The sequence below is a fragment of the Crotalus tigris genome, unplaced genomic scaffold (assembly GCF_016545835.1).
Source record: "Crotalus tigris isolate CLP2741 ecotype Arizona unplaced genomic scaffold, ASM1654583v1 scf7180000018146.467361, whole genome shotgun sequence".
NCBI lineage: Eukaryota > Metazoa > Chordata > Lepidosauria > Squamata > Viperidae > Crotalus > Crotalus tigris.
Window position 1 is genome coordinate 222,702 of NW_024096846.1, and position 144,179 is coordinate 366,880.

Consider the following 144,179-nt stretch of genomic DNA (forward strand, 5'->3'; position numbering starts at 1 on the left):
GTAGAAAGTATAGGAGAACACTGTAGAGCTTGTGCGGTGGAATGAGAATAAATTAATAAAGTAAACAGGCAATCATAACAACGTTGTGGAAAAACAATCACCTTTCTAATCTTCTGTCTGGGTAAACGGGCGATGTTCTGACCCAAATTCAATCATGAAAGATGCAACAACCCCCATTATGGGTCTTAATATTACATTAAGAACATATCCTTCGGTGTTACGTCACGGACACTTGCTTTCGCTTTCACCGAGACAGATTTAAAGAAAGTTCATTCCTTGTACAACACCGATCGCCTCAGATGCCTGTCCTGAAGCCACCGCTTGCCAGGCGTCAGATAAGTGCAAGCAGGAGCATCGAGAGCAAAAAAAACTACATCTCCCATAGTGCCTTTTGCACCCGGTAGTAGCTGGCAGTGGCGAAGGAAGAGCCACGCGTTTCCCTTCTTTTTTTTTTTTTTTCTTTTTTCCAAGCTCAGCAATTTTCTTTGGTCTTTGGACACACTTAACGTGAACAAACAGCTTGTACAACAGTTTGCACTTTCTTCGTCTTAGGCTGTTATGCTGTCTTTTCCTTTTAGACACTTTGCCAAGGTAAGATACGGTGCGAATGACAGATGGGGGTGGGGGGGAAGAGAGCAAGTTGCTTTGCCCACTCGAAGTGGGAGCAGAGATGCGGAGAAGAGGGGTGGTTACTTCATTGATAACTTCTGAGGAGCGCTTTTGAGCCGGCAGTCTTTGATGTTTGGAGCCTCTTGGGATGGGGAGTCGACGACTTGAATTGCAAAGTAGCGGGGATCTGACCTTAATGATCATTTTCCCGCCCCCGCCCCCCAACGCGCATGGAGGGTGGTGGGTAATAAGGCCTAGGCTCTTTTTCACATTCTGTTCAATTCTTCTGCTTCTTCTCTGAACAGCAAAAAGTTTCACTGCTCCAGGAAAGAGCCATCTCCTTCTCCCCCCACTTCATTTTAGATCTTTTGTTTTGAATGGGACTGTTAAGTGTGCAAGTTTAGGAATCGGAGTTTCTTGGGTAAGGAGTTTATATGCCCGCCTGGGGCTTATAGCAGGGATCTGATAGCGGCACAGATCGTTGCCATTCTGCTACTCAATTATTATTTAATTCTGGCTAATAGCTCTTGGAAGCGGCACAGAGCAAGGCGAAGAGTTATCTTGACGTTCAAGGCTGAGACACTATTATCAGCGGAAACCTCTCCAAGCAGTCATGCTTTGCTGATTTTTATGGGCTAATTTTTGTAACATCTCTTTTCTTTCACATTCTGTCCTATCTGACATTGCAGCTTTGAGGAGAGGAATTACAGAAGACTTCGGAATTGGTTGGGGCCTGGGGGGGGGGCAGGAAGAGAAGAACAGGGATAGATCAGAGACAAAACTAACTTTTTGCAGCTACTCTGTGACCTGACTAAAGGTCCTTTGGCAGTAGCTCTTGTTGTACCCTGGAACCGTCAATAAAATGACCAGCTCCTTTGAAAATTGCTCTTTGATTTGCAGACTGTATATCTTGGTTAGATAAGGTCATTATAACTCTCCTTTGTAAAAAACAAAAAAAAGATGAAAGTTTAAAGATGGTGTGGCAAATGTATCCTTGCAACCTGTCAAATATTCCTTTCCTTTAAAAAGGAATTTTATTTTTTTTTCCTCTGGCAAACAGTGTTGGAGCATTTCAGCCTTAAAGCCAAACTTGATGCATTCTTAGGTTTTGCTACCTTGCTGATGCAACCTATATGAGGCTGTTGCATCATCTGCAGAGGAGATGATGGTTGGATGATAATCCCTTTAATAAAGAACATGAAAGGGAATTGTTTTTTTCCCCTCAAGGTGCCTGTCATTTGTGGTGACTGCCTTACTTTGAAATGAATTTAGTGGTGGGAATGAGGGAATCAGTCCATCTTTGTATGCACACATGCAGCCAGAAGTTCTTCGCCAACTGGATTTACCAGCTCAGCAGCACAAACAGAAGCTTCTGCTGTTTTACTTGCCCATCTGCAGCACAGAGCCATCTCTGTTTCACCAGACCTTGAAATTGACTGTCCCGCTCACCCCTCTAGCTTTGTCTTTTGAGTTCTCACTCCGCTGCTCATTCACTGAGTCAAGTGGCTAGAAATATAATTCCTTTTCTGAGTTCCGTTTGGGTAACATGCTGTAAGGAATGTAAATGCCATTCTGCAAATTCATTGGGACAACTTAGAAAGAAGTTGAGTAGCTTTGGCAATTTTGAGTTGCATTCCTTAACGTTAGCAAAAGTAATATTTTGCCTGCATGACCCCCTTTCCCCCCAATCTTCAGAAACTACCACTATGCTCGATAGCTGTCTGATGATAGAAACTTGTGATTTAAGGTTCTTGCTGCCCTTCTGATTTGTGTGGTAATAGTCTAGTTCTGACATGAACATAATTGCTACTGGTCACTGCGGCAAGAGCCAACATGGCAGAGTGATAGAGTTGGGCTGAAGATCTATGCTGGGTCACTGTAACTACTGGTCTTTACACCATCCTCCTCTTACCTTACAGCCTCCAAATGCAATGCACTATTTCGGAGTTGTGGTATTAATATATCTGGAGAATTTCAAGCTGTAGAAATCGGTATAGGCAATAATTTCCAAACTTGAAATGGCCCCAGATGGTTTTTGAATATCATTCCCACCATTCTTTGCCATTGCTTATGCTGATAGTAGAGCAATAACACCTGAGGACTGAAGGGTGGAGATTACTGCCAAGTCTTAGTTTGGCAGTATCTTTCATGTGATCTTAATGACATGAAGGAAGAATTGTACCGTACCCTAAGCCTGGCAAAGGACATCTTTGAGGGATCTGGCTCTTCCCTCACTGGTCTTGAAAAAGGGAAGCTGTTTTAAACATACGGGAGTAGAGATTTTCTATATATCAGCAGCCTTCCCCCAATAGAAGGACAAGCATTGGCTTTTAAGATTGCTATCAATCATCTGGGGATGCTTCACTGAACTTAAAACTAGCCCTGCTAATCAGATCTTCCCTTGCAATACTGTTTGAAGGCACTGCATCTTGTATGTTATTACAAGTGGTGATTTGGGAACCAGAACTCTCTGTTCCCAGAATGCTCTTCTTCTGGCTATGAAGTTTTTTTTAAATAACTATTTTACTGCTTTGGAAGACTTATCTCTTCGCTCAGTTGTTCTCTGTCTACAATTATTCTGTTTCTTCTCTCAGATAATAGGCTCGGGGTCCCATTCTGGAATGACCTAAGAAGAATGGGACCAGTAGGAAGGATTTTTCTATGGTAGCCCTTCCACTGAAGAATCTATTGCCCTTGGAGACATATTTGCCCCCCTCAATCCTGCTTTATAGGAGATCTCCAAATCCTTCCTTTTTAAATAAGACTTTGCTTGTCTTGGTATCTGGCAAGGGGAGAGGTCAGTGTTCTTATTTAAACCAGTCATTTTCCCCTAGACTTTTCCCAATTTATTTATTTATTTATTTGAGTTATATACCGCTTTAAGTGCAAGCACTCTCTAAGCGGTGTACACCAGAAAACAATGTATATATATATTTACATTGCCCCCAACAATCTGGGTCCTCATTTTACCTACCTCGGAAGGATGGAAGGCTGAGTCAACCTTGAGCCGGTGAGATTTGAACCGCTGACCTGCTGAACACAGTCAACTAAAGTGGCCTGCAGTACTGCACTCTAACTGCTGCGCCACCTCGGCTCTTATAATGTCATGCTTTCTTTCCTTATTCAGATTGTCGACCACAGTAGCTTCCAAGTTTGGTCTCTCAAATGAAATTTAACTATAATTATTGGATCCTATGGGATGGGATTGATTGGCATTCTTATCCCATCACATCTGGAGTTACAAAATTCTCAATCCCAGGTGGCCATTTCGAATATGTATTAATGGGGTTTCCAGTAAAGAATTTTGCCTCCTGTAGATAATATACAGTACATTTATATGATTTTTGAAGAATGGGTTGTTTTCTGACTGGAATGGCTTATGCTGGCTCTCTTGTGATTCTCTCTGCTCTTTTACCTTCTCAGCCCCTACAAAGATGCTGCCAGGCAAGGGGGAGTCTGCGGGCCCAACACAGCAAGGCAGCTGCAGCTTCTTCCAAGGAGGCATCAGGCTGGACCGGACAGGAGAGCATGGCAGAAAGTGACCCTGAGATGTGGGAGTTGGTCCAACAAGAAAAGGATCGCCAGTGCCGGGGACTAGAACTCATTGCCTCAGAGGTGAGTGAGAGAAGCAGCTTCTTCCTCAACTCTATTGCAACGCGCTCTACATGGGGCTGCCCCTGAACTGCATCCAGAAGCACCAGTTGGTACAAAATGCAACAGCCCGCGTGGTTTTGTGCAGACCTTGGTGTGCACCTCTCCTGCGGGAGCTGCATTGGTTACTGATTTGCTTCCGGGTGCAATTCAAGGTGCTGGTTGTTGCCTTTAAAGTCCTTCATGGCTTGGGACCAGGTTATCTGAGGGACCGTCTCTTGCCGGTCACATCTACCCAACCCACTAGAACGGGGAGGCAAGGAATGTTGCGGGTCCCGCCCCCTAAGGAGATGCCTCTGGCGGGACCCAGAAGAAGGGCCTTCTCCATGGTGGCTCCTTCTCTCTCCCTCTTCCCTTGGAGATTAGACTGGCCCCCACTCTAACACTCTTTTGGAAGGCGCTGAAGACCCGGTTCTGCCAGCGGGCCTGGGGAACCCAGAGTGGGGTAGAGCCTGGCAAAGGGCTAATTTAATATGTCTTGTTGCTGGGGGGTGGGGTGGGTTATTATATTATTTTATTTTTCCTCTTGTTATTTTATTTTCTTACAGGATGTTTTTCTATTTAGGTAGGCTGCTTGTGCGAGTAGGTGGCAATACAAATTTTCTAAATAAAATAAAATAAATAAATAGATGCATTTTAATTTGGATCTTTCCAATGAGGAAATGTTATCATCTTCCTTGATTCTTAAACACATATACAGGTAATCCTCGACTTACAATGGTTCATTTAGTGACCGTTCGAAGTTACAACGGTGCTGGAAAAGTGAGTTATGACCATTTTTCACACTTACGACCATTGCAGCATCCCCATGGTCACGTGATTTACATTCGGATGCTTGAGAGCTGACTCACACTAATGACGGTTGCAGTGTACCAGAGTCACGTGAGCTCCTTTTACAACCTTCTGACAAGTAAAGTCAGTGGGGGAAGCCAGATTCGCTTAACAGCTGTCGCGAGAAAAGTCGTAAAATGGGGCAAAACTCACTTAACAAATTTCTCACTTAGCAACATAAATTTTGGGCTCAGTTGTGGTCATAAGATGAGAGCTACCTGTATTCAGCAGAGGCTTAGGTGCTTTACTTCATAATGACAAATGCACCCAGATCTTTAAGAATACAAATTAAGACATTTCGGTTGTATTTTTTGTGTGTGTCCATCACACTTCCTAGTACAGTAGCAAGTCAGACGTTTCTTGAAAATCTACAGTCTTCCAAGGTGATAGATTTCCATCCTTCCATGGAAGAATTTCTCCCTCTGCAATGGATATGTCTGTTTGTTTGTCTCCTTCCAATAATTTTTCTTTAGAATGAAGATTGAAAGTCTCTAGGTTCAACTCTTTGCAGCTCCCTAGAGAACCTTGTTGGAACTGCTGTTCTGCTGAATTAGGTTCTCTATTTGCAAACTATCTTATAAAATTGTGGTAGGGATTATACAGTAGTGCCCAAAATTGTGGAAACCTTTTGGGAAAAGTGTATTTTTGAGGTTTGATGGCTAATAGCACCACTTTTTTGGGGGGAGTATTACCATAAAATTATATATCAATGGAAAGATAATTTAATCAAGAATGTAATGCAACATGGTTTGTTCAATTATCTGTACTGTATTCTATGAAAAGTTATAGCCAAATAACCAGAAAAAGGAAGCACAACTTGGTTAGGTTCAGGTAGCTTTCTTCATCTGATTGTAGCCAATGAACATGAGTATTTAGACAGCCAATCAGGTGTCATCTTGTTTTGATGATGAGCCAATCAGATCACAGTAGGATTCAGTTATTGATGTCATGTATTGAAGCTGAGAGGAGGACATTTGTCAGTGTGTTATGTGATCTCTATCAAGTTGGTTGGGTTTTTTTGTGTTCTTGCATTTAGTGAGCTTGTAAAACGTAATAAAATTAAAGTAATGCTGCAAAGAGTTGACTGATTGCCCAGAAAGCGATGTAAAATACTATTATTAAGTGAACAAGGCTACAGTTATAAAGAAATTAGAAGAAAAATTGGTGGAAATTTAACCAAAGGTGGCATTTCTACTGTACACTTTTCCCAAAAGGTTTCCACAATTTTGGCCACTACTGTACAGTCTGGAGTGCCTTTCCTGTTCTCTTGCGATATTAATGGATGAAGAAAGGATTATAGTTGCCTTTAACAGAAACCAACAACATATATTTTCATACTGCCTAGCCCAGCGGTTCTCAACCTATGGGTCGCGACCCCATTTGGGGTCGATTGACCATTTTTCGGGGGTCGCCAAAGAAGGCGATCCGCCATTTTCTCCCCTCAGGGGGCGCCGCCGCGTATGCGCGCCGCGCATGGGGGCCCCGCCCCATGCGCGCCGTGCATGCGCAGCCCCGCCCCATGCGCGCCGTGCATGCGCAGCCCCGCCCCCATGCGCGCCGTGCATGCGCAGCCCGCCCCCATGCGTGCGGCGCTGCGCATGCGCAGAACGTTTGTGTGACGGGGGTCGCCGTCACACAAACGTTGAGAACCACTGGCCTAGCCAGAGTTTTAAGAAGTCCCCATTTTTCTTTCTTTCTTTCTTTCTTTCTGGATTTGGAGTTAGGAAACAGCAGCTCTTTCTCACCTTCTGTTCTTCTGCTGGATATTCCCCCCACCTGCTTATTGCTTGCTTCCAAAGTGGCCATTACAGCATTGGCTCCACTTGGAAGGTTGAAAGAAGGAACAGCTTGATATTCCCATTGTGTTTATCTGAATTAATCTGTCAGCCCATAAAATAGGACATTTTTCTTTTTAGTCTAAGAGAACCAGAAATGTCATTGAAGTTCACTTTCTTTTTCTTTTTTTCATTTTCCATTTTCTTTTTTCATTTTCTTCAATTTCAGAATTTCTGTAGCCGGGCTGCTTTGGAGGCCCTGGGATCCTGTCTCAACAACAAGTATTCAGAAGGCTATCCAGGCAAGAGGTAATGTACCTTATTATGGGACCACATAGGAAAAAAGAAGACGGTAATAGATTGGTAATAGACATGAGAATGGATTAAAAGAGAGAGCTGTTTGCCTTAGAACAGGAAAATACAAGTAGTCTTTAACATACAATGGTTTGTTTAGTGACTGTTCGAAGTTACAGTGGCACTGAAAAAAGTGACTGATGATTATCTTTCGCACTTAAAACCACTGCAGCATCCCCAGGGTCATAGGATCAGAATTCAGACCCTTGGCAACTGACTCATATTTATAATAGTTGCAGACTCCTGGAGTCATGTGATCGCCTTTTGCGACCTTCTGACAAGCAAAGTCAATGGGGAAGCCAGATTCACTTAACAACCATGTTACTAACTTAACAACTGTGGTGATTCACTTAACAACCATGATGAGAAAGGTCGTAAAATAGAACAAAACTCATTTAACAAAAACAAAGACAAATAGGCTGAAAAATAGTTTTTATCCCAGAGCTGTAACCATATTAAATACCACTGTATAGTACAATGTTGAAGTGCAATATTAGGGGCAGAGCAATGGTGAATAGAATGTGAAGGATGTGTGCATATGATGTATGTTTTTACTTGTGGTTCTTACTTGTGTGTAGTGTGCACTGTGGACAGCACTTAATTTCGTTTGCACAGTGACAATAAAGATTATTCTATTTTCTATTCTATTCTATTCTACTCTACTCTGTTCTGTTCTATATTCCATTCTATATTCCATTCTATATTCCATTCCATATTCTATTCTATTCTATTCTATTCTATTCTATTCTATTCTATTCTATTCTATTCTATTCTATTCTATTCTATTCTATTCTATTCTATTCTATTCTTGCTTAGCAACAGAAATTTTGGGCTCAATTGTGATCGTAAGTTGAGGATTACCTATATGACCCTATAAATATGTCCACCAGTCCTATTCACTAGTCAAACAACATTGGAGGGACCATAGTCCCTTCATTCCAGGCTTCCAGCCTCTTAAGCACCACACCACCCTGCCTGTCACAAAGTGATATCTATTTATTGTATACACAGGTACAGATATATGTACTCACATATTCATTCCTCTGTCAGGAGGAGGAAGCCCTATTTTCTGTTCTCTTGGATTATCTGGGAGCAAAGGCTAAGGGAACAGGTAGATCCTACTGAATCCTTCCCACATGCCTGACATTTGCCAGCCAGACGAAATGACTTGCTGTCAGAAGATGCCTCAGACATTTTGGTAAGGTCCATTTCGGGCCAAATGCAGTTATATGTTGGCTCTGAAACTGACCTCTGATCCTGATGGTGGAGATAAGAAACAGGTTATAGCTATATTTTAGAAACAAGGGGGAAAGTGTTGTATAAACATTTATTATGGACCAGGTGCAGAAACTTAACATGGAGAGAAGGGGCGTCCAGAATGTTTTGTTAACGAATGGTTACCAAAGTAATATTCTTTGTACACCGTGATGGCATGGAGGAGATAGATAAAACTTTCTTCTAGTTTTTCTCTGTTTCAGAGATTATGGTGGCATTGTGGGTTTTTCTGTTACTAACATTTCCTTTGTGGCTATTGATATCCTGATGCAGGTATTATGGTGGTTCTGAGGTGGTGGACCGCATTGAGCTGCTCTGTGAACGCCGCGCTCTCGAAGCCTTTGACCTGGATCCTGAGCGCTGGGGGGTGAACGTCCAGCCTTATTCTGGATCCCCGGCCAATTTTGCTGCCTACACAGCCTTGCTGCAGCCGCACGAACGTCTCATGGGCCTGGATTTACCCGACGGGGGCCAGTACGTGTGTGGATTGGGGAGTGAAATTTAGGGAGAAAAGCCTCTGAGATGTTCCAGTCTAGTAGCATATTAGAAGAGGTGGAAAGGGAGGATTGGGCTGCCACAGCTGGGATAGCTGAGGGGAAAGAGAGGAGGATGGTGCAAAGAATAACTGGGAGAATGAAGATCTGAAGGGGTTACTGATCCACAAGAAGAAGGAGCTGGAAGAAGCTGGAAGAGACAGGGAGAAGACCCAGAATGACTCAAAAGTGGCATTTTTGGAGTACTCTTTTTTGACCAGCAATATACAAAACTCATAGAATAAGGCTTACCTCCTCACTGTCTGTCTCTGATTTAGTCATGACCGTGTTTTCTTCCGTTTAAGAGCTGTAGACGTTTCTGATCTCTTCTCTGGCCATGGCTGATGTTGAAGAGCATCTGCTCTTCTCTTTGTGGGGATTGCTATCTCTTGTGTTCCCTCCCCCCCCAAAATAAACTACAACTCTCTCCATGCTGCTTAACCTCATGATAAGCCTTGTGGGGAAAGTGCCTGGTTAATTTGTTCCCTTAGCTTCTTGCCTTGAGTTGAGCTATGATTGAGGCTTAAGCTTTGTCTTGACAGAAGGTCTTCCTTTTTCTTGGCAGCCTGACTCACGGGTACATGTCTGATGTCAAGCGTATCTCGGCCACGTCCATCTTCTTTGAGTCCATGCCTTACAAACTCAGTGTGAGTAAATAGGTGTTTGAAATATTTGCAGGGCCCTGAATTCCTTTTCTGTTTCTGACAGTAGGGTGAAAATGCAGATCTAGAATGGTGTGCTAAAGAACTTCTGACCAAAACTCAATGGAGGCTGTGATTTTGGATGCATGCAGAAGATGGGAATGAAGGTCAAACTGAATTTTGTAAAAATCTAGATTTTTTTTATGTTAATCTCAATGACCAACCAAACAACACAGTTTAGCTTCTGCACTGCCAAGGTAGCCTTGTAAATGTGTGAGCAGTGTATTTTCTGAAATCGGAGTTACGGCTGAATAAGTTTTCTAGTAGTTGAGAGTATGGTGGGAAGAGTTTCATTTGCACATGGACTGGACTTCCCTGCAGCTGACAGAAATTAGAATAAATTGCACATATTGGTAAACTGTAGATTAAGTTGTGAAGAAAGGAAACATTGGAGAGATATGCTTAAGTTACAGAAATAGGATTCATGAGCACCAACTTTATTCATTCATTTATGCCCGCAATTCGGTATTGTATCATCCCTTCACTCTTAATAGCTTTGATATCACTCTTCTGGATAAGCTGTGCCTGAGGATCAGTCTTCTGAATAAATTAGACCTTTTACACTTGAGAGTGAAGATTCGTTCTCTGAGTTTGTGAGTTAGTTTCTGAATGCTTCGTTACCAGGCTAGGTAATATCTTCAGCGGAGTTTAGGGATTTCAGTCAGTACTGTATATTTTTTTCTACTTGGATGGCTTTATCCAACCTTCGCGAGTGACTCTCAATTCCTGTTTTTGCAAAAATGTGGAATAACTTTCCCAACTTAGAGCCCTGAGTTGAATTATATTTTGTTTAAATTTTTAAGTTTACATTTTAAAGTTTATATTCTGGGTGAAGTAATCACTGTTGTGCTTGGGTGGTTGAATCTAACCTTGATGCCTGTTGTCAGCTCTTATTTTGTTTTTAATTAAAATATGGAATCACTTTGTCAATTGGTGCCCTTTAGTACATCTTTATGTGTGTGTGTTAAATGTTAAATGTATGATCTTGCAACTTTCAAAGTGGTTTATAGGATTTTTGACCATGCTGGTTGGAATTTTCCAGACATTGGGACTTGCAGTCCTATGTGTCTGGATGATGCCTGGTTGAGGAAGGCGGATTCAAAGGATCCTATCTGTCATTCTCACTCCCAGTTGCTTGTTTTCTACCATTAAGGTATACAAAGAGGCTTGAGGTTGAGGATCTTCATTGCCAGCACTGAAGGAGAAAGGAGAACGTCAGAATATATTTAGGCATCTAGTACAGGCGTTCAATAAAATTCCTTGTTTAAAAGGGATTTCTTTCAGTTTTAGTTCTAGCCAGATTCTCTGTGGATGCCCTTGTTTGGATTCTCTTGCAGTTTTTTTTACCCTTCTTAGAAACTCAGGAAACTGATCGTTGGCAGTGTTAACCTGAGTACAGTGGCTGGGAAGTGATGTCTAAACATATCTCTGCTTCAATATCTTGGCTGGATTTAATGCAAGCTTCTAGAGATGATGTGTTTCTTGTAGGTTGATCTACACAAGTATTTGTACTAATCTTGCCAGTATTTGGAAGAGGACAGTACAGGTAGTCCTCAACTTACAACAGTTCATTCAGTGACTGTTCAAAGTTACAATAGCAGTGGAAAAAGACTTATGACCGTTTTTCACATTTAACAACCGTTGCAGCGTTCCCCGTGGTCATGTGATCAAAATTCAGATGCTGGGTAACTGGTGCATATTTGCAACGGTTGCAGTGTCCTAGGGTCACATGATCCACTTTTGCAACCCTCTGACAAGTAAATTCAGTGGGGGAAGCCAGGTTCACTTAACAACCGTGCAACTAACTTAACAACTGCAGTGATTCACTTAACAGCTGTGGCAAGAAAGGTCATAAAGTGGGACAAATCTCACTTAATGTCTCACTTAACAACAGGAACTTTGGGTTCAGTTGTGATCTTAAGTCAAGGACTGCCTATAACGCTGAATGGAACTGCAGTGAATGAAGAGGTCAGACTCCATATATTGGCTCATTATACTACCCTTCTGTAGCATCTTGTATCCATTGAAAAGCTGTTTTGGGGGGGGTGAGAGAATCAAAAGATGTTCTAAAATAGAGTGTGGGGGGTTGAGTGGTTGGGTAATTCTTGGAGAATTTGCAAAAATCTCCATCTCACCTGTTTGAATCCAGTGGTGGCCTTTATCCCTGTTCTCTCAACAAACCAAGACTTGTTTCAGTTTCAAAGGGAGCAAGTCTGCATTCAGGTCAGGATCTGAACAACAACAAAAGCTTTTGGATTTTGCTTGATTCCCAGGTGGAGAGGCTGAAGGTATCACATGGGTTACCTCCCTCTGGCTCTGGCAGTTTGCTTCTTGAAAGGGTAGCAGGTTGGCTGTGGGGACAAGAGAACTGTGACAAGAAAAGTCTTAAAATGGGGCAAAACTCACTTAACAAATGTTTCACTTAGCAATATAAAATTTTGGGATCAATTGTGGTCGTAGATTGAGGACTACCTGTATTGATTTGTTTCTCTGTCCACTGTCCAGCCAAAAACAGGACTCATTGATTATGACCAGCTTGAGTTAACTGCCCGACTGTTCCGCCCACGTCTCATCATTGCTGGCACCAGCGCTTATGCCCGTCTGATTGACTATGCCCGCATCAAGAAGGTATGTCTTAGTGGATTGGGAGGATAAAAGTTTAAACTGAACGAAAATAGTGGTGTGACCTTACCTGTCCTCATCTCTCCCATTTTGTCAGGTGTGTGAAGAGGTGAAGGCCTACCTGCTTGCTGACATGGCCCACATCAGCGGTCTGGTGGCAGCCAAAGTCATCCCATCACCCTTTGACTATGCTGATGTGGTGACTAGCACCACTCACAAGACTCTGCGTGGTGCAAGGTAAGTGTGATATAGGTGGGCATGTGCCATTCTATCCAGGCAGCAAATATGTGTCCCTCAACCAGGGGTCAACGATTTTGGAAGCTGTACAGTAATCTAATAATATTTTAAGAGCCATGGTATCCCCCTTTTGTGCAGTCATGCCAAGGACTATGACTTCAAGATATTTGCATTCAAAAATCTCATGTTTATAAACTGGCATTTCTAGATAATATTGGGCTAGATTCTTGTTTGAATTTGTAGCGAGTAGCTGACATTAATATATACAGTGTTGACTAATAGAATAGAATATTTGTAGTTCAGGGTCAAACTTTGGGGTCTTGGTGCTCTCTGAGCTTGGTTGTTTTCTTGCAGACGTTTCATTACCCAGCTAGGTAACATCATCAGTGCTACTGCAGAGACCACCCATACAGTATTGAGACAGATATAATCAAGGGTCTGATGTGATGCACAAGCCATTTTTTTTTTCACTTGACCTACTTGTATCTTCTAGGTTTATAGGTTCTGTGTTTTCTCTGCCATTTCCAATACAGAAAGTGTGAGTTACTAGGGAAACATAGGAAGCATTGTGTTGCCTGTGCATAGTCTGTTGAGCAAGCAGATCGAGCTTTACCAGATTCAAGTCATTAGCATTGCAGGAATAGCCACTTGGGGCTTCCTGTAAACTTAGGTCAGAGTTAATTCAGAGAGATTATCTTTGGAGTTCAATATGAAATCAGAAAAGATGGGTGTTGCTGACTAGCCAATAAGTGAAATTGCTAGTCAAAGAAAGTACAATCTTGAATGTTGCCTGACTTTTTACCTGCGTATATCGAATTTTGGAATGATAATGATACAGAATCTTTAGTTTATTTATGTCAAGGTAATGATTTAATAGCTGAACAATTTATGGAATGATGCAGTGTAACCTAAGGTGGATGATGCAATGATAGGAATGACTCAGCAGGGTCTGTGTCACTTTAAGAGCAAGTAGGGTCTGTATCCCTTTAAGAGCCTGAGTATAAAAGAGAAGGCTTTTGCTGGGGTGTCTCTCTTTCTTCTGTTTCCTGCTGTAACTGCTGTGTGTTGGAGATGCTGTTTTAACACGTGTATGTATATTGTTCCTGGTGTATGATATTGTAGATAGTATAAGATAAATCATCATTTAATATAGACCACTATTTACTGTGTTTACTCCTGGGTTATCTCAGTGCAATAAGACTGTGCATGCTCTGACAATTTATTTATTAAATTTGTTTGCTGCCCATCTCACCCCAAGGTGATTCTGAGCCCACAGCTCTTGGGGTTTCTTCTTACCTTCTTTGATGACTTCTGAGATTTCAGTAATTACGAAAACAAGAAACTTGCTTTTTTTTGTTTATCAATGGAATTAAAAAGGAGGTGAATTTGCCCTCTGTTACTATAATCACTGCTGTTGTTTTTGCTTCCGTAGAATTACCAAAAACACATGGTCTTGATGGAGGACATTATATGGATGCAGGATTTTTTTTTTGATGACTTCAAAAAGGGAATATGTTTAGCTTTGCACCTTTTGGAGCAATATCTGAGGATTTCTGCAATAAGCATCTAGCCAAGAGACTTTTGTTTTGACGCTTACATCTTCATTTTGCACACAGGTCAGGGCTGATTTTCTACCGTAAGGGTGTCCGTTCTGTGGACAAGAAGAGTGGCCAGGAGATCCTTTACAACCTGGAGGACAAAATCAACTTTGCGGTCTTCCCTTCTTTGCAAGGCGGCCCCCACAACCATGCCATTGCTGCAGTGGCAGTGGCGCTGAAACAGGTAGGAAAGAAGGGCCTCATTTTTTTGGGTGGGTGGGTGGATGGGTGGTCTTGAGTGGATTTTAGCACAGTTACTGGTACTGGCATAAGATAATTGATTTTCAAACCAGTTTAAAATTGGTAGTCAAGCCTTCAGTTTATGGATTCTTCTCAAGTGGGCATGTAGTATCATCTTATCTCTCTTCAGTTCTAATTCGGAAATTTAACTGGCCTTTCACCTTGGCCAACGTGGATGTTCCCAACTCTGCACATCCCTTTCCAACAGAGCTTATGTCTCTGTGGAGATGGCTGTGTAGAATCTCTAAGTCATATGCCCCTTTGTTGCTCTCTCTATAGCAGACATGTCAAACACAAGGCTCAGGGACCGGATGCGGCCCGCGAAGTGGTTTCATGTGGCCCGCAAAGCTATCCTGGAAACAGTGAGGGAACGGCCCCTTCTGCCTTGGCCCTGGCCCAGGCCGGCCAGGAGCCAGTGTACAATTTTGTGGTGGCCATCTATGCTGAAACGCATTCAGTCTTAGCTCCACAAGGCCGTCTGGAAACAGCAAGGAACCATTCCCTGCCACGTCGGCCCTGCTCCCTGGGTGCATGCTGGGGAGGTGTCACCCTTTGTGAGGAATAAAGAAATGCACCATCGCCTGGAAGTGGCCAGCAAATGGCCCTCGCCTACTTCACCTATGCGGCTTGATGGGCTCTGGGGGAGGGGTTTCGGCAGGCAGTGGGGCGCTCTCACAGCACCAAGAGGCTGAGCCGGATGGCACAAATCCAAAAAGCGTGATGCTGCCCAGCTCCCAACCTGCCTGGTTTTGGCAGGCAGTGGGGCGCTCTCTTCATAGCGCCAAGAGCTGAGCTGGGTGGCGCAAATCTGATGAGAAGTGCAATGCAGTCTAGCCCCCAGTCAGCCCAGTTTCAGCAGGTAGCAAGGTGCAAAGCTGGCGAGCCTGAGAGGAGCAGTGAGGCTCCTCCAGTGGACCATGCCTTGGCACTTGCCCTGGTCCCACCCCCTTCTGCCAGAGACCCTCAGATCTGTCCCACTCTTGCCCAGGCCCCCACAGGCACCCTTGACGCAAAGGATGTAGAGCTGGCCAGGCCCACCCAGTAGGCCATGCCCACTCCATCCATGCCCACCCAGTAAGCCACACCCACCCGGCCCCCCCAAGGGCAACCGCATTGCTGATGTGGCCCTCAATGAAATTGAGTTTGACACCCCTGCTCTATAGGGAATCAAGGAAGATATATACTCATCCCGTTTAAAAAAAACTACCTAGGTAAACAGCACAATGTCTATCCATCACTGCTGTTATCTGAGCAAGACCCTGACATATCTTTCCAGGCTGCCCCATTTTGTGCTGTCGTTGCATCCATCCTACCTGCGGTTGAAATTCAGCACAAATTGTTGTGATTGGCACTGCTATTTATGTTATGATTATTATTACCACAGTGTGTTTTATGTACTTGGATTGCAATGTTTTTTAAAAGTTGTATTCATAATTACAGGTCATTGTATTTATGTTGTGCTTTCTGGCCCATGGGCAGCAATAAAGATTTTGATTTGATTTGACCTGGAATGGGCAACACTTAGTCTTCTGAAGTCTTGGACGCCTAGCAGCCTTTAGAAAAGGGAAGCTTCCAACAGGCAACTAAGAAGAATTTTGCTAAGAGCAACTAACCTGCCTTGGCCCTTTGTGTTTACAGCCTGCTTTGCTGAGATGCCAGAACAACGTCTGTTGTTCAACCATTGCAAAATATGGCCAACTAGGTCGCTGCTGTCCTGTGGATCGTTTTCAAGTTCTCTATCCTACTTGTATCACTTAATCTACTTGTAAATCCAGAGTACCGGAGGATTTATATTGGCAAATGAAGACAAATATACGTGTCCCAAGATAACGTTGCAGGATCCAATCTGAGTTGGTCACTGGGAACGAAGGGTTATTCTTCCAAGCTTTGAGGCTTGTGCTGGAGCCCATCCTCAGGACGCTTTTCTCTCCTCAGAATGTGTCATTCTGAGGATGAGCTCAAGCACAAGCCCGAAAGCTTGGAAGAATAAACCTTTAGTCCTGGTGACCAACTTGGATTGGATTTATGTTGGGGCAAACAAACATGAAGTCATCACGGTGGAGAGTCAATTACAACTGCGTTTATTGCATTTTTGCTATAAAGAGGATTCCATGTCTTCCTTATTTGATTCAGCATGGTGGCTGTAATACTTCTTGGGAGAAACTAAGACTTGCATTCCCCAACCTGGTGCTTCCAAGTTCATTGGATTTCAGTTCCTTGCGGGGTGGGAAATCCGGGAGCTAGGGAAGCCTGGACTGAACTCTGAGTAATCCAGAGGATGGGAGGTTTTGGAATTATATAGCCGCACACTACACCTGTGCAACATTTTGGATTTAAAAGAGAAAAAAAAATTGCTTCAGAATGCAGAGACATTTAGATAGCATCTGTTGGCAACTCCTTAAAGCATCTTCACCTTTCTCCAGGATTATGCAGCTGTTCTTTGCAGTTGCAGAACAATTCTGGGAAAAGATGCATTTGATTCAAGGAGTTGCTGACATGCTACATGTGTGCCTACATGCACTGAGAAATTGTGAAATTGCCTACATGCACTCTGATCTTGTATTACACATACAATATCCTAGTAATTTAACGTTTACCAGTAATACATTTGTTGGTTGTTTTTTTAAAAACAACAGCAACAACAACAGTGTAATGCAGTTTAAGAGATTCTTTAGAATGCAGCCTTAGTTATTTGGATATATTAATTTGGCTGGGTAGATAAATAGATTCTATTAATACATCACACTAAGCCATGCTTGTTCTCAGCATGCTCAATTGAACAAGCTGTAAACAAGGCAGAATTAGTCTTGCAGACAGGCAAAATAACCTTGGCTTCTTTGTCTAACTTTTTAAGCTGCTCTTGTCTTACTTATAACTTTGAATTGGTTAGGGAGGTGAGTGAGGGACAGTATCACCAAATACACTTTAAAACCATGTGTCCCTATTTTCACATAGTAGTATAGTTTTAATAGCAATAGACATAGACACATTACATATACTGCTTCATAGTGCTTTATAGCACTCTCTGAGCATATTGCCCCTAACAATCTGGGTCCTCGTTTTACTGACCTTGGAAGGATGGAAGGCTGAGTCAACCTTGAGCCTGTCAGATCGAATTCCAGACTATGGGCAAAGTTAGCCTACAATACTGCATTCTAACCACTGTGCCACCATGCCCCCTCCTTTAATTGGCAAGCCACGAACAAATCGTGGTTTCTAACAAAGATTTGTTGCCCTAGAACAGTGTTTCTCAACCTTGACAATTTTAAGGCATGTGGACTTCAACTCCCAGAATTCCACAGCCAGCAGCCTTAAAATTGTCAAGGTTGAGAAACACTGCCCTAGAATAAATTGTGATTGATTCTGAGTAAGCTTAGCATAATGTGGGAATTCAACTGTAAAGTTGTTCTTTAAGCCTTCACGATGTCCTGTAATGTCATAAGTTACACTGTAGAAGAAGTAACGCTGATTCTTCCCAACCTTGCATCTCCTTCTCTTTAGGCCAGCTCACCCATGTTCCGAGAGTATTGTCAGCAAGTACTGAAGAATTCCAAGGCCATGGCAGAGGCATTGCTACAACGAGGATACAATCTTGTTTCAGGTATAGTGAAGATCTGCCGTTTCTGCTCAGATAGAGCACACATGGGAGCAGCAGCTTTTCCTGGGCTGAGATGTTGACCACACTAGGTGAAAATAATGTATTTTAATGTTCTCCCCTATTAGTAGCCACCATATAGGATGATTCTTAGGTAAGAGGATAATTCTAGGCTAGCTTTCCATATGATGTGTGAGTGGATGGATTTTTTTTTCCTGTGGGATAGAAATCTCCAGCAGCAATCTGAACTGGTAAAACCCAGCTAAGTTGCACCATGTCCTCCTTTACATTATAGCCTTCTTTTGATGAATGAAGAGACTGGTTGTTCAGGCAATATTCACGAAGAAGAGGCTGTACAGGTAGTTCTTGACTTACCACAGTTTGTTTAGTGGCCATTCAAGGATACAACGGCACGGGAAAAAAGTGAATTATGACCGTTTTTCACACTTAAGGATCGTTGCAGCATCTCCTTGGTCACCTGAACAAAATTCAGACATTTGACAACCGGTTCGTATTTATGACGGCAGCAATGTCCCAGGGTCATGTGATCTGCTTTTGTGACCTTCTGACAGGCAAAGTCAATGGGAAGCCAGATTTACTTAACCACTGTGCTATTAACTTAACAGTTGGGATAATTCACTTAACAACTGCAGCAAGAAAGGTTGTAAAATGGAACTCCTTGAACACAAATATCTTGCTTAGCAACATAAGTTTTGGGCTCAATTGTGGTCATAAGTCAAGGACTTATCTGTATATAGTCCAGATAGGAAGGTCTTTAGTTATTGGCAGACACATGCTTAGTAATGTAGTCAGTCAATGAAAGAATGTGAACAATATTGGCAATAGGAGGCAAGGCATATTCAGATGGTTGACTCAGTCAAGAACTAAACAATGTTTTCAAACAAGATAGAATCCCTATTATGTTGAGATAAACATAAAATGAGATTTGTGTCAGGGGAGATGTTTGCTTAATACTGCTGCATATGTAGTTTTCAGAGCTATGTGCCTCGTAATGGGGTAATTCTTAGCGGGTACAATGGAGGTCACTATTGTCCCCAGGTGAATCAGAGATTTAGTAAAAAATATTGCCCATTATAGTAAAAAAAAAAATGCTTTTCTAAGAGTTTTCTATGTCATCCTTTCCTACTAAAAATTGCCTTCTCTTGTGCCATAATTTCAGGAAAATCAGATTAGAGATTTTTTTTTTTTAGCAGTTTCGGCTATTGCTTATAAAAAGGAATAAAAGTTAAGTTCCAGATGGATATGAAAATGAACTTTTCAAAGAAGTCACGTAAACCTGTACACGGGGGCATGGCAGCTTATATTATCCGTATCTCTGCTCTGGGAGCTCAAGGGAAGGTGAATTCTCTACCCTGTTCTAAGACCTTCAAGGAGGACATAGTTAACCTATGGAAATCACCGACGTAAGACGTGTTGGCTTGGAGTATGGAGTCAGTAACATGAAAGAGTTCGTTTACTTCATGAAGGAGATAAAAAAAAGCCAACGCAGTGCTGGGCTGCATAGAATCAAGATCACGTGAAATGTTAATACCACTTTACAATGCCTTGGTAAGGCCACACTTGGAATACTGCATCCAGTTTTGGTCACTACGATGTATAAAAGATGTTGAGACTCTAGAAAGAGTACAGAGAAGAGCAACAAAGATGATTAGGGGACTGGAGGCTAAAACATATAAGGAACGGTTGCTGGAATTGGGTATGTCTAATTTAACGAAGAGAAGGACGAGGGGGGAACATGATAGCAGTGTTCCAATATCTCAGGGACTGCCACAAAGAAGAGGGAGTCAAGCTATTCTCCAAAGCGCCGGAGTGCAGGACAAGAAGCAACGGACGGAAACTTGTCAAGGAGAGAAGCAACCTAGAACTAAGGAGAAACTTCCTGACAGAACAATTAATCAGTGGAACAGCCTGCCTCCAGAAGCAGTGAATGCTCCAACACTGGAAGTTTTTAAGAAGAGACTGGACAGCCATTTGTCCGAAATGGTATAGGGTTTCCTGCCTGAGCAGGGGGTTGGACTAGATGACTTCCAAGGTCCCTTCCAACTTTATTATTATTATTATTATTATTATTATTATTATTATTATTATTACTACTACTACTACTACTACTACTACTATTACTATTATTATTGTTCTTCTTGTTCTTCTTGTTCTTGTTATATGCACCATACCTTAGCTGTGATCGTGATTTAGACAGAAAGAGCTGGACAAGAAGCACTTTTGCCTTAATTCAGCAGGGCAAATTTTATTTAACTGTCATGAAAAAAAAATTATGAATGGACTTCTAATTATAGAGGTATAGAGCAGTCTGCACTTGCTGATAGGAATTATGGCAGTTGTTCATGACATCTGGAGGCTACCCTACCAGGTTGGGCAAAGGTATTATGGAGGATTGCTGGGGATTAGACAGATTGCCTAGAGAAAACTTAACCCTTCTCATTCTTTTGGACTAGGCGGCACAGATAACCACCTCGTACTAGTGGATCTGCGGCCAAAAGGCATTGATGGAGCCCGGGCTGAAAGAGTACTGGAACTAGTGTCCATCACTGCTAACAAAAACACCTGTCCTGGGGACAAAAGTGCTTTGACACCTGGAGGTTTACGACTTGGTAAGAGCAAGAAGTTAAAAAAAGTTGTGGTTTCATAGCTTTGGATAATCTATCTTGAAATGATGATTCTGCACCACAGCCACCCTAATTTCAGATGCATTAAAAATAATTGCTTTTCCCCATGGCCAATTAATTTAGAAGTTCAGGAATGGTTGCATATTTCATTAATACAGAATGGACTACATCCAAGGTTACACAAACATTGTTCAGCAAATACAGTGACATTTTTGGGGGATTATTTTGGGCATCCTCAATCTATAGCATTCTAAGCTATTTTGGGAAGATCCATGGGGTTGGGAAGAAGAATCCATTCAACACTTACCATTCCTTCAGCTGCTGAATATATTTAGATGTAATCCTTGCAAACACGAGGTTTCAGAATACTGAGAGTTTTATGTTTTTAAAGTCCTATAGAGATAGCTTCAAAAATGTCACAGAAGCCTTATTAGCAAAATAAAATTAAGCAGAGTGGGTGAGTATATAATAATAACCATAGAATGCAGATTTCTATTTGTTACAGGCTAAAACTACTTTTCCCCCTCAGATATACACGTAAGGCATGGGCTGTGGAATATTAAGATTTGTTCTACAGATCACTGGGTGATCTCATTCTGTACACTGTCCTCTCTCCACCTGGCCCTGGCCCTGCTACTCGTTCCTTCAATATTTCCCTCAGAGCTTCAAAGGCTAAGAATTGATGAGAGCTTTTACAATTAGAATCAAGATCACTTGCAGTGTTAATACCACTTTACAATGCCTTGGTAAGTCCACACTTGGAATACTGCATCCAGTTTTGGTCACCACGATGTAAAAAAGATGTTGAGACTCTAGAAAGAGTACAGAGAAGAGCAACAAAGATGATTAGGGGACTGGAGGCTAAACATATAAGGAACGGTTGCTGGAATTGGGTATGTCTAGTTTAATGAAGAGAAGGACGAGGGGGGACATGATAGCAGTGTTCCAATATCTCAGGGACTGCCACAAAGAAGAGGGAGACAAGCTATTCCCCAAAGCACCTGAAGGCAGGACAAGAAGCAACGGATGGAAACTAACCAAGGAGAGAAGAAATCTGGAACTAAGGAGAAACTTCCTGACAGTTAGAGCAATTAACCAGTGGAACAACCTGCCTCCAGAAGTGGTGAATGCTCCAACCCTGGAAGTTTTTAAGAAGAGACTGGATACTCCATTTCTCTATATTGTGACATTATAATTTCATTCTGTGCAACATCCACACTGTCTTCTATTTTTTCCACTCTATCTTGTAATATTTCAACATTAGCAACCACCTCCTCCACACGATCCTCAATCTTTTCTATATGACCAGCAAGCCCCTGGAGTGCAAACACAATATCTTCCCTTATCTCATTATTTTTTTGCTCCAAGAGCTCTGCAGAGACTCTTCTCCAGTGTAAACCTTCAGCAAATGAAACCACAATTGGGTGAATCATGGGTCTATGGGAATAAAGGAGTTAAGGCTTTGGAGTCTTTCTCCCCTAGATGTCATCAGGTCAGTGCATCTATACTTGAACTCTTCCTCCTCCTCCCTTAGTCATGGTAGATTGCTAAGCAGCATCAGAGATCAGCAGTGCAATGGAAAGGCCTTTCCACCGAAGGTCATGTGGAATGGACAAGCCAGCCTGAGCCACATGTTGAGAAGCAGGGTAACACCCTAAAGGAATTCCTTAGAAAGGAGACAGGACAGCCTTTTGTCTGAAATGGTAATAGGGTTTCCTGCCTGAGCAGGGGGTTGGACTAGATGACCTCCAAGGTCCCTTCCAACATCATCATCATTATTATTATCAATCATCGCACGGTCAGCCAGATGTTCAGACTGGATTTGGCATTTTGTCTACTTATCCTTACCCAGGACCTGGGATAGGCAGATGTGGATGTTTGATGGTATTACAGGTATCGTCGCAGGATGGAAGCAGTTCCTAATAAGGCCGCCTTTTGCAAGTGACTAATAGCAAATTTGTCAATGCCAATGGTGTTCAAGTGGTGCTCCAGTTGTTTTGGGATTGCGCCCAAGGAGCCTATGACTATTGGTACTACCCTTGTTTGCTTTTGCCACAGTCTTTCTATTTCTATTTGTAGGTCTTTGTATTTTGTTATCTTCTCCATTTCTTTCTCTTCTATTCTGCTGTCTCCAGGCACTGCCACGTCCAATATCCAGACTTTTTTGTCTTTCTTATCGACAATTGTTAAGTCTGGGGTGTTATGTTGCAGGTGCTTGTCTGTTTGAATTCTGAAGTCCCAGAGCAGTTTAATTTTATCATTTTCTATGACTTTCTCTATTTGATGATCCCACCAGTTTTTGCTGACAGGCAAATGATATTTTTTGCAGATCTTCCAATGCACCATTGTTGCTACTTTGTCATGCCGCTGCTTGTAATCAGTCTGTGCAATCTTCTTGCAACAGCTTACCAAGTGGTCCACTGTTTCTTCAGCTTCTTTGCATAGGCGGCACTTACTGTCTGTTGCTGTCTTCTTCTTCTTCTTCTTCTTCTTCTTCTTCTTCTTCTTCTTCTTCTTCTTCTTCTTCTTCTTCTTCTTCTTCTTCTTCTTCTTCTTCTTCTTCTTATTCTTATTATTATTATTATTATTATTATTATTATTATTATTACTATTATTTGTGATTCTGCAGCAACATCTCCCAGATGTGCCAAATTTGCACACCATTCTTCATGTTGAATCAACTGTTGCTGACCATTTCTTATCCACATTTACATTAATTTCCATCCCTGTAGAAGAACTTGTATATACACCTCTTATGCAGATGGGAAAGGGAATTCGTAAACTGAATTTACACCCCCATATATGTGGGAACTTTTCTTGTCTTCCTTATGCACTTCAGCCTCATCCACCCAGGGTTTCACAGTATAGTATTTATTTGTATATTTGGTCTTTAGAGGGTAAAAGCAACACCTCTGGAGTTCATTTTGACTTTTTCCACAGGAGCACCTGCACTTACTTCCCGACGGTTCCAGGAAGCTGATTTTCAAAAAGTTGTTGAGTTTATGGATGAAGGAATACAGATTGGACTGGATGTCAAGCAGAAGACCTGTAAGTCAGTGTGTTATAAAAAGCCAGCATCTGCTGGTACTTATTGGCCAAGTTCTTTTCTATCAGCGAGCTGAAGTAGAAATTGCATTGGTTGAAAATATGGAGACATTGTGGAACCACTTGGTTATGTTTGATGCACTCATTACATTCTTTGCTATATTTTAATTGTGATTCAGCTGAGACTCGCATGATAACAAGCATCCTGTAAATGCTGCCTACCATCTTGTTATTGATCTTGCTATGTAATGTCAACATAGCGTTCAGCTTATATTCAACATACTTTCAAATTTTCCCACCTAAAAATGAAAGTGGATTAATGTGCTAACACCAACTAGTCTAGTTTTTTTTTATTATTATGCTCTCTGTCTTGGAATAGAGGGAAAGCAAATATATAATACCAGAGGGGAAATGGAAACCCAGTAGCGAAAAGGCAACCTTCCTCCATATAATGTCCTCCAGATGAAGTGGATGAATTCCCATGTTCACCAGTCAGAGCAGGGGAAAACTGCCTTAAGGGTTAATTATAATAGAGAAGTAGGAAGTATTTGGGAGCATTTGTGGACCAGAGGGTTTTCTCCTGTGACTCGTATTTTTCCATGTGTTGACAACTTCCAGTTTATTGAGCTTCTTTCTTTTCCCCCCACAGCCAAACTGCAAGACTTCAAATCCTTTTTGCTTTCTGATCCAGAGACAAAGCAGAGGTTGTCAGATCTTCGGCAGCGTGTTGAAACCTTTGCCCGTGCCTTCCCCATGCCTGGCTTTGACAAACATTGAGATATACGGTTCCACCGAAAATTGGCTAGCCATCACACCTAGCTGGCCAACAAGCTAGACCTGAAGACCCCCCGAAGCCTTGTCTCTCAAGAGATTTGTCTCGTGGAGCCCCTTTTCAGAGAGGTGATCTCCTTGGCCATTTTTTCCCCTCTATTCCTAGTCCCCATTTTATAATGACTCAAACCAACTTACTTGTGTAAAAACAGGACTTGGCTCTAATTCGCGGTACGTGTATCACATTATGCGGAATGACTTTTTAAGAATTAAAGTGATTCACTTCTTTCTATGAATGAAGACACTTGAACCTTTATGAACTGCTGCTTTGGTCATTTCTGCCTGCGGATGCCTTCTATATGTATGTGTATCATGCAAATATTTCTCTGCATGTATATGCACAGTCAAAGATGTGAAGGTGAATGTAACCCGTGTTCATCATAGTAATGTTTTGACATACCACAGAAGTAGGCAACATCATGCCTTGAAACAATAGATCACCTCATACACATTGGATCATATCAAAGGCCTTTCTAATTAAATATCCTGATTTCCCATAACTTCCAGTTAGATCCTGCTGACTTTCCACAAGGAAGATAAAGGTAAAGGGCAAACACCCTCTTCATTGTTGTCCTCCAGCCACTGGCATCAAAAATACATGACTTCTGATGTTGGTGACAGCGAGGAACCATTGTGACCAGTAACTACTAAACACAATGCAAACTCTGCACAAACGTCTTTGCGCTTCTCTCACTTTGTGAATGCAGGTGGCCATCCATCTATGGTAAACTATTTCTAATTTTTTGAATAAGTGTACCATGGTTTAATAGTGAAGGTTTATCACAGAACAAGATGGTAATCTGCATTATCTGTTTAAATGGGGACAGTCATCTTGCTGCCGTTCCCTGTATTCCTGAAAGTTTGGTCTGCACTACTCACAGAGGCTCTTCTCCAGTGTAAACCTTCAGCAAATGAAACCACAATTGGGTGGATCATGGGTCTATGGGAATAAGGGAGTTAAGGCTTTGGAGTCTTTCTCCCCTAGATGTCATCAGGTCAGTGCATCTATACTTGAACTCTTCCTCCTCCTCACTTAGTCATGGTAGATTGCTAAGCAGCATCAGAGATCAGCAGTGCAATGGAAAGGCCTTTCCACCGAAGGTCATGTGGAATGGACAAGCCAGCCTGAGCCACATGTTGAGAAGCAGGGTAACACCCTAAAGGAATTCCTTAGAAAGGAGACAGGACAGCCATTTGTCTGAAATGGTAATAGGGTTTCCTGCCTGAGCAGGGGGTTGGACTAGATGACCTCCAAGATCCCTTCCAACTTTATTATTATTATTATTAATAATAATAATAATGCTATCTACCATGAGGAAGTCTTGTGGAGCTTTGCAAGTGGACTAATCCACCCAGCTCCTTCACAACCAGACAAAAAGAATGATTAAAAATATGAGATCCATAACCTAAGCCTTAACAAATGTGCAGCTGTGGGGTAGGCCTTTGCTCATTCAGACAGTGCTCAGCATCAGCTTGTAAGTGGCTGTGTGGACACTCTTGCCAAGTTGCTACCTAATCGATCAGCCATCATAAATCATGGTTTCTTCCCCTAAAGTGTTTATTGCATTTCTCAAGATTTGCTACTCAACGAGGAGCTGGATAGCATCTGCCTGGCAAGGCTGTGGTACTGTAAAGCTCCATTGGTGTAGACATCTTGCAGAGAGAATACTACTAAATAATACTCAAAAAAGGAGAACTGTAGAAGTTCCTCAAACACTAATGCATGTCATTTTTAAAGGACTTTATTCTGAATACTCGCCACAGAAGAAGATACATGCATGGAAGAATCCAGCTAATATATATTTTCATTGTGGTATTTGGCCATATGAATTTTAATTGTACGTGAAGGAGCAAGCTGAGGTTGAGGCTGATGTAATAAACTTGGGAAGAAGGCAGTGGCTGCAGCAGAATTCCATGAGAAAGTCTTATTTTGTCCTTGATCCAGCAATAGAATGAAAGGGTTGGGGGGGGGGTGATGCTACTGTTACTACCCCAAGGGGACCATTGCAGATACAATGTGCTTCAAGGCACAGCTTCCAGAGGAACGTTTCTCAGCCTTCCTCCCTACCCCCACCCCAGGACACAAACATTTGTATATTCTATATATAATATTCGGAATAACACATAAGATGGGTGCTTTTGAACCTCACAGCTGGGATACTATGCTGTCCCATCTCTTTAACTTCCAGATTAATAGTTTTGTAGGGTAAATAATTGAAACTCAAATACTTTGGCCACCTAATGAGAAGGAAGGACTCACTGGAGAAGGGCCTAATGCTGGGAAAGATTGAGGGCAATAGAAGAAGGGGACGACAGAGAATGAAATGGCTGGATGGAGTCACTGAAGCAGTAGGCGTGAACGTAAATGGACTCCAGAAGATGGTAGAGGACAGGAAGACCTGGAGGAACGTTGTCCATGGGGTCGCAATGGGTTGGACACGACTTCGCAATTAACAACAACAACAACAAGGGTAAATAATCTCTTTAATATTATCTATTTTCCCCTTGTTTGGGGAGCATACTGTTTTCCTCTTACTAATAAATCAGACAACTTCATTCACTTCTAGCTTTATGGAGGAAGTTCCTAAATCACTGGAAAACTGCACATTACAGGAAACTCCATACCCTCCTCCTCCTCCTCCTCCTTGCATACCCAGGCAGCTTATCCTGAAGATTAATTATTATCGCTGATGACAACTGGTGCCTTAGTTAAATTGCTCTGGTTTCCACTTCCAGATATTCTGTTTCTTCTACCACAGCTGGCTTTGATTGTGTATTTTGATACTAAGCTTATGTTTTGTGCACCGCTTGTAATCACATGATGCTGCTTGCATCAGAAGATTTGTCTTGCCTGAATGACCATGCTGGCAGTTATAATCCAACACTTCTGGAGGGCACCACGTTGGGGAAGATTGTCATAAGTCAATGGCCCCTATGAGGCTCTACCTTCTAGCAGAATATCCCTGTAATGCTAATGCAATGATTATGATCGTTGCCTTCCAAAGAGTTCTTATTTTCTCATTCTATAAGGTCATCACATGGAATATTTTCAGGCATTTGTCCATAATTAAGTGAACCATGAGTTAGTCAATCCAATTGTGGGTGGATTTGCATGAACTATCAAGCCAACAAATCAGAGAGGTTTTTGCATGATACGCAGCATAAGAAAATGGTTAGCTAGTTTGCAGTTCCGTGTCCTGAAAATCATTTCTTTTGTTACTTTAAAATCCTTTCACTGTTCCCCCCCCCACCGGGAAATAAGGAGGCCAATTAATAGCAGTAGCAATAGCACTTATACCGCTTCATAGTGCTTTATAGCCGTCTCTAAGCGGTTTACAGAGTCAGCATATTTTCACCAACAATCTGGGTCCTCATTTTACTGACCTTGGAAGGATGGAAGACTGAGTCAACGTTGAGGCAGTCAGGATTGAACTGCTGGCAGTGGAATGCAGAGTTAGCCTGCAATACCGCATTTTAATCATTCTGCCACCACGGCTCATTTTATAATATTACTGGATCATTCCTCACCTGTTACCTTAGAGTGGAGCTTTTGCTTCCAGAGATGAAATGTATTCCTCCTTATATACAAATAAAAGTCAGTGGACATATAATCTGCTTTAATCATTATCACCTGATGTATGCTACAGTATGTCTTGAATATTTGCATCTGGATTCTGAGGTTGGCTTCATCTGTGAATGTACACATACCTTGAACACAGTGTGGCTGTCTGCCCTCTCTTGCAGAAAAGTGGGCGGCCCATTTATAATGCAGATGCAAGTCACTTCAAATTCACAAGATCAGAATCTTCTTCAGGCCCCTGTGATATGACAGCTGTCACTGGTTGAGTGTAAATTAGAATAGAATAGAGCCGGAAGTGACCTTGGAGGTCTTCTAGTCCAGCCCCCTGCTCAAGCAGGAGAATCTATACCATCTCACACAGGCAAAAAGTTCCACTGGTTGATTGTCCTCACTGTCAGGAAGTTTCTTCTTAATTCCAGGTTGCTTCTCTCTTTGATCAGTTTCCAACCATTGTTTCTTGTCCTTCCCTCTGGTGCTCTGGTGAACAATCTGGGCCCCTCTGCCTTGTGGCAGCCCCTCAGTTACTGGAATACTGCTATCATGTCTCCCCTATTTCTTCTTTTCTTTAGACTAGCCAAACCCAAGTCCCACAGCCATTCTTCGTATGTTTTGGTCTCCAGGCCTTTGATCATCTTAGTTGGCTCTTTTCTGAATTTTTTTCCAAACTCTCAACATCTTTTTGTGATATGGTGACCAAAATTGGCTGCAGTATTCCAGGTGTGGCCTTACTAGGGCTTCATAAAGTGGTACTAATACTGAAACATTTATTTCCCTGTATTCCAACTCGGATTAAACTACAATAAGCTTTCCTTTCCAAGGGCCATAGCATCTTGGGATACAGGTAGTCCTCGACTTACAAATGTTCATTTAGTGACCATTCAAAGTGACATATGACCGTTTTTCACACTTAACAACCACTGCAGCATCTCCATGGTCATGTGATTAAAATTTGGATGCTTAGCAACTGATTCACAGTTATGATGATTGCAGTGTCCTGGGGCCATGTGACTCCCTTTTGTGACCTTCTGACAAGCAAAGTCAAAATGGGGAAGCCAGATTCACATAACCGTGTCACTAACATAACTGCAGTGATTCACGTAACAACTGTGGCAAGAAAGGTCATAAAACGGGATGAAATTCACTTCACAAGTGTCTCATTAGCAACTGAAATTTGCTTGGGCTCAATTGTGGTTGTAAGTTGAGGACTACCTGTATTCAGCTAGTAAAGACTGAGCTTCTAGCCATTAGGCTGAAGGTACATATGAAGATCTTGCTTTCTCAGCTATTCGGTTTCAAAATTGCTTAAAGAAATGGGAGAGTGCAGCTGATATATATGTGACATCAACCTGACTTCCATCATACTGTCCCTGCCCCAATCCTCGATGACATTAGGGCAGAGTTCCCCCCTCCCCTTCAGAAATTCATTATCTGTGTAATGGTCAATTTGGCACCGCAAGAGCTCATCATGACAGGCTCCATCCATATTCAAGCCCCCAGGAAATTGAAAAGGCATGTACACTCTGAAGCACAAAAGCAAAGAAGTAATATCGATCCCTTATTCAACACAGCTACCCAAAACAAACAACCGCTGATTCCATCTCTTTGAACTCCACACTGCGCTTACTTTTGATTTCCTAGGTTTAACCTGTAAATCCCACTGAGCTTTAACAAAAGAGCTTCAGCCAGCTGAAATGCAACCTTTAGTTTTTAATTAGAAATGCAAACAATCTTGCAAAGGAGTGTTAACATTTAAACAAATAGCATGGTGTAAAAACCCCTTTTAAAGAGAAAGAATATTCACTTTCAGATTTATTATTTTTCTCATTCTTTGACTTCTTCTGTGTTAACCTATCAGACACAGAAGTACAACTTGAAAGCCTTATTATCACCTCTTTCACCTGTCAGAACAAGGCTGTCATGGAGCTTGGCACATTAACAGATGACATTATCACTACCTCTCTGAAAAATATCCCAGAGCTGCAGAACATAAGATTCCCATTCTGCTCCATCATGGCTTACCAGGGGTAAGCAACCTTGGCTCTTTTGTGACTCATGGCCTTCAACTCCCAGAATTCCTGAGTCAGCTATGCTGATTCAGGAATTCTAGGAGTTGAAGTCCATGAGTCACAAAAGAGCCAAGGTTGCCCACCCCTGCACTAAAAGAATAAAGTAAACAAAAATATGTTTAATATTGCTTATATCTTGATGGAAAAGATCCATTTTTGCCAACTCAGTAAAAGTTAAACTTTTTTTGGGAGGGGGAAGTCGCATAGTTAAGTGAACACAATGCATTGTAAAGAACTACATGGGTTATGCAACCTAGGTACTTTCTAAAAAATATTAGCAAGCCAGGATTAAAGGTCAGGATATCATGGCGATGGATGTATTACATAAAATGTAGCAACAGCCACTGAACTAATAGTAGACCCAACTAAAGTACTGCAAATTCTCTGCTCTATCCTAACAGCTAATAGGGATTGCAAAGCTTGCTTTTAAAGTTGCTCACCATGGTGGCATTTTGTTGTTGTTGCAGCTATTGATCCAGGAAAGGTAGCTCTTAACTATGCTTATCTTAATTGGCAATATAGAATGGGTTAGGACAAAGATAGGCAACCACGGCTCTTTTATGATTTGTGGACTTCAACTCCCAGAATTCCTGAGCCAGGAATTCTGGGAGTTAAAGTCCATGAGTCATAAAAGAGCCAAGATTGCCTACCCCTGGGTTAGAAAGTCTAGCAAATATCCTGGTTGGCAATAGTGGCGAATATCTGTAGCTCAGATGTAGGATGAGGGTGAAGTTTCGTTCGCCAAGCTTGTGGGTTGGTTTCCGAACGTCAGTGACACAGATATCCCCTAAACGCTGCTGAAAATGTTACCTAGCCTGTTAACAAAACATTCAGAAACCAACCCACAAGCTCAGAGAACGAACCTTCACCCTCAAATATCCTGATTCTTGGGAAAAACTGACTGCATGAAACATGAATAGGGTAGCAGAGTTTCAGATTTAGAAGATGTAGATCACTGTCCACGTGGTGATGATGAACTGCATTTCATAAGGCTACTAGGATGCAATCTGGACAACCTTGCATTAATATTGATTAATGATTTGATAACAGTAAAGAGAAATTTAGGTCTCCTTTTGTCTTTCCTCTTGACTCAGAGGTCTGGAGCAATAGATAGGTTTAGCAATGAAGTGACTGAAGACCTCTATTATCTAAGTACAGTATATCCTTTTCTTAATGGAAACCAAAGCAACCAAACCAAAATGAACTGCAACAAAAAGTTGCAAGGCAGAGTTGTGTTGTTCAGGGCTCTGGCAATCCAGCCAGGCATAAACTCTAAACTCTGCACCTCATTCCACCTCCCCTTGTACATTTTTTTAATATTATCCCAGCAGCCATTGTATATGTTTCACTCCTACTGAGCAGATTTCAGGGATCTTCTTCAAATAAGATTATTTCAACATTCTTTTGCAGATTTCTCCAAACTTGCCAAAATCTTTCTGCCTAAAGGTTAGCACCATTCCAATTGTGTAAGTAGCACAAAAGATGACTGGGTAAATTTGCTCTCTTCGTACAATTGACTTTTACTCTGCTTCATTAACAAAGGAACAAGTGGTACTTTCCCTGGCAATTTAATGCAGAACAAGATTTTAAAAAGAGAAGAGATAGTGATTAGTGGCTGCAAGCATTTTCTCTCTTATCCCTGTTTCCAGTCTCACTTAGTTGCTCTCCCTAATGGCCTTGGGCTGGAAGGAGACAAGTTTTGACAGAAGGCCAGAACCACGGGTTTAGCTATCCATCAGAACCTGTTCCTTGGAATGAGGTGTGTGTATGTGTGTGTGTCTGAGTGAGTGTCTGTTTCTGCTTCACTTGCTCTCACCAGCCTGCCTCTCCCAGGTTCCCCCTCCCCTTTCATCCCCTTTCTCTTGCTCTGCTTCTCATACTTTTATTTGTTTTTGGGAAAACCTCATCCTGCTTTGCTGGCTGCCTAAGCATTACTGCTGCCTGAACCTGAATGGTGATGGAGGAGAGTTGGCAGCAACACAAGGGGAAGGATGGGCTTGCAGTGACTAAAAATAGTCAATGTGAGTTGGGCACCTCTCAGCAGGTCTAGGACAATTTGCTGTGGCTGACTCGCCCCAATCAACGCGCCCAGGACAACTCACTGTGGCCAATTCACCACAGGACAACTCGCTGTGGGACAATTCCGCATGGGATAACTCAGCAGAGGGACAATGGAATTGCTACAGGTCTTGTCGTGTTTTAGGTTTGAACCTTCTCAAGTTAGAAGTCTTCAAGACTGGAATAAGCTGCAATTCTACTTGTCCTTCTCCTGAGTTATTCCATGTTGAATTGTCCCGCAATGAATTGTCCCATGGCGAGTTGGGACCGGTAACTCAGTTGCTAAGCAACATCATCACTAGGCGGAAAGTCATGTGACCATGATTGGACTTACAGTGCATTCAGAAAGGATTGAGACCCCTTCCAGTTTTGTCAATTTTCTTATGCTGCAACCTGGTTCTACGGTTGTTGAAATTCATTTTCTTTTCTCAATCTACACTCAGTACTCCGTAATGACAAAGTGAAAACAATATTTTAAAAATTTAGGTTGAATTCAACAACTGTAGAATCAGGCCGCAGCATAACAAAATTGACAAAAATGAAGGCGGTCTGAACACACTGTATACTTTTATTTCCCCTTTGGTTATTAAGTGAAGACATAGGGTCATTAAGCAAACAATTATGTGAGCACGACTTATAATTTTACTTCCTCCTTCCATATTGTACAGTATTAGCTCTGCTTGACTCAAGCGAAAATACATGCCAGTTATGAAGTAAGCAAATAGCAATCATATGACTGCAGGATGCTGCGATGATTGTAAATGTGAGGACTGGTCACATGGTTATTTTTTTCACAGCATCATAACTTTGAATGGTTGCTACATGAGGCAGTCAGTAAATGAGGACTAATTGTACTGAAATGAATTTTATCACACCTGTGTGGGGAAAGGTACAAGGCACCAGTTTAATGGGGTATCTGATAACTGACCTTGACTATGAACTGAAGAGGAGAGGAAGCCTACATTGTGTAGAATTGTCCTTCAGGAACGAGGCATTTGCTGGGCGTTATTAAGGGCACCTAAGTGTAATTGCTTTCCCTGTGGCTCAGTGTGGTGACTTAATGATTGAGTATATTGTGTACATCTAAGCAATTGGGTTAATTCAGTAACATGATTCAGTTAACCATGAATTTACATTTGGTACAAGGTAGCTGTTTGCTAAAGCAGAGGGAGAAGAAATAGTTCTTTGAAATAATAGCAAATACTTGTAGCTCGGGTTTTAGATTTTGGCTGTGGTTTTTTTCTCCAAGATTGTCTTAATATAATTTCGAAACATTTCATTACTAAAAGCAGCGGCACTTAGATTTATATACCACTTCATAGTGCTTTACAGCCCTCTCGGAGCGGTTTACAGAGTTGGCATATGGCCCCCAATAATCTGGGTCCTCATTTTACTGACCTCGGAAGGATGGAAGGCTGAGTCAACCTTGAGCCCGTCAGGATCAAAGGAATCAAACTCCTGGCAATGTGAGCAGAGTTAGTACTGCATTCTAACCACTGCGCCACCATGGCTCCTTTTTATTACCTTTCCCTTCTAGATGGCAAAGATGTACCTATAGATACATGTACCTAAAAAGCAGTTCTTTTGCCATTATAGGCTGATGTACTCAGCAGCAAATCAGGATCTCCCTGTCCTAGACGTATAGAAACTTGCTCAACCTCTGGCCCTGAACCCATCATCTTTGACCTCTCAGAAGTGCAGAGGTCGCATCACAGGGAAGAAGAGAGGGCCAACAGGGAAGGCCTCTTCAAAAGAGGCTGGGCTGCATTTATGACCCACAAATGCTATGTCGCCTTTAGGAAGGAAGAGGAAAACTTATGAGAGAAACAGAAGTGAGGGCTGCCCTCAGGAGTTTGATCCCAGCCGCACTTGAATTTTCCTCTTTGTCTTTGCCTAGTCTTAGCCGAAACAGGAGACTGCACAGAGATGTAATTGTATCGTTCGTCTGGTAAATTTTGCGTCCTCATTTTTTCTGGAGTCCAATCAAAGGCTGAAGGGGAAGAAAAAAAAAAAATCAAGCAAAGCTTGGCCAGCCCCATATGTGTGGATGGTTCAGTATCCAGCTTCGTTCTTTCTCTACTTAGCCTGAGGCTTAGATGCTTTTCAGAGCCTTTCTGACGCTGCCATCGCTTAAACCAGCAACAAACTCTATTAGCTGCTACTGCAAATTGGATTTGTTCAACGCGATTGGATTTTGCTTTCGGCGTGTGTGGCTTAGGTGGGGGTGGGGGGGGGAATGGAGTGGGAGGGCAATCACAAATAATACTGAATGTTGCATTTCTCTCCCTAGTCCAAGCAGAACTGTCATCTGTTCTTACAGGGTGGCAGGAAACTAGAGATTTAAGGGAGCAGCAGGAGACAAACACATGCCACTTTTTCACGGCAGACTTGTTAGATGGTGGGTCATTCCCCCCCCCCACTTCTCCTTCTTGCTTTTAGAGCTAAAAGACAACAGCTGTAGGAAATGTGACCCATCTCGGGAAGAAGGGCCATCAGTTGTAATAACTGTAAAACGGGAGTACAACACAAGCTGCAGTCCTAGCTTACTCTAATGTTACAGTTGTGTAGCTGACTATTTGCACTATATTTACATATACGATTGAATCCCAGTCCTGCAAGACTGTCATGTTTTTTCCTATGGCAGTGTATTAAAAAATTGCTCATTCAGTCATGGCAATTTCTTTATTCACCGCTCTTTCTTGTGTGCGGGTGCACTTTTGAGTCATGCAGCTTTCTGACTCCTGCAGCTTTCTTGACAAGATTTTGGAAGTGGATTGTCTACTTATAGAATAGAATAGAATAGAGAGTAGAGTAGAGTAGAGTAGAGTAGAGTAGGGTAGGGTAGGGTAGGGTAGGGTAGGGTAGGGTATAGAATAGAATAGAATAGAATAGAATAGAATAGAATAGAATAGGGTAGGGTAGGGTAGGGTAGGGTAGGGTATAGAATAGAATAGAATAGAATAGAATAGAATAGAATAGAGTAGGGTAGGGGAGGGGAGGGGAGAGGGAGAGGAGAGAAGAGGAGTGGAGTGGGATAGAATAGGATAGGATAGGGTAGGATAGGATAGGATAGCTGGAAGGGACCTTGGAGGTCTTCTAATTCAACCCCCTGCTCAGGCAGGAAACCCATTTCAGACAAATGGTTGTCCAATCTCTTCTTAAAAACTTCCAGTGAGAAGTGACTGGCCCAAGGTGTCTCAGTTGGTTTTATATCAAAGGTGGGACTAGAACTCACTGTCTCCCAGTCTCTAGCATAGCACCTTAGCTGCTAGGCCAAACTAGCTCTCTCCTTCCTCTCTGCTGAGGGTCAAAGTTTGTTCCAAAAGGCAGGAACCAGAATGAATAATGAACTGGAGAATCGGATTGTTAAAAACAAAGGCCAGATTTATATTACCTGGCAGCCTTCAGGTAATGAAAATGGCACATCAGGGCACTTGGTATATTACAGATTTGCAGAATAACCAAGAAGATATTATGGGAAGTTGTAATGTAATAAACTATGTATATGGCTTAGACATCAACCATGGCTTGTTGCACTAACCGTGGTTAGACAAAATGCAGCTGAGCCTCAGGTCTGGATTCAGGTCACCGCTTAGGTTGATTTGGGATGTCAGTTCGGAGTCTTAGCAGATTTAAATAATTTTTCCTGTGTAGGAGCAGAGCTATCATTTTTTTTTCTCTGCAAGGAAATTATCTTGGTGTGAGGAATGATCGAAGGCATGTGAGGATTAGGTGAAACAGAGGATTAAAAACAACTGCAGTTTTACCTTACTGTAAGTATAATTCCTAATCACTTCATGTCCTGTAATAGTACAGAATTAAAGGAAATCCTTGAAAGAAAGCCTGAGTTGAACTGAGGGCTAACAGGATAGGAGAAAGGTAAAGAATCCCTTCAGTGGAGCTCAGCTCCTGGCAGCTTCACATATTTTCTTAGAAAGATTTCCTGGTGGTCTCCTATCCGAGTACAAATCCAGTTTGACCCTGCTTGTTGTTGTTAATTGTTGTTGTTAATTGCGAAGTCGTGTCCGACCCATCGCAACCCCATGGACAACATTCCTCCAGGTCTTCCTGTCCTCTACCATCTTCTGGAGTCCATTTAAATTCACACCTACTGCTTCAGTGACTCCATCCAGCCATCTCATTCTCTGTCGTCCCCTTCTTCTATTGCCCTCAATCTTTCCCAGCATTAGGCTCTTCTCCAGTGAATCCTTCCTTCTCATTAGGTGGCCAAAGTACTTGAGTTTCAACTTCAGGATCTGGCCTTCCAAAGAGCAGTCGGGGTTGATCTCTTCTAGGACTGACCGGTTTGAACGCCTTGCAGTCCAAGGGACTCGCAGGAGTCTTCTCCAGCACCATAGTTCAAAGGCCTCAATTCTTTTGCGCTCAGCCTTTCTTATGGTCCAACTTTCACAGCCATACATTGCAACTGGGAAAACCATGGCCTGGACTATACGCACTTTTGTTGGCAGGGTGATGTCTCTGCTTTTTAGAATGCTGTCTAGATTTGCCATAGCTTTCCTCCCCAGGAGCAAGCGTCTTTTAATTTCTTGGCTGCAGTCCCCATCTGAGGTGATCTTGGAGCCCAGAAAAATAAAATCTGTCACTACCTCCATTTCTTCCCCATCTATTTGCCAGGAATTGAGAGGGCCGGATGCCATGATTTTGGTTTTCTTAATGTTGAGTTTCAAGCCAACTTTTGCACTCTCCTTCTTCACCCGCATCAAGAGGCTCTTTAGTTCCTCTTCACTTTCTGCCATTAGAGTGGTATCATCTGCATATCTTAGGTTGTTGATATTTCTCTCGGCAATCTTAATTCCAACTTTTGATTCATCTAGCCCTGCCTTTCTCATGATGTGCTCTGCATATAAGTTAAATAGGCAGGGCGACAGTATACAGCCTTGCCGGACTCCTTTTCCAATTTTGAACCAATCAGTGGTTCCGTGTTCGGTTCTCACTGTTGCTTCTTGACCCGCATATAGGTTTCTCAAGAGACAAATGAGATGGTCTGGTACTCCCATCTCTTTAAGAACTTGCCACAATTTGTTGTGATCCACACAATCAAAGGCTTTTGCATAGTCAATGAAGCAGAAGTAGATGTTTTTCTGGAACTCCCTAGCTTTCTCCATGATCCAGCGTATGTTGGCAATTTGATCTCTAGTTCCTCTGCCTCTTCGAAATCCTGCCTGTACTTCTGGTAGTTCTCGATCCACATACTGCTGGAGTCTAGCTTGTAGGATTTTAAGCATAACTTTACTAGCATGTGAAATGAGTGCAATGGTGCGATAGTTTGAACATTCTTTGGCATTGCCTTTCTTTGGAATTGGAATGTAAACTGACCTTTTCCAATCCTGTGGCCACTGTTGAGTTTTCCAAATTTGCTGGCAAATTGAGTGTAGCACTTTTACTGCATCGTCTTTTAAGATTTTGAATAGCTCAGCTGGAATACTGTCACCTCCACTAGCTTTGTTGTTGCTCAGATTTTCTAAGGCCCATTTCACTTCACATTCTAGGATGTCTGGTTCGAGGTCAATGACCATCTCATTGTGGTTATCTGGGATGTTAAGCTCATTCTTGTATAGTTCTTCTGTGTAGTTTTGCCATCTCTTCTTAATCTCTTCTGCCTCTGTTAGGTCTCTGCCATTTTGGTCCTTTATCATGCCCATCTTTGCATGAAACGTTCCCTTCATATCTCCAATTTTCTTGAAGAGATCTCTGGTCCTCCCTATTCTGTTGTTTTCTTCTATTTCTTTGCACTGTTCATTTAAGAAGGCATTCTTATCTCTTCTAGCTATTCTCTGGAATTCTGCATTCAATTGGGTGTATCTTTCTCTTTCTCCTTTGCCTTTCGCTTCCCTTCTTTCCTCAGCTATTTGCAAAGCTTCCTGAGACAGCCATTTTGGTTTCTTGCATTTCTTTTTCTTTGGGACGGTTTTAGTTGCCACCTCTTGTACAATGTTGCGAACTTCCATCCATAGTTCTTCAGGCACTCTGTCTATCAGATCTAGTTCCTTAAATCTATTTGTCACCTCTACTGTATATTCATCAGGAATATGATTTAGTTCATACCTGAGTGGCCTAGTGCTTTTCCCTACTTTTTTCAATTTAAGCCTAAATTTTGCAACGAGAAGCTCATGATCTGAGCCACAGTCAGCTCCTGGTCTTGTTTTTACTGACTGTATAGAGCTTCTCCATCTTTGGCTGCAGAGTACATAGTCAATCTGATTTCTATGTTGACCGTCTGGTGATGTCCATGTGTAGAGCCGTCTCTTGGGTTGTTGGAAAAGAGTGTTTGTTATGACCATCGTATTCTCTTGACAAAATTCTATTAGCCTGTGCCCTGCTTCATTTTGTTCTCCAAGGCCAAACTTGCCTGTTATTCCGGTTATCTTTTGGCTTCCTACCTTAGCATTCCAATCCCCCATGATGATAAGGACATCATTTTTTGGTGTTAATTCTATAAGGTGCTGTAGGGCTTCATAGAACCGGTCAATTTCATCCTCTTCAGCACCAGTGGTTGGGGCATAGATTTGGACTACTGTGATATTGAATGGTTTGCCTTGGATTCGAATTGAGATCATTCTGTCATTTTGGGGATTGTATCCCAGTATTGCTTTTCCTATTCTTTTATTGACTATGAAGGCTACTCCATTTCTTCTGAGGGATTCTTGCCCACAGTAGTATACCTGATGGTCATCTGAGTTAAATTCACCCATTCCTGTCCATTTTAGTTCGCTGATTCCTAAGATGTCAATGTTCATTCTTGTCATCTCTTTTTTGACTACGTCTAGCTTGCAGAAAGTCTGAATGCATCTTGACTATGGCCTAAAGACAGTGAAGGAACAAATGATAGCCACCACGGGCCACATAGGCAGAGGCTTCCAGCCAGCCCTTCTGTCTTTAAAAAAAAAAAGCATACTTTAAAGGAATTAAGGAACTGGCCTAGAGTGTTCCAACAGATAGGAGTGGAGCCACAGGTGAAGAAGGTTGTGGATAAGTGGGGCAAACTCTCCCTGCAACATGTCAGAGGGGTGGTATTATCCATCCCATCTTCTTTCTTTCAGACCAAAAAGACCACTCTTAGTCATAGCTAAGAGTGAGACTGAACACTCTTTGCTGCTGTCCAGATTTTCGCAGGCCAGATCTGATAGCTTTCCTGCTGATGCAACATGCTGGCACTATTGTGCCCCCAAATAGCACCTAGTACTATTACTACTGCTGCTGTTCCCCCAAATTGCAAGCTACATCTGCAAGCCCCAGTGTGGATGCTGGTGCTTTAACTAAAGATTAAAGTTGCTGGAGCTTTAACTAAAGATTAAAGTTGAAATTTTGGAGAGTCTCTGAAAGATTGGCTTTGGGGTCACTGAGTTCTGCTTATGATCCTAGATCTTGAAGTGGAGGAAGCTAAAGAATCCAGAGAGCTTAGAATCTTAAGTAAAATAATAGAGAGAGTTAGGGATGGAGTTCCTTGGTGCTAATTATTTATTTTTATTTCTATTTTAAAAGAACTGCAACAAGGAGGAAATCCTGTTGGGACTGAAACAGCAGCTCTAGAGATAGGTTTCTGACAATGTTTTCACACTGTATTATTTTCTAATCCAAGTTACCCTTTCTCATATCTGTGGTTGGTTTTTGCACATGAGGGTGGGGAAGGCTTTGTGCCTATGTTTCTGACACCCAGTAGACAAAGAACAGCTTTAGAAAGAATTATTCTGATAATTCTTTCAAAGCTGATAATTTCCATCAGAAAACTGTGGGGTGAAGAAAGTGTAGAGTTTCCCTCCCAAATAGGAATGAAAATGGGGAATCTCTCCCTACTGTAGCAACAAAACACATCTGGTAGAGGAGTAAGTGACCATATGCGCCAGTGGTGTGCTGCAGCTGCCAAAAAAGCCAACACAGTGTTAGGCTGCATTAACAGAGGGATAGAATCAAGATCACATGCAGTGTTAATACCACTTTACAATGCCTTGGTAAGGCCACACTTGGAATACTGCATCCAGTTTTGGTCATCATAATGTAAAAAAGATGTTGAGATTCTAGAAAGAGTACAGAGAAGAGCCACAAAGATGATTAGGGGACTGGAGGCTAAAACATATAAGGAACGGTTGCTGGAATTGGGTATGTCTAGTTTAACAAAGAGAAGGATGCGGGGGTGACATGATAGCAGTGTTCCAATATCTCAGGGGCTGCCATAAAGAAGAGGGAGTCAAGCTATCTTCCAAAGCGCCTGAAGGCAGGACAAGAAGCAATAGATGGAAACTAACCAAAGAGAGAAGCAACTTAGAACTAAGGAGAAACTTCCTGACAGTTAGGACAATTAACAAGTGGAACAACCTGCCTCTAGAAGTGGTGAAGGCTCCAACACTGGAAGTTTTTAAGAAGAGACCAGACAGCCATTTGTCTGAAATGGTATAGGGTTTCCTGCCTGAGTAGGGGGTTGGAATTGATGACCTTCCCTTTCAATTTTATTATTATTATTATGTTCCCTACTCCTGCAGTACCCAGAGAAAAGGAAGAGGAGGAGCAGGAAGTGAGTGGGGGAGAAGGCGGTGCCTTGGGGCTAAATTTTGAGTAGCGTTTGGGATCTGCACTGTACAGATAGTCCTAGAGTTATGAGCACAAGTGGGACCAAAATTCCTGTTGTTAAACAAGATGTGTCGTGCCCGATTTTACATCCTTTTTGACACCATTGTTAAGCAAATTAAGAGAACCATGTGATCGTTAAGCGAATCCAGCTCCCTCCATTGACTTTGTGCTTGTTGAAAGCTAACTGGGAAGGTGACAAAAGATGATCACATGACTCTGAGCTGCTGCAGCTGTTGTAAATACATACCAGTTGCCAAGTACCCGGATTTCATAAATATGACTGTGGGGATGCTGCAGTGATTGTAAGGGTGAGGATTGGTTGTAGGTCTCTTTTTTTTCAGTGCCATGATTATAACTTCGAATGTTGTAAGATAAGGACTACTTGTAGCCTGTTTGTTGGTCTGTCTCTTGTCTGTATTTATGTTTTGTGATTGGAGCCAAAGAACCCACATAGGGAAGACACAATTTTGGCACCCACAAGCATTCCATCAACAGACACATCGACCTGCAGCTAGCTGATAAACCCCTCAGAATCCAAATCAGCCGCACAGCTAAACAGAGACAGCACCGATTCTCAACCAACCCACACAAGCCCTCTCTCCTCCCCTCCAGCAGTTCACCTTCCAATGGTCCTGACCTGAGGTAACCGCCCCATCACAAGACCCATCACAAGCCTCTCACTGATGACTCACTCCTGACCCATCACAAGACCCTTACCTGACACACCCACATCTGAAGCCCTTATAAACAGAAGAACACTGACCCTGACATCCCCTAAACCAGTGGTCCTCAATCTTTTTAATGCCGCGACCCCAACTGGTCATAAATCGAGGACTACCTAACTGGTCGTAAGTTGAGGACTACCCAACCGGTTGTAAGTCGAGGACTTTCCCTGCCTGGGAGCACCGCGCATGCGTGGTGCCGCCCCTTGCGCCGGCCGAGGCGTAGCTGGCAAGGGGCAGCGATGGCGCAGGGCAATCACCGGCTGGGCCAACAGCTGACCCAGCCCAAGGGAGGTAAGGCACCCGCCGGGCCCCACACACGCCAGCAACTCTCCCTGCGCCCACCACCTCCCACCTCCCACCCCTGGTTCTCTTTTACCTCAGCAGGAAGGGTGGAAAATTCCAGACAGCTCGCCTTCGCTGCAGACAACTTGCAGCACCGTTTGCAGAATGGGACTTTTGGCGGGCTTAGCAGGGCAGAGACAGCCTGGACAATTCCTATTGATTTTTGAAAGCCAATAGAATTAGACTCTATTCAAGAGAGTCTATTCTATTGGCTTTCAAAAGCCAATAGAATAAAAGGGAGTAGCACAGCTAAGGAAAAGGGGAAAAAAATGGCGGACTGCGTTGTTTGGCGACCCCCGTGAAATGGTCGTTCGACCCCAAATGGGGTCCTGACCCACAGGTTGAGAACCGCTGCCCTAAACTCTGCTGAAGAGATTACCTAGCCTGGTAACGAAACGTTCAGAAACCAACCCATGAGCTGGGAGGACAAATCTTCACCTTCATCCTACACCCGAGCTACAGAGATTCGCCACTATTGCAAGATACAATTTACCCAAAGGTGAAGATTGGTTTGAAAGAGAATCATGCAATTATTATGACTCCCAGTGTCTCTGGGTTGTTACGGTCTGCATATCCACACCTCATGTTGCTTCTGAGAAAATGGTCTTGCAGGTTTTCTCATGTTCTTCCCAGAGAGCCTGTGAGGCAAGAGCGTGAGACAAAAGAGAACTAGCTGGTGTTATGTCTGTTAACAGATGCAATACCTGTCTCAAACCACTTTCAACTCTTTTTGAGACAGTTTAGCAGTATGCAAAAAATATAGAAGTGCACGAGTAATGTGGATGCCTATGCAATACTTCTCATGACAGAGGATACAAAAGGTATTTAAAGGGCCAGTGCTCTGACAGATGAGCACAATTCAAAGTGCACTGAAGGTGTCCCCCTGAATGGAGACAAAACCTTTGCAGCCAAGTTGCCAAGCTCGGAGATCAAACCAGCAGCCCAACTACCAACCCGAGCTACTAATATTCAAACCCATCTCATACAAATTTATGTTGAACTCCTAATGAGGCCCAGATAAGTTCTGTGAAAATGTGATACATTTGCAGACTAAACTGGATCACCTGGGACTCCTTTCAGAATTGGTGATGGGCAGTGTCCTCTCCAAGAATTCAACCAACATTATTAGTTCCAATATCTAGGTCAATGATGGTGAACCTATGACACACATGTCAAGAGTGACACACCATGTTTTGGGTGACATGCCAACATTCACCAACACCTGGCTATATTCTTAAAACACATCCTATTCTTGCACATGTTTTGGAGGCCTCTGGACCCTCCAGAAGTCACTTGAAAGGACTGTGGACTTCTGCAGCCTCCAGAACCTCTGAAAATCATACAAAAATGAGGTATGCTTTTGTGTGTTTTTTGGAGGCTGCAGAGGCCATGGAAAAGCCTTCTCCTAAGCCACTTCGAGAATGAAGGCCTTATGCAACCCGGAACTGCCGCCGAGGCCTGTCAATAGAAAGAGAACACAACCTGAGGGTAAGTAGTGTGCAGCAGATCCTGGGAACCACACACATGATTCGACTGTATGTTTTTAAACAAATGAATATGTAAAGCATTGCTTTTCTTTTATCTGGGGGGGGGATAGTGAGTCAAATTAGGCATTTTTCAAATTTTGGACACACCATACTCAAAAGGTTCGCCATCACTGATCTAGGTGCTGGGACTGTCCTGTCTCTGTGGGAATGGTAAAACTGAGCGTGGGAGGCAGGAAACACCACACATCAAGGTCAAGAATATTTGTAGGAAGGGAAGGAAAAATACTGAACCAAGAAGTTTGCACAAATGGGATCACAAAGAATGTGCTTTGTGTCACATTGTCTCTCCCTCTCTTCCCCCCTCCTGCCCTCCTGTTTTTTTTTTTTTTTTAAATAAACAAGTTGTTTGTCAGCTCAATATTTAGGGGCATTTCCCAGAGGTAGAATGGGTCACTGTGCACTTTTGATTCTGGTGGATGAGCTGCAGATGTTGATTGGTGATCTTTGCGGTTGACACCAGCAAACTGCAGAGGCAGGGAAGAACAGCTGCAAAGTTATCTTGGCTTAGGCAGAAGCTTAATCGAGAACGCTTGGAAGGCTGACATGTTCTGCCTGACAAGAGGGCAGAAGATGTGGCTGTGCCAATGACAAGTCCAGTAACTTTCCTTCAACATGGCAGGAATAGGGAACTGACTCAACGTGAACAGTTTCAGCAGTCTGGACGATCCTTCTTCGGGTCTTTGGAGTCCATAGTCATGGCAAATAACTAGGGAAGAAGGTATTATTCATGAACAACAAATCCTTTTCTGCACCTTGACAGGTTACTCTGGTGTGAGGCAATGAATATTTTCCCTTAAAATGCACTCCCTAAATCAGTGTGTCTCAACACTGGCAACTTGAAGTTGACGTTCACACATCTTTAATCTGCCGGGGTTGAAAAACACTACCTTAAATCCTCACACACTTAACTCCCAACCCTTCCTTTCCATATCTGCCAAGGTTTTTCCAGGATTAATTATCGGACTACTAGTTTTATGCTGGGGTGCTCATTGTAGACCTGCACCTACCTACCTTGTACTGGTCACTGGGCCCTCGATTATTCCATGATTCTTGGTTTGTCTTCTCCCAGCTGGAAAAAAAACCCAAAATGAAGTTATATATAATGAGTGTGTCATCTGGAATTCACAACTGAGCTGCTCCTGGCTCTGTGGCTTATAAAGCTTTTATCCCCAGCCTGGTTTTGGGAATTCTCTCGCAATGAAGATATCTTGATCAGAAAGACCATTAAGGGGACCTGGATTCACCAACCCACCCACGTGTTATAGTTTGAATTCATGTTGATACTTTAAGCATTAATAAAAAGAGGCCCTAGTGTGGGCAAAATGGGTGTCATATAGCTACAAATGGTGGACTGGGACCAAGGAGACAATTATAGTCTTCACTCAGTCACCATTTCTTACTGCAATCTGCATCATAGGATTGTGACAATAAAACATCACTCTTTGTTCTGTGAGCTGTCCTGAAGTGTATGTGGGGGGATATAAATGTATGAATACATTTTTTAAAAGGGTCATTACTATGAGCCCCTGTAGTTCAAATCTTCCACTTTTAAGGGGAACGAATGATTTAGGTAAAACCCACAAATATTCTTCTGGCACTTTAAAAATAGCAAATTTGAAATAGTCTAATTTTTACGGACAATGGTCTGCTTTATTAGTTCCATGGATTATTATCCAGAGACAAGAGATATACTATACTGCCCATTCTTACAGAGACTGAGACATAAACTGGATTTTAGGGGGAAATAATGTTGTTTTTATTGTAAGGTTTTAAAAGCTTCCTGCTATTTTAATTCTGTTGGGTTGGGTTTTTTTTTAAAGGTTCTGAACTAATTGTTTTATAAAAACAGTTTATATAAGCCATTTCAGAATGATAGGAAATGGGGAATAACAAATAAGTACATTTTTTAAAAACCTTGTACAATAATTAAGCCAAAACAATTATGAAAGTTACATCCGCTGCTGGCACTGTTCATTTTATGCAAAGCTGGGTTGTCTGGATGCTCTTGCAAGATTACTCCCTTTGTTTCTAAAACTATTAGTGGGCAAATATAAGAGGTAAGATGACAGCCATCAATGGAAAGATAAAGTAGCCTTTTCTTTTTGACCCATGCTGGCTGAGCATTATGGGAGCTGAATCCAATGAATTGGGAAGTTGGATTAAAGTTTGATAGGCTCCAAGAATAAACCTTAGGCCCACATGATTTTGCACGCTGTAATTATTTTTCATTCCAGAATAGCCCTGAGAAACAGGATATAATAACTTAAGCTGATAAACATTCATTTTATATCTGAATCTGTACAAAGTTCACTTAACTATGTTTTATTCTAGCCACTCAGTTTCAAATCATGGATTCTGAATCCAACTGGCTGGTTTGAATAAAATGCAATTAAGATTAACTAGTGCCTCTAGGCAAGTTGATAAACGATGGTTAATTGAAAACAGACATGGGAAGTTAGAGTCACTCTGAATTGGTTTGTGGTAAAAAAAAAATGACCTTATTTCTGCTGCAGAATATGATTGTGTGTATATCTGTGTGTGAATGGAGAATCAGCACTGGATAATACTGTATATGTATTTGCAGCCTTCTTCTCCAGCCAACCTACCATGTGGAGCCCACAACCATAAAAAGATTGAGCTTGGACACATCCGTGTAGTTTTCTTGGCAAGAATATATGAAATTGGTTTACTATTGTCTCTTTACAGGATGTTTTTAGGACTTTCCAGTCTAGGTTACAGTCCTGGGATTGTCTGGTCATCTTCCATCTAGGGCTCACCAGGTCCAAGCCTGCTTAGCTCTTTCAGATCAGCCAAGATGGGCTAGCAGTAATTAATTCAGCTATTTTGAGATAAAAGGACATGAATTTATCTGCAACCTCATTTGGCCAGAGGAGTCTCGTGAAAAAGTCCTCAATGCCAGATTACAAAATGGCTGCTGTCAAGGGCAAGTTGCCATTTATAAATGCTGCTTGTTGCAGCCTGAGTTTTCCTGGGCTTGCCTGCTACTCTACTTGGTATTAGACCACATTTAATTTAGGGTCCTCAGTAGATTTTGAGTCAGTTACATCATTTCCAAGACCAGAAGTGCAGAACCTCAAGTGTATCTGTTTCCTGGAAGATCTTCCTTCCAGGCCAATCATGTTTCCAAATAGTCAGGAATGAGGTAAAGGTGCTTTGTACCCATTCAGAAGTCTGATTTTTTTAATTGTGATGGGAAAGCATGGACTGGCAAGCCTCATGATTGTGTGCACCCACCTTAGCATATGATTTTTTTATTTGACTGCATGTGTCAGACCATCTCCCAAGTATCACTGTAGATGGCATAAGAACATCCCTGGGTTGGGCCCAAGCCCTGTTACCCTCCCCTACCTAACCTTCCTTTCTTCCTTTGGAAACCCCCCACCCACCTTTCTTGATAAGCAAGGAAATCTGAAGCATTTGCACGGCTTCTTCCATGCCTTTCAGTGAATGACAAACGGATATACTGGGGACTTTGGTAGGGAGGCTTATCGTCACATTCTTCATCCCAGTTTGAAAGCACAATGCATAATAAGTCACTGTATAGATCAGGGGTAGTCAACCTTGGCTCTTTTATGACTTGTTGTTAATTGCGAAGTCGTGTCCGACCCGTCGCGACCCCATGGACAATGTTCCTCCAGGTCTTCCTGTCCTCTACCATCTTCTGGAGTCCATTTAAATTCACACCTACTGCTTCAGTGACTCCATCCAGCCATCTCATTCTCTGTCGTCCCCTTCTTCTATTGCCCTCAATCTTTCCCAGCATTAGGCTCTTCTCCAGTGAATCCTTCCTTCTCATTAGGTGGCCAAAGTACTTGAGTTTCAACTTCAGGATCTGGCCTTCTAAAGAGCAGTCGGGGTTGATCTCTTCTAGGACTGACTGGTTTGAACGCCTTGCAGTCCAAGGGACTCGCAGGAGTCTTCTCCAGCACCATAGTTCAAAGGCCTCAATTCTTTGGCGCTCAGCCTTTCTTATGGTCCAACTTTCACAGCCATACATTGCAACTGGGAAAACCATGGCCTGGACTATACGCACTTTTGTTGGCAGGGTGATGTCTCTGCTTTTTAGTATGCTGTCTAGATTTGCCATAGCTTTCCTCCCCAGGAGCAAGCGTCTTTTAATTTCTTGGCTGCAGTCCCCATCTGAGGTGATCTTGGAGCCCAGAAAAATAAAATCTGTCACTACCTCCATTTCTTCCCCATCTATTTGCCAGGAATTGAGAGGGCCGGATGCCATGATTTTGGTTTTCTTAATGTTGAGTTTCAAGCCAACTTTTGCACTCTCCTTCTTCACCCGCATCAAGAGGCTCTTTAGTTCCTCTTCACTTTCTGCCATTAGAGTGGTATCATCTGCATATCTTAGGTTGTTGATATTTCTCCCGGCAATCTTAATTCCAACTTTTGATTCATCTAGCCCTGCCTTTCTCATGATGTGCTCTGCATATAAGTTAAATAGGCAGGGCGACAGTATACAGCCTTGCCGGACTCCTTTTCCAATTTTGAACCAATCAGTGGTTCCGTGTTCGGTTCTCACTGTTGCTTCTTGACCCGCATATAGGTTTCTCAAGAGACAGATGAGATGGTCTGGTACTCCCATCTCTTTAAGAACTTGCCACAATTTGTTGTGATCCACACAATCAAAGGCTTTTGCATAGTCAATGAAGCAGAAGTAGATGTTTTTCTGGAACTCCCTAGCTTTCTCCATGATCCAGCGTATGTTGGCAATTTGATCTCTAGTTCCTCTGCCTCTTCGAAATCCTGCCTGTACTTCTGGTAGTTCTCGATCCACATACTGCTGGAGTCTAGCTTGTAGGATTTTAAGCATAACTTTACTAGCATGTGAAATGAGTGCAATGGTGCGATAGTTTGAACATTCTTTGGCATTGCCTTTCTTTGGAATTGGAATGTAAACTGACCTTTTCCAATCCTGTGGCCACTGTTGAGTTTTCCAAATTTGCTGGCAAATTGAGTGTAGCACTTTTACTGCATCGTCTTTTAAGATTTTGAATAGCTCAGCTGGAATACTGTCACCTCCACTAGCTTTGTTGTTGCTCAGATTTTCTAAGGCCCATTTCACTTCACATTCTAGGATGTCTGGTTCGAGGTCAGTGACCATCTCATTGTGGTTATCTGGGATGTTAAGCTCATTCTTGTATAGTTCTTCTGTGTAGTTTTGCCATCTCTTCTTAATCTCTTCTGCCTCTGTTAGGTCTCTGCCATTTTGGTCCTTTATCATGCCCATCTTTGCATGAAACGTTCCCTTCATATCTCCAATTTTCTTGAAGAGATCTCTGGTCCTCCCTATTCTGTTGTTTTCTTCTATTTCTTTGCACTGTTCATTTAAGAAGGCATTCTTATCTCTTCTAGCTACTCTCTGGAATTCTGCATTCAATTGGGTGTATCTTTCTCTTTCTCCTTTGCCTTTCGCTTCCCTTCTTTCCTCAGCTATTTGCAAAGCTTCCTCAGACAGCCATTTTGCTTTCTTGCATTTCTTTTTCTTTGGGATGGTTTTAGTTGCTACCTCTTGTACAATGTTGCGAACTTCCATCCATAGTTCTTCAGGCACTCTGTCTATCAGATCCAGTTCCTTAAATCTATTTGTCACCTCTACTGTATATTCATCAGGAATATGATTTAGTTCATACCTGAGTGGCCTAGTGCTTTTCCCTACTTTTTTCAATTTAAGCCTAAATTTTGCAACGAGAAGCTCATGATCTGAGCCACAGTCAGCTCCTGGTCTTGTTTTTACTGACTGTATAGAGCTTCTCCATCTTTGGCTGCAGAGCACATAGTCAATCTGATTTCTATGTTGACCGTCTGGTGATGTCCATGTGTAGAGCCGTCTCTTGGGTTGTTGGAAAAGAGTGTTTGTTATGACCATCGTATTCTCTTGACAAAATTCTATTAGCCTGTGCCCTGCTTCATTTTGTACTCCAAGGCCAAACTTGCCTGTTATTCCGGTTATCTTTTGGCTTCCTACCTTAGCATTCCAATCCCCCATGATGATAAGGACATCATTTTTTGGTGTTAATTCTATAAGGTGCTGTAGGGCTTCATAGAACCGGTCAATTTCATCCTCTTCAGCACCAGTGGTTGGGGCATAGATTTGGACTACTGTGATATTGAATGGTTTGCCTTGGATTCGAATTGAGATCATTCTGTCATTTTGGGGATTGTATCCCAGTATTGCTTTTCCTATTCTTTTATTGACTATGAAGGCTACTCCATTTCTTCTGAGGGATTCTTGCCCACAGTAGTATACCTGATGGTCATCTGAGTTAAATTCACCCATTCCTGTCCATTTTAGTTCGCTGATTCCTAAGATGTCGATGTTCAGTCTTGTCATCTCTTTTTTGACTACGTCTAGCTTGCCTTGATTCATGGATCTTACATTCCAGGTTCCTATGGAGAAAAAATCTTTACAGCATCGGACTTTCCTTTCACCACCAGATATATCCACAGCTGAGCGTCCTTTCGGCTTTGGCCCAGTCGCTTCATTCTTTCTGGCGCTACTAGTACTAGCCCTCTGCTCTTCCCCAGTAGCATATTGGACACCTTCCGACCTGAGGGGCTCATCTTCCAGCGTCATATCTTTTTTCCTTTTAGTACTGTCCATGGGGTTTTCATGGCAAAGATACTGGAGTGGTTTGCCATTTCCTTCTCCAGTGGATCACATTTTGTCAGAACTCTCTGCTATAACCTGTCCGTCTTGGGTGGCCCTGCACGGCATAGCTTATAGCTTCATTGAGTTACGCAAGCCCCTTCGCCACGACAAGGCAGTAATCCATAACTGGTGGACTTCAATTCCCAGAATTCCTGAGCCAGCTTAGTTGAGTTGAAGTCCACCAGTGATAAAAGAGCCAAGGTTGACTACCCGTGGTATAGATTATTGTAGTGCTCATCTGTGAGAGCCTAAAATCAGGAGCAGCATGGTGGCACCTTTTCAGAATAACAGATGTGATTAAAATGCATGAAGCTGGTACATTTTAATAAAGTTTGTTTGTCCTACCACACTCCTGCACAAGTCATAGCTATGCAATAAGTTTGCCATATATTAGAGTGGCTTGCACATGAAATTGTGGGAATATGTTATTCCTCACAAAATTTGTTTCTGAGCTGGGATCAAGGAAACAGGCAATTGCATGAATTAAGTTTCTTATTTTTCACCCAAGAGTGATAACAGGAAGCTGTTAGATGGGCAGCTGCAAAGACCCTCTCCATCCAGCACAGATTATATATTTTATAATCTCCCCTCTCCTATAGAATACCACCCCTTATTCACTCACTCACTTGCTCCCCTCGTCACATCATCCCATATAAGGAACTTCCTTCCTTGCCAAGGCTTCTAAGGTTTCTAAGAATAATTATCTAAGGAGAATCCTTGAATCGAGGTAGTCCTCAATTTACAACCACAATTGAGCCCAAAATTACTATTGTTAAGTGAGACATTTGTTAAGTGAGCGTTGCCCCATTTTATGACATTTCTTGACATTTCTTGTCACTCAACAACCGGGATACTAACTTATCAACTGCGGTGATTTACTTAACAAAGTAGTAAATCACCGCAGTTGATAAGTTAGTATCCCGGTTGTTGAGTGAGTTTGCTTCCCCATTGATTTTGCTCATCAGAAGGTCGCAAAAGAGGATCACATGACTTCAGGACACTGTAACCGTCATAAATATGAACCAGTTGCCAAGCATTTGAATTTTGATGATGTGATCATGGGGATGGTGCAAAGGTTGAAAGGGTGAAAAACAGTCACTTTTTCCAGTGCTGTTGTAACTTTGAATGGTCACTAAATGAACCGTTGTAAGTCGAGGGCTACCTGTACCTTATCTCATTTTTCTGAGTAAATTTTTTTCAAGGTTTGTGAACAATGAAGACCAAGTCAGCCTACAAATATTAAAGCAAAAGGAAATGTAGTTTCTGAGCCTTGGTAAAAGTATAAATGCTCAGATGGACAGTGATTAATATACGTTACTTAAATATGTAAGGGTGTAGGTCTATAGATATGTTGTATATAGTATTTTTAAATGTGTGTTATGTATGTTTACACTTTGAGAGCAAGCAACTAAATTTCATTTTTAATGTGTGCCATTGTACCCACAGTAAAAAATAACAATAAAGGTTATCTATCTATCTATCTATCTATCTATCTATCTATCTATCTATCTATCTATCTATCTATCTATCTATAGATAGCCAAGGGAAATAATCAAAACAATTAAAAAACGAAAATTAGAATATTTCGGACATGTGATGCAACACCCAGAAAAATACGGCATATTCCATTTAATCCTCTAGGGAAAGATTGAAGGCAAACGAGGTCCAGGCAGAAGAAGAACATTGTGGCTTCAAAATCTAAGGGACTGGTTTGGACAAAACTCAGCAGCACTTTTTTGTGCGGCTGCTGATAAAAACATGAGCGCCAACATGATCGCCAATGTCCAATAACGGATATGGCACAACAACAAGAAGAAGATCTATCTATATAGTATTCTATTATTATATATTAAAAATATTGTACTGGAAGAAGAAAACAAGAGCAAATCTAGCCTAGTGGACATTTAACCTCTTCCCACAATTTGTTTTCCTGTTAACCAAGATACACAGAGGGCAACTGAAAGGCATCTCAGAGTTTCTGCTCCATGGACCTATCTTGCTGTTTTGGGGGGATAATGGGTGAAGCAGTCCTGCCTCCCCTTCCCCCTAGCAATCTCAGACATGTCAGTGTTGTGTTGCTGCTTTGCTGCTGACACTGGCTCCGTAGTAAGTAATGCAATGAGCTAACAAGATTATGGTTGTAAGCCACAATCTGCCAAGTCTTGTTACAATCCTTTTCCTTCAACTATACTAACTATATAAGCAATGTAGAGAGAGATTTTATTTTTTATTTCTTTTTGCTCCAAATTGCCTTTTGAGGTGTAAAAAATATTAGAAGTGAACAAGAACACAATTGGAAAATCATTGTCCCAAGTCATGGGGAAAAAACGGTCATTTCTGCAGAGAAGCAATTTGCAAGGTGGTTCAAAAGACCCTGGCAATTAGTTCATCGCAGTCCTACCGAATGTTTAAAGTCACTTAAACTGAGTTTATTGCATAGTAAGCATGAAATTTGCCAAATTGTTCTTTTTTTTAAATAAAAAATCATCTTGAATGCTCTTTACCATACTCTAATTTTTCAAAATTATATTTTAGTGAATCCTGAGCTAGTAAGAACCTCCATGCTGCTTTATTTTGTATAAACTTTTAAGCCTAACAGCATTCTTAACTGCAAATGTTATTTTTAAGTAACAGCCCATATTTAAATTTTGCAAACAAGATTATGCAGTAAATATTTAAAAAGGAAAATGTGGTTAAAGAATGTTTCTTCTAGATTTAAATTCTTAATACTTGCCCCACATACTATGGGTACAATCTTTGATATTTCTAAAATTCTCTTAAAGCTGAGATAATGAAAGTTAGATGGAATATGTTATTCAAATCTAAAATTGCAGATTTCAATGTAATTAATGATATTTTTTTGTGAGGAAAAGGACTGGGATATTGAACTTAATTTTATGTTTTGGATTGTCATAGGTTATAGAGTAAGGAAGGCAAGAAACTATTTGGGTATGTGCTTTCCATATAGTAGCCTTGAAAATTGCTTTTTGAAAGAAACCTTTCTCCCTAAGCCTTTATAGAGCTTCTGTAAACTGTATTATTTGACAGTGCAGGTAGTCCTTGTTTAGCTACTGCCTTTGACAGTGACCTTTTGCAGTTACAACAGTAATGAAAAAGTAACTTTGCAATCAATTGCTTTCATTTACTACCTTTGCAGGTCTGTAAAGCAAAGGGAAGCTGAAGGAAGATCATAAGCACAGTTACGGTTTCACTTAGCAGTTACTTCGCTTAATGACTTAGTTGCTTTCCCAATTATGGTCGCTAAACAAGGACTATCTGTACTGTATTGAATCAGGTGAGGCAATGGATTCTCTCGACTGAAGGCAGCTTTTCCATGATAGATCTCCCCAGGGTAAGCTCAGCATCTTAACTACTACACCACTGTCAGCTTTATGGATTGACTCTGTCCTAGGATGTAATCATACACAACTGAGTTTTGTGATAAGATTCTGAAAAGGTAAGTTTTAGAAACCCCCAAAGAAACAGCCAATTGAGAGACAGCAAGAGTGGGAGAGATTGGAGAGAAACGATTTGGTATTTGGTAAAATGATGGCAGAAATTCTAGTGAAACTAGATTGGTTGAGCCCGTTGAGAATACTCTATTAAAGAATGAATAATTGAGACAGGGAGAGTTAAGTGGAGCCCTGGAGGAGATTTCTACTATACTCGGGTAAAATTACCAACCACACTGAAAAAGCTAATGAAAAGCAAGAAACAGATTTATTTCTTGCCTGATACTGAAAGATGTAGCTTAGTTTCTGTTGGTAGTATAAGGTCACTCTTCTTTCTAATAAATTTCTATTCCTCTCCTGTTTGATCTCATTAACCTTGTGAGGAATCTGTGAATAATCTACCCAAGTGAATACCTTCCTAGGTGCAGTAATAGTATATTAAGAATTTACAGAGCTCAAACTGGATCCCAGTATGCCACTTATGAAACTGGCCCTAAACATATGCATTAGGAAAAAATATTTGAATTCATAGGAGAAGGGAGAATCTCATCTGTATATTTACTATTTTTTTTAAAAAGTATTGTATTATTGGCCTCAGTATATTACGGCAATTATTAAATGGGTTAATAAGGTGTTCCATTGACACAGGGATAGGGGGAAACATTGCTTAGAGATCTAAACAACAAATGTTTTCTTTGATCCTTTAAATTTTAAATGTTTTTACTTATGAACTTTGCTGTACATGAAAGATCATAAAATTCAACTCTCCAAACCTCTTCTTTTCATCCTGCGGAGATCACTAAATGTCCATAATTAATAATAAGTGACACCTCTCATTTGTAAGATTTATATCCCACTTTTATTTTATGAGCACAAGGCACTTCCCGCCTTCCATTTCTCCCCACAACAACAACATTGTGAGCTAAGTCAGGCTGGGAAAAAAGGTCTAGTTCAAAGATGTCCAGTATCATGATATGATCAGAGTCTGAGAAGGATTCCCATTCTGGACATCTGGACATTCCGGTTTCATTAGTCAAAAGAATGGTCTTGCTGCCAATTTGTAAGTAGGCTGTGGTTAAGAAGCTGGAAAAATCCCCACCTTAGCAGGATAAGAAAGAAAGTGGTTTTTCCTCTAGTGGTTGAGATTGCTGTAACCTTTCAGCAAATCTGATCAGGAACCCCTTGAAAACATCTTGCTGAGAAGAGGCAGACACCAAATAAGCTGCTGTGACTGAGAATGGATTTCAACCTAGGTCTCTCAGTGACAGTCCAACCCCTTAACCACTATGCCATGCTGCCTCTCAATATATTTCCATTCTTTAAATGCCAGATTATATAATTACTAACTCTTTGTACTTTTAAATTCTTTATTCATGTTCATCAATTTTAGCTGAATGTGTTTTTAATTGCCCTACACCTCTGATTCACGTTATGAAATCAGCTCTATATTGTTCAGCCATCTCCTTCCTTTTCACAAAAGTTGATGAACTTTACAGTAATGAGCAACCAACATATAGTAATGGGTTTAGTTTTGCTTTCTTTTAGCTTTTTTGATTTCAGAGACAGAAAATATAAAATGGGACATTTTTAACACGGAGACATAATTTACTAGGAGTTTCTGTTCTTGGTTTTTGCTGGCTGGCTTCTCCTGAATCAGATTTGTCTCTGCCTCATAGTGCCATTCTTGAGGGTAGCTAAATGTGTTTCCTTGAAACAATTGTATTCTGCCTTAAATTCTCTCACTTCAACCTTGAGACCATCGAGGGTTGTGTATGGGCAAGGGGGCCTGCCCCAAGTTTATTTTGAACTAAAGTGAAGATAGAGTCTATGCATATCCGTGAAATTAATACAGTGGTTAGTGGGAATCCTGATTAAGCAGGACTCATAGTGGTAGAGTTAGTTCGGTGTGGTGATTAAGGTACTAGGCTAGAAAACAGGAAATTGTGAGTTCTAATCCTGCTTTAGGCACGAAGTCAGCTGGGTGACCTTGGGCTAGTCATTCTGTCTCAGCTCTGGAAGGAAGGCAAGGGCAAAGCACTTCCAAAATCCTACCAAGAAAACTGCAGGGACTAGTCCAGGCAATTGCAAGGTGTCACAAATTGACAATCATCATCATAATCATGATCATAATAATGGGACCATAAAATAGAGAAAGTCATAGAAAATGAAGAAATTAAATTGCTCTGGGACTTTATAATTCAAACAGATAGGCACCTGCTACATAACACCCCAGATTTAACAATTGTCGATAAGAAAGACAAAAAAGTCTGGGTAGTGGATGTGACAGTGCCTGGAGACAGCAGAATAAAAGAGAAAGAACTGGAGAAGATAACAAAATACAAAGACCTACAAATAGAAATAGAATGACTGTGGCAAAGGCAAGCAAGGGTAGTACCAATAATAAGAGGTGCCTTGGGTACAATCCCAAAACTGGAGCACCACTTGAACACCATTGTCCTTGACAAATTCGCCATTAATCAATTGCAAAAGGCAGCCTTACTAGGAACTGCTTCTATCCTGCGATGATATCTGTAATACTATCAAACATCCACATCTGCCTATCCCAGATCCTTGGTAAGGACTCGATAGGTAGAAAAAATGCCAAATCCAGTCTGAACATCTGGCTGACTGTGCGATGCTCATCATCATCATCATCATCAACAACAACAATAATAATAATAGTTTAGTATTAACAATTATTAATAAGAAAGACAAAAAAATCCTCTGGATTGTACACTTTGTTATACCTGAAGACAGCAGAAAGAGAAGAGAAACAACTAGAAGAAATCACAAAATGTAAAAGACCTGCATATAGAACAATTGTGGCAAAAGAAAGCAAAGATAGTACGAATAGAGATAGGTGCCTTGGGTGCAATCCCAAAACATCTGGAGCATCACTTGAACACTCCAAGTGACATTGATAAATCAACATCAGTTGACTGCAAAAAACAGCTTTACTTGGAAGACCTTACATCCTGTGATGGTACCTTTAACACCATCAAACATCCACATAGGCCCATTCCAGGTCCTTGGGAAGGAGTCAGTAACTGGATAAAAAAAGGCCAATTCCAGTCTAAACAGCTGATTATGCAATCAGCCATAACAATGATAGTGGTTTGTAGATACCAAATGTATCAGTGAAATAGACACATTCTTTCCTTCACCAGCTATGAATTGTGGGACTTATATGGGGATAACAAACGCAAGGGGGATGAAAGGATAGGATGAAAGGGTATGATTCTGCTTCTTGTTCCATCCCTGTGCTACACTTGTGAGAATTTCATAATTCCATCAAACATTACCTTTTCAAACACTAAAAATCTGATCTCCTTCCTGTTCTATATCTTCTCAAATACAATGGTAAACACATCCAATGCAATGAACACATATATTCTGTGAACAAAGGCAGTGCACGGAGATAAAGAATTCACTATATGCATATATATGCTTAGGAATAAATGTGCAAAAATATATTAAAGGGTGCTCAGTCCTTCTGGCTACCGGCTCTTTTAGCCAAGTAAAGTATAGACTTGACAAATGCATTTTAATGCATATTTATCTGTCAGGCAATAATCAGAGATTGTGGTAAAGTGCCCAGAGGGGAAATAACCTGCATCTTTCCATTTAAATTAATATCCAGGACAAGGGATGGAAACCTCACTGTCAGATGCAGCTTTCTTTTCTTTGAATGAGGCTGAATTAACCCTTCTCAGGTCAGGGTTGAAACTATACCACCTTTCCCAATGAAACACAATTCTAAAGAAGAACAATAGGGAAAATTGAAGCTGCTGAGTGCGAATTGAAACCCTGAGCCATGATAATAAAGATGGCAGTTGTTTCTATCCACTTGTTACTCATTATTAGCAGGCATCTCTCCCCACCCCGAACATCTCTGCTCAAGGAAAAAAGAAATGGGAGTAGAATCCCCCCCTCAAATAATCATCAAATCAGTGAGGTAAGATCAGAAGGAGAATAGAGGCACACTGAAGTTTATCAACTGAGCTTCCTGCAAGACTAAGGGGCTCATTCACCTATCCATTCATCTGAATTATGTCCCATCCTTCATTTAGGAGTTAGAAGACACTCTTCTGAGTCTATTTTGATGGTGTAGTCCATCATCTTTCATTCAAGGCACTGCTTTCTCCTATTTTTTTTCCCTACCACAATCCTAAAGATTGTTCTGGTCCAGAATCAGCCTGTGAGCTTATGGGACAGAGGTGCAATTGAGTTTCTATTTACTGAGCATTCTTTTTATAGATCAATTTGTATTTCTTCTCTCTGTCTTTAGATTTTGCTTCTTTGGATTACTTAAAAATCATGTCAGTTCCCATCAAAAGATGAGATGACATCATGACGTCATGATTTTGCAGCTTTCCCCACAACTGCAACCATGGTTGGAGGTTGCAATGTAGAACGTGAGAAGAGAGACTTCCTTGAGCCCTGAAGCTGTGGGTGACAGAAAGGTAAAGCAAGACCCCGGCAAGGTGCAACCTGCTTGCAGAAGTAGGGAAAATCAGGACCCACAAGAGTCACCTCAAACCACAAGATGAGCAGCATATAAATTTAAGAAATAAATAACTAAATAAATAACCGAGCAAGCAAGCTAGCAGGAATTGGCAACAAGATTAGAACAATAAGTTCTAATAAAGATTAGAACAAGTTCTTATAAAAATACCTGTGAGCATTGTTAGAAGAGGCTGAGATGAAAGTTCCCAAGAATCTTCTCAGGTCTTTTGCATGGAGCTCCAGCCCCACAAATATCAAAATTGTGGACTTGTGGCAAGTTAAACCACAGCTGAATTAAGTTTGGCTGCCCAAGGAAGATCAGGCAGAGATGCCATCCAGTAGTAGATCAATGCAAAGACTAAATGAAGAAGAGCGCACAGTAACTTCAGATAACCCACTGGGACTTTTCTTCTGAAGTCTCCAGTATACTGGCAGGTCCAAATACAGCTTGCTACATCTTGCTAAGATTGAGCCTGAGTCTGTTCCTTTCCACCCAGGCCCACAGCCTCATTACGGTGGGATTAGCATTACATGATGTGGGATTCAACCACATCGTTTTGTTGGCCTGGAGTTAAAATAAACAGCTGAGTATTTTCAGCATACTGGTGATGCTTTACCTCAAACTAAAAATGAACTTCGTCAATAGCCTCATGTAGATGTTAAATAAGAATGGGAAAAGAGTAGAGCCCTCTGGCACCCATACCTTAGGAGACTTGGCCGCAGAGAAAGAAGGAAACCTACTGCAATACAGAGCCAGTTACTTTTAATCTGTATAGACAGCCCAGAAGGATACCATAGATGGTGGACTTGAAAGCTGCTGAGAAATCAAGCCAAGCCAGGACAGTTGCATTATCCCCATCCCAGCTTCATCAGAAGTCATCAACAAGCATGACCAATACTATCTCAATACTATGTCCCAACTGAAAAAGATAATATGTTTTCTCCAGTTTGACCACCTCCTCAACATCCTTTCCTAGAAAAGAAAGGTTGAAGATTGGATGAAAGTTACCCAGAACTGTTGGGTTCAGGAATGGCTTCTTAAGAAGCCTGTATATAAAATTAATACAGCCTGACTAGTGGCAATCCCTCTGTGTTCATTTTGAATCAGAAACCACCTGGCTCTCTTGCCTAAGGCTGATGACGAAGGGCATATGATTTAAAATAGTTCAGGCAAATCTATATATAAATTTTTACTTTAGAATTTTAGCCGTTTAGGTTGTTGGCATTTCTTGCCTGCTTTACTTTTGGCAGGTGTCAGAAATGAAATCTCGTCAAACTCAACTGTCAAATGGTAAAACTGTGGCGTATCTTCTGTCAAATACTGACAAAATACCCGGAATATGTCAGTGATAATCATTTATAAATAGCATCATATTGTTTTTTATCCTGACTTTCCCACAACAGGTTCATGGCGGCTGAGACGATCGCCTCTTTTCTTTACAGGAGCACTAGCAGAAGAACCTACAAAAAAATGTATACACTTGGTGGAATATAGGAGGAAGTGCTGTGTACACTGCCCTAAGTTCCAGAAAGAAAGATGGGATATAAATTTAACCAATCAATCTGGGAGTGTGTGAACTGTATCCACCACTTCCCCCTGCTGTTCTCTGGATTGGTTGGGAAATTGGCATTAGCCCCAGATTTCAGAGCAGTGTTTCTCAACCTTATCAACTTTACGATGAGTAGACTTCAACTTTGAGAATTCTGGAAGTTGAAGTCCACTCATCTTAAAGTTGCTGAGGTTGGGAAACATTGTTTTAGAGTCTTCTACTCAGCGGAGAAATTTTTGGTGTAATGGGGTGCTGGAGTAGAAACTGGGATACCATGAGTTCTAGTCCTCCCTTAGAAATGGATGTTAGCTGAGTGACTCAGAGCTGGTCATAGTGCCTCCTAATAACTAGCTAAGAGGTCATTGGGGGCTTTCTATTATTCCAGTCCTGGCATCCTTCTTCTATGAGGGACAGATTTTATGCAAAAAGAAATTCTATGTGCACTATGATCACAAAGACTGCTGGGAGAACGAAGATATTTACATGTGTAAAGCCAAAAAGATGGAATTAAGATTTCAAAATCAACACTAAAAAACCAACAACAAGAAAGAGTCCTTGTGAATCCAGTAGCTGTGAGAATGAGCTGTTGGGAAGACCATCAGGCACTGAGCCACAGAGACCTTCAATTGTTTGCATAGTAGTTTCAAAAGGAGAAAAGTTTGCATAATCCCTTAGAGAAGCAACCACAAGGAAGGACTCACTGGAGAAGAACCTAATGCTGGGAAAGATTGAGGGCAATAGAAGAAAGGGATGACAGAGAATGAGGTGGCTGGATAGAGTCACTGAAGCAGTAGGCGTGAGCTTAAATGGACTCCAGAAGATGGTAGAGGACAAGAAGGCCTGGAGGAACGTTGTCCATGGGGTCGCGATGGATCAGATACGACTTTGCAACTAACAACAACATGTATGTATATGCCCTCTATTCAAGATTATTTGATCCCATGTAGATATATGTATCTGCCTGTCAGATATATTTTATTCTCCCATGTCTATGTACCAGGCTCTTGAAAAATCTCTTTAGTCCTGGCAGTGCGCTAGGCTACTAACTTTATAGGCCAGCATTATTCTAGCTTCAAAACAAATATAATATTAGCCAGCTAAAAATTGCTCTCAGAGCTCTGAATTCCTCTGGGATTATCTTTCATGCTCAAGTTCAAAGCATTTTTTTAAAGTTGCTTACATCAGGTAACTATTTGTCCACATATACAGGGTGCACCTAAAGTTAAGCTGCATAGATAATTTATCATATAAATTATGTTAAATGTTGAATAAATGGTTGCTATTTATTTTTTATGTCCTGCTCTATTGTTATAAATAACCCATGGTGGTGAGCACATACCCAATACTCTTTTCTCTTCCCATTTTCCCCACAATAACAACAACTCTGTGAGATGGGTTAGGCTGAGAGAGGCTGACTGGCCCAAAGTCACCCAGCCAGCTTTCATGCCTAAAGTAGGCTAGAACTCACTATCTCCTGGCTTCTAGCCTGGTGCTTTAATCACTTTTTCTTCTTAATACTTCCATACTCATTTGACACCTGACACCTGACCTTTGAACATTTCTAAATGATCTTTTCTCTGAAAAAGTTAATTAAGAAAACATATTGTGATTATGGAGCCTGACTTATGGTGCATCCTGCATATGTCTCAGTTGAACAAATGTTTCTTCGATTTCTCTTCAATTGTCAATAATCTTATCCGTATGCTTTAAATTCCCATGCATCATAGTGGCACAGTGGTTAGAATGCAGTACTGCAGGCTAACTCATACTCATTCTAGGAGTTCGATCCTGACCGGCTCAAGGTTGACTCAGCCTTCCATCCTTCCAAGGTCGGTAAAATGAGGACCCAGATTGTTGGGGACAATATGCTAACTCTGTAAACCACTTAGAGAGGGCTGTAAAGCACTGTGAAGCAGTACATAAGTCTAAGTGCTATTGTTATTGCTAATGATGCAAGTCAAGTTTTAACAGGTGCCAAAGTTTCTTATACAGGTGGTCCATAGTTAACAATTGCAACTGGGACCAGAATTTCTATTGCTAAGTAACATGACTGTAAAGCGCAATGTCACATGACCACGCCACTTTGCGAGGGCAGTTCTGACACTTCCAGTTGCAATTGTTAAGCAAATCTGACACTGTCATTAAATGCAACATCATGTGGTCTCCATTTGTGATTTCCTGTAGGAAACCAGCAAGTAGATTGCAAATGGTGATCACATTACAATATGAGACACTAACTAATCAATTAAGATACTATCAATATTAATTTTAAGTATCCAAGTGTTTTATGGACTGGTCATTGGCTAAAATAAAGATTCTATTCTATTCTACAAAGGTTTTCACAATTCATTGTCCGATTATTTGGACCTGAGTCAGAATCTTTCTACTTCTACATATTAAGTATGATAAAGTCTATAGAAATCTATGGAAATTTGTAGGGTTTACTGGGGTTTGATTTCTTATAACTAGTTCAGAATAATTACCTCGAAGGAAAAAAATCTTTAAAGATGTAAAATATTCCAAATTGATGTTATATCACATTAATGTTGATATAAATTGAGGGTTAAAAATTAGAAAGAGTTTATGGAAAAGACAATTCTTGTGAAATTGAAAAAAACTGATATATTGTATGTACTTAGATTCCTATGTTAATATCTTTAAGCAGGTTGATAAATAATTAAGAACATTTTCATGGGATGGATAAACACAAACTAAATTGCAATTCACATATGATGACAGGGATTTTAACTTTATTTTTATTATTGGGTATATATTTCAAATTCTATTTCCAAAAGGAATTCAAGTGATCAAACTGAGAAAACATTATATGCACAATTAAGTGATTATATGTTCCTTCTGATACCTTTGCAGGGACTTGATTCCTTTTTTAGTCAGAACTCACTTGCATTTCCAGCTCTAAAGACTATAAAATATATTTGAATAATGTTGGGCTGAAGTTTTAATATTGACCCTTATTATCATCATAAATTTACACTCTGGGATAATCCCAGTTTGAAAATAGCATGTCCTTTTTTTCTTTTTGGGAGTTCATGATCTACTGGGGATATTAATATGCACCTGCTTATTACCTATAAATTTTTAAACCTTTCAAAATATTATTAGGGGAATAAGTATTGTCCAGAACTTTGGAATGGCTATATGTTCAATTAAATGTCTTTTTGAGGATTCAAAAGCTGTTGTATTTTTATTGTCATTAAAGAGTATTACTAAGTCAGATTAATATCTGGCAGGATATCTCTGAAGGCCTTAGAAAAGATATTCAAATTTGATGTGTCTATAGTTACAAGAATCAGAATTGCACAATTGTGTATTCTTGTGACACTCTATGGAAGTGAAAGTTTAAAGAAGCAGGATGGGAACACTATTGATGTCTTTGAACTTTGGTGTTGCAGAAGTCTCCTGATAATAATTTGGACAGTCACGAAACAAGTGGATGGATCATCAAACAAATCAACCTAGAATTCTCACTCAAGGCACAAATGACTAGGTTGAAATTAGCCTCCTCAGACACCTTATGTAAAAACCCAGCTCTCTGGAAATGGCTCTAATGGTGGAAAAAGTGGAAGGAAAGAGAAGGAGATGACTAGCAGCAAGATGGATGGACTCAATTATTGTGCAATTAGTGCACTGTTGGAAGACTTGAAAGAACAGGTTAGGATAGGGGTTCATGGAGAATATCTATATGGTCACCAGAAGTTGAAAATGACTGTATGGTACATCATCCATCCTCCATCCATCCATCCATCCATCCAATCACCACTAAGGTGGATATCAGTTATTTACATGCAAAAGTTGGAATATTCCTTATTAATAAATGGTTAGGAGTCTTAAAGAATTTGTTGTCAGCTTCATACTGAATATATAACATGACACATATAAATTACACACTTGCCCCATAATTGTTCAATTTGGTTTAATATCCATAAATTTGTTTATATATTTTTGGGAAAATGGATTAAAATATATTATGGTGAATTATGATTTTGAATTATTTAGCAAATATCGAATTTGTCAGTATATGAAGGACTTTGGATTAATGAAAATGGAGTATAGCAGATAGAATGATTATAATATAAAGAAAAGGCAGTGTCATATTGGGCTTACAATCTTGGAGTTTTGATATGCATTTGCTCTCTACTTATGAATTGGTTTTCTACTGATCCTATGAAATATTACTGTGTGCCAAGATTTAATGCTGTAAAAAAATACTTTTTCCTATTGTCTGATAACATTTTGGATTTTTGGTTTTCTCTTTTTATTATTTTTCTTTCTATCTCTTTCTCTATATTAAAGCAAATAAAAATCTTAGGAGAAAAAAGGACAACATTATCAACTTTAATATTGGTTTGTCTGGACTGCCACTTACGATACTTCTGCTGAGATGGGAATACTGATCTCTCCAAGTATTCTAGAAGCTATTAACCAATTTTTGTACCTATTTTTACCACTGTTGGAGGTTACTTACAATTTGTGTGTGGTGGAACTAGTTCTCAATGTCCATTCTAAGGCATAAGGCATGTCCAAGTGCTGTTTCATGTTTATGCTGCAGTGCAGAATTGCAAGCTGTAAGAAGAGTTCTATTGACATGTAGCTGACAACCAAATGTCCAGAATGGAAGCAAAGCCAACTAGAACCATGTTTAGAGAATTCCTTATTCATTACCCTAAGGTTGAGAATTGGAGTGCCTAAATATAAAACCAATATGCTCAAGTGGAGATTCTTAGCAGATAACAACATGCTATGTGAATGTGGAGAGATAACAGAGCCCAGCCCACCTGCTGGTAAGCAAGCTACTACCACAAACATGTACTGATAATGACTCATTTTTAGCTAACGACAAAGTCAAAAAGGTGGCTTCCTTCTGGCAGTTTAAAGTCTGATCCACACACGAAAGAAGACATTTTGAGGAATCCTTTATCTTCCATTGAAGAGCTAGTTTGTTGTCATCTTTTGTGGTCTGGAATACTGCATATTCCAGATATATCCTAATATATTCCAGGCATGTTTTCCTGGGAGGGAGGGGGGCTGTTCTGCTAAGCAGTACAATGATTTTATTCCTTGCAACCAATTTTCTTTCTGCCAATATAGCAGAGCGCATAGCCTGAAGAAGTTTGTTGCCATTTTTTTTTAAAACACATATTGTGTTTATTGAGTCAGGCGCAAACATCTCTCGCTATCAACCATCCAAGATCAAACCTTTGAGCTTATGGAGCACTATAGGTGAAGTTTGCATTGTTAATGAACTTTGTTCTCCTTTTATTTCCTATGAAACAGTAAGGTTCAGGCATCAAGATGTAGACATCATACTCCAAAGGTGAGATGGGACTAACTATGGATTTCATTTGCAGCATTTAGTGACGAATCTCACCCCAAGGTAGCTTTCAACTGCTACCCTCTCTTATTGTTGTCTCTGTCACTTCCACAGAAGTGTTCAATATGTTCAGAGCATCCTCCTCGTGGATATCAAATAAGACAAAGAGTTATATTCTTCTGACATCCATACTTCTTCAACATATAAGGCTACTTCTTGTATTACGTTCTGACTAGTAAATTTTGAAGCCAGAACTCCTGCTTTGACCTTCACCACAATTTGTGCATTTTCTTATGACATCAGTCAATTATTTTTTCTCTGTCATGCTTTGAGCTACAGAGAGAAACCTCGAAAGACTCCGAAAAATCTGGGTGCAGCATTTGATTTGTTACTGCCACAATTAGCATATTTGATCATTGTTTTGTAATGATTAAAGAGATGTGTAAGGATGGAAGGAAAACAGTTGAAGCATTTTTTTATGTCACTGTTTGCATTTTTCTGCAGGTTCCCCCCCCCCCAGGTTCCCTCCTGGTACTTCCTTAGAAAATACCATTGATTATCCAAAGGACCTTATCTGTCCATAATGCTTATCTTTCTGCTAGATTTGGGGTTGACAAAATAAATATAGTTATTAAGATAATAAATTGAATTATAATAAAAATATAAAGATACAGTTAATGCGATGCTGAAACTTGTGAGCCATTGTATTATCACATGCTTTGTGGTTATCATCTCAAATGTGAAGCCTGGATCTTTTTTTGTCTCGACTAGGTCATGGATGAACTTTAAAATAAATCAGGAAAGTCAACTTGTTCTTTCTCTTTGTACTTTGAATCTTGTGTAACCTTTTTTCATGAAGTCCATGGAATGATTTTTTTATGATAGAATTTACTCCAAAAACTGTTTCCAGGTAACAGAGATATAAAAACATAAATCAATCTTGTACATCATTAAGTTCACTTACCTCGTAATACCAATAGACTTAGACTTACAGTATATACCATGTTATAGTGCTTTAAAGCCCTCTCTAAGCAGTTTACAGAACCAGCATATTCCCCCCAACAATCTGGGTCCTCATTTTACTGACCTTGGAAGGATGGAAGACTGAGTCAACCTTGAGCCGATCAGAATAATATCTTTGTTAAAGATCTTAGGAAAACTATTTTTGTGAAGAATGCCTGTTCTATAGTTTCTTGGCTGCTATTAGCATTTCCCCAATCTTTTTAAAGCTATTTTTATTTATTGTTTAGGGTTATTTATATTCAGTGATCTAAATCACTAAATAAAATACTATAAACATACATTTCCCATTTTTTTTTGGCCAACTAGTCTAATTCCTCATTTGCATCAGTATTTAAGTGCTTGACTATAATTTTAAATGTAAACCTCCAGGCTCTATTGTTCTTGAGATGGTCATCAAATTAAGTGAGGCGTGTGCCAACAAGCTCATGGCTAATTAGATATTTTGCTAGATATCGTGTGATGTAGCTGAAACTTCAGCCTGGGTATCCTGGAAGGCTTGTAAAATGCTTAGGAAGAGTTGAGTTTTACAGCAATGAGCCATCTTTACAGTTTGGGATAATAGAAAAGATTGGAGTGGTTTCTGGGTTTCAAATGAGCATGTGCTGGAGGCCTCCTTAAAAATCGCATTTCACTCTGGGTTTAGAGGCACTATACAGGAATAGTAAATTGTCTGAATATCATCCGTGAATCTTGTAGGCTGTTGTGACAGCACCTACAGAGAAGCATGAATCATTTTGTTTTTCATCAGGCTTGATGGATTCTTTGTGAATTTGTTTAGTAAACAATCCATCTTCACTTCCAAACAATAAGAGACTGGATTGTGAGGCAGTATATTCTAGGTGCACTGAAGAGCATTCTGGATAATAACTACTAGTGTCACACTCCTTGCTGTTCTCACACTACAGATGTTGGTACAAGCAAATTCAAAAACTTCTTTATCCTGCTATATAATATATTGAGAAAGCCAGTCTGGGCTAGTGATTAAAGACAGCTGACTAGAAACTTGGAGAATATGAGTTCTTGTTCTGCCTTCAACATGGAGGTCAATTGGGTGGCTTTGTGCCAGTCACTCTCTCTCAGCCTAAGGAAGAAGGCAATGGCAAACTAATTCCAAACATTTTGCCAAAAAACCTGCATGGAACATCTGCTGTATGAATCACGGGAAGCTGGGTTGTGTTAAAGCAGAAGTATCAAGGACTGGGACAGAAATTCTAGGAGTCAGTGAATCAAAATGGATAAGAATGTGACATTTTTAAGCAGACAAATTTATAATTTTCTATCCTGGAAATGAAACTCAAAGAAAAACAGTGTAGCAATTATCATTCCAAAACAAATCAGAACATCTACAGTGGGATACAACTCTATCAGTGACAGAATAATTTTCATCAAGATTCAGGGCAGCTGCTCAATTTATCTGTTACACAGGGGTACATACAACAATGGATGACAAAGAAATAATTGATGAATTTTATGGACATTACAAGTAATAGATCAAACACCAAAGAAGGATGTGCTAATAATTATTGGCAACTTTAATGCAAACGTTGGAGAGGAGAAGATGGTTCAACACCCTGGTGTCTCCAAACACACAACACTATAGTTAAATAGATTGTATCTTATGTAGCAGTGGATAGAAAAGCTCTATGCTGAATTTCAAAATGCTGTTGATGCTGTCTGTGGCTACTGATTAATCAACTACTGATTAGAGAAATACACATCAGATTCACAAAGTTCAGAAAAGATCCATTCCCTATGAGATATAACCTAGAATCCACTGTAGAAGAGCATAAGATTGAGGTTACAAATAAGTTTCAGCAATCCAGAGAAATCACAGCAGCATCGAAGCTTCTATCAATGTCATAAGATAGTATTTCTCAGCACAGGCAGCTTTAAGATATGTGGACTTCAACTGTCAGCATGCTGGCTGGGATGTCCTGAGGGGTGGTCGAAGCTCAAATATCTTAAAAGTTGTTAAGGTTTGAGAAACTTTGTCATAAGGAACAAGCAGGAAAGGAGTTAATTATGGAACATAACATAAAAAAAATGGAAGGGATATATGGAAAACTTTTCAAGAAGATCAATTCAGATGACATCATATTCAAGAGAGAAAAATATGAGCAGGAACCAGTGATGCTTGAGGAAAAAAATCAGATAGGCTTAACAACTGGCAAATAGGAAAGCCCATGGGCAGGGTATGGAGACTACACACCTGCAAGTATCGCATAATATGGTGATAGGATAGGATAGCCTGAAGAGCTTTTATCCATAGAATAACCAGAAATCAGCTATGATTGGTCTTTGCAAGGGGACCACAGAAGAGCGGTTTCCTGCAGGTTTGAGTGCTGGGAGTTGACAGTATCAGTCATCTTTCTCACAACTGTTAATCACTTGTCTATTAACCATCTTAAAGCTAGTAGACATCTTTGGAATAAAAGGTTTGAAAGGTAGGTTTAGCTTCACCTCTGAACAAATGAAAAATAATTACAAGCTTAAAAACTTAAAAGGACAAGTCTGTTTTTTGTGTCTGTTAACTGAGACTTACAAAATGTTACAGAAGGCCATAACACTGGAGATAATAAAAGAGAACTTTGAAGAATGGAGTCAGAAATTACTAGTTACAATATCAGTATATGATGTTGATTCTATGTATAGATGATCTCAAAAAGATGTTAATGAGGGAATGACTGATACAGAGCAAATTTTGTCTGAAACGACAGAGAAAGTATTGAAAGTGGAACTACAAATGAACAGCCAAGAGAATGATTTGGAAAAGGACACTTCATCGATTATATAAAAGAAATTGGCTGAAGTTTTAAAAATTAAAGGGGAAATATAGCTGATGAACGAAAAGAATGGCCTGGAAAATATTTTCTTCTTGGATCTAGCTAAGAGGCTTGCTGAAACCTTGAAGAAATCTGTGCGAGGGGATAAAATAAATTGAAGAAAAATTAAATGCTACTGCAATTTTTAAATGAACTAAAGATTAAGACTATTAGAAGCGAGGAATATAAAGTTGGTTTATTTAATCAAGATTAAAATAATACTTTTTTTGTTTTGCAAAGTTCGGACAATCCTTTATGGAATTTTTTGCTGAAATGAGAATTAAAAAGTTGATGTTGCGTGGCTTTATTATAAATTAGGGATGAGATATTAAACTCTTCATCAACAAACTCTTCATAAATGATTTAAATGAGGAGATAGAAGGAAAATTTATCAAATTTGCAGACAACACCAAGTTGGGGAAAATAGCCAATACTTTAGAAAATAGGCTTAAAACTTCGACACTGAGCCCTATCCAATAAAATGCAATTTAATTGTAGAAAAGTAAGATGTTATGCTTAGGCAAAAAAACTCAAATGCACTACTATAGAAAAGGTGATACCTGGCTCAACAGCAGTAACTATGAGAGAGATCTCAGAGTTCTAGTGGACAATCACATAAATATATATGAGCTAGCAGTGTGCTATAGCTACTAACAAAGCAATTCTACTCTGCATCAATAGAGGAATAGTATCAAGATCACATGAAGATTGGTAAGACTATACTTGGAATACTGCATCCAGTTTTGATCACCGTGATATAAAAAAGACGTTGAAATTCTAGAAAGAATACAGAGAAGAGCAACAAAAATGATTAGGGATTGGAGGATGAATGAACAGTTGAACAATGAACAATTGCAAATACTGGGTATGTCTAGGCTAGTGAAGAGACAGATTAAGGGTAACTTGATAGCAATCTTCCAATATTTGAGGGTCTACCTATTTTTCAAAGAACCCGAGGGCGGGACAAGAAGTAACGGTTGGAAACTAATCAAGGAGAGAACCAACCTAGAACTAAGGAGAAATTTCCTGATACTGAGAACTATCAATCAATGGAATGGCATGGCTCCAGAAGTTATGGGTGCTCCAACACTGGAAGTTTTTAAAAAGAGACTGGATAGCCATTTGTCTGGAATCATATAGGGTCTCCTGCCTGAGCAGGAGATTGGACTAGAAGACTTCCAATGTCCCTTCCAACTTTGTTATTCTGACATTCTGTTGTTATTCTGGTTAAATATTGTCTGAAAGAATTTGGGTTATTTTCACACTCCAGCTAGGTCATATGATAATGAATACAGCACTATTATATCTGTTGGGCTTATAAAGTGATAAAGTGTCATTGTATCCTAGTATAGGGGGTACCTTGCTCAATAGTAGTAACTGTGAGAAGGATCTCGGAGTCCTAGTGGACAATCACTTAAATATGAGCCAGCAGTGTGCTGCATCTGCCAAAAAAGCCAACACAGTGCTGGGCTGCATTAACAGAGGGATAGAATCAAGATCACATGAAGTGTTAATACCACTTTACAATACCTTGGTAAGGCCACACTTGGAATACTGCATCCAGCTTTGGTCACCATGATGTAAAAAAGATGCTGAGACTCTAGAAAGAGTACAGAGAAGAGCAACAAAGATGATTAGAGGACTGGAGGCTAAAACATATAAGGAACGGCTGCTGGAATTGGGTATGTCTAGTTTAATGAAGAGAAGGACGAGGGGGGACATGTTAGCAGTGTTCCAATATCTCAGGGGCTGCCACAAAGAAGAGGGAGTCAAGCTATTCTCCAAAGCGCCTGAAGGCAGGACAAGAAGCAACAGATGGAAACTAAGCAAGGAGAGAAGCAACCTAGAACTAAGGAGAAACTTCCTGACAGTTAGAACATTTAACCAGTGGAACAACCTGCCTCCAGAAGTGGTGAATGCTCCAACACTGGAAGTTTTTAAGACTGGACAGCCATTTGTCTGAAATGATGTAGGGTTTACTGCCTGAGCAGGGGGTTGGACTCAATGACCTCCAAGGTCACTTCCAACTTTATTATTATTATTATTATGGATCATCGCACAGTCAGCCAGATGTTCAGACTGGATTTGGCATTTTGTCTACCTATCGAGTCCTTACCCAGGACCTGGGATAGGCAGATGTGGATGTTTGATGGTATTACAGATATCTTCGCAGGATGGAAGCAGTTCCTAATAAGGCTGCCTTTTGCAATTGACTAATAGCGAATTTGTCAATGCCAATGGTGTTCAAGTGGTGCTCCAGTTGTTTTGGGATTGCACCCAAGGAGCCTATTACTATTTGTACTACCCTTGCTTGCTTTTGCCACAGTCTTTCTATTTCTATTTGTAGGTCTTTGTATTTTGTTATCTTCTCCAGTTCTTTCTCTTCTATTCTGCTATCTCCAGGCACTGCCACGTCCACTATCCAACTTTTTTGTCTTTCTTATCGACAATTGTTAAGTCTGGGGTGTTATGTTGCAGGTGCTTGTCTGTTTGAATTCTGAAGTCCCAGAGCAGTTTAATTTTATCATTTTCTATGACTTTCTCTATTTTATGATCCCACCAGTTTTTGCTTACAGGCAAATGATATTTTTTGCAGATCTTCCAATGCACCATTGTTGCTACTTTGTCATGCCGCTGCTGGTAGTCAGTCTGTGAATCTTCTTGCAACAGCTTACCAGGTGGTCCACTGTTTCTTCAGCTTCTTTGCATAGGCGGCACTTACTGTCTGTTGCTGTCTTCTCAATTTTGACTTTATATGCATTTGTCCTTAAGGCTTGGTCTTGTGCAGCCAGAATTAGTCCCTTGGTCTCTTTCTTCAATTTTCCTGCTCTTAGTCATTGCCAGGTCTTGTTATTATCTGCTTTCCCAGCTATTTTTTTAATGTACTGGCCATGTAGTTCTTTGTCTTCCCATGCCTGTATTCTGTTCTTCATTTGGTCTTTCTTGTAGGCTAGTTTGGTCTCTCCAGTAGTCAGTAAGCCTTCCTGATATACTAATTTCAGTGCATCTTCATCATTGTTCTTCAGATATTCTTCCAAAGCCATTTTTTCTTCTTCAACCATCTGATGTACTTGTAGCATTACACGCCCACCTATTTGCCTTGGTAGATAAAGTCACTGGAAGTTTTTAAGAAGAGACTGGACAGCCATTTGTCCAAAATGGTGTAGGATTTCCTGCCTCAGCAGGGGGTTGCACTTGATAACCTCCAAGGTCCCTTCCAACCTTATTATTATTATTATTACCCATGAACAACATTGTAACCACAAGGGGAAAGAGTTTTGAAAAGTCTTGTGTAGTTCATATTTTAGCTTATAGCAATCGTGTATGACACAAGTGTTTGGAGGCATCTGTAAAAGAAGGGGGAAGGTCATCAGCCAGTTCAGATTCTCTCTCAATAAAATAAATAAAAAGTTAGTGTGTTTAGCACAACTTAAAAATGTTCTGGTTAATCTTAGGTGTGCAGTTGTATTGGTGTTGAAAATCAGCTCCCTCCGTGGTTATTTATTTAGCAGTCTGTGGCAATTTTTTTCTTTTTTGATTCCATCCTTTTGTAAAACTAGTGGGGAGTGGAATTAAGTCCACAAGCTCTATAGGGGGAAGCAATTTTAGCTGGTGTCATCCTGATGTAAAGCTATAATAAAAATGTATTTTATTATGGCATTAGTTAGTATTTTATTAGTATTGCTAATAAAATATTGTAACACCGTATTTTAGGTGTGTTAATGGGAAAGAGAGCCATGGTGGTACAGATTGAAATTCAGAAGGCAATTGGATTGTAACGGGAAGGGTTTGGTAGCCTCTACCTGGGGTTTTTCTCATTTTGAAGCTGAGTTTTCAAGGAGCGGGATGGCTGGAGAAAATATCTACAAAAATCTCTTGCTTTTGCCATTGGAACCTCAAGTATTTCTAAACTCTTGCTTTTTGTTTTGTTTTGTTTTTTATTCTTTTCTTCCCTTCGAGGTGTCTGTGGGGAAACAATCTGTGATCGGGCAAGGAAGGGGATAGGGCGAAGTTGAGCCAGAAAAACAACCCTGGAGTCAAGGCTGGGAAAGTTCCCACGAGAAACTCCTTCTCACACACACATGCACTCTTTCCTGCTCCTCTAACACTTTGGCCCCTGGCAGGAAGCAAGAGACCAAACTTTCCATTTGGGAATCAGACTCCGATAAAAGGAGAGATTTGTTGTTGCCTAGGCGGAAAAAGAGATTTGGAATGTACTTCACTCCATTCCAGCTCCGGATTTTACTCTAGTACTATGACCAGCAATAGCTGTTGCCAAATCGTGAATTTGCTGAGACCCAGAGATGGATGTCATTTGTGGGCTGTGTGTCCCCTGAGCTTGCTAATGCTGCTGGGCTTAGTTGGTCACTTTGAGACAGATGTCAAAAACAGGCACATAGTCTGCAATCCAAGGACACATCTGGCCCACTAGGAAGTCATGTTCCCCAGCCTGTCGCCCCTCCAAAGCATCACTTTTGCTCTTCCTTGTCCCATCACTTCTTTTGTATATGAGATTTGTGTGTGTTTGTATATGTGGGAAACTAAGAGAATAAAGTTTGTTTGTCTGTTTGGGAGGTGATGTTTTTGGTCACAGAAATTTGGAATTCAACAGATGCACATCCTAACTTTTGTCAGTCCTAAAACTGAATGGTTTTAGAATTAATTTTAAATGATAACAGCAATATTTGATCCATTTGATTTGCAGCTCTGTACCTGTTCAAGTGCTTCCTTGACCAAAGAAAAGTTATGCAGCCTCCCCCCCCCAATCTAGGAGACTGAAGTAACAGACTCAGGGAATAACCTTCCCCTTAATTTCTGATGTTCTGGGGCTGACTGTGAATACTCCAGAGGAAAGAGAAAGAACTTCAATATTCTCAAGGATTCTCACTAGGATGGAAGAAGTCTAGGAGAACCCATGAACAACCTCTTCCCCCCAAGCCTGGAGCTAATTTTGGCTGCATCTCTTGAGAAGCTGTTGAAGACATGTCTATTCCACTTTTATCTGCAATTCAATCAAAGACAAAGGAAATCTACAACTGATAATTTTTGTGCTAAGAGCCCTGGGCAGCTGGTGCCAAATTGAATCAATGATTGCTTTAGCAAGTAAACAGATATTACTATAAAAGCATTAGACATCTTCAAAGGGTGACTCACAGTACACTTGCCAGAGGCCCATAGCATGATGCTTATTAGGCAGGTATCATGACTCACAGTACACTTGCCAGAGGCCCATAGCATGATGCTTATTAGGCAGGTATCAGTAACCAAGAGTTTGGGGTCAGGAATCATCCATCCTTTTCTTTTTTGTTTTCTTCTTCCACGTTTTTATGGAACTTCTACATTTTGGAGGAGGTGTTGACATACCTGAGTTTGTAACTGTCACTAACATTTTCCCCTTTCCTGGATAAGTATTGCTCAGACATTCTACATGCTCTTATGGGAACAGATAACCAAGAACGAAAACATCATTGTTCAGCATCAATTTCCACTGGGCCAAGATTGATCACAGTGAAAATGTAAAAACATTGAGATTTTATTCCAATTAAAAATGAGACAAAAATGCCCTTGAGCAACTATGGAGTGGCTTTTAACACTAAGGAGCAAGTCTTCTTTTGCCAAGGAAGTATTAATGAGAAATATACATATCAAAGTAATCCAGGCAGAGTTTAAGGACTGTTTAAATCTTCCTTGACAAAACAATTGAATTAATTGTAAACTTTAAAACTTACCGATTTATTCCAATACCATCATTATATTTTATGTATAATGCCTTCCACCTATGCAACAGATATCATCAACAATTTTTATGTTACATTTTTAGAGTTTTCCCCTGATTCAGCAGCAATTTTTAAAACAATATTGGCTTCTTTCTTTTTTGTTTATATTTATGAAAGTACCAATCATCTTATGATTACCAGGAATGACAGCAAGACATTTCATCAAAATTCATATTTTTTCCTGAAAATATTAGCTGTTTTCTTCATTCACCTTAGTGCTTAAACATCTTAGTATTATTTGGTAACAATTGTGGCATATAATTACAATTATTGGGAAGGGAAATATTACCATGAATAGTTTCAACTTTAATTGGCAGTTCTAGATTGCTATGTAAAGAAATTACATACTTCACAGGTTTTTTTGTTCGTATGTACATTGCCTGTCTGGCCTGTGTCATTTTAAATTCAGATTTCCTTCCTTTGGTAATACATATGCAGTGCTACAAAAATGAAATTCAAATCTCATGTTCTATCCAAAGCTGTACTAAACATGTTCTATCCAAAGCTGTACTAAATCTATGGCTTTGTCAGACAAGGAGCTTATGATCCATTCACTAGTACCCATGTTTTCCCGAAAACAAGATCAGGTCCTCTATTAATTTTTGCTCCAAAAGATGCATTAGGGCTTATTTTCGAAGAAATATGGTACTATATGCATCCATTTGGCTGACAATCTTAACTGGGGCTTTTTTGGGGGGTGGGGCTTATATTACAAACATCCTGAAAAATCACAGTAAGGCTTATTTTCCAGTTGGGTCTTATTCTGGGGGCAACACAACATGAGCATAAGTGTCTCCATTAACATTTTGAAGTAGGAAGATGTTGTAATCCTAAATATGAAAATACCCATATGCACTACGGTTCTACATTGACCTCTGATTCTTGGAAACATGAACAAGGATAAGTCACTCTGTGTGTGAGATGAGTGGTCTCTAAATTAAATAAATAAGTAGATATTTTAAGTTATACTCCTATAAACAATAGCAACCACTCCTTCCTTCCTCACTTTTCTTTCTCCTCTCCAAGATAGCATAAATCCTAGAACAGTGATGGCGAACCATTTAGAGACCGAGTGCCCAAACTCTAACCCAAAACCCACTTATGTATCATCGGGTGCCGGATGGGTGTGGCCCATTGGGTGGGTGTGGCCCATTGGGTGGGCGTGGCCCATTGGGTGGGCATGGCTGCAGTGGTAACGGCAAACTGGGTGGGACTAAAAAGTTCAATCAATCAATTCCAACTTTGCGAGATCTTTTTTTTTCCCCGGGAGAAGTTGAAATTGATTGATTGATTGAACCTTGTTTTTTTTTTTTGCACAAGGCGGTGGAGGCCTAAAGCGAAAAGGTTTTATAAAACCCAGCTGAAGGCCTAGGACTGGGGCGACGGCACACGTGCCCACAGAGAGGGCTCTGCGTGCCACTTGTGGAACGCGTGCCATAGGTTCGCCACCACGGTCCTAGAATAATCTGGGCCAGGGATAGGGAGCATTTGGCCCATCAGTCAAATCTGACCTGACAGGTTGGCCTGACAACAGGTCTTGAGAGAAATAGTGACCCCTTCCCAGGTCATTTACATGGTCCTAAACATTCAAATCGATCAGCTCTTCTAATTCTGCTGATACTCTAGCACTAATGCTGGCAGGATTTGGTTGTGTGTGAAGAGGAATGGCAAAGCAGATCACAAGGATTCTAAAATGCTAGCTTAGATCGAATCATGGATCCCTTATAAATACCGCAGAGACTCTCGTTCCAATCTAAGCGTAACTGCTGTCCAGAAACGTACCTCACTTCAGGAATAAAGAAGGTCTTCCTTGCAAGGATATAAAAACCGCCCACAAATCCAAATCCAGTGATGAGAATTAAGGACAGCTAAAAAGAGAGCGAGAGAAATGAAAAAATACTTATATAAAATGAATATTTATCAGGGGGATTGGGGCGTGAAAGGGAGCTCTTTACACATCAGGAGATTTACAGTGAAAATATGACACAGCAATCGTGTAGCCCAGTTCTTGTACATAGTGTAGCTGTCAGTTTGAGTGACTGAATTAAAAGAGGAAGGGGAAATCGCCATGTCTTGGTGAGGAACTGTGTCTTGGGAAGAGAAATTACTCTCTGCGGCTGGTATCTTGAAGGATAGAAGGGAGCAGGACTTTTCTGCCAGAGGGACTAAAGAGAAAAGTCTGTAAAAGTCAAACACTTTCTCTTCCTCCATCTGTTGAAAATTGTTACTGGGATATTTTATTTCATCATGGTTGATGATGTCATTTACTTTATCAGTGAGGATGTAATCTCAGGTTGATTTTCACTATCCACTAACCTGCCCTTGACTTCGCTTATTCGATTTCCCTTCACTTCCACCACTTTAACCTTTCCAATCCTGTTACTTATCATCCTTTGAATATCATTTCTTTCTTAACCAGCTTTCCCCTAAATAGTTGTTCCCCAAATCAATGGAACACAACGCTGATTCCATGTACTGTCTATGACAAAAACAGGAATTTCTATAGGGATATCTCTTGCCATAAAACCTCACCCATCGTTGAGTTATGTCTATGTCTGTCTATCCCACTAGGTAGACCAGACCAAGAAATCAATCCCAAAGGAAAGCTAAAATGAGCCGAGGTGGCGCAGTAGTTAGAGTGCAGTACTGCAGGCCACTTTAGCTGACTGTGTTTAGCAGGTCAGCGGTTCAAATCTCACCGGCTCAAGGTTGACTCAGCCTTCCATCCTTCCGAGATAGGTAAAATGAGGACCCAAATTGTTGGGGGCAATGTAAATATATATATACATTGCTTACTGGTGTACACCGCTTAGAGAGTGCTTGCACTTAAAAGCGGTATATAAGTCTCATGAATAAATAAATAAATAAATAAATAAATAAATAAATAAATAAATAAAACCACTTTCATTGAGTCTGGCTGTAATAATAGGATCTGCCAGGTCTGATCCTGCTGTACATCTTCCTCTTCTTATAGCTAATGAATTAGGGAGTCCTTTGCCTAACTCACTTCCAAATGTTTTCTTGTTTTAGCCTTTAAAGATGCCTCAGCCCCTTTTGCCTAGATCAGGGGTAGGCAACCTCGGCTCTTTTATGACTCGTGAATTCCTGAGTCAGCTATTCTGGGAGTTGAAGTCCACGAGTCATAAAAGAGCCGAGGTTGCCTACCCCTGGCCTAGACAATGGCTTCTGCATACATTCATCAAGGTAATCTTCTTTACTCTCTATCCCAGTGGTTCTCAACCTTTTTAATGCTGTGACCCCCAACCGGTCGTAAGTCAAGGACTACTCAACCGGTCGTAAGTCGAGGACTACTCAACTGGTTCAGTACCATTTGCAAAATGGGACTTTTGGAAGGCTCAGCAGAGCAGAGACAGCCTGGACAATTCCTATTGGCTTTTGAAAGCCAATAGAATTAGACTCTATTCAAAAGAGTCTATTCTATTGGCTTTCAAAAGCCAATAGAATAAAAGGGAGTAGCACAGCTAAGAAAAAGGGGGAAAAATGGTGGACTGCGTTGTTTGGCGACCCCCGTGAAATGGTTGTTCGACCCCAAATGGGGTCCCGACCCACAGGTTGAGAACCACTGCTCTATCCTGTCACATTTAAGTATGATTTTCAGAAATGTAAAGAAGGGGTTTTTTTGTGCAGCTCCCAATATATGAAATTCCTTGAGAATTCTGTCTATTCTGCTAATGATCTATGTGTGTTGGAACTGTCTACAGTGATTGGGAATTCTTTTCCCAATACCTCCAAAACACCAAGGTTAAGAAGCTGATTTAACCTGAAATCCTGCTTGTTTCTGAAACTATTAATCAGCTTTTGCTTCTTCTTAAATTGTTTAAATTGTTCTATTTAAGGATTCCCTTTTTTTAAAAAAAGTAAGTCAATTTGCAGTGAATCCTCTGCAGTGAAAAATAAGGGAAAGTTTCACCATGTGTAAATAATAAAATATTCTAAAACTCGTGCTGGAAACAGGTAGTCCTTGACTTACAATAGTTTGTTTAGTGATCAAAGTTACAACGGCACTGAAAAAAGTGACTTATGACCATTTTTCACAGCTATGACCTTTGCAGCATCCCCATGGTCATGTGATCAGAATTCAGATGCTTGGCCACTGGTTCATACTTATGGCCCTTGCAGTGTCCCAAGATCATGTAGCCACTTTTTGCAACCTTCTGACAAGCAAAGTCAATGGGGAAGCCAGATTCGCTTAACAAGTGGGTTACTAACTAATCAACTGTAGTGTCACTTAGCTGTGGCAAGAAAAGTCATAAAATGGGGCAAAACTCACTTAACAAATGTCTTACTTAACAACCAAAATTTTGGGCTCAATTGAGGACTACCTGTATTATAAACAAAGAACCAAATATACAGTAATAAAGGGTTAAATTGTAATAAATCTGAAATTTTGTGCACAAGAAATCTCTCTTGGTAAGTAGCCTTCCTTAAGGCATTATATGCTCTGGGAGTGTTTTGATGTACAGAATTGTATAGAAAGACAATTCATTTTTCTGATTATTTCAAGCGTCAAAAGTACATGCTTGCTAGAAAGAAAACTGGCATGGTAAAAATCTTAGCTGCTGCTGTGGAGACAGCAGTTGAGATAATTAAGAAGAATAGATGGGATCAGCAGACATAGATACAGAGTTCCTCGCTTTCACATGCTGTTACCATGTGAAATAAAATATTCCTACTTTGTCCTGAATTTGCTATCAATCTGTTCGTAGGTTAAGCTCGCTTTCTAATATTATGAGAGAAACAGACAATCTATATCCATTTTTCACATCAGGAGTATAAACGTATGTCGACTATGGATTTTTGCTGAGATATGTTCTCAAATACTGGTAATAAAGAGTGCTCTATAGCTACTTTTTCTTTACATCTCCTCCCCCTTTTCATATGTGTCAAAAGCCTGGCTTTTGGTAGGGTTGATGGAAGGGACAAGTATTCTGGATGAGACAATGTTGGAGTGTCCAAGGGTAAGCAATTTTTTTTTGTTTTTGTTTCTGGGGCTGGTCTGTGCCTTTCTTCTAAAACAGTGTTTCCCAAACTTGACAATTTTAAGGCATGAGGACTTCAACTCCCAGAATTCCACAGCCAGCAACGCTAGCTGTGGAATTCTGGGAATTGAAGTCCACATGCCTTAAAATTGTCAAGTTTGGGAACACTGTTCTAAAAGGAAAATGGCTCCCGAGGGCTGCAGGAAGCATACCTGATGATGCAGTGAGTTAGATGAAGTGGCAAGGCTGAATTTGTCACCTTTTTTTTTTTTTTTGGTCTGGGAGATGAAATTTGGGGTGTCAACCTCAAATAGACGGGTTACATTTTAATGCATCTATTCTTGTTATTCTTTCCACTAAATGACAAAAGATGCTGAAATTGGTGTTTAGTTGCTAAGATTCAGCAATATCATATTAGAGCAGCGGTTCTCAACCTATGGGTCGCGACCCCATTTGGGGTCGATCGACCATTTCTCGGGGGTCGCCAAACAAGGCGATCTGCCATTTTCCCCCCTCGGGGGGCGGCGCTGCGCATGCGCGCCGCGCATGGGGGCGGTGCCACGCGTGGGGCGGTGCTGCGGCGCGCATGGGGGCGCCGCCACGCATGCGCGGCACGTTTGTGTGACGGGGGTCGCCGTCACACAAACGTTGAGAAGCACTGTATTAGAGGGACACCAGAGGTTGCAAAAATGGAGCTGGGGCTTGACATGGAGTTGTGAGTTGCATATCCAGCTGTATATTCTCAGCCCTATAGTTCGTTCCGTTGTTTTGCTTCAAAGAGTTCAGGCACAATTTCCAGAGAAATGTTTTAAAATCTGATTCTGGCTTTAGTCATCAGAATGGCCTGTGGCAGACCATCCACTATTTATTAAGATTTATATCTATTCTTGATCATAGTCTTCTTTTTTATTCCAGCCTCAGGAACAGCAACTGTATTTTAGGCCCCAAGTCTACTTCTTTTCTTTTCTTGATCTCTCCAGCCCTTTAAAGTGGCAAGATCCATGGCTTTCCACAAAGGCAGGGGACGTTCCCTGTGGCACTATTCAATGGTCCAAACAAGCAGTCTAGCTTCATCCATTCCATTTAGGTCTGCCCAAAGGTAGAACTTTTGATCTGCAATACAGAATGCTACACAACTACTACTCAGATGTGTTAAAGAAAGGATCTGTCCCTGGTATATATCTCATTCCTCTGCTATTTTTGATACCTAGGTTTTTGCTGGTTTGGGTAGTATTTCCCAAACTTGGAAAATATGATCTGAATTGAAATGCTAGTGAAACTGAAGGGGGGAAAAAAGGGTCTGACATAGCTTTCCCAGCAAATCAATCTGTGTGGGACCTTCTCTTCCTAGCCAGCACTGGTCGCAACGCTGTGTGTTGAGATGCCAGTACACCTGGAGGGTTGCAAGTTGAGACTGCTCTTTCTAGAAAAATAGTCTGTTTTCCAACTGTATAATAACCCTCTTGCTGTACTGTGTGGACTCAACTTCTCAGTTTGCCCACAGAGTTGTTTCCTACATCTCTTTCCTCCCACTTTCTGCAATCATACATACAGCTCAGAAAACACCCACATCCACCTAGGCATACCAGAATGCTAATATTTGCTTGACCCTTGGTCCCTGGCTCCATCCCTGTTTAACGAAGTAACCCTGAATGCCAACAGCTTTTTGTATCCAATTCTAAGGTAATTTCCTTCCCAGCCTACTCTGTGAATCCTCAAGGGGCTGAAGGTGGAAAGCCTCAATCTGAACAGATACATCAGCAACTTGACCTTTACTAAATTGCACTGGCCCTTCATGCCCAAGCAGGTGTTTGGAGTATAATGAACTTTCTGGTACCACTCCTGCCCTCTAGCCAGATGTATATAATCCTAACAATTGCCATAAGAACAAGCCCAGAAAATCAGGATGGACCCTGAACAAGGCAATGCGCAAACAGAGGAGAAATTAATGGGCTTACTTATTGGGGAAGATGATTATAGACTGCATACAAGCAGGACAGAGACTGAAGACTCTCTTGGGGTCCTTAGGGTGAAAGAAATTGAACGGTTTGAATAGTTTCTGGAAACAACGAACAGTTGCCCCATAAAGAAAAAGAGGGAAACAAAATAAACACCTCAAAGGCATCGCTGCTTACTTAGAACTCAATCTGCACATTACCAAAGCTAACTCTGCACATACAGTAAACAGCAGTAGATGGCTGTGCATCATATTGATTGCCTAAATGTCTGTGATGTCACCAAAATTATTTCTCATTTGCAAAAACCACACTTGTAATTTGGTGTCCACTTTGTAGACTACCATTGCAGGAGGTTTATTTTTTTTATCCTTCATTGTGGGGTTTTGTTACAAAATGGTTTTGCCTCTCTCTCTCTCTCTCTCTCTCTCTCTCTCTCTCTCTCTCTCTCTCTCTCTCTCTCTCTCTCTCTCTCCCTCCCTCCCTCCCTCTCTCTCTCTCCCCCCCCATGTGTGTTTTAAAAATATGTCATGCAATTCATTACATGATCCAAAATATCTAGTCACTGAAAACATGTAGTAAGAAAGTGGCCAAATTCACAGATTAATCAATGTTTGATTGGCAGCTATTTACCTACAAAGAATCCCTTCAAAAAAGTATAAACAGAAAAAATGAAAAACACAGGGGAAAAAAGGATGCTGTGTCCAGCTCCCCCACTTGTGCACTTGGATTAAAACCAGTCCTAGAAATTTTACCCTTTGCAATAAATATGCAGAAGTGTGCAGTAATAAAAGTCACATTACAAAAAAGGACAAAACAGCCACCCCTCTGCCCAATTACATTAATGACTGATTAAAATCAGTTGCCTGCAAATTGTTACCTTGTTTGTATAATTGAGTCCCCACCTGAATACACTAATCATTTTTCTTATATCAAACATGCAAGCCTAAGTGCACGTGCACAAATACACATACACTCCTCTCCTTCCAACAAGAATTACAAGCAGGCATGGAAAAATATAAAATGGAGATGGGGGCAAATGGAGAAAAATGGAGGGGAACTGTATAATTTTACAAAAATGCTAAGATTGTTTTCTTCTCTGTTGCTCACTCAGAGGGTCTTCATAGACATGGAATCCCCAGATTTTGCAAGATGGAAGCGAAGATGATCAGGTTTCAAACACGAATAAGGTGGACAATGTAGGTATGGGAAGATTATGGCTATTCCAAAAAACAGTATAGTAGAAACTGTGAATCAGCAAGAATACTAAGGAGAAACCCAAAGATGCTTTTCCAAAAGGCAGCTGGACTTTCTTGTTTTCTTCCTTGAAAACATTTTGCTTCTCAAGTAAGAAGCTTCTGAAGCGTCTTGGATGAGACATAAAAGGTTTTCAAAAAAAAAAGAAACCCAAGAAAGTCCAGTTGCCTTTTGGAAAAGCACCTTTGGGGCAACCATGACCTGGATGATTGAGGATCTGAGGATCTCCATAGACCAGGGGTAGGCAACCTCGGCTCTTTTATGACTCGTGAACTTCAATTCCCAGAATTCCTGAGCCAGCACAGCTGGCTCATGAATTCTGGGAGTTGAAGTCCACGAGTCATAAAAGAGCCGAGGTTGCCTACCCCTGCCATAGACATTAAGGAGAACAAAATAATAATAATAAGATCACAGAAAGTTTGACTTATGAGAATTAGAAGTTTGATATTAACATAGAAAAGAGCACAGAGCCCCAGCAGATATTTAAGGAGAAAGAGATATAGTTAAAAGTACAATAGAAAAATGTGGATCTCATTTTTCCACAGTGGAAGAGTGCACTACAAAATCCAGAATAAGCAGTCTACCATTGAACCCTTGGATTTTTAGTGTACAGCATCCCATCCATTTCTGGTTCTTTTTTAAATACTTCCATGCTCACTTTCAGGCACCGTCTTCCTGAATTAACATGGTTTGGCATACCCTAGTTTCAGCAGATGTTGAGTGTATTCAGAAGGTTAACGTTATTGGGAGATGCTCATTTTCCTTCTTTGCACTGTGCGCCGGCCCAGTGCCAGGTAGACCTGGCAGTGACCACTAGCCGCAATACACCGGATAATCAAGAATGACGCCACAGTCCCAAGAACTGCTGGCACCTCTGTGGAGAGTCAGGGTTTACAGACGTATTTCACCATCTGCTGCTGGCATCTTCTGGGTTATTAATACGGGGGAAACATCTGAGGATGGGTGAGTCGCTGGGAATAAACATATGAATTAACTAACTAAAGCTGTTACCTGGAAGGAGGCTCTCACGGCTTTATGGCAGCAGCAATGGAAACCATACCGAGCAAAGAAGAAGCTTTTGTTTTGTTTTGTTTTTAACATCTCTCCCGCAACATTTTCTTGTTCTCTAGGATGGCAGTGAATGGCTATCCTCTCCCCCTTCGTCACAATTCCCTTGAAGTGCAGTTGCAGAAAGTATCTTGAAACAAAGGAGTGTTAGCCAGTGAAACACGAAGGCCGCTTAATTAATACTGTATTTAAATTAATAGCCTGATTAGCTGCCCTAAAGGAACCTAAAAGACAGGTTCCCGTTTGCTTTCAGGGCACTAAAGGAACCCATCCATCCATTTTGCTGATTGGCTGTTTATAGCAAAAATTATTATTTAGAGCATGCTGTGGGAAGATAGCTTGGACAATATCATCAATGGGATCCTTAGTGCTCTCTGAGCTCAGTTGTCTTTTTGTAAACATTTCAATACCCAGCTAGGTAACATCATCAGTGCTAGAGGGAGGGAAGCTTGCTCTTGGTTTAGATACAAATGGCCTGCCCTGTCAATGTTGGTGAGGTTGTTCTCGATGGTTCCTTGATTAGGCTGTTGTTTACCACTAGCTTATTTATCTGAGGGTATTGTTTGGGGTATTGTCATCAGGATGTGTGGTAGAGGTGAGAGAAACAACTCAGGGCTGAGCTGTGGTGGCGCAGTGGTTAGAATGCAGTACTGCAGGCTCACTGCCAGCTGCCAGCAGTTTGGCAATTCAAATCTCACCAGGCTCAAAGTTGACTCAGGCTTCCATCCTTTCATGATCAGTAAAATGAGGACCCAGATTGTTGGGGACATGACTATGCTGACTCTGTAAACCGCTTAGAGAGGCTGTAAAGCACTGTGAAGTAGTATATAAGTCTAAGTCAGGGGTAGGCAACCTTGGCTCTTTTATGACTCGTGGACTTCAACTCCCAGAATTCCTGAGCCAGCCATGCTGAGGGGAAAGGGAGAGGTTTCCAAGCTGAGCCATGCTGGCTCAGGAATTCTGGGAGTTGAAGTCCCCGAGTCATAAAAGAGCCAAGGTGGCCTACCCCTGGTCTAAGTGCTATTGCTATTACTGGTAGCATTGATGGTAATGGAGGAACTCTGCCATTGTATTGTCACTGTTGATATACTGTACCTCCAGAAGGAAGCATAGGAGATACCTGGGGAAATGTGAGATTTCTTTTTACTAACCCTTCTCATTCTCATTATTGCATGTGCCAGAAATTACAATGACAACCATTAGGACAATGATCAAAGACAAATTATTGATGAGAAAAAGAAACTGTGCCTGTAATCAGTCACAGTCACCGCTTATCAGCACACACACACAAAAAACCCCCCAAAACCAATAACCCTGGAGTATGTGGATAGTGGTCTAGCTTGGAGTAAGGCAGTTACTCTTATCCTATTAAGAGAATGAGGACAGTTTCATTGTGAGATGATCCAAGCAATGATGGATACAAAGGATGGAAGGTGAACTGCAACTCTGACTCCCATCTAGGCTAGTCAAGGTGGCGAGGCTTTTCTCTCCTGCCAAGCACAATCTCAGAAGCCCTCAAAAATTCACAGCCACTGAATTATAAAGCAGCCACTCCTTTCTAGCTCCATTTTATTAAAATGGCCAGTTTCTGTTTCTATTTCTATTCCACCAGCAGAATTCTGGGGTTGTAAAATGGTGTGTTGTTGTTGTTGTTGTTTTGTTTGCCTTGGCTTGGTGGGGATTTGATGTGGAGTTGGCATTAATTGCAGGCTGAGGCAGTTGGGCACCCTAGGAAGTGCAACTACACAACAGCAGGAGTAGCTGTTGCAAGGTGAAAATGCTGATCTGCACGGATGATGCAAACAACAGCTGATGATGGATAATGGATGGTGTGTCAGGAATCTCTTCGGCAGCCTACAGTCCCATTTGCCTCAATTAAAGAAAGATGTTTGCAATTAACCAAATTGTGCTTCCCAAACACCCCTTTTTCAGGATGAAATCCCTTATTTTCTGGCATCTGTTTCAGGTAAACGTGACCCCTCCTCATTTTTTAGTTTCTTGGGGGGGGGGAGGAATTCAGCAATGTCTTTGCTTTTCCGCAGTATTGCCAAAATCGACTGCATGTTAAACAGATGTTCTGTAATTAAACCATGGAAGCTAAAAGATCTCAAGTGAGAACTTTTGGCATAAAATTACGTGGAAATTTAGGGCACCTTGGAGATAAGGATGGGCCTATCTGATGAAGAGTGGAATGTGTATGGGATCGTTATTGGCTGTGAAAGAAATAGTAGCCATTTTTCTTTTCTCCCCCCCCCCCATCAGCCTCTTTTCCACTTTTTGTTCTTGACCTATCCTCAGATACCAGTACCTGATACTCCTTCCAAAATGCCTCATGCAAAATTTTGTTTTTAGGGCCTTTTAGAGACAAAATGATGGGTGTCACTTTGTAATATAAAGCACAACCCTCTGAATCTTCCTAAAGCCTTTGCTTACTGAATCTAGAATTGTGCAAACCGTTTCACAAATTACAAACAAAAGCATTTTGAGCTTCATTCAAGCTTGTTGGACTAAACGGTTAAAGAGAAAGGGGTTTATGTTTGTCCTTTACAATTAATACAGTAGGCTCGGTAATCAGTGCAAAATTGGTGACTGGTTGCTGTTTCTGGATTTTCAATGGCTATTTCATAACGAGTACGTTGCAATAACTCAAATTTTTAAGTTATTGACACAGGGATCACCAATGCCAAATTTCTCAAATGTCTGTTACCTGGAATCCAAACTCAGCTTGTCTTCCCATGCAGTTTCTAGAGTAGGGGTCCCCAACCCCTGGGGCAGAGACCAGTACCAGTCCATGGCCTGTTAGGAACTCAGCCACACAAACAGCAGTTGAGCCAGTTGTACAGCCCAGTGGAGCTTTATCTGCCCATGCACAGGATCTAGGTTGCACATGAAACCATCCCCACCCTAGTCCGTGGAAGACAATTTTTCTTCCAAAACCATCCCTGGTGCCAGAAATTTTGGGGACCGTGGTTCTAGAGCACACTGCTTCCCAACCCTTCTCCCATGCTCTTGAAATATATACCTGTGTTTTGAACATTTCCAAGATCAAGACTCTAATAGCACTAGAAAGGCTCTGAATCAGTTTAGCCAAGATGTCATTAGGCAGCAGAGCAAATCCCTGTCTTTATCCCAACCCTTCAGAAGAAGCTGTATGCCCCTAAGGGCAAAATCCTGAAGAGGATGCCCAGAAAAAAGACATGAAAGCCTCAGAGACAAGGGTGGCTACCCCTTCTAGACAATTAGGTCTGGATTATTAACACCTATTTGGCTAACAATAGGTAGGACCACACAAGGTTCCATGTCCCATCCTGCCTGGTCTCCATGATGTATTAACCTTTAGATCAGAAGATAATAAATTGGCTTAAACAAGCAAGCAAAAAGACCCAGCTGGTATTCAGCAGGAGCAGAATTTGGTTACAGGACCAGTTGATTCCTTAGATTATATCTGCCAGGTGGGATGCCACATTATTTCAGTAGAAACATTAGAAAAGACTGGACATCTTCTAGGCCAGTGGTTCTTAACCTGTTTGAACGAATCGCCCCCTTGAGCCAATGAGGAAGTTGTCATCGCCCCCCTCCCCCAACATAACCTCTCAATCACAACCTAGGAAATAATTCTTCAATTTATGCAAACACTTTTTTTGTTTTCTTTAAAATTGTCATCAGGACATATTGATGCAAATAATTTATTTCCAGTCTTTTTCCCATATCTCCCATATTCTGGCTAATGGCGCGCCACTGTATGGGCAGAGGCTGCTGCGCAACGCGCATGAAGATAAGCGATGCATATTCACATATGTACGGTGTTCTGTACTGAAGCTAGCTGGAGGAACATTTGAAAATGCAATTCAATCCACTAAGAGCGAGTGATCTGATATTTTTATATGACAGATATGCAGCCATTCACTGTACGAAAAAGTCTCAAAAGTGTCCCCAAAACTTCTTGCTCCATCACCCCCATATCGCTCCCTTTTCGTTCCTTTGCCCCCGTATCGCCCCTTTTCGTTCCATCACCCCCCTGAAAAATGAAATCGCCCCCTGGGGGGCAATATCGCCCAGGTTAAGAACCACTGTTCTAGGCTACACCCTGCATTAGTAACCTCCCCCAGAAAACAGTTAAGGCTATGGGTCCTAGAGCAAGAGGTGCAAAGAATTAAATGGGAGAAGAGTCCCACTGGGGAAATGATAAAAAGAGAGAAGGAGGACAGGGCATTGAAAGGGGCAAACTCTATCCAAGGTCCTGAAGTTGCAACCGAAGCAAATGTTTTAGTACAGGTTTCCACTCAAACCCTCAATTTATTGTAATTCTTTCTTTCTTTCTTTCTTTCTTTCTTTCTTTCTTTCTTTCTTTCTTTCTTTCTTTCTTTCTTTCTTTCTTTCTTTCTTTCTTTCTTTCTTTCTCTCTCTCTCTCTCTCTCTCTCTCTCTCTCTTCTTTGTTTCTTTCTGTCATTCCAAGGAACTCCTACATCACCTCCCTTGCCAAGCCATTGGGTGGTTAAAATATATTTCTCCTCTGTTCTGCTGAAGCTGCCCATGATGCTGGGCCAAGTCAAAAAGGAAAAGCCACAAGATCTCATTGTTGTTGGGAAGTGTGACCAAGGACTGCCTTTATCAGCTTCCTGCTTCCTATTACTTCCTGACAGCTGGGCTAAGTATTGAACAGGATGGTTAAATGATGGGATGTCAGAACCTCTGAGAAGTTCTCCTTCTCGCCTCTTGCTTTTCTTCTGTTGGTGCTAGCAGATGACCACACTGTCTGCCTCCTTGAAATTGTGCTCAGGGTGTTTTATACAAACACGTTTTCTTTGTTGCATGCATGACTGCTCCCCATAAAGGGAAGAAAGTCCTTCCTCAATGGAGAAAATTAATGTATCAGGAAGACTTGAATTCCTTTCTCAACATGTTGGTTTTCTATATGCACAGGGCTTTGAAAATAAAATACGCTGTTCTCTACAGCATCGATAGAAGGATCTTACTAGTGCTGAGTTCTGAGATTATAATTTAATTGCAATTTAATTTGTAGAGAAGGGTAGCATGTTTTGGGGCCAGGGATTTCAAAGACTAGTACCAATGTTTGAACAAAGATTCCTCCTCAGGCTGAAGTATAAATCTATGGCAAGGCGGTGGGTGGGAAACGACCCTTGAAAAAAATCTGCTATTCATGTATTCGATAGCCACTTTGCAGGGAATGAAAAAAAGCAGTTTGTGTTATGTGTTGTGTGCATATTTGCTCATATTAAATAAGGCCATCTTCTCTCCTTTTCTTTAGCCCAGGAGAAGAGACATTGTATTTATATCAAGGCCTCAGAGGCATATATAATTTATTAGGGTTTATTCATTTTTATAAACAAAATGCCTGTCATGAATTTTTGATAGAAAAGGAAACAATACTTTTGAGGGATGGAATAATGGGGGGGGGGGGAAGCAGGTTGTACGTTTTTCCATTCTGACATTGAAATCCTGAAAGTGAGGTGGGGCTTTGGATCAGTTAGGTGGCAAAACATTGGGAACATATTTAAAAAAAAATATCCTAAAACCTTAAGCCGGTTTTTAAAGTGGGATGTTTGTGAGCGGGAGGCTGGAAACCTGCTGTGTGTTGATTTATTTCTGGAGTGTAGTAAAGCCCCTTAGAGGCATCAGATATAACAAGGTAAATAACACATCAAATCTCCCCTCTTGCCAATTGTGTGTGCATGCCAGCTGCAGATGTCTAGGGTTAGGGAACAAAGTACGCAGCATTAAATATACACAAGCTTCCATCCAGGTGGAGGCAGGCAGCAAAGAGTCCTAAGATGTGGGCCATCAAATAAGTAAATAAATAAATAGTCTTTGGAAAGACACAGAGAGCAGCTGTTTTGAATCCTTCCAAGTTATACTTAAGGGATGGAATGATCAGTACTGTCTTTTGAATCAATCTGAATTCCAGTCGCAAAGGGGCTTCTTTCTCACAAAATCCTAGAAAAATATCCAGTGGGAAGTTTTGGATACTGAAGCTAGCGATGCCAATGTTCTTACCCCTATCTGTATTTTTACAGTTCTGTCTCTTGGAAAAGTCAGGAAAGCAAAAAGAACCAAGGGTTACTTGCAGCCTCTTTCCCTTCCTGATAGCAGTTCTTGGAGCAATATGTGATCTTTTCTCCCAGGGAGACTGGTTAGACTGGGAAGTAAATCTCAGAAGATGACAATGGCCGGCCACTTCCTTTTCTTTCTTTCTTTCTTTCTTTCTTTCTTTCTTTCTTTCTTTCTTTCTTTCTTTCTTTCTTTCTTTCTTTCTTTCTTTCTTTCTTTCTTTCTTTCTTTCTTTCCTTTTTTCTTTTTTTAACATGGACCCAGACCAAGAATTGAGAAGAGAGTAGGAAGTTTTAGCAGGGAGGATTAGAATTTATGGCAAAGTGCATGATGTTTGAGGCCAGAGTGCCATGGAGCCCTAAGCTTTGGTTGCAGATTCCAGAGTCTCTTAAAAATAGCTTTGTAAGCTTTTGAACGTGTCAGAAGAGGATCATAGATACATACACAACTATCTGTTTACTAAATACTTAATTAGCTTGGTTTAATTTGTTAGTTTTTGGCCTAAACTTTCAGAGCACCCCTCCCCCCCAGAATGATTGAACTAGCCACAATAGCAGGATTAACATATTGTACTATGTACTATGAAAAAGCAAACAAACCACGTTATTTACTCTAACAGCATAAAGAACACTAGATGATAAAGGATTCCTAGGCCACCATATTCAGCCTGCAAGTTCCCATTACCCTAATTAGCATGTGCGATCATCTAAGATTATGGGAGTTGTAGTCCAGCAACATCGGGAGAGCCTTAAGTTCCCCATCACTGACCTTCTGCAAAGGAATTAGAAAGTGTACAGTGTATTAGAAAAATATGCAAGAGGTCTAGATTCGCTTTAGGTGTTTCTATATGGCCAGCTTGCCTTTGTATAATTACTCCACTGGAACTCATGTATTTTATTTCATGCTACCTCACTGATTTTACGCACTTTGTTCCACACAATTATCCACATCTATAGCTTGGGGATATGTGACAAATGCACACTTTCCTTCTGCTTACTGTCTTTTTGAGAATGTTGATTTTATTATTATTAAATATACTTTGAAGGAAAAACATGACTATTAATTATCTCAAAATAATTGCTTGTTGCATCATCTTGAATTTAGGGAAAGCCAAGAAGATTAGATTTTAGCCTTAAGAGTTCTTTCACGCTGCTTCTTTCGCACCAGTGACTCACTCTGGCATTCAATTAGCTGCCATTCATTTTGGGCCCCTTTCCCCCTCGTTGCATAGTACATGCAAGTCTTAAACATCTTATTCTCACTAGATTCAACTTCTGTGTTTTTCCCGATGCACCAAGTTTTCACCTCCATATAATAAAATGGGCAGAACTGCATTTATATACATGCAAATTTTTAACTTCCATGATAAAAAAATATTATGTTGTCACAAAGTTTGTGATCTATTAAATAAATAAATAAAGAAGCATGGCCACTGTTTACATGTTGTCTACCCTAATAACATTTGTATGTATAGTCAAATTGTCAGATTCATGTGTGAACATATCTCTGTAATGTTCCCACAAAGAAAAATCTGGGTAAGGTAAAGGCAAGAAAGTGGAACTATCCTGCTTTGGGATTCTTTTTTAATCATGAAAATATGAACCACAATGTTGTAAAGCAACAATAAAAAGCTGTGTATTTTCCTAACGTGCGCTCAGTGCAACCAGAAAAAATGCTTAATTGTGCTCCTAATTATAAAACACTGCAGAGCAATTCCACCTTTGCTTCCTTGAAAATGTTTAAAAACAAACAAACGAACACGAAGTGCAAGCAAAGACAGAGCATGTCACAAATGATAGAAGAGAATGTTTTCATGCGGAGTTATTTAAAAATAACAACTAGAGAAGGAATATTATGCTGGTGATGTACAGGCTAACTTCATATTCCATTTTTTCCTCCTATTACATGCTAACAAAACAAAACAAAAAAGGATGAGGGTTTTTAAGACTCTTTGACTTTCCTACGAATAGGGCTGCTTCCTTTGAAAAGAAAAGTAGTGAAGACGATGAAGCACAGCCAGGATAGCGATAGCACTTAGACTTATATGCCGCTTCACAGTGCTTTGCAGCCCTCTCTGAGCAGTTTACAGAGTCAGCCTATTGCCCCCCAACAATCTGGGTCCTCATTTTACCGACCTCGGAAGGATGGAAAGACTGAGTCAGCCGGTCAGGATTGAACTCCTAGCGGTCACCTCCCAAAGAGTTTGACAGCTCACCTGAATTTGTGTGCAAAATTGGGGAGGATGTAAATGTAGGTAGGAAGGGATGCCTGCCTGCTAAGATGGGTGAAATTTCACCCCTACTCTTCTGCTTGGGCAATGGGCACCTACCTATACATCCTTCTCCTCAACTGGGTCCTTTCTCTCCCCTCTCCCATCCTCCCAGAAGAAAGAAGCACCTGTTAAACCTTACATGCCTGCAGCAAGTTAGAGAAACGGACCCGGAAAGGAGAAAGAAGGGAGGTTTTTAATGGGGCGATAGGAAAGGCCAGCTTTGGTACAAAACTTGAGAGTCTGAGCGGTGGGGATTCAGGGATCCTTCTAGTTACAAGATAAGGACTCCAGGGCCGGTCAAGGAAGAGAGGAGAGAGAAAGGACTCACCGTTGGAACCCGCGTGATTTGTCTCAGTCGAAGGGGCATGTTCCTGGACGGCGCGTCTTTCCTTCTAGAGCCGAGCTGCGGGGCTTTGGGGATTCCCTTCGGCTGGACGGCTGGGCTTTTGAAGCTGCAACAGTTTGTCCCGCCGGCCCGGCGCATCCCAGTCGCGCCTGCCCCCGCCTCCAGGACGGGAAGGAGGGGTGGTCCCCCCTGTAATTCCCCCGCCTGTTTTTTTTGGGGGGGGTGCGGTTGGTGGGACGTGAAGGAGAGAAAGAGACGGGGGCAGTCCTGGGATCGGGGCTCGCATCCCGAGTAAATACGAACAAGGAGGTGCAAGTCACACGAACTACTAGCCGGAGAGAAAAGTAGTCGCGCAGCCCGAGGGCATGCGCGCGGTTGCCTGCAAGGAAATAAGGGGTGCCCGGGTCTGTTTTGGGGGACTTGGTAGGATTTGCAGGAGAGATGAGGCGAGGGGGGGGGCGCATCCGGCCTATGGGCCTTGAGCCCAAAGTGCTGGGGATATGAATCCTTCAGAGGAGCGTTTGCAGATGAGTTGATAGAGCTCATCCCTTGGACTTCATTGATCGTAAACCCCCCCCCCCTCCCTTCCTGCTTGGGACCCCGGCTTGCTTGGCTAAAGGTGGTTCTCCTGAGGAAGGGCAGGATAGGGCCGAGGATCCCCTTGTGTTCAAGGGGAAGAAGAGGAAAAGTGTATTGTCTCAGAAAAGGAAGGCCACTTGAGGTGGAATTAAGAAAAAGCTTTGTCTCTCACGTGCCTGTCGGGAAATTTCTCCTTAGTTCTAGGTTGCTTCTGTCCTTGATTAGTTTCCACCCGTTGCTTCTTGTCCTGCCCTCAGGTGCTTTGGAGAATAGTTTGACTCCCTCTTCTTTGGGGCAGCCCCTGAGATATGGGAACACTGCTATCATGTCCCCCCTCGTCCTTCTCTTCATTAAGCTGACTCAGGAATTCTGGGAGTTGAAGTCCATGAGTCATAAAAGAGCAGAGGTTACCTACCCCTGAACTAGACATACCCAATTCCAGCTTTGACATCAGTGTTTTTGCCCCATGACTCTGAAGGGAGGAAATGAGAGGGCTGAGAAAATGGCTTTGGAGGTATCTCTAGTACTCTCCTCCAGCCTTTCCAATACAGGCAGTCCTTGACTTACAACAGTTCATTTAGTGACCGTTTGAAGTTACAACGGGATTGAAAAAAGTGACCATTTTTCCCCACTTATGACCATTGCAGCATCCCTGTGGTCACATGATTCAGATGCTTGGCAACTGGTTCATATTTATGACGGGTGCAGGGTCTCGTGACCAGCTTCTGACAAGCAAAGTCAGTGGGGAAGCCAGATTCACTTAACAACCGTGTTACTAACGTAACAATTTCCGTGATTCACTTAACAACTTGTGTGGCAAGAAAAGTTGTAAAACGGGGCAAAAGTCCCTAAACAAATGTTTCACTTAACAACAGAAATGTTGGGCTCAATTATGGTCATAGGTCGAGGACTACCTGTACATCCGATTTGTAACATTTTATTAAATTATAGAATAAAATGCAAAAATACAAAAGCAAACAGCAGAACACAATGGGGAGGGAAAAGGGGGAACATCTGATGGTAGCTCTTATCAGCTCATTTCAGGAGCTGGTAATGTTGGTTGGAGATGATGGGCAGTTCAATCCACCTAGATGGCCTTAGATTAAGAAAGGCCACGTAAAGCAAGGGCAATAGGACAATCTTTTGGAAACTCTTAACAGCCAAGTCACCACAGAGTCGAATGCAAGGAAGCCAGTGGCGTCAGCCTGGAAAGTTGGAGGGTCCACTGACGAATCAGAGCTCCTGTAAGCCATACACTCAGAATAGCAATAGCAATAGCACTTAGACTTATATACCCTTTCACAGTGCTTTACAGCCCTCTCTGAGCAGTTTACAGAGTCAACCTATGGCTCCCCAACAATCTGGGTCCTCATTTTACCGACCTTGGAAGGATGGAAGGCTGAGTCAACCTTGAGCCGATGAGGATCGAACTGCTGGCGGTCAGCAGAATTAGCCTGCAATACTGCATCCTAACCACTGCGCCACCATGGCTGTGCCTCAAAACATTGGAATTACTCCTAACTAAGAATAGTGTTCTACTTTCCATATTTTTGAAAGATCCTTTTGCTGTGTGCTCTGGGGGTCCTACCCGTCGAAGCTTCTCTGAGTGGCTGGCAGGGTTTTGAAAATGTCATTGCCTTGCAATTAATTTTCTTATTTGTTTTTCCTAAAGGGAAAAAAGAAGAAAAATAGGAAGATCAGTAGTTTTCCTGGGAGACCGATATATACATCTTTCTATCTAAGTAGCTAAGCTGTCTATTATGGTAAAATCCAACGCTTGTCTTCTGAGGAATCAACTGTGAAGGGGAGAACTTTGTCCCATCTTCCTTGCACCGGAGAACCCCATTATAAGATCAGATTCCAATGTTAGCCTTCAAATATGTACAATTTTCATGACTGCACTTCTTCATAGCCCTTGCAAGGCTGAACTGCGGTTATTTGCCAAGACTGACAAAATGCATGTCTTCACCATATGTCAGTCGGCAATCAATTTTATTTTTCATACAAACAAAACTCAGGTATGTTTGCTTCTGGGCCCCTACATTTCACATCAGGCGGGGGTGACATTTATAACTGATGGGGCCATCAACCTGCTGGGTTTATATATATGATAGGTGCGTACATGTGTGTGTGTTTTCTCCATCCTGCTTGATTGCTTGGATAGAAACAAACCTTTCCTTAGTTAATGGCAGGCTAGCCGTTGCTACTAGAGACTGAAGAATCTAATACCATTTTTCTCAACTCTCAATCTATAGATGTGCTAAATTTCCAAGCGTCATCCTCCCTGGTCAGCTGAGGAGCTAGTCTGTCTAACTTGGAATGATGGGAGTTGCAATCCAACACAACTAGAACCCTAAAGTTTGAGAGAAGCTGGTCTCATAATTATAGCAAAATGTTGTTTTGACTCTGAAAAGGAACAGAGCTGTGATGTAAGGGAATATGATGTTAAAACAATGTTTAGTTTTACAGTATTCCCAGCTCACACAGAGATTGAAACAATGAGTATGTTTTATTGTAGTTGCAGCACTTAATCCTCCCAAATTAAAACTGGGGACCTGACTGTACTCAGATGGAAAACCAGAAGGAAATTTCAGGACTATGGGTGACACTGGAAAGTTGAAAAAGCACTCTAAAAGATAGAAAGGGCTAATTATTCCTGTATTGCTCCCAAGAAAATAACACAGATGTCCTTTGAAATCAACAGAAGTTAAGCTTCATTCAAGATTTTATTTGAAAAGATGGGCCAAGATATGTCTGAATTTTCTTCTTATTTGAATAAAGGATTTTGAGATGATAACATCTCTTCTAGTTAGTAAATGCAATGTAATCAAACGGAAGGGGCAAGCTTGGGTGTAGCAGGGAGATATTGTGTTCGATAGGTCCTCTTGCTAAGATGGATTTCCATTGACTTTATCATTTGATAGCAGCTCTAAGAGGTTTAGTGACTTGTGAGGGCCTAGGTCTAATCACTTTTTATATTACCCCTAATGGTACCCAAATGATGCCATGACAGTATCATTGGGGGGGGGGTTTAAAAAGTAAAGATCCTTACAACAACAACAACAACAACAACAACAACAACAACAACAACAACAATAATAATAATAATAATAATAATAATAATAATAATAATAATAAAGTTGGAAGGGACCTTGGAGGTTATCAAGTCCAACCCCCTGCTCAGGCAGGTAACCCTATACCATTTCAGACAAATGGCTGTCCAGTTTCTTCTTAAAAACTTCCAGTGTTGGAGCATTCACCACTTCTGGAGGCAGGTTGTTCCACTGATTAATTGTTCTAACTGTCTGGAAGTTTCTCCTTAGTTCTAGGTTGCTTCTCTCTTTGGTTAGTTTCCACCCGTTGCTTCTTGTCCTGCCTTCAGGTGCCTTGGAAAATAGCTTGACTCCCTCTTCTTTGTGGCAGCCCCTGAGATATTGGAACACTGCTATCATGTCCCCCCTCATCCTTCTCTTCATTATTTATTTATTTATGAGATAAACTAGACATACCCAATTCCAGCAACCGTTCCTTATATGTTTTAGCCTCCAGTCCCCTAATCATTTTTGTTGCTCTTCTCTGTACTCTTTCTAGGGTCTCAATATCTTTTTTACATTGTGGTGACCAAAACTGGATGCAGTATTCCAAGTGTGGCCTTACCAAGGCATTGTAAGTGGTATTAATACTTCACATGATCTTGATTCTATCCCTTTGTTAATGCAGCCTAGCACCGTGTTGGCTTTTTTGGCAGCTGCAACACACTGTTGACTCATATTTAAATGATTGTCCAGTAGGACTCCAAGATTCCTCTCACAATTACTACTATTGAACAATGTACCCCCTATACTATACCTGTATATTTGGTTTTTCTTGCCTAAATGTAGAACCTTATTTTTTTCACCATTGAATTTCATTTTGTTAGATAGCGCCCAGTGTTCAAGTCTGTCCAAATCCTCCTGTATCCTAAGCCTGTCTTCTGGAATGTTGGCTATTCCTGCCAGCTTGGTGTCGTCTGCAAATTTGATGAGTTCCCCATCTATCCCCTCATCCAAATTGTTGATGAAGATGTTGAAGAGCACTGGGCCCAGAACAGAGCCCTGGGGCACCCCACTACACACTTCCCTCCATGTAGATGCGGTTCCATCAAGGACCACACATTGAGTATGGCCAGTCAGCCAGCTACGGATCCATCTAGTGGTAATGCTGTCTAACCCGCATCTTTCTATCTTATCAAGTAGTAGGTTGTGATCTATTTGTCAAATAGCCTCAGAGCAAAATCAAAATCAACCTGGGCTGGAGGTTGGATAGACTTATAAAATCCTAGGATTAGAGAGACCTTGGAAATCTTCAAGCCCAGTCCCTTGTCTGGGGCAGGAATCCTCAGAGCATCCCAGATACATGGCTGTCTAATTTTGTCATAAAAACCTCCCATGACAAAAAACTCACAATTCCATAAAGCAGATTGTTCCACTGCTTTATAACTCGCACAATCAGGAAATTCCTCCTTATTTTGGGGATCTCTCTCTCTCTCTCTGTGTAAAACATCCACCTGGGGCTTCTTGTCCTACTCTTGAGAACTATGGAGAATAAATTCATGCTCTCGTTCCTTGCGAAAAAAAGCCAATGTAATCCTCGGCTGCAGTAATAGAGGGATAGAATCAAGATCACGTGAAGTGTTAATGTCATTTTATAATATCTTGGTAAAACCATACTTGGAATATTGCAATTTTGGTTGCCACAATATAAAAAAGATGTTGAGACTCTGGAAAGAGTGCAGAAAAAAGCTACAAAGATGATTAGACAACTGGAGTATAAAACATAAGAAGAATTTGCAGGAATTGGGCATGTCTAACTTAATGAAAAGAAGGACTAGGGGGTGATATGAAAGCAGTGTTCCAATCCCTAAGGGGCTGCCACAAAGAAGAGGGGGTCAATCTATTCTCCAAATCACCTGAAGGCAGGACAAGAAGCAATGGAGGAAACTACAGTAATCAAGGAGAGAAGCAACCTAGAACTAAGGAGACATTTTGCATTTTGCTGAGGACTGCAATAAAAAGAAAAGAGCAGTGAAGATGATGAAGAGCTTGGAGGCTATGAAGGAACTGTGTATGTTTAGCCTAAAGAGGAGAAGATTGGGGGGATACCGAATTTGAAAACTGCTATTCTGTATCCCCACAATCTTCTCGTCTTTAGGCTAGTTCCTTCATAGCCTCCAAGCTCTTCATCATCTTCACTGCTCTTTTCTTTTTATTGCAGTCCTTAGCAAAATGCAAAATATCTTGCATTGGAAAGACCAGAACTGAACACTCTGTTCCGAGTGTGATGTGACCAGGGACTAGTACTGTTTTGGAAACAGGATCCCTTCCAAACCTTACATTCTCTGATTCTATGACTGGAGCAGATAAAAGAGAAAATCAGATTCATTAGAATGACTCTATGGCAGATAGTAGAGTGATGCAGTCCGTGATCATTCAATTTGTCAACCTTTTGTTTATTTCCAAACTATGGGAAGTACCATTAGATATTTTACTTCAGGAAAGCAACTAATTATCCCAGCCTCTCCCTGAACTCTTGGAATATGCTGTCACTTCAGTGATGGAATTAGTGAATAGAAGGGAATGGAATTAGAAATAAATGCAGCCAAACCAGTGAAATGGCCATTTCGATTTAGACATCAAAATGGCTCATATCATATTTACATTTTCCATTCAATAAAGCTCACGAGTGTCCTTGAGCAAGTCATTACTTCCTCTTCACCTAACTTAGCTTGTGAATGGATTGGGAAGCGGGATCATAAAGCCATGTGTAATGCATGCAGAAAAAGGCTATGATTTCTCTGTATTATATTTTCATGGCAAAACTGCCAATACTGGCTGAGCTAGCGTGATGTTTCATCAAGTGCATGGAACAAAGGAATTTGTGGCTAGCTTCTTTAAGCAAAGAAAATCTCGCAATTTAGCCAGGATTTAAGAAAAAATTAACACAAAACAATACAGTTAATGTTAGGGAAGAGATACCATATACAGAGCACAGCCAGTAATCTTTGTCCTTCCAGATACCACTGAACCCAAAGCTCTAAATATCTTTCACCATTGACCAAGCTGGTTGAAAGTTCTGGGAATTATAGTCAGGGAACATTAGATTTCCCAATCTTGATATGGAGGAATGAAAGAGAGGGAAACCAAAGGAAAGACAATGGAAATCGAAGAGAGAAGAAAAGGAGATAATTAATGGGAAATGCTTCAATACTTAAGATGAGGGAGGGGGGCATATGCTATAGCAGGTATCGGGAGCTTATGGATCTATTACATTGTTAAAAACAACTTCTAGAATCCCACACCATTTACTCACCATTGTTTACACTATGTCTGTGTGTAAAGCCAAAGCAACAGAGAAAAAAAAATTCCTTGGCAATGCTCTATAGTATAATGACGCCATGACCCTTCAGAAATTGTAATTTCCAATTTCTGAAGGGTCATAGCGTCATTATACTATAGAGCATTGCCAAGGAATTTTTTTTTCTCTGTTGCTTTGGCTTTACACATAGACATAGTTTGCATGAAGTCTGCAAATCACTATTGATGCACTGCAAACTTCCATGTTTCAGGATTTCACTATCCTTGCAAAGCCCTTTGTACTTTCTTTTCCTCACTCCAGAGACAGATGAAATTCATATTCCAACAAATTCCCCTTACATTTGGGGCTCCTTGTTTACCCTTTAGCAAAGGCCTCCGCCTGCTTGGTCCTAGCTAGCGTCTCATCCAGTTCAACTAGGAGAAAATATAATTTTGCCATTCTCATAGGATTTGGTGCTATAAAACACTCTCAAGATTTTCTGAGGTAATGCATTTCACAGAACGTGCCTACACCTTCTTTCTGTAACACTGATATAGCGCCATAGCGAACAGAAAGCTGTTGAGGGTTCTCAGTGCTTTTGTTAACTGCTTACATTCAGAATTCTCTTCGAAACTCCCAGATATTAGGTGGGATATTTTGTAAATCACCTTGTAGACACTAGCACATGAGATCAAATCGGTTGAGGAACAGGAATATAGAAACACATTTATTTTTTTATGAGGGAGGGGGAATTGGTTTGTTAATTCACTAACTGCCAGAATCTCTGAGGGCGGCATGCTCAGCAACTAATACTGATGAAGGAAGCACTGATTATTTTATTTATTTACACCCCAGTTTTATTATTTTTTTATAAATAACTCAAGAAGGCAAAGATACTTACTACTCCTTCCTCCTCCTATTTTCTATTTGCTCCTATTTATTTCCAATTTGCTAGTGTTCACTCTTATTGGCTACCTCAGACTCAGCAATGAGCGTCTGAAATTGTTTTTGAGAATCCTGACTTGCAAGCGCATAGTCAACCCTATAATAAATGTTTAAGCATTGAATGAAAAATAATTCCTCCATCTCTCTATTACCTGTATTACCTGTACTTCTCCACATATTGCCTACCGCTCTTTTCTGCCAAAGATGGGCAAGCTGTTTCAAGCCATCCTGAAAGAACTTCATACCCTTCAACTGGATACAGTCTTTGTTTCTTTCTTTCTTTCTTTCTTTCTTTCTTTCTTTCTTTCTTTCTTTCTTTCTTTCTTTCTTTCTTTCTTTCTCTCTCTCTCTCTCTTTTCCTTTTTCTTTCTTTCATTTATTTATTTTTATTAAATTTGTTCTCTGCCCATCTCACCACATGGTGACTCTAGCTTACAACAATAACTCTGTTGTAGTGAAACAGATTCCACAAAAGTATTCCTGAAAAAAAAAAAGAAATCACATGGAACAAAATCTGAACTGTGTATTGGATGGAGTAAGATGGCGACATTCAACTTTGCAAGTGCTTCTTGAATGGCTCAGTGCTGTGAGGCCTAGTGCTGTCATGTTGCATCAAAATGTCCTTCTTTTGCTTCCAGACATTGCTTAATTGTTGCTTCAAAGTTTTGAGAGTTGCAGTGTAGTGCTCTGATTTGATAGAGGTGCCAGGCTCAAGGAGATAAATAGAATAACCCATCTATGCCTCAAAAATCTATAACCATGAATTTTTCTGTAAAGCCTGGCTTTTGATTCCCCCCCTTGCAGGTAAAGCTTTATGACAATGTTCTATGGACTGACACTTCATTTCTGGGTCACAATGATGAGTCTATGTTTCATCAGGTGTCACAATGCTTTGAAGAAATTCCTCCCCTACATTCTTGTAGTGTGGAAACAATTGTGGGCAAATTTGAACTCCTGAAGCTTTCATCTCTGCTGTCAGCAGCATAAAGCTTCCAATACTGAAGAACATCAATAATGTGATCCCACATGCACATGAGAAATGCCAAGCCTGACAACAATTTCTTCCTGAGCAATCCATTAGTTGTCCTTAATCAGTTCATAAACCTTTCTCATGTGATTGCTATCCCAGGTTATCTATCTCATTCTTGGTCATCAAATCAGTTCTTCTTGGTTTGTTATCTTTACAACTTTTGGCTCAGTGACACAGTGCTGTTAGCACAGCCATCACGTAACCAACTTGCATTTAATGGTTAATTTGGATTGGAGGGACTGTCTAGCAGTAAATAATTCAATCACAACGCATTGCTTAAAGCAGATTGATGAGTGCACACTGCAAGCTTCCATTTCCCAAACAATAGCAATAGCACTTAGACTTATATACCATTCCATAATGCTTTATAGCCCTCTCTAAGCAGTTCTCCAAATCAGCCTATTGCCCCCCAACAATCTGAGTCCTCATTTTACTGACCTCGGAAGGATGGAAGGCTGAGTCAGCCCTGAGCCAGTGAAATCTGGACTGCTGGCAGTCAGCGCCAGCAGAATTAGCCACAGTACTGCATTCTAACCACTGCACCACCAGTGGTTGCATGTTCCAAATACAATCTTTTCTCATAGCAACTTCCTACCAACTAAGGCAACAGGAAGGTACTAAAGATGTCCTTTAAACATTTATCCCAGATTTTTGCATCCCAGGCACCTTTTCCTGCAGCGCTGGCTTCTCTCCCATAGCACTGGCTTACACTGCATTGGCTCCAATTCTGTCTCACAGCATCAACTTGCACAGTAAAGCTAATGCCGTGCAAGCCGGTGCCAGGGGAGAGAAGCCAAGCCTGTGCTGTACAAACCATGCCATGGAAAATAAAACCACAACAGCTGCCCAAGGATATTGTAAGCAAGGAAATAGAGGGGAAAGGTTGCCTGACATCACCTTTACTTCTCCTCTCGCCAATACCAGTTTCGGTGCCTTTTGCTTCTCATTCCTGAGTCAGCTGATTCTACCCTCCAGGGATACAAAGAACTGTACCTGGAACTGCCAGAGGTGCTATTGGATAAAAAATGAGGCCAGTGGGAAATGCAGGAAAAATAAATATTAATTTTTATACTTTTACCTCCTATCACTCAAAAAAGTGATCTGGACAAAAAATTACACAGTCACTGGTCAAAGAGAAATGGGGCCAGTTGCCTCAACGGAGACACACAGTGTTAACTAATGTTATCCAGTATGTTCCAAATACAAATTTTATTTTCAATTCTTTGTTAACATTTGCTGCATGTTGGCATTTGTATGAAAGTGGTCCACTATTTAGCAAATTTTATGGAATGTGGCCCCAATCTTCATTTGTGTTTCAGACCTCGGTTCTACGGTAGTTGTTGGGTTTTGTGATTTTTTTGCCAATTTATACATTGGAGGCATCACTTTTCATTCAGCCCTCATATTTGAAACCTGTGAATTTTGAGGAATATGTGGAAAAATAATGAGCTGGTTTTAGGGAGCATTGTGAACTATCAGCAAATGGGAGGTCTAACGACGTGACATAGGACACAAGGTAGATAATGCTATGATCATTGATAAAGTAAGTGAGTGAAAAACTAGAAAGCCATAGAGACAAACTCTAAGGGGTACAGATCAAAGTGAGCTATTCTGCCGATATTTCCAAAAGCATCTTGGTATTTTTTTTCAGTTTATAAATCATATAAGGTAAGGCTTTAGGGAAGGTGTGTATGTATGTTAATGGATATAGAACAGGCATTTCATTTTAATGTATGCCATTTTGCACACAGAAAAATGACAATAAATGTTATGTTATCTAAATAAATACATTTATAAAAAAAAATCCTTTGGTGGGTCACACTCCCCCCCCCAACATCCTTGCATTATACACTGCCTTTTATACTTTAAATTTCTTCTCTGTCTTTCTGAAGATCACAAACTAATCCAAACAGAATGTTCTTAATCTTCTCCTTCTTCTGGATTCATTCATTCTTCCTTTGTATATTTGCTTTGTGATTTGATCCTCCTGTATTCTTACATAATCAAACAACCTCCTCGTGTGCCTTTTGTAACTTGTGTCAGTCTTGTGTTCAACCTACCTCCACTCAAAATTCATTCATTCTACATTTTCTGGTTTATTGCATACACTTAACTACCCCATTCCCATTGCATTCAACTTATTTTTATGTATCCTCTGACATACTCAATTCTCACTTCCACATAACAAAATGGGCATGTTCTTACACACAGCCATTTTTGCTCAAGGCCTTAGCCCTATTTGCTTGGCTTAACATTCCTCCATCCGCTTCCCTAACCGTAATAAATATTCTCAAGAATGTACACAAGAACAAAATCGAATTAAAAGACGGAGGAAGGAGACCATAGAGCAAGGAATAACATTAAAAGATCTGACCTCCCTTACACTACTTGGAGGACCCTGAATAGATTGAGAGTTGAAGTGCCTAAAAATAAAACCAGTATGCTCAATTGAACACTCTCAACATTCTGTGTGAATGTGGAGAGACACAGAACCTGCTAGTATGTTGACTACTACCAGAAACATGTGCCGATAATGACTTATTTTTGGCCAATGACAAAACCAAGAAGGGGGCTTCATTCTGGCAGTTTAAAGTTTATTCTAGTCACAGAAGAAGAAATAAATGTTCTACCGAGTCACACAAATTCAGCTGTTTCACATTAGATTTTTTATCATTTTTGCATAATTTGCAATTGTCCATTCAATTTTCTCTATCAAACAAAACTACTTTGGCATCTGATACATTAATTTTCAGATCTGATGTTGAATCTCTCTGATGCTGAATCTATCTAACATTCATCTCAAATCGTTCATGTTCTCAGACAATATTGCATTATCTGCATACAAAACTGCATTTCCATTCACATTCGCGGCTCCACTTCTGCTATCGCTACAAGCATTCCTTTATCTGTAGTATATTAAACAACCAAGGGGATCTCATACATCTCTGCTTCACTTCCCGCTGACCGTGGAACTATTCATTAAGCATTCCATTTATTCATATGCATGCTTTATTTCTATCTTATATTATTACTGTCATATTGGCAATCAAGCTCCAACTCCATATTCACTTAAACATTCTGTATTTCAAGCCCATTCACTTAGTCATATGCTTTTTTCTAAAGGAAGAAAAGTGAAATAAACTTTCTTACATTCACACCATTCTCGAGAGCCTGCTGAAGAACAAAAAACTAGTTTGTGCCGTGCTTCCAAATTTTGCACACCTATTTCTTGTGCATACCCTTTAAAACAGAATCCTGTGAAATAACACCATGGGTACATTTAACAAACTAATCCCCTCTGTGATTTTTGCATTTACTCCTGCTACCTTTCTGCTTGCATAAGGGAATAGTAAAGTATTTTTTCAGACTTCAGGCTGATTTCTGGCCAAAACAAAGCACTGACTTCTGTTCCACTTTTTGTGGTACCCCTATCATTCTCTTACAAGGGAATCCTTCCACCACTTCCTTGCTTCATTTTCATCTTCAATTGATCTCTTCTACTTTTCATTCCATCTTCTTTCCTGGTAGCTCCTTATTTAATCCTCCACTTCCAAAGCAAGTTCTTATTTCCAGTAGAATTGTTCAGCATTTTATATTATAATATTAACCATTCCTTGTTGTCTTTGATTACATAGTTTGCAGCTCTCTTTGTCTCTGGATACACTCTATACAATATCTTTCTCATCCTAACTGTTTGCAGCAATCATTCTCACATCTGTTTTTCTCATCCATAGCTCCTGTCACTTCAGCATTTCATTAACCATCTTTTTTCAAATTTCCTATCTGCATACTTTTGCGATACTCTGTAACAGAATCCTCCTTATTTTATTCTAAGCAATTTCCATATCCTCTTTTCTTACATCTTGCTGTCTGGCAATTAATGTGCCTTTTTTTTTCTTTTGTTTCCATACAAGGCTTATACTTTCTATTTCTTATTAGTTGTTTTGCTGCCAATCTACTTTCTTATTTCCTTGTCTTCTCAAATTTTACTCTTGGCAAATACTGATGTGCCTCATATTCAGAACCTTTCATCATACCTTTCTTATGAAAAAATAAACCAATCATTATTTTGCAATGTCTGCAAATTCATAGACTCATAGACTCATAGGGCTGAAAGGAACCTTGGAGATCTTCTACTCCAATCCCTTGCCCAAGGCAGGAGTCTTATAACATCCAGGACAAATGGTTATCTAATCTTTTCTTGAAAACCTCCAGCGATGGAGCATCCATATCTCCAGGAGGCAAGCTGTGCCACTAATTAATCATTCTTACTGTCAGGAAATTCCTCTTTGATGAGCTTTCACCCATTGCTTCTTGTCCTGCCCTCATAAGTTCTGCCTTTATGGCTGACCCTTCATTTGTTTCCTATATCTCCTATTACATGCCTGATATATCTCCTATTACATGCCTGAGTGCCCCTTCCTTCTCACCACCGTATTAGTAAGCTGAAGCTTAAACCATACATTTTTTTTCTAAGTAGCTACTTACCAATCATTATTTTAATTCATTCATTTGCTCTTGGGTCTCTAGATGGCCCAATTGCCTTTTCTATACTCTTATCTTATTCCCACACATCTATTCAAGTTTCCTATCAGACTAACATTTTTCTTTGATTTCCTTCATTCAGAATCATGCACATTCTCCCCAAAAGCTCATTTCTGATTCTTCCATTACTATCCCCTCACCCTAACTACTTATTCCTACTTTCATATGCACTCACAACAACCTAGACAAGGGGTAGGCAACCTTGGCTCTTTTATGACTCGTGGACTTCAAGCCCAGAATTCCTGAGCCAGCATGGCTGACTCAGGAATTCTGGAAGTCCACGAGTCATAAAAGAGCCAAGGTTGCCTACCCCTGACCTAGACAGTATTCATACTTCTTGACTCATATTTTAGCCCCTTCATTAATAATTATACCATTATCTTAATTCCTCTTCATGTATTATTCCACTCAGTTGCACAAGATAAAATCACCTTCATTCCAATGTACTACAGTAGAAACCACAGTCTTCCATAAGACACAGTTGTGTCCGTATGAATGCATAGAGATTGACCAATCTGCTCATCATAGCTTTGACCACTATAGAGCAGATTAGTAAAATAGTAACCTACAATACCAGCCTTCATCATAGACGTGGCCTAGGCAACATTCACTGCTAAGGGACAGAACCAGCCCAAATGCCATAAACACAATTCAACCCAATTTTATCCCATACTTGCTTCACATTATTTACCCCAGCTAGGCTCTCTAATGTAGAAATTATCTTGCAATCCAACATACTACAACCCAATACACTATTGCCTTCTTCCCACAAATTCAAACATATATGCAGAGTACTGAACACATACTTAGGTTGTAAAAGTTATAACATGAATTGATTTCCTTCTGTGTACATCAATCATTCTTCTCTCATACCTCAACTATTCTTACAAACAAAAATAAAAGTATGCATACATTTTCCTTCCCCTGGACTGAAAGCCACTCAGGTTCATGTGCACTGGTGGCAAGAAAAAAATAATCAAGATGGTGGCCATATGTATATATGTCTGTATGTATATATATCACCTTTATTGTTTTTTTTATAAATAACTCAAGGCCGAGAGCATATCTAATACTCCCTCCTTCTCCTATTTTCTCCACAAGAACAATCCAATGAGGTAAGGAAGCCTGAGAGAGACTGACTGGCTCAAAGTCACCCAGTTGGCTTTCATGATAAGGCAGGACTTGAACTCACAGTCTTTTAATGTCTAGCCTGGTGCTTTACCACTAGATTAAACAGGCAATAGGAACTAGGGCCAGTTTTATGTGTAAGAACTTCAACTGCCCAGTTGCTGCCACCATCTTAACTCTTTTGACCTCCTGCAGATGCTTTTTCTGAAAATTCTCATATTAGAGTGTTCTTACATATGCCACAGAAGTACAGAATAGCTTAGTAATTGGATGATAAAAAGAATAACCCTTCATTGGGAAATGGCAAAATTCTTTAAGTCATCAGATATTTGTAAGTGAGTTTATTAACCAGGGCTAATCTGTGGTTATTTCCTGGTGTAAGCAATACGAAGGAACAAGTTCCAGTGAGATTTTTCGGATATGAGGTGATACCAGCAACTTGATGTGAGACTTCTGTCTCTTTTAATAGTGTGATTCACACATGAGCAAAAGGTTGTGCTGAATGTGCATGTGGGAATTCACTGAAACCTTTCCCACAGTGTTTTGCCAGTTTTCAGATAAGTGCTCCTTGGCTGATACTTGTTCATTATTGAAATCTGTCAGAAAAACATCAGGATAGTTGCTTTATTTCTTCCTTCCTTCAGGGACATTCACTTCTCCTTCTCTTTGTGTCTCCTTAGCTTTTGATCACTTCTCTTTCTCCACACTTCTCTCCCCAGCCCCCCCCCCCCCCCCGATATTTTTTGATAAATGACATAATATACAAATTACATTTAGCCATGCAAATTTTCCAGGCAGTAACAGATGTTGCTGTGCATATGGAAAACAGCTATTTGTATCCATTTACTCTTAACAAAAGATTTGTAGATTGACAGAACGTGTGTCTGAAAGGAGGCCTGTTAAACTATTATACTAGCAAGGAACAGAGGCCCGGTTTGGCTTTCTATGTAATTCTAATTAGTTTTTTTTCTACATAGCAGCAGATAATATCTCCTAATGGGTATTTACTACAAAAGGATGAGAGAGGGAGCAGGAAGGGAGCCCAGGCAACATAGTGGTTAGCAGGAGCATACATTGTACCAGGTACCATCACTGGGGGTGTACTGGGTGTCTTCTTTATATGCATATTATAGATGGATGTTCCAACTGAAATCAGGAATCAGCAAAGTCACTTTATTTAGCTGATGCATAAGTTTGGTGCCATCTCCAGCGTTGGAGACCTCTTCGTTAGGCTATACACCTTGCCATGGCTTTAAATTACAATTCTCAGACACTTAAAAACTCTTATTTAGAACTTGACTTACTACATTGTAGACTCTCAGACAGAATCTGCCATATAAGTTTCTTAGTGAAGACAACAATGAAGCTATATTACACAGAAATGTTTGTCCACTGCCTTTTTCCTGCCTTTTCAAATCAATAGATATTTGGCCATCCTCCTGATCAGGGGTGGGCAGCTATGGCCCTTTATGACCTGCGGACTTCAATTGGCTCAGGAATTCTGGGAGTTGAAGTCCACAGATTGTAAAGGAGCCATATTGCCCACCCCTGTTCTTGCCTTTGCTGCTGTTGATCTTTTCATCACCAGCTTCATTCCTTATGCCAGGGGTGTCAAATTGGTGGTCCAAGGGCCAGATGCATCACATGCAGGCCATGCCCACCCCAGCTCCGCAAAGGCAAAAAACGCACGTGGTGCGATTGAGTTTGGCACCCATGCCTTACACACTTCTTGATCCTTCTTATGTCACTTTGCAATTAGTTTTCCCCTTTTCTGGCTGCGAGTCCAGGACTGGGATAAAGGGTAAAGGAAGCAAGTGTTACAGGAACACAATGTCAGGAAGAGTTTACTCATTACAAAGTGTTGCTGAGAAGGAGAAGCGCCTAGTTACATAGGTATCTTCAAGGAGGGGGTAAGGCTGTGTGAGCAAACCTGTGTTGTGGCATCATCACACACCCTGTAATTTATGTATTTTCACCTTTTTTGTTTACTCACAGATTAGAAGTATATACCTGTGTTCAGTCAAGTAATCTCACGTAGTGTATAAAATGATACAGCCAAGACTGAAGTTTATTATCTTAGAGCAGACATGTCAAACTCGCAACGTCTCATGACATCACACGATGTATTGGAGTTTTTTCTCCATTGTTGGCATTGGGGTGGGCGTGGTTTCCTGATGACACATCCAGCCTGTGGGCCAGCAGTTTGACACCCGTCTTAGAGGAAACTGACAGAATACTAAAAAGATACTACAGGTGGGGCTCAACTTACAACAGACCTCCCTGGGCTACTTAAGACACAGATTTAAAGTTCCATCAACTACCTACCCCCTTGCAGTTAGGGGTTTGTAGTTTTGATGCTCAGCAACCAGCCTGCATTTATGGCCTTTTGCAGTGTCCTGTGGCCACATGACTGCAATTTATGGGGTTTTTTTTGCCAGAAACTGGCATTTATTTCAGATTTCTGGTAAAAAAATTCTCATTGCATACAATGGATTTGCTTAACAACTGTAGTGATTCACTTAACAACCACCGCAAAAAAGTTGTAAAACCAGGCACAGTTACATGGTGATCCACTTAACAACCACCATGACTTAACCATAATTCTGGTCTTAATTGATATAAATTGAAAATTACTTGTATACCCAAAACAGCATATGCAAACACACCAATATACTGTAAAATAGGGGTCCCCAAGCCCCGGCCTGTGAACCAGTACTGGGCCATGGCATGCCAGCACCTGGTCCACACAAACAAGAAAAGCCCCATCTGCAGGATACGGGCAGCACACAAAACCACGCCCCCTCCGGTCGGCGGAAAAGCCTCTCTCTATGTAACCGGTCCCTGGTGCCCAAAAGGCTGGGGACCTCTGCTGTAGAAGGACATGTTGAAACTTACTGTAATATAAACAGAAATACAATATATCCTAAGTGGGTAAGATTTGATTTGATAGTACAGTATGAATTGACCTAGGTTTATGTAAATTGGGGAATGTCCCATTATCTACTCTGCAATCATTTCTCCAGCAGTCTTCAGCAGCCTTGGCTTCTGAAGGCCTCAGCCTTATTTCAATTAAATCCCATAAGAATTAAAAAAAAAAAAAAAAGGTAGCCAGAGTGAATTTGAAAGATAAAGAACAGCATGCAACAGAAAACAATAACTCCATCTCCAACAATAAAGTAAGTATGGAAATATCATCAATATATAGTTCAAAGAAATTCTCAAACAACCCGAGAATGAATTTTGTAGCATTCCAATTTTAATATATCTGCTGTGGAAGAAGCATGACTTAAGTATAATTTTTTTCCCTTCCAATAAGGGAAGCAAACTTTTGAAAAATTGGAAAATGGTTTTAACATAGTAGTACTTGATTTGACCTGGACCGTCTTCAGAGGACACGTTCAAAGAGAAATCTGTCTTCTTTTTAGAGTAAGGAACATAGTTATTGTTAAAAAGGGGGTGAGAATGATGGGCGAGGACAAATTTGATCAGAAAAACAAGGGAGAAAAGGATGTTTTCCAGTGACTTTTGTCATCTCATTGAACAAGGCAGCTTTATGGGAGCAGAGAAAGAGATTTTGAGTAACATAAAAGTGCGTATGTGGGGTGGGTGAGTGGGTGGGAATAAGCAGTTCCCATCCCTATGGGAAGTGGTAGCTTCGTGCAACAGCACTGTTCATAATAACCATGGTATTATTATATAAACTGCATGAATCTGGTGCAACGTTATGTAACTTTTTCATGTGTTTTGACTGACCCATTTATATAGCTTGCTCTTCCCCGAGTATTTTGCTTTATTTTTCTCATTGTTTTAAAATGGTCGCTGGAATTCCACCCCACCCCCCACCCCCAAATTCAAAGAGGTTCCAAGAGAAGTGGTGCCAGCAAGAGGGTTGGATCTGCTGGATCCAATACTCCCTTTTCCTCCGAATCCTCTTTTCTAACTGAGAAACCTCTATGCTTGGCCTGGGGCTTGCATGCATTTTTAAATTTCTTGAACAAGGAAAGAGGGAAAAGACTGCCTGGTTAGGTTAAAACTGATGAGGGCTCTGTTGCCCAAGTGCACTAGGGCAACAGGCTCTCCAAAAATGTAAGCTGAGTGACCCTACTATAGTACTTCTGTTGCTGATTGTTGTGTTAAGATGCTTTGTATGGAAAATAAAACAACAACAAAAAATTTACCGTGGAAATCCTATTGATAAATGCTACATAAATGCTTTTGAAAATAAATAGGTCTAGACAGGCCCCTAGGGAATTTCATAAATTTCAGAAAGCATTACTCACAAGCTCAGCCTCATGTCTCTAAACGATAATAACTCGCTTTTTTTTCTGAAGACAAAAACCAAAGTTCTGTAAAACTGAATTCTTCACTTTCTGACAAATTCTGAACCTAGATAGATGACCTTGCCACAGGTTAGCACTCTACGCTTTGTGGCTTTGGGAGTCTACTCGGTCCATTTCTTGGGAAAAGAAGATGGCTGATTGGCCAATGTCTCCTAGAAATAATATTGTTTAATATCCCCTCCCGCCTCTTCTTTCTCTTCTGTCTACTCTTTCCCCTGGCCTCCCTCTCCAGTTGCAATTCCTATCTCCCCCCAAAATCAGCCCAATATTTTTGATCCTGTCTCGGTTCTCCCACTATTTTCTCAGTTGTCCTACTCTTTCCTAATACTTATGTTCAGAGAATTGTTGGGTTCTTGAAAACCACATCTTCCAAACAGAGCATCCTTCACTAACCAGTTCCGGTGCCTTTGAAGTAGTTGTGTTTGGTTGTTTGTTGTTGAAGGAAAGAATCTATGTGCAACAGGGCACTCTCTCTCTCTTTCTCTCTCTCTCTTTTTACTGGTTCACATCTTTTAAGGATGAACCTTAAGTTTCACCGAGATACTCTATCCAGTTATTATATTATCAGTTTAGGGAACTCTGGGGATGTTCCCAGCACATGCGTTGCTGGCTGATGTTTTGACAGCAGTTTAAATATCATTGGCAATTGGATGTGTAGGTTGTCTGCAGGACAAGTTGCATAATACCAAAAGCTATGGCAATTTTCCTCAACCTGGTGCTTTCCAGATATGCTGGACTTCAATTCCCAGAATCCTCAGCCAGCATTAGATAAAGCTGATCGAAGATACCAACAGAAAACAGAGTTGAAAGAGAGCTTGGAAGCCTTCTAGTCCAACCCCCTGCTCAAGCAGGAATCCTTATACCCTTTCAGACAAATGGCTGTCTGGTCTCTTCTTAAAAACTTCCAGTGTTGGAGCATTCACCGCTTCTGGAGGCAGGTTGTTCCATTGGTTAATTGTTCTAACTGTCAGGAAGTCTCTCCTTAGTTCTAGGTTGCTTCTCTCCTTGATTAGTTTCCATCCATTGTTTCTTGTCCTGCCCTCAGGCGCTTTGGAGAATAGCTTGACTCCCTCTTCTTTGTGGCAGCCCCTCAGATATTGGAACACAGCTATCGTGTCCCCCCTGGTTCTTCTCTTCGTTAAACTACACATACTCAATTCCTGCAACTGTTCTTCGTATGCGTTAGCCTCCAGTCCCCTAATCATCTTTGCTGCTCTTCTGTGATGGGCTGTTCACACATGAAAGTAGCCCAGCTACAAGCAGGCTTGTGCAAACCTTATTTTACTTTAGTCCAGCCTCTTCCTTTCCACCTGTCTGTCCCAAATTTCAGTCTTGCCTGTTATTATTCCTACTCTCACCCCATCTATATTTACAGCCCCCAGCAATCCCAACCCTTCTTCCTGCTTCCCCCGCGTGAGCCATTATGCTGATGCGTCGCCAACCTGACCTCATTTCTTCCAGCAAGTCTAAAAAGGACAAAGGGGAGAACTTTCTTGGATGTGCCTGGAAATAAATAAACAAAACAAAACAAAAAAAACCTTGAATCTCAGCCAGCAGCACCATGTAGAGCTCTTTGTTGATATAATTAGAGTTTTGAAATAGAATTGATCAAGTGCCACTCCCCAAGACAAATTGCATCCTTTCTTCCCCGATGCAGCTCCCACGCTGCAGAAATTCGAGTTTAGCAATCATTGGAGTGAGGAGCAATCTTTCCCTTTACTTGAAAAAAAAACATGATGGGCAATATCAGGAAAAGTGGGAGGGAGGGTGAAGTGCATATATCTTGAGTCTGGCAGATGCACTCCTGGCTATCACAGACACTCATATAACTTCTCAAGGTGCTACAAAGCTGTTCCTAATTGATTGGGCGAAAATGTATACATCTTTGGGGAAAAGAGTCAGGGGAGAGGTCAGGAGAGAACATTAGTATCTCCCCTCATTTGCTTCTTGCTTGTGTATGTGTGTGTGTGTGTGTGTGTGTGTGTGTGTGTGTGTGTGTGTGTGTGTGTGTGTAAGGAGCAAAACTGGTGCCAAACATGATGCAGTGCTTTCTTGCAAGCCACCATCCCCTCCCAGTTTAATTTCTTATCCTGTTGTATATAATATTGGGACTTTGCCCTCTAGTCCGGATCGCCCTCAGAATTAATTTTCCGTTTAATAAATTACGTGGGAAATATATCCTTGTAAATCTATTTTGATATATTTTGGGTGTCTTGGAATTCTCACAGATCAAATTCCTTAAGCACCCTTATGTAGAAGATGCTGATTTTTCTGATCTGCGTGTGCGAGAGACTCTTTTGTTGGGACACACTTGAAATGTGAGTGAGAATGTAAAACTCTGTATCAGGATGTCATTAACTGTAAGACTGGAACTTTAAGTTTGGGATGGCATCCTTAAGGAAGACTTCTCAGCAGCACCCTCTAGGGGCCATTGTAGGAAACACTCCGCTTGTTATAGAGCTAGTAGCTTCTAGTTTAGCTGGAATGGTAATTAAATGCATCTGCTTTTCTTTAGTGGAAGGAACTTTGCTTGCCTGCTGCTATCAACTCTTATGCTCTTTCCACAGAGCATGTTGGGAGGAGGAAGAGGGAGGAGAACCGTACCACTGCTGGTAAGGTCCTATTCCCGAAGTTACAAGTGCAGAAGGTCAGATAGAGATCACAAATCTTAATGAGAGTTATAAATCTCCCCAGAGTGTAAGAATGCAAGAGACAATGAAGGGGGGGGGGGACCCAAAAAGCTTATTTCAGAAGCTGAGACTTTGTGCAGATAAAGCCAAGATCTCAAATCAGAGGTGAGGATAGTTGTACTAATCCAAAGGTTAATCAGAGAATCAGAAGCAGCACACCTTCAAGGAATCGGGTCCAAAATTAGAGTTATTTGTCAACAGAAATCTGACTCTCCAACCCTTCTTTGATAGCACTGACTCAGGCATGCTTGTCTTCCAGAGTCAGTCTTCTTCCTTTTGAGGACCCTCATTGAATGTCTCACTCACTTGCTCACTCATATTTGTGTGTGTGTGTGTTGTGTGTGTGGAAAGCTGCAGGAATGGCATTAAGTGATGCCCACAAGGTTGGGGACCTCTGGTTTAACCCATCAGAGTACTTTTGTTTAAACCTTGGTTTCAGGAAGGTATTGCTGAAAGAAAAATCTTCAGGTCCAGTTTCAAACTGGGAGTAAACAAAAATGGTGGCTAAGATGCTGGAAATCAAAATGGAGGCTGCTGGAAATCAAAATGGAAGCTGCTTAGAAAGAAGGTTCTTGCTTATTTAGTTGCCAGAAACTTCAGTAACAGAGCATGTTTCTGACAAAATGAGCTGGGAATGGATGGGTTTTTATACCTTCTTGGGCTTTGTATTTGAGGTTGTTTCTGTGCAATGTACTTGGAGCTGAGCTTGAGTGTGCCCTTTTGGTATTCCAATGGTGGTGGGTTAATCCTATTATACCCTAAAGATCATGTTCCTGTCCTTGGAGTCTTTGTTTTCCTAATCTCATCAGCTCTAGCCTTCCTGCCCCAGTTTCCCTGCAGGGATTAGAAAATCTGCATATCTAAAGAGCTGGCCTCCTGAGTTTCTGTTTGGGGAGACTGGGGCTGGTTTTCTCTGCCTCCATTAAGATTTTTCTCCATTATTCCTTTGGGAAAATACAATATTCTGCCTTTTTTTAAATATTCCACAAAGTATTTCCTTTTCTAGGACTTTCTACAGTACCAAAAGTGTCATGTGACCTGGCTGTTTAAAGTGGGGGTGGGGGGATGTACTAAGTAAGGACAAGCAACTCTGGATGCAAAATCTTTTTTGAAACTATTTCTTTTTTCCAGCCTTTGAAAGTCATAGGCATGACTCAGCAACAATTTTGGAGAGAGTAAGGTCTGTTTGTTCCTCTTTTAGTTTTGGGAATTTGACTTTTTAAAATAACAATTTGTGAGTGAGTCTATCAGAGTGTAATGTTATTCCAAAAACAAAACAAAACAAAAAAACAAAAGACAGCACTACTGGAATTTGGTAGAATGATGGTAAGAGGCAGGATTCTGCAAGAGAGAGAGGGAGAATGAATGAATATGGGAACTTTGCATGTAAATGCCCTTTGGCCCACACCAGACTCTGTACTGTAATCTGTATCTCATATCCATTTTTAGAATGCTCTTTTAGTGTACAAAATGCACCAAAGCCAAAGGACTGATTTACATTGGTTTCTAAAACGTTTAGGTCCTGTAATACAGTTCTCTCTCCCCCCAAATTTAAATCAAGGGCACTTTGGTTGTTTCCTTAAAAAAAAAAAAAAAATCAGGAATAGCAATTTGCCACTTTTAGTTTCTGTGTTAATTACTATTCAACGAAGTTGGCTGGAAGAAATACCAGTATATTTATTGAGGAAGGCAGAGCACATCTCTGTTGAGCTGGGTGCTTAGAAAATGTCCGTCTTGCTGAGCTTAGTCTATCTCAAAAAGCTAAGAAATGTCAGACCTGGTGGCTATTTCTACAGGACCAGAAACTCCAAGAGTGATAACTTAGAATGGGAAGCACCCCACCTTTTCCCAGCCTGATGTTCTCCAGTTTCATTAAGCTTCAATTGGCATTATCTGAGAAATCGTATCTAATGGGCTAAAGGCCCGCTTGCTGGAGTTACAGAAGTTCGAATCCAACCTGCCCTAGACAGCAAGAGATTGGAAAAAATCCTGCCTTCCAGTCTTCTCTGACTCATCCCTGGCAGCTTTCTAGGATTTCAGACAAGTTCTCGCCAGGGTTTTGTACTCTGGAAATATATGGGGTAAATATTCTATAGATAATCTGTAGCTCAGTAAGCAGAGGTTCATCTTTTAAATTGGAAGGGATTGCAGGACTCAATGAGATGAATTGTTCACCGTTAACCCAGACTGATTGGAAGAAGGCAAATCAAGACCCCTGGCATGACAGAAATCATTTTATGGATATTTTGGGTGCACAAGAGCTTAAACTAGTTTGATGAATTTATTTTTCAAAGCACACTAATAATGACCCTAGAATGACTAGTTTAGAAACTGTTTTTCTTTTCATTTTGAAAAAACTTGATCCTTTCAATGGAGACTATAACCCAAAACCAGATGTTAATTCTGATTTCCATCTACTTAATCAGTTAGTTTATGAGACCCATTTATGTTTGGTCTGCTTGTTATCAAACATCTTTTTTACTTAGGTTTCCCCCCAAATCTCAGCCCATATACCATACAATTTGCTTGCTCCAGGCATAAGCTTATCACTAGCTGTCTCTTTAATATAACAATTTACCCATAGATGGCTATTATGCTGAAGATTTATTTTCTTACAGATAGGCTGGGGTAAAAGAGATTTCAGCACCTCTGGGTCTGGTAACTCATAGAAGGCACAAAGATAGCATTTTTTTAAACTGCTCACAGCCCCCTCCCACAAACATTTTATTCAGGTTGATAATATAGTTTGCATGCCCTTTATCAGACACTGGATTTCCCCAGGTTTATCTACCCTTCCAGATGAATTGACTTGAATCAATCCTCGCTCCTTGGCATCTGGCAAAATCTAGCCTTTCACCCTATCATATACACCTCACTGCGAATTCCTAGTGAGCAAGAAAAGCAAGAAGAAATTCAACAATGGAGATTTGCTGTACTGCTCAAATGAACTGCCTTGATAGATTGGCACTATCGGTGGATTTCTGGGTGAATTTTGCCAGTAGAGTTCTGGTTTTGAGATGTTTAACAATAGCAATCATTGGATGGGGGATCCTACTTGACAGGCAGCATGCTGTGGGTTGAAGGGTCCAATAGTTTGAAAGCTCCTCCTGGAGGGGAAAAAATCAGACATCATAAGCACCTTTTTGTAGCATCACCAACTTCCAAAGCTGACCTTTCCATTCTTTTGGAAAATCAACACTGCAAAAGAACAAAAGAAAGTGTGCCAAAAAAACTCATTGATCTGCCATCTGTCCTACCAACATGCTCTCCGTGGTTAGGGAATCCACCTGTTCAGCAACTGGGGTAAATTCTCAACATTCACTACATCCCTGAAACAGAACCAAGAGTCAGGCTATGCAAGAAACAGGACTGAGTATAAATTATTATGAAAGTTTTGAGCTGGTTATAACCAGGAACAGAATCTGCCCCCAGAACCTGAAGTGTCAGATCAAGCATAATGTTTAGGGATGATGCTATAAATTATTATTATGGTTAGTCTCACAGTCAGCCAGATATTCAGATTGGACTTTGCATTTTTGTCCACCTATTGGGTCCTTCCCAAAGACCTGAGATAGGCAGATGTTGTTATTTTTGTTCAGTGTTAAAGGTATTGTCACGAGATGTAAGCTGTTCCAAGTAAAGCTGCCCTTTGCAATTGACTGATGGTGATTTTGTCAATGCCGATGATTTGGGATGGCACCCAAGGCGCATATCACTATTGGTACTACTTTTGCTTTCTTTTGCCACAGTCCTTCTATTTCTATTTGCAGCTTTTTGTGTTATTATTTGATGGTTCATTGCACAGACAGCCAGATGTTCAGAATAGACTTGGCATTTTTGTCCACCTATCGAGTCCTTCCCAAGGACCCAGGAAAGATAGATGTGGATGTTTGATAGTGTTTAAAGGCATTGTCACAGAATGTAAGCTTTTCCGAATAAAGCTGTCTTTTGCAATTGACTTGATGGTGATTTTGTCAATGCCGATATTATCAAATTTATTTGCTGCCCATCTCATGGTTCAAAGTGACTAGGAATGGAGGGGAGGGAGAGAGATAAAAATTGTCTACTTTCTCTACCACTGACCGGGTAATATGGCAGTTCTTTTACTTAGCTAAGATAGGTTGCTGGGGACATTTTGATGATGTTAAAGAGAGTTACATTGTCTTCTTCATTCATTAGGGATTCCAGTCCACATATAAATGAGCTCTTCCACATGAGACATCTTGATTGTAGGACAAATTCACACGATGCAATGGATCTAGTCCTAAATTCTTCAATACCCCTGTTCTCCTCATGGGATCAGCCTCCTCAACCCTTCAGAAGAATTAAGTTTCAGCTTTCCCCAAATCAATATGTGGTTTTCATTTTTTTAAATATTTCTGATGACCGGTGGGAAAAACATTAGACAGTGATTTGTGCCCCAACATTAGGAACCAAAAAGTGTTGGAAAATGCTGGGAACTCTCTCATTTAATTTCCTTGCTTTCTGTCTCAACTAGAATATACATTTTTCAAAGGGACTCCTTGCTGAGTATGGTGGTTTAGACAGATGGTGCTCCCGAATAAGTCATGAGAAAGTGAATGATTAAAACAAATTGGGGGGGGGAGGAACACCACTGTGGTCAGAAGAGACTTCAGTCAGATGATCCTTTTTCTCAATTTATGCTTGTCATTTGATATTAAATTTGACAACATGGCAGTGTTTTCTGTAGCCTGAGGATTTGACTGGTTGCTCCATTGCTATCCAGATTATTACAGTACATTTACAGTAGACAGACAGTCAGATATACACACAACTGTGTTGTTCTGTTCTGAATATAATTATTAGCCATGATATAAGAATTTTTTAGAAAAAGAAGGGTAAAAAGGGATTTGAGTGAATATTGATTGAAAAACACATTTATTCAATACAGATTGAGAAATGCATCAACAGGTGGACAGACAGACAGGTAGACAGATAGACATATACAGTACATACTGATAGATAATTATGTTACTGTGGAAAACAAATTTCCTTGCTACTTTACACCTTTCTTTTGTACAATTCTGAATATAATTGCTAGTCAAGGTACAGGAATCTTTGAGGAAAAAAATGGGATGTAAAATGTGTGTGAATAAATGCTGATTGAGGGACACATTAAAAAAATATGTTCAAAAAAAGAAAAAAGGAAAGTGAGAAAAAATGAGGTCTGTCCACTTAGGAAATATATTGCATGTAGTCCTCGACTTACAATCACAATTAAACCCAGAATTGGTACTATCTGGAGATAAATTTATTTATTTATTTAAATTTATTGTCTGCCTATCTCCAGTGGTGATGCACAAAACTAAAAGAGATACAAAGACAGCTAAAAATATTAAACCAACGGACAGGGAGGGCTAACCTGCTCTAATGACCAAATCCACAAAACAAAACAAAGGGCATTAAACAAATAGCAAACAAATAGCTATTGGACATGGACAATTACCAGCATGATCAGATCTGTCTTCAGTCCTATGTAGCCCTCAACACATAGAAACTGTCTTGACTGCTCAACACTTACTTGTCCCATTTGTTTTTGTTTTTTGTAACAAATGTGAGATGTAAAAACCCCAAATTTTGATACTTACAATACGAAGACAAGTCTGGTTAACAAAACAAAGGTTTATTGGAGAATAACAGGAACAGAATAAAAGAGAAAAAAGAAAGAATAGAAGAGAGGAGTGTTTGCAAACGTGGCCCCCTGGATCCTTCCCTATGGATTGGATTCCAGGAGCACATTGACCTGGTTTCAGGTTTTGCATTTTATAGCCCTACCCATTGTCACATCTAAACAGCTCTTTCACATCTAAACAGCTCTTTCATCTTTATGGATGTTCTCTGAAGTTGTACTTTGTTAACCTGACCTCTTCCGTCCATCTGCTGTTATCTTGTTTATTTGGAATTCTCACTTTGGGTTAAAATCCCTTTCTTTGATAGTAGGATTTCCACTCAAAGTGTAAGTTCCTGTGTCCGGGAGATTTTTAGGCAGGATGTAGTAAACATTTGGTCATATATTGGCATTGCATTTCTACAATTATTTTTCTACAATTTTATAAAAGAATAACTTTTATTTCCTTCACTAAGGAAGAACAAATTTGTAGCTGGCTTAATATCAGGGATGAACAGGTAACTGTGGAAGTTGGGAGCTGATTGTGTTTTCCTGGATTTCTCTCTCTCTCCCTCTCTCTCTCTCTCTCTCTCTCTCTCTCTCTCTCTCTCTCTCTCTCTCTTTCATATTCTATTGTTGTTTCAAATATGGGCTTGGAGCCAAGAGGCAGTGAAGATGGCAGGTAGTGAAAGGAAGGGGCTCCCTGGCAGATGAGTTTCTGCAGAATGAATTATTCAGATCAGTACAATATGTGCCCAATTGTTTATTTCACATAAACGCCTTTCATCTGTATGCAGTATTACAAGCCCAGTATTTGAAGCTGGACTTTTTTTCTGTTCTCTTTTATTATTTTAGTCTGCTTTCAAGTGATGCTATAAGAATGTGGAGAGGTGTGGATAAACGATAGGCAATCAAGGTGCAAGTATGATTAAGATAAAATGATTGGAGGTCATAAGCAAAGGTCTTGTAATCATATGGGGCAAAAAATGCTGACCTCAAAAAGAGAGAACATTTTTCACAGCTTCTGCTTGAACATCTTGACAGTGATCTCTGAACTCATTGGGATGAATTTGTATGAAGTGCTATATTTTCTCTGTGTAAAATAACAGATATTATAACTAACAAATAGACAGAACTATAACTATAATGGCTTGCTCGTAAAAGAACAGTGTGGTTGCTGATTCTGTATATTTCTCTTCTGTCAATCACTGGTGTGAGAAAAGCAATGATTACCACTAGTACAGGGGTGTCAAACTGCCGACCTGCGGGCCGGACTTGTCATAAAGAAACCGCGCCCATCCCATTCCTGGCAATGAGGAAAAAGCTCTGATACATCGTGTGGTGTCACATGATGTTGCAAGGTTGACATGTCTGAACTAGTAAAATAATTACAATTAAAAGTCTCCAGTTAGATGGGAGAAGAATAAGGCACACTTGCTTCAGGTATTCATCTTCCCAGAACCAATGAAGATATCCAGTGTGCAAAAACAGGATGCGCAAAGGACCAGGTATGGCCTAAAACAGCCCAAGCTTAGTAAACAACCCAAAACAAAGTGCATTATTTTGCAATACAAGACCCAGGACTTAAATGCTTGCTAGTAGAAGCAAATATTTGAATTTGATTTGTGGATCTGAAAGAGCTATTCATTTTCTACTAAATGTACTACTAACCAAGAACTCGTGTGTAAGATCAATATCGCTTGTAAAAATAAAGCTAAGGCCATATCCTCACTATGCGACTAGGTTTTGCCTCATTTTAATAAAGAGCAGGAACTATCCCAACATGCTCCTCTTCTCCAGGAGTTGATTTCTGATCTACAAATGACTTTTTCAACCTGGCAGGAAGGAATGCAACATGATTGAGAAATAATTATGGGAAAGATTAGATGCACCAATTTTTGATAGCTATTTTTTAATGAAAGTGGCTCTGTATTTTGGTTGATTGCTTTACATTGTCATAAGGTACAGATGAGGACCCATGTTTCTCTAGAACAGTGGTTCTCAACCTTTCTAATGCCGCGACCCCATAATACAGTTCCCCATGTTGTGGTGACCCCCAACCACTTATACATCACCAGGTGCCAGGGGCATGGCCAAAGAAAAGGGGAAAAAATGGCAGACAGCCTTGTTTGGCGACCCCCATGAAATGGTCGTTCGACCCCAAATGGGGTCCTGACCCACAGGTTGAGAACCACTGCTCTAGAAAGAAGTATCTGCTTATGTAAAATCAATGGTCTCAGTGGCTAATAATTCTAGAGAGTCTTGCCTTAGGAAAGCTGATCTACCTTATCACCTGTGTAATAATTTCCATACAAAATCAGAGAAATGGATGTGAGGAAGACTATGGTTGTGCAGCTCTTTCGTTCCAAAGAAAAAAAAGTGTATTTTTCTCCAGGATTACGTGATCATTGTTTGTAGTTACCATATGATCCAAGGGGGAAACCTGTTGCAGGAACATGCTGCCTAAAAGTGCCATGAAATACCTTTTGGCTTTTTAGCTAAAATGCTATACAAGAGCCCTGATGGACAGTTCTTCTAAAGGTGTAAGGTAGAGTGGAATCAGATTGCTACTTAAGTCCTTGTGGAAACCATTATAGGTTGTCATTTTTATTTTTGGGTGAGACTTGTGGGCCCTTAAACATGGCTAGCAGAAATTCAACAGGAAAGATCACAGCCAGTGCATCACAACATCTCCTTTTTTTGCACCTTTAGATAGCTGCCTTTCTATATATTTATAGTCCTTTTATGGCTTCTTTCTTGTAAGGCCAATAATAGTGTAGATACGTACATATCACCTTCATATGTTGCTACGTATGAGCATTATAACAGATACTTTCTTCTCCAGAAAAGTGACCCTGCAAGAAAAGACCTGTGTAAATCAGAGGCAAATTAGTGCAATTTTTAGGTAACATTATATAGAAGTTATTTTTAAAACTTCTCTACTGGAGTATAGTGAACACCAGTTTAGAATGTGGGCATGCATACATTTGATGATGATCACCCTAAACTTGATGTAAAGATAGATGGCTGCAGTGTTTAATTTCCAGAGGAAAAATGTCCAAGCTCAAATCTGTTTGAAAACAACATTCTTTCACCTTTCCTCTAAGTATTGATGTGCGGGAGTAACACATGTAAGGATGTGTCAGTTTGTTTTCTGTCAAATAAAAGGAATCTTAGAGTACATTAAAGACTAACACATTTATTATAGTGCTCAATTCAGAGGTAGAATCTCCTTCAAAAGATTATGTGTCAGAGTTTCTAGCTCGTGAGTGAGGAATTTCCACATGTGGTTGCAATGCATATTCCCGTAATTCCTATTTATTGGACATTCCTGTCCATTGGACATACTGCATCGGGACTAACAGAATTGGATACCACCAATATCTGACAGGCCACAAATTCTCTACCCATCCTCTAGTTAATAATGAACAAAATGAGCTCTACTCTACATGCCAAAAAGGTGCAATGCCTTCTAATGTTCCTAGTTCTTATACTCCAAACTTATCCAAAGGGGGATTCAATTATTAACCAATTAATATGGTCCGTCCTCAGGCATGTAGGCAGAGGAAGTTTCATAATTTGATATTATGCTGTGTTAAACAGTATTTCCTTTAAATCATCCTTGTTAATCAGTTCTGGGGATGAACGTACATACTAACAAAGTGCTGGCTTTCTCTAGTCATTCAAGCTGCATCTCGGAAGTAGGCAGTGATCATGTCTATATTGTTTTCAAGAAAACTGCATTGATCCATGTAGTTTCCAGGAGTTGAGCTTCACTTGAAGAAGACTTGACTTTTGATATACCTAAAGTACGAGAATGGTAGATTCCCACCAAAATAATCTAGACATGACTCCCGCTCTTTTCTCCCTGCAGGCAACAATTTTCTTTATGGAATGTTCATATGGGGATAGGGAAATTTTAAGGTAGGCGAGTGTCTATTCTTTCAGATGATACAAGTGAGAGCTAGTTCAACACAGCCAACTGTCTGGGGGCTGATATTTTAATTTTCTACAAGTGAATGTTAGTGTCACTTTAGGATAGGGATTGAAAACCTCAGACTCTTTCAGCACTGAATTGTGGGATATTAAAATGATGGCCTTAAGTAGCCAAGGACATTGATCTGAGCACTTATTGCTTTATTTTTAAGGAAAAGGCCTTGCTTGCATTGGGCAGTTCTAAGTTAGCAAAGTCACATAAGCTTTCTAAATATCTCTCGTGCTGACCCAGAGTTTAATTCTGTTTCTAATTACTCTGCACTAACTGCACTAACAGTCAAGTAACAGTTACTGAGTTTGAAAAAGAGAAAGAAGAGGGATTAGGTGTCAAGCAGAAAGACCTGGAAAATTAATCTATATAATATTTTTTTTAATAAGTAAAGATTTTTTAGTTGGCAAATCATCTGCCTTTCAACCTTTCTATGGATTGAAATTTAAATACACTTGCATGCCAGCCTAGCCTTGATGTATTTAAGCTATTTCATCTTTCCTTCAATATCACCAGATTGCATCTGTATCCAATATAGCACTTTCTGAGATACTGAAGAAAGTTTGAGATAACTTAATAAACAAAAGCTATTGCTCAATATTAAAAGGTGAGGCTGTCCCTATGTTAATCACATGGGAGGGTGATCCAAATTACCTCTGAAAAAAAGCTAATATGGATACTTTTAACTTACAGCTCATTCAAGCTGGTCCTCAATTCTTTAATTACATCTTTAGTTGATTAACCTATTGATTAAACATTCATGAAATTAACCTCTCACCAGCGGTGGGATTCAAATATATGAACAACCGGTTCTCTGTGTGGATGCTGCTTCCGGAAGTCCATTCTGGGCCTGGGCAACAAAAAATTAGCTACCGGTTTTGCCAAACTGGTGTGAACTGGCTGAATCCCACCACTGCCTCTCACTGAGATATCAGACAAGGCAGTAGCACATTGTTCTTGCTCCCACACTCCCTCTAATGGCCTTGTTTGCTCTGCATGGCCTCATCTGAAAGGTAGCTTGGTTACAGTACCATAGAGAAAATGACAATAATTATTATAATGGAGGCAATCTCTCTATATGTCCTTAGATTTAGGTTTCCTCTCTGAAGATGGGATGAGTGTACTGTATTATCCACTCCTTCCTATGTTGAACACAATTCCCAGGATGAATCTCACCGGCTCAAGGTTGACTCAGTCTTCCATCCTTCTGGAGTAGGTAAAATGAGGACCCAGATTGTTGGGGGCAATGTGTATATATATATATATATATATATATATATATATATATATATATATATATATATATACATTGCTTACTGATGTACACCGCTTAGAACAGTGGTTCTCGACCTTTCTAATGCCGTGACCCCATAATACAGTTCCCCATGTTGTGGTGACCCCCAAGTGGGTGTGGCCACCCAAAAGAGGGAGTAGGACAGCTAGGGAAAAGGGAACAAAATGGTGGACAGCATGGTTTGGCGACCCCCATGAAATGGTCGTTCGACCCCAAATGGGGTCCCGACCCACAGGTTGAGAACCACTGGCTTAGAGAGTGCTTGCACTTAAAGCGGTATATGAGTCTCATAAATAAATAAATAAATAAATAAATAAATGTCAAGATGGCAATTGGAAGGACTATGTTTGCAGAAATGTGGAACTGAGTGGAGTTGTGTGGGTGAACTGTTTTGAGTTATGTGAGTTTTTTAAATGGAGATGTGATTGTGGTTTGGGTTATCCACCAGAAATGTTCCCATTGCTCCTCGTTTCTCCCACTTTCAGAGGGAGTTCTGGTGGCAATGGTAGCAACAGATGAATGGTGGCTGAAAGTTGGGAAGCCAAGGCAGAGGCAAAGACAGAGGCTAATGGAATGAAGTCTGAGAGTGATTAGCACAGGTGTTGGGAAGTGGATTCACCAGTTGCTTCGTTCAAAGGTAATTGGCTCTGTTGATTCTTCAAATAGTATCTGGAATGGAGCTGAAGTTTGTTCTGTCTATATAATTGTCAGCATCTGCGAGGTGATGGGACTATGGTCTTCTTCCCTAGAGGAAGTTTTGGCTCTGGGAACTGTGGTATGGTAGTGGTATGGCAATGTTGTATTGTTTGCCTCAGGAATGAATTTGATGAGCAGCAATCTGAGGCACAATTGGATGGAACTGAGGATAGCAGGAACAGGTTTGGGCTGAGGGACTGAGTGTCCTAATCCAAGTCCTGCTTTTTATTCTCCACAACTTATGCCCTGTCTGTTTTCCATCTAGTCCCCATTTCTTGCTGCCTCGCACTGCAGGAATTTGGGGTACATTGATCCCACTGTTGATCCACAATCTGCCTTGCATATTGTTCCTTGGAAAGTTAGGGATTGGAGAGAAGCAGATAGTGGTTGGGAATGCATGTGAAGGGGTGGATGGGTACTCCTTTGACTGTTGTGTTGTTTTTGAATACGATTTTAAAAAGAGATTAAAAAAGAAGATACTAATATAACAAATCTAGAGTAAGGAAGAAAAAAAGAAAGAGAAAGCAAAGAGAAAGAAAAATGTGCAAGGAAAAAAATAAAGAAAAATAGAAAAGAAAAAAAAAGATATAAAGCAGTGGCTTCCGATATTCACAGCAGTTATAATTACATTTTAACCCCTCTGTCTAAAATTACATCAGTTGTTCTTCTTTCTATAATCTATCCTGTCTACTCAAAGCCATAAAGCAGAAGTTCAGTTTTTCCCCCCAATTTTTATGCAAAAAGTCCATAAGAGGTTTCCAGACATCAACAAATGTCGATAGTGTCTTTTCTTTAATCACAGTTAATTTAGTCATCTCAGCAAAATCTATCCATTTCAACAGCCATAATAGGTAGTGTTGAATCTTCCTGTTTCTGTGCATATAATAATCTTGTTGCAATAATTGCTAGGGAGATCACTGGGTAGGGTCAAGGACGATCAAGAAGAGTGCATGAAGCTTGTTGGGGGCAATATGCACACTCTGTAAACTACTTAGAGAGTACTATGAAGCACTATGAAGTCAGTGGTGGGATTCAAATATCTGAACAACTGGTTCTTTTATTGGATGCATGCTTGGGCCTCCGAGCCCTAGAATGGACTTCCAGAAGTGGCATCCTTTCACTTCTGGCGGGCCGTTCTAGGCCTGGGAGGCCTCCTCTGCACCTCCGAGGCCTAGAATGGACTTCCAGAAGCAGCCCGTTCTCCAAACTCAGTAAAATTTAGCTTCCGGTTCTGCCAAACCAGTGCGTACTGGCTGAATCCTACCACTGTATGAAATGGCATATAAGTCTAAGTGCTATTGCTATTGTTCCTCTGGTGAATGTAAAAGGTAGGTTTCTCCTTTATTTTTCACTTCTGCTTTTCTCTATCTTTAGCACTTTGACCCTAATTAGCTCTTCATAGTTAGTCTCACAGTTTATATTGTTCTTATTTCCCTGTTTTGTAAAATCCACTATTTATCTACTATCCTTAATAATAAACAGCATTCCAGTCTGTTACTCTAATTAATTTTGTTGTTTTCAAATGCACGTGCATCAGGAAAAAAAAATATTCTGTTTTTTTTATTATTATTACTATCCCCTTTATCCACTTAAAACTTTCTTGGATCACAATATTGTTGACCTTTTGCTTTTAAATTAAAATCCTTTAAAATAGTTTTTCCCCCTTCCTCTTAATTTCATAAAGAAGACCCTCACTGAGAGACTTTGATCTTTGCGGTCTTTCAGAATTTCTTTCTTAGGTTGTAAAGTAATTAAGTTCAAACTGTGTTTTAAAAAGTGAGACTTTTGCCAGTCAAATATCCATTAAAGGTGTGTTAAGTTAAGGGCATGTTGAAAATCCCTCTCCTCCTGAGCCCCTCAACTCATGATTTGGAACAAGAAACTCTTCCAGAGCATAAATGGCCAATCCCAAAGATCTCTCCTTCTGTCCAGAAAGATTTTCATCAGCTAAAACCTGGCTCCTGGCTGACAATCCTACTATAATGCTGTCCACTTGAGGAGAAACTTTCAGGGACATCTAACCCCCACCCCACCCCCAAGCCTCTGACTATTGTGTGTTTGCAAATAGGTGTGGCTGCCTTTTGGAATGAAATCTCCTCTGATATTTATAAAGCCTCCATTCTTAAGACCTGGTTCTTTTCCTAGGCTTTGGATAGAATAAGTCAGTGATTCTCAACCTTTTTAATGGCGCGACCCCCAACCGTCGTAAGTTAAGGACTACTCAATTGGTCGTAAGTCGAGGACTACTCAACTGGTGCAGCACCGTTTGCAGAATGGGACTTTTGGCGGGCTCAGCAGGGCAGAGACAGCCTGGACAATTCCTATTGGCTTTTGAAAGCCAATAGAATTAGACTCTATTCAAGAGAGTCTATTCTATTGGCTTTCAAAAGCCAATAGAATAAAAGGGAGTAGCACAGCTAAGGAAAAGAAGGAAAAAAATTTGCGTTGTTTGGCGACCCCCGTGAAATGGTCGTTTGACCCCAAATGGGGTCCCAACCCACAGGCTGAGAACCACTGGAATAAGTAGTAGACCTTTTGTAGTCTATCACATTTGTGAGATGATGGTTGCTTTAACCTAAAGGTTTTGTATGGTTGGGATTGTTTTACATGAAATGATGCATATTATATGCTACTCAGAATCATAATGGAGTTAAGGAGGTTATAAATATAAAAATAAATAAATGCTTCCTTTTTGGCTAGCGGAGGTGGCTTTTGATTCTGTGGTTTCTTTTCCCAAGTCCCTAATTTGACATTCAGTAATCCATTCAAAGAGAACTGCTGATTCTTCAGATGTGGCTGAAGTATCAACCCTATCTGTCTATAGTAATGGAAGCTGGAAGTTATAGTTCAGCTGCACCTAGAAAGCTATACTATATTTACACAAAAGGAAGAGCCTCTGAATTTATGTCAATCAATCAATCAATCAATCAATCAATCTGTTTATTACAGCCGTAAGGCCAGACATAATCAAAATGTATAACAACAGTAGCAATTTTACTTCCATATTTACAGGATATAAAACCACCAAACAATCAATATAGTATAATCCAAAATTCTCAAAATAAAACATCGTATTAAATTTTTTTTTCAGACCTTAATAATGGTGCAACGTATTGTACAAATGGTGGCACAAAATTGGGCAACCTGAATTGATATTTTCAGATCCTTATCTGAAAGTAGCAACTTTAGATAAAATTCATATCCCCTGCCTGGACATTTCTTCAATATCGGATATATAAGAATCTGTCTAGAGTCTTTATATAAAGAGCAATGAAGCAACATATGGCTTAGAGTTTCTAATAGAGGCATCACCACATGGACACAACCAAAGGTGCATAGGAATGCCCTTAAAACATCCAAAAAGGACTGCCAAGGGCAATGCATCCAGCCTGGCTAAGGTGAAAGCTTTACGAAATTTCAAAATTGTAATGGAAAATACATAAGAAGCTGGAAAGAATCCTTCTGGAAGCAAGTGACAAATGTTGGAATGTGCCACCTTACTTAGGTTTGTTTGGAGATCAATATCCCAAATTCGTTGTTTCAAGGCAGTTCTAGCATTATCAAATTCTAATGAACACAGACTTTCCATAGAGAAGCCCAGCGATTTAATTTTATCTAGGGCTTTTTTTTCCACGACGATTTAAAATGGTCTATAAATACTAATGGGGCTAAACATACCTGTTGTTCCTTACCATAAAAGGAAATTTTGACACACCAAAAAACCCAAAAAAACTCACTGGCATCTATTACTGTACTTTTGTGATTTTAAGATCACCCTCCTATTTTAAAGACGAATGAGCTAAAGAACGTTGTTTAATTGTGTTTCCCAGCACCGTCCACACAAAAGAAGGTATCCATAGCTCTGAGGAAAACTCAAAGACTGGAAGAAGTTCAAAAATATTTTTAGGAAAGAGTGGGGAATAGAGTATAGTGGATCATTTATCTGAGCCAAGTGAGAAGTGCTCAAGGTGAATGGCATTGAATGCTTGCTGATTGCTGAAGGAGAAGGTACCATTATAGGTTGCCATTTTTATTTTTGAACGAAGGAGTGGATAGAGGAGAATTGAATATTCTAGGAAAGATGGTGAATAGCCTTCTGGCATCAGAGATGGGTGCCTTACATGTGGCCACATTCTGCTGCACTTTCCTCTTGAATCAGAAATGGGGAAAAATGGCAGCAACTGAATAAAAGCGGGTCTTGCTAAGAAGTGCCTGGTGTTGAATGTGCTTTGATGGAATGTTTGTTCCCAGGAGAATGGGGCTTGAAAGGCTGTTTTCTCTGCAATCTGGCAGCCTGGTTATCCTACAACAACACGCTCAGATGGGAGGTGGACTGGGAGAGAGAGAATAATACAGAAGATGGACACTGTTTAGGCACTGAAAAGGCTGCCTAGGATACATAGTCCCTTTAGGTCCGCCCCTCTGTTATACTTGGACTTTTTGAGAAGAATAAAAGCAGGTTTTCAGATGCCAGATGCTGGGCAGTTCAGAGCAGGCCTTTGAAACTTTTTAATGTCCTTGGACATCCAGCTTGAGGGTCATGTGCTCTGCACGCCAGTGGCAGATCTTGGAGATGAGCCCAGATCTTCCTGGCTTGTGGGCCACTGCCCAAACCGGCTGGCCCTCTCAGAACAAGGCTGCAGATCACACATGACAGATGTTAGTTGTGTTGCTTAATGTACCCTCAGAAGATGCTCAGACACAGGAGGGGGTGGACACCCGGTAGTAGTAATGAGAAAGAACCAAATCTGTTACGTAGTTGGTCAAAAAAATCCCACCGCATGTATATGGAAATCTTTAATTCCTAGGTGCTACTCACAACCTCAGGCAGCTATACCCTCCATTGTTAATTATTATAATTAAGATCTGCTTCAATTTAGCTCAGTCACTTTCTCCTTTTTGTTAATTACAGGTGGGAAGCTAGGTTGTTTTTTTTTCTGTTTCTTGGAAAGGAAATGTTTTCAAGAGCAACTTTTACAGTTCAACTTTGAAATGGCTGAATGGAAAATAAGCAAACACACACACACAAACCTCCTCCGCCTTCCCCCCCCCCCCAAATATGGAGTGCAATAAATATCAGGCAAAATGGAATTGTTTGAATTTCCTATTCTTTTATGGATTTCCTTCTCTGCTCTGAGTTACCTTTGAGATATGATGGCTCAGCAGTTTGAAAAAAAAAAAGCAAGATACACGTTGAGAATCTTTCTCCAGAGATGAAAGAATTATTGTGGCTAACCTCAGCAGCACACATCTGCACACACAAATAAAAATAGTGAGCAGAAGCTGGAGGAAAATAAATAAATTGTGTGTGTATGTTTGTGGTTTTGATATTGAACCAATGAGCCAAAAAAACCCAAAACTCTTCTTCGATAATAGCACTGATCAATTGGATTTCAATTGTGAACCACTTGGCTATGAGGTATAATTTTATTTCTGCCATCAATTGTGTTGAAACACTTCTTCCTCGCCTTCCTTTCTTTCTAATGTCTTTCTTTAATAAGAACAATGGTAATCATGACGCTTCCCTTCATGCCCCTTGTAAGGAGAAAGTGAGCTGAAAAGGAAATACATTTCCATAAACCTTCGTTGGATCACACTGCAGTTTATGGGCAAACAAATGAACAAACTGGGGAGACAGAGGCCGACTTGGTTATTCAAAATAAGTCTTCTGGGACAAAAGAACTAATAGAGTCAATATAGTCTACTCAGTGAATGTGGATACATGAAGAACATTCACACTAGAAGAACACACTTTAAATCCTGCCATGACCCAGAATTTGCATGGGTAGCCTTGGGCAAATTGGTCTCTTTCCATTCAAAAGGGAAATATAACAGAGAACACCATTTACCTAATGGTATATATAGGGATGTTTTTATTCCAGTTAAAAAGCATCTTTCATTTTGACAGTTGTGATAAAACCTATTGCAAAAGCAACAAAAATATCTACTTTTCTGCTTGTCCTTTCAGAGTTTACAACTATTTTTCCAGCTGTCGGGCGGCACATCTGGCATGTTGAAGCAAGTTTCTTCTCTCTCTCTCTCTCTCTCTCTCTCTCTCTCTCTCTCTCTCTCTCTCTCTCTCTCTCTCAGAAGGGCTCTGAATAGAGGTATGTAGTATTCTGATCTGTATTGGACAGCAGGGGTACTGCATCCTTTCTTAGGCAGTTGATGGGTACATAAAAAATGCCTCCAACCAGATCTGAAGCATCTGCTCCTTCAGATTCCCATCCTGTGCATCCCTATCTCTGAGGTCAATGTGGGGTACAAAGATATTGCTGAAAATGCAAGTTATGCCTGAAGTGGTGCTTTGCTTTGCAGCAGGTTATCTTCTCATTTGTTTTGCTTCAGAGCAAAAGAATCTAAAAAGGTAAAATTTGATGGTGAGCAAGATCTAGGCTAGGGATATCAAACTGGCAGCCTGAGGGCTGGATGTGTCATGTACAGGCCACGCCCACCCCAGCTCTGCAAAGGCAAAAAAACATCATGATATGTCACAATACAACACAATCGAGTTTGACACCTGTGATCTAGATCATTAGCGTAAGAAAAGATATCCTTCAACTAAGGTTTCCTCCATTTATTATTGGCCTCCTCTTCCTCCTCCTCATGTTGAGAAATGAGTCTGCAGAGTTTAAAAAAACACAAAAAACAAGGAATATTCTTTTTTCCTCCTGTGAGTAGAAAAGAGTTGAAATATAATCAAAGGGAAGAAGTTAAGCAATCTTTCTCTCTCTTTTTATCATGACTGGGAGACTTTGGCTTTTTTGTTGTTGTTAAATCAAAAAGATTGGAGCTTTTTGTAACGTCAAGTTTCTACCTTAATTAAATGTACTTGTTCTTAGCTGTAAGGATATAATCAAATCTGATTGTCCATGTAGTTGGGAGTAACATTACTTTCACTAAATGATCACTAGTTGGCTCAGATTACTCTATTGAAAGACAAACAAGCTCTAAACAAGGAAAACAGTAAAGCATGTGTGTGTCTGCATGTCAGTGTGTGGTCTTGTTAGCTATGATTTTGATTAGTGTTTTATTATTCAGCTACACTTATTTTTATTAGTACTAAGATTTGTGACTTTTACTAATTTTCAGTTGCTCGTTTTTGAAAAGTATAGGCAGAACTTAAGAAATATATGAATTGTGCATGCATGTCCATATTTTGCTAATAGAAATGACCTAACAGTCTCTGATCAGTCTTTCTTTTTTCCCTGTAACCATGCAAGCACTTGGAGGCAATCAGGAATGGCTTATAAAACAGCTAGTATGTTTTAAAAAAAAGAGGTAGCTTCTTCAACTATTTAAAGAGAGGTGCTTTTTAAATATATGCTCCCATACTTTGCAAAGCCCTCCTTTTGAAGGATTTACATAGACTGACAAGTGAGTTCTGCATGGAAAAGAGAGCATTGGAAAAATCGGATGAAAGGAGAAGGAAACACCCAGCCTGCAAATTTTTGATTTCATGAAAAAAGCAGCAAATTCATAATTAGTAATACATTATTACTATTGTATTATTGTTATTGCCAAGATTATGAGATTTTCTCCCTCTGGTGGCCAAAGAATTTAGTTGACATGACAAACTAGACTGACTACTTCAAATGGTGTTTACAACCACTTATTAAACAGGTGGGATATCTGTAAAACACAGGTCCTCTGTTTAAATTAAGGGCTTACACTTTTCATCTATCTTTGAATTCCTGAGCTAAATCTCTTCCTGGTAGAAAATTTCCTGTAGCCTGGGCCTTGGGACTTCTGGTTGGTTACCAAAACTCAAAATATGGGGTTGAAAGCGGAATAAACAAGCACAGATTCCTTTAAATAACAATGCAGATAGTTCTCAACTTACGACCACAATTGAGCCCAAAATTTCTGTTGTTAGGTGAGACATTTGTTAAGTGAGTTTTGCCCCATTTTACAACTTTTCTTGCCACAGTTATTAAGTGAATCACTGCATTTGATAACCTGGTTGTGAAATGAACCTGGCTTCCCCGTTGACTTTTCTTGTGAGAAGGTCACAAAAGGGGATCACATGACCTTGAGACACAACAACGGTCATAAATATGAACCAGTTGCCAAGCATTTGAATTTTGATCACATGATCATGGGCATGCTGCAAAGGTCGTAATTGTGAAAAAAAACCTATAAAAAAAAGAAGGACATTTTGGAAATGTGGCGGATGAGGGCCAGATGGACATTTTTCAGTGCCGTTGTAATTTTGAATGGTCACTAAACAAACTGTTATAAGTCGAGGACTACTTTTATAATTATTATTCTTTGCCATAATCCTTTCTCATAGTTCTGATATTAGTGCAGGGCATGTGACAGGTAAGAAGCACATGCCCAGGGTTGCCAAAAGTGTAAATTCCCAGAATCCCTTTGATTTCTATGGGCCACATGTAATGGCATTATATTTAAGCAAGCTGTCCATTTATTATACCAACTATTGTCTACTTTGTTGAGCATTTATTCCCTATATGGAACAAACATGGAATAATGCACGTGGCTCTCTAATCTGCAAATTTACACCAAAGGACACACTTAAAGGAAATTTTGCCAAGTTGCATTCCTTTGTTTTGGTCCTCTTCTTAGCTCTGGAATGGAAGCTTGCATGGATGTTTGTTTTTATGCTAATTTTTACCATTCAAACTAAGTTTCAATCCTTCCTTTCTCCCCCTTCCTCAAGTGCCCAAGCAGATGTGGATGGGAAAAAAAAAAAGAGAAGAAAAGTGTGTGTGTGGGGGGGGATTGTGTTTACTTTCTCTCCAATTCTCCTGATCCATACACGGCCAAGGGATGTTATTACTACCACCAGCCTCAGGCTAATAAATAAAAAAGAGGTGTCAAGGTAAAATATACACTTCCCAGAGAAATGCTTTGGAGAGGTGAGAATAGTGAGGAAACTGACAGAGAAAATAATGACATGAAACAGGTGCATGTACCTGCTTCTCCTCGCACACAAACACACACACATACACTCCCAAACGCATCGGTGATGGAGAGGTGTTGGGGCTGAGGCAATGTGAGCTCCCTTCATGATATTTCCATCATTCTGCCCCCAGAGGCCTCCCTTATGTCCCTTTTCGGGGAAGAGAGCAAGGTTCCGCCTCTCACGTGGTCTCTCTTTTCATCAGTGGCCATTTGTCAACCAAGGGAAATGAAGGGGGTGGGGCTGAGGACTACAAAATTAGAACTACAAAACTGGATGTGCCATACCCCTCTTCCTTGTTAAAGGCCATCATTTGTACGTAAAACATGAAATAGTGCAGGAGGAATTCCTAAAAATAATTAGAAACCCCCCCCCCCCCAAATGGCTTACAATTCTGAGGTAAAAGCATCAATTGTTTCAAATACCCTCCTCAACATTTTGCAAACCACCCAAAACTGAATACATATTTCAGATCCCAAAGTTCCTGGAATATTTCCAACAGTGGTAATAAGTCTTTCTCAACCTGGTTCCCTCCAGATCTGTCCGGCTGCACCTCCTATAATTTTGCAGCCTTCATGGTTATAATATAAGTCCATATAGAGTTGGATGATATGTATGTAGAATGTAATGGGACTCTGAAGACCCTGTTGTATTCATTCAGCATCCTGCCTTTCTTCAAAATTCAGATTTCAAACCCACCTTCTGATTACTATGTAGTGAGTTACAGTATTAGCATTTTCATTTCATATGCGCTTATATCTAGGCACAGTACAAGACAGATTGACACACACACACACACACACATTCACATTCACACAGCAACAGATTAAAGAAACTATTGCTATACTCAGTGATACTGAATTACTTTTGCCCAATCTTCAATATTTATTTATTTAGTAAATTTATATAGCTGCCTACTCGCGTCTCTAGGTGGCTTACAAGCAATAGGAGCACAATATAAAAAAAATAAAAAATAAATAAAAAACATTTTCCCCATTATAAGGAAGCTTGTTGCATCCAAGGGGATTAGATTGCAGCTTTAAAGATCTCTGGAGGAAAGCAGATTATTTGGATCAAAAGTCAGACTGGGATGCAGTATGAGACATATTGATCAAGCTTATTAAGCTCTGGTAGAACAGGATAACAGTGGTACAACCATCCTGGTTCTCATCTATGGAGATTCTCAGTCATCCAGGTCATGGTTATCCCAAAGATGCTTTTTCAAGAGGCAACTGGACTTCCTTGTTTAAAAAATTAAAAACAAGAAAGTCCAGTTGCCTCTTGAAAAAACACCTTTGGGATTTCCTGGTGTGCTCCTTGACCCCTAGGCAGCCTTTGATACATCCATTATGGTACCTTCTGGACCAACTGCAAGGTTTAGCAGTAGGAGGCATGAACATAGAACATAGAATCATAGAATTGGAAGGGACCTTGGAGGTCTTCTAGTCCAACCCTCTGCTCGAGCAGGAGACCCCCTAGACCAGCGGTTCTCAACCTATGGGTCGCGACCCCATTTGGGGTCGAACGACCATTTTACGGGGGTCGCCAAACAACGCGATCCGCCATTTTTCCCCCTCAGGGGGCGGCGCCGTGCATGCATGCCACACATGGGGGCGGCGCCGTGCATGCGCACCATGCATGGGGGCGGCGCCGCGCATGTGCATCACGCCGCGCATGGCCGTATAAAAAGGTTGAGAACCACTGCCCTAGACCATTTGTTCTATGGTTCTACCATTTGTGCTGTGCAAAGGCTTTCCTCGGTACAGCAAAAATCTTTGCATGAGGGTTATCTTCCTTTCCCAAGGGCTATTCCAAATAGTACAGAAGGGTGTGTGTGTCAGACCTCAATTCTTACTTACTTGGTATTCTGCAGGGTTTGAATGTAAGAATTTTTCACATTATTTTCACATTTGAAATCCTTTTTCAATTCTGAGGTACCTAAGACAGAACCCTCGGCTGGCAAAGGGATTGCTCTGCTATTGTACCACGTGCCATTTGATATATTTTCTCATGCAAAATGCCTAGTATGGCATTTTAATGAGAGGAGTTGTAATGGAATTATCTGAGTCGGGAAAAGAGAAAGGAAATTTTGAAATGAAGCAAATGAGGAGGGTCAGATGGACATTCCAGTGTTATGTATTACATGAGTAGTTAGTCCATCTCTTAAGCGCAGAGACAGATAAGATAAGATAACCTTTATTGTCATTTTTTTTTTTAGTGTGGGCACAACAGCACACTTCAAAAATGAAATTTAGTTGCCCGCTCTCAAAGTGAAACACATACATGACACACACCTAAACATCCTATATAAACATATGTATAGACCCACACCCCTACATATACATAACACATGAATATTAAATACTGTCCATCTTGAATATATAACCGAAGGAGGAAGCTGGAGAGTTCACAAGGTGAATGCTGTATGGAATGAAACTATGGCTGAATCTGGATGTTCTGCTACGGATACCACGAAGCCTCCTCCCAGAAGGTAACAAGGAAAACAGGTTGTGAAGAGGATGTGTAGTATCCCAGATAATCTTACGGACCCTGCTCAAGAGAGCTGAAGCAGCCGCAGCCCACATCCACCCCGGCTCTGCAAAGGAAAAAAAGTTACGATACGTCATGATACTTCACGTGACGTGATCGAGTTTGGCACCCGTGCCTTAAGGAGTCTGTGAAAAAGAAGATCAAAGGAGTCACAGAGACACTATCTTAATATATTCACTAGTAAATAAGGACTGGATATGACTTCTCTGATTTCCAAGATTCTGCAACCCAACTATTTTTTCTTTGCCTTAAACCTGCTTCCTGGATCATGCACTGCTATTATGGCTCAATTGCCAAGTTCCTAGACTAGCTTCAGCGTTGGATTCTTAACACAGGAACAATTGGAGGAATTAAACCAGTTAAATGGACATAAAGCTGCCTGGGTCACGTATTCTATTTTCTATAAGAGGATTTGTGTCATTGTGGTTTAGTGTAATCTATGAATCAAGTCTAATATATTATATGAAGCTGGCCAGTTTTAATTTATGGTAAACAAACTGTAGATTAGCATAATCTGTAAAGTCTTCAGTAATGGATTTGAAAATTCTGTTTGGTGAATCACAGGTAAATTACAAACATCACAGGATGAAATAAAGACCTTATATATTATTCTAGGGACAGACCTTAGTTAAACTTCTTGCATGAGAGTTTGGGCTTATTAGAAGTGTAACTGAGCTGTTCCCTTCAACAATACCCCTCTAAAAAAACTCTTGAGTGCTCTGCTGGCTAAGCTCCACCATTAAGGCTGCTAAGTCTAAAAGTGCTGGTGTTCTCCACCAAACCACGTCTGAATGGAATGTTTTATGGCCTCTCCAAAAATATTATTCAAGTTGAAGGAGAATCATAGCTTGTGTGCAGGCAGCTAGCCATCGCTGGGCATATATCATCCCGAACTGGGATTCCTCTCTCTGCACCGTGATAAAATGCTTCATTAATGGGAGATGCAACAGCTCAGATGCTAGCTGATTCAACAGCTTCCCTGACACCTGACATGCCCATACATCCATTTTTTTCAAACCCCCTTCCTCCATGTTCTTATAGAAGCTCCCATCTGCCTCTCATTCCCAAGAGGCTATTAAACTGAATTCATATAGCATAGTGATTTGCTAGCAGGGAAGAATTATACAGCAAGACTGTAGTACTAGGGGCTCTTTCCTAAGAAAAAGTGCTTAGAATCGCACTGTCCAGTCTCAGGAAAATGGCTTTGGTACAGCCTGAGGCGGGAGAAATGGATACTCCTGGGTAGTAGCAGGTAGCAAATGCAGGGGACATAACAATTTCCTTCTAGGTTTCTGGGGGAAACCTCATTAGTTAGGGGAATGTTATCTGACAGTATTGCTAAGAGGTTTCTGGAGATGCACTATTCAGAGGGGGGGAAAATCTAGGATACTAAATGCTGCTTAGTGACTAGAACAGCCTGCTGTGTGTGTTTGCTTTTTCGGTAGCTGCCCATAATCTTTGTTTAAACAACACATTTGTAAATCCGTCATGAAAATACTGTGAAATATCCAGTGCTAGTAAATCCAAAGGTACCTTTTATCGTATTTCAGCATCCTTCAATCTGTTGCTCATCAGACGTGTTAGACAACAATTCTCAGGCAGGAATTCAGGTCTGAACCCATCTGGAAATACAAAGTTGGGGAGGCTGTCACAGGTAGTCCTCAATTAACAACCACAACTTAGTGCCAATTTTCTGTTGCTAAGCAAGACAATGGTTGAGTGAGTTTTGCTCCATTTTACGACCTTTCTTGCCATAGTTGTTAAGTGAATCACTACAGTTGTTAAAGTTAGTAACAGTGAATTTGGTTTCCCCATTGACTTTGCATGTCAGAAGTACACAAAAGGTCATCACATGATCCCAGGACACTGCAACCGTCATAAATATGAGACAGTTGCCAAACATCCAAAATTTGAAGGTGGAAATAATGGTCATAAGTCGTCTTTTTTAGTGCCATTGCGATTTCAAGTGGTCAATAAACAAATACTTTTAAGTTTAAGTTAAGTTGTACGTAGGTTGACACGAATGTCTTGCTAAGGAACCTCCTAATTACTATTCTGGAATAATTATCAAACTTCCCTTATATTAACTTATATTGGAATGCCAACAGGGAGCCAAGAGATTGTAGATACTCAACAGCAACATTTGCAGTCACACTGGTGTTTCTTCCAGCCTCAGGGAGACTATGGGAATTGCTGCTGAGACCAAAATGCTCTCTGACTTTTCATTTCTGGATAATATGGTTGAGCACAGAAGCAAAATAAAGGTGCAGTTCTCCCCTCTGTATGCTGTGTGGCTCCAAATGCACACATTACTTAGCCATGTGACTTGAATTTGATGACCAAGAGAGAGAGAGAGACATCCCTGTGAGTCCCAGAGAGATGACCTTGAAACGAACACTTACATTGTTATTCTGAGGTGTTCCTCAAGTTGGGAGGTGGTTTGTACTTCTAGGGAGATCAAAACCACATTCCACTGATTGTAGTATAATTTAGCATGTAAACTGTTTTCACAAGAAGTTGTGGGAAAGTACAAGTGAATTAATGAGTTTAAGTTAAATTCCATAGACTTGTCCATGGCTTCTATTTGCACAATACAAATTCACAAAGAATTGCCATAAATGGAAGTGTCTTATCAGAGACGGTGACCAAATAATGGGCATGCTTCTTCCTCATGGTGTTCAGTGTTGATTGACAACTTCGAGGCCTTCCATGTTCTCCAGTTTTATCATTCATCCACAGTCTTTTGGCTGTGAGTTGTCCTGATGTAAACATGAGGCTAGGAAAATAGAACTAAAAGATTCCTTCAAACGGAGGATTGTCCTCTTTAGAATATGGCCAGTGTTGAGTCCTCGGTTAATGGCAATGACTTCACAAGGCATTCTGTAGTTTCAGGAACTCTTTATTAGTCTTCAGTAGCCCCCGTTACAACCTCTCAGCCTCTCTTAAAGACGATACCCGGGCCAAAAAGCAACATTTAGGTGCGCTGCGTGCCTCGCGCATGCGCGTGAGCACTGGCGCCAGCCAGTCTGGTCCCGGGCAGCTTGCAACTGCCCGGGACCATTGCAACACCCCGAGTCTGCCTTTGCAGGCTCAGGACACAACACCCCTTCCCCCCCCGGCTAAGACTACATGAATAATTACACGCGACCTCAACACGAGCGTGGTGTGTCCACCCTTGCTCAATGGTACCATGCTATTGTTCTGGAGATTAATTCCCCAGTGTCCCCTTTTCCAGCTTCCACAGAAACACCCTCTTACTGTTTCTGCTTGGCCAGCAAAGTTATAAAATCTTCAAGATATTTGGAAGACCTCTTATCTCTCTGTGATCTTCGTAGGCCCTGATAATTCCCAGGTACACCTTGTCCAGAGGAGGCTATAGGTTCACCCCCTTTCTCAGACCCTGGTGAGAAACGTGGACCATGCCCCGTTGCCTGGCCTGCTTGCTTGCCCACCGGGCTCGTCAGACCAGGACTTTGTTCTCTCCCTAATCTGGTTGACCTGCCTAGTTGCAGGCGTTCTGGCCCTTCTAGAAGGCTGCCACTGTTGGGCAACTCTGAAGAGCCTCTCAAGCCCACATTGGACCTAGCGTGAGGCTGCCTTCCTCCACTCCCCAGTTCCATAGTAGGACTGTCTGTAATTTCAGTACTGTCCCAAAACTCAGTTGCCCCCTCCGTTGATCCAGAGGGTTCAGGATCTGGATTTGGGCCTTCTATCACTTCCCTGTGGAAGTGTCCTTTTCTGGGGACGGTGGCGATGTTGGGCCAATTGTGTTGATTGTGTGCCAGCTCTCTTGCAATGTTTGGGTTATTAGGATGCTCCCAGTTATTCTCCCTGACTGGAGTGCTGAAAGGTGTCAGTGTGTAATGATTATGCCCCCGGGGTGACTCCCTGGCTGAAGTATGCACTGTAGCCTGTGTGCTGGCTGGTTCCCCTGAATTCCTGTTCGGAACACTCGTGGAATCTTGTGATAGGCCGTCTGTGGCCTCTCTGTTGGTGCCTGGCTGCTGCCCACACCCCTCCCTTTGCCTGTAGGGGTCCCCCTCCCCCCCGGAAAAGAACCAGGAGTCTCTGGAGGTAAGTCCAGCCTTGTACGCAGCTGGTCGATATGCCGTCGCAGGATACGACCGTCATCCAAGGAAACCTCGTAGGACAAAGGACCTGTAACCTTGCAAACTGTGGCAGGAACCCACAAGTGACCTGGCCCGTAGTTACGGGTCCATACTGGGGCACCCACTTGCAATTGCCTCGGTGCCTTGGGTTGTGTACCCCTAGGAGGCAGTCTGTCCGGGTGTAAGCGGTCAGGTTTAGTAGTCAGTTTGCGCCCCCAGCGAAGTTCAGCTGGGCTTCTCCCCGTAGAAGTGGAAGGTGTAGTGCAGTAAGCAAGGAGAAAATCAGCCAACCTGTGATGCCAGTCCCCATAGGTCAGTTTCTTTAAAGCATCCTTGGTGATGTGGACCATCCGTTCAGCCATCCCGTTGGTGGAAGGGTGGAAGGGCGCAGAGGTGTCATGACGAATCATGTTGGCCTGTAAGAAAGCTTGGAATTCGGAAGAAGTGAATTGAGGGCCATTGTCAGACACCAAAACATCCGGAAGCCCATGTGCAGCAAAAATCCCCCTCAGTACTTGGATAGTCTTTGCAGTGGTGGTGGAAGAGACAGGTACAACCTCAAGTCATTTTTAATAGCTATCAACCAGGACAAAGAAGAATTGACCCTGAAAGGGCCCAGCGTAATCGATGTGCACCCTAGACCATGGAGACTGTGTTTCTTCCCATCTATGCACAGGAGCCTGAGGCATTTCTGGGCGTGAGCGCTGACAAAGGTGGCAAGCATGCACCTTAGCCTCAATTTCCTTGTCTAATCCAGGCCACCACAAATGGCTGCGCGCAAGCGCCTTCATTTGTACAATGCCAGGATGACCCTCATGAAGGGAACCTAAGACCCTAGACCTCATTGAGGTAGGAATGACAACTCTGCTGCCCCACAGCAGACAACCCTGAAAAGTGGATAACTCGTTCCTTTTCAGCCAGAAACTCTGAAACTCAGTGCCTGGAGAACTCTCTGGCCATCCAGACAAAACCCAGGATAAGACACGAGAGAGTGTGAGATCTGTGGCTGATTCAGCAGCCACATCCCTGGCATTTAGAGGTGACTCAGGCAGCGCCTGAATGGAAAGGATGTTGATGGCAGGGGCAGGATCAGCCTCTACTACTTGTAAGGGTAATCTACTGAGGCCATCAGCATGGCCCATTTCTTTGCCAGGTTTGTGAATTAAAGAAAAGTCATAGGCTGACAGGAAGATTGACCATCTGAGCATCCTGGGGGAGATGATGTGGGGAGTCTGTTTGTTAGTTGTAAACAACCCCAACAAAGGCTTATGGTCAGTGTAGACCGTGAAATGTCTGCCATATAAAAAATCATGGAATTTTTTAATTCCAGCAACAACAGCTAAGGCTTCCCTGTCTATCTGGGCGTAGTTCCTTTCAGCAGAAGACAAGGTTCTGGAGTAATATGCAACAGGAACCTGAGTTCCATCTGGTCTGAGGTGGCTGAGTACCACTCCTACTCCATAAGGAGAAGCATCACAAGCGATGCACACAGGAAGAGTTTCGTTAAAATGTGCAAGTACATTGTTAGATGTTAGCAAAGCCTTAACCTCATTGAAGCTTGCTTCATGTGCTTGTGACCACTGCCACACTGCCTGTTTGTCCAGAAGCCTATGAAGTGGTTCAGCTACATTAGCCTTGTTAGGAATGAATGCATTATAGAAATTCAAGAGGCCCAGAAAGGCTTGTAGTTCAGCCTTGGACTTAGGCCTAGGAGCTTGCATGATAGCTTCTAACTTGGACTCAGCAGGATGAATCCCATTGGCATCAATTTTGAATCCCAGAAAATCTGTAGAAAGCACCCCAATTTTACATTTGTCCTTTTTAAGCTTGAGTCCTGTTTTCCGGAATCGCAGCAGGACAGCCCTCAATCTCTCAGCTAAGTTTTGAGTGGAGTCTCCAGCAATTAAGACATCATCAAAATAAGGGCAAACCCCTGGTATACCCCTCAAAGTATTTTCCATTACACTTTGGAAAATTCCAGGAGCTACATTTACTCCAAATTGTAGCCTTTTGACTTTGAATGCCCCCCTGTGAGTTACAATGGTTTGTGCTATAGCAGCAGCTTCATCAACAGGTAACTGTTGATAAGCCTGTGCTAAGTCAAGCTTTGCAAAAACACGCCCCCCCTTGAAGGAAGCCAGAATATGGCTGACTACAGGTACAGGATAGGCATGTTGTTGCAATGCCTTATTTAGAGTGCATTTGTAGTCTGCACAGATGCGAATGTCCCCATTAGCCTTAAGAGGCGTGACTATGGGAGTTTCCCAAGGACTGGAGTCAACAGGTTCTAAGACTCCTTGCTGAATCAATTTGTCCAATTCAGCATCAATTTTCCCTTTTAAAGCAAAAGGTACCCTTCTTGCTTTTACTCTGATAGGAGTGACAGTGGGGTCCAACTTCAAAGAAACTGGGGGCCCTTTGTATGTGCCCAGCTGTGGGCTGAAAACATCTGCAAATTCTTTGCAGACTTCCTGTAGATCTACTGTTTGCAAGCTATTGAGCCCTGTAACTTGTATTCCCAAGGCCTCAAACCAATCGAGTCCTATGAGACTCATGCGCTCACCCCCCACTATCAATACATCTAATGGACCTTCAAAATCCTTATACTGTACGTTAAGGGTGGCCTCCCCCTTAACACACACTTTGGAGTTTTGAAAGTCTGTTAGCACTATATTAGAAGGCCTCAGCTTGGCCTGGAATCCACTACCAGAACAAATCTTTCTGAATGTGTGAATGGAAATGATTGAAAGTGCAGACCCAGTGTCTAGTTCCATGACCAATGGAACTCCTTGCAACTTCACCTTAAGTGACAGTTTCTTTTTGAGTGGCTTGTGTGTGCCTATCC

The 144,179-nt window shown here is 40.9% G+C and overlaps 2 protein-coding genes across 2 annotated transcripts; one reads left to right on the forward strand and one right to left on the reverse strand.

Annotated features, from left to right (window-relative positions):
* The first annotated feature begins 432 nt into the window (after nucleotides 1-432).
* SHMT2 (serine hydroxymethyltransferase 2) lies at nucleotides 433-24,798 on the forward strand. Its single transcript, XM_039348361.1, has 12 exons — nucleotides 433-591; nucleotides 4,033-4,224; nucleotides 7,096-7,175; nucleotides 8,769-8,969; nucleotides 9,594-9,675; nucleotides 12,235-12,357; nucleotides 12,449-12,588; nucleotides 14,205-14,370; nucleotides 17,928-18,027; nucleotides 20,496-20,651; nucleotides 23,607-23,714; nucleotides 24,361-24,798. The coding sequence occupies exons 1-12, from the start codon at nucleotides 559-561 to the stop codon at nucleotides 24,486-24,488; spliced, it is 1,509 nt and encodes a 502-aa protein (XP_039204295.1). The 5' UTR covers nucleotides 433-558; the 3' UTR covers nucleotides 24,489-24,798.
* Nucleotides 24,799-42,211: 17,413 nt separating this feature from the next.
* On the reverse strand, nucleotides 42,212-92,753 carry LOC120310210 (cytochrome c oxidase subunit NDUFA4-like). Its single transcript, XM_039348362.1, has 4 exons — nucleotides 92,541-92,753; nucleotides 76,373-76,458; nucleotides 44,458-44,515; nucleotides 42,212-44,152 (listed from the first exon to the last, which is right to left on the reverse strand). The coding sequence occupies exons 1-4, from the start codon at nucleotides 92,694-92,696 to the stop codon at nucleotides 44,096-44,098; spliced, it is 357 nt and encodes a 118-aa protein (XP_039204296.1). The 5' UTR covers nucleotides 92,697-92,753; the 3' UTR covers nucleotides 42,212-44,095.
* Between the last annotated feature and the right edge of the window lie 51,426 nt (nucleotides 92,754-144,179).

Bases quoted from the DNA above. Each gene is read 5' to 3' on its own strand.
- SHMT2 (XM_039348361.1), top strand. From the start codon at position 559: ATGCTGTCTTTTCCTTTTAGACACTTTGCCAAG. The intron at 9,676-12,234 runs GTGAGTAAATAG...TCCACTGTCCAG, and splicing joins CCATGCCTTACAAACTCAGT to CCAAAAACAGGACTCATTGA. The intron at 12,589-14,204 runs GTAAGTGTGATA...TTTTGCACACAG, and splicing joins AAGACTCTGCGTGGTGCAAG to GTCAGGGCTGATTTTCTACC.
- LOC120310210 (XM_039348362.1), bottom strand. From the start codon at position 92,696: ATGCGCCGGGCCGGCGGGACAAACTGTTGCAGCTTCAAAAGCCCAGCC. The intron at 76,459-92,540 runs GTGAGTCCTTTC...CTCTCTTTTTAG, and splicing joins AAATCACGCGGGTTCCAACG to CTGTCCTTAATTCTCATCAC. The intron at 44,153-44,457 runs GTAGGTAGGTGC...CTTCTTCCCTAG, and splicing joins GGCCCAGTGACCAGTACAAG to TTATTTGCCATGACTATGGA.